Source organism: Elephas maximus, chromosome 19, assembly GCF_024166365.1.
Source record: "Elephas maximus indicus isolate mEleMax1 chromosome 19, mEleMax1 primary haplotype, whole genome shotgun sequence".
In the NCBI taxonomy this organism is placed as follows: Eukaryota; Metazoa; Chordata; class Mammalia; order Proboscidea; family Elephantidae; genus Elephas; species Elephas maximus.
The window spans coordinates 79,349,390-79,493,568 of NC_064837.1; the positions used below are offsets into that span (position 1 = coordinate 79,349,390).

The window sequence follows — 144,179 nt, forward strand, 5'->3', positions numbered from 1 at the left end:
TCCTGGTGCCACATTCCTCTTCATATAGTGCAGCTTCTCGTATTATTTACTCAGCATACAGATTGAATAAATATGGTGAAAGAATACAGCCTGATACACACCTTTCCTGACTTTAAACTACACAGTATCCCCTTGTTCTGTTTGAACAACTGCCTCTTGGTCTATGTACAGATTCCTCATGAGCGCAATTAAGTGTTCTGAAATTCCCTTTCTTTGCAACGTTATCCATAATTTGTAATGAACCACACAGTTGAATGCCTCTGCATAGTCAATAAAACACAGGTAAATATTTGCTGGTATCCTCTGTTTTCAGCCAAGACCCATCTGACATCAGCAATGATATCCCTCGTTCCACATTCTCTTCTGAATCCAGCTTGAACTTCTGGCAGTTCCCCATCGATGTACTGCTGCAACTGCTTTTGAATGATCTTTAGCATAATTTTACTTGTGTGTGATATTAATGATATTATTCAATAATTTCCACGTTCTGTTGGATCGCCTTTCTTTGGAATGGGCACATATATGGGTCTTTTCTGGTACTGGCCATTTTGAATTGGACAGTCTATGCTGGGAATGACAAATTGAAGAGGAACAGTGTCTCACGTACTTGGGACATGTACGTGAGACACTGTTCCTCTTCAATTTGTCATTCCTGAAGAAGGACATCATGCTTGACAAAGTAGAGGGTCAACAAAAAAGAGAAAGACCCTCACTGAGATGGATTAACACAGTGGCTTCAACAGTGGGCTCAAACATTGCAACAACTGTGAAGATGGCACAGGACTAGGCCATGTTTTGTTCCATTGTACATGGGTAGCTATAAGTTGGAACTGACTTGATGGCAGCCAACGACATAAAGCTATACTAATCAAGATAGTATAATATTTGCAAATGGATAGACACATAGACCAATGGACAGAAGTGACCAAAAATAGACTCATGTACATATAATCATGATTTTTGCAAAAGGTGCAAAGGGGTTGTCTTTTCAACAAATGATGCGGGAAAATTTGGACATTCACATGCAAAAAAAATTTTTTTTTTAATGAACTTTGATTGATACCTCATACCATAAACCAAAATGAATTTGAAAAGTATCGTGTACCTAAATTTAAAACCTAAAATTAAGGACACTTCTGGAAGAAAGGTAGGAGAAAATATCTGTGGCTTCGTGTTAGGCAAGAAAAAGAAAAAAATTGATAAATGAGGCTATATCAAAATTAAAAACTCTTCAAAACTGTTTTTTAAAAAATGAAAAGACAAGCTCTAGACATGGAGAAAATATTTTCAAAATATATACCTGTTAAATGACTAGTTTCTATACATACAAAAAACACACAACTCAATAATAAGAAAACAATCCAACTTAAAAAAGGCAAAAATAGGAAAAAGATACTTCACCCAAGAAGATATATGAAAGGTAGACAAACAGATGAAAAGATGTTAGGCATTTGAAAAATGCAAATTAAAACTACAAATTAGATAACACTGCTTACTAATCACAATAGCTAAAATTGAAAAGCATGGCCCGCTAAGTGTTGGCAAGAATGTGAAGGAAGAGGATCTCTCATACATTTTTGGTGGGAATGTAAAATGATACAATCACTTTGGAAAACAGTTTAGCATATGGTCCAGCCATTTCACTCCAAGGAATTTATCCAAGGGAAATGAAAGCACATACCCTTACAAAGACTTATATACAAATGTTAATAGCCATTTTTCTCGTGACAGACAAAAACAATAAACAACACAAATATCTATCAACAGGTGAATGAATAAACCAATTGTTTAATGGAAATATATACTCAGCAATAAGAATATTCCACAGGCAAAAAATTGAATGACACAGAAAGCATTAAAAGAAGATGGAAAGACAGCTTGAAAGATTAGATATGAGCCATGGGGGTAGTGGGTTTATGATGATGAGGGAGAACAACTAAGAAAAGGAGGGTGAGAATGGTTGCACCATTCAAAGAATGTAGTCAATATCACTAAATTGTATATGTAGAAACTGTTGAATTGGTGTGTGTTTTGCTGTATATATTCTCAACAATATCAACAAAATAAAAAAAGATGAAGAAGGTGGAAAGAATACACAGAATCACTGTGCCAAAAAGAATTGGTTGACACTGAACCATTTCAGGAGGTAACATATAATCAAGAGTCACCGGTTCTGAAGGAAGAAGTACAACATGCGCTGAATGCACTGGCAAAAAACAAGGCTCCAGGAATGGATGGAATACCAGTTGATATGCTTCAGCAAACAGATGCAACGCTGTAAGTGCTTATTCTTCTATGTCAAGAAATTTGGAAGACAGCCACCTGGCCAACCGACTGGAAGAGATCCATATTTATGCCTATTCCAAAGAAAGGTGATCTAACTGAATGCGAAAATTTTCGAACAATATCATTAACAATACTTGCTAGAAAAGTGTTGTTGAAGATAGTTCAAAAATAGCTGCAGCTGTACATCAACAGGGATCTTCCAGAAGTTCAAGTCAGATTCAGAAGGGAACGTGGAGGAAGGAATATCATTGCTGATGTCAGATGGATGTTGGCCAAAAGCAGGGAATACCAGAAAGATGTTTACCTGTGTTTTATCAACTACACAAAGGCATTTGACTATGTGGATCGTAACAAATTATGGGTAACATTACAAAGGATGTTCCAGAACACTTAAACGTGCTCACGTGGAATCTGCAGACGAATCAAGAAGCAGTCGTTCAACAGAATTCAACAACACATTAAGCAAATCATACATCATGATCAGATGGGATTCGAACCAGGAATGCAAGGGTAGTTCAACACTTAAAAATCAATCCAGGTAATGCACCAAACAAACAAAATAAAGGAAAAGCATCACATGATATTCTCAACTGATAAAGAAAAAGCATTTGATAGACTCTAACACTTTTTCCTGATTTAAAAAAAAACTTTCACAAAATAGGAATAGAAGGGAAATTCCTCAACATAATTAAGGGCATATATGCAAAACCAAGAGCCAAAATTATTCTCAGTGGAGAAAGACTGAAAGCCTTTCCCTTAAAAACAGAAATGAGACAAGGATGCCTATTATCAATGCTCTTATTCAATATTGTACTGGAATACTAGCCAGGGCAATAAGGCAAGAAAGGTAAATAAAGGGTATCCAAACTGGAAAGGAAGAAGTAAAACTATATCTGCAGATGATATGAACGTATACATAGAAAATCCCAGAGATTCCACAAGAAAACTAGTGAATCTAATAAAAAGGATTCCACAAAGTGGCAGGGTACAAGATCAACACACAAAAATCAGTTAGGATTCTTTACACTAGCGAGAAGAAATCCAAAAAGAAAATCAAGGAAACAATACCATTTACAATAGCTCCCAAAAGGATAAAATAGCTAGGGATTAACCTAACCAGGGATGTGAAAGACCTATACAATGAAAACTACAAAACACTACTGCAAGAAACTAAAAGAGGCCTACATAAATGGAAGAACATCACATGCCCATGAATTGAAAGACATAACATTGTGAAAATATCAATACTACCCAAAGCAATATATAGATAAAATGCAATCCCAATATAAATTCCAACAACATTCTTTACTGAAATGGAAAAACAAATCACCAATTTTATATGGGAAGGAAAGAGGCCCTGAATACCCAAAGAAATATTGAACAAAGTAGGAGGCCTCACACTTCCTAATCTCAAAACATACTATACAGCCACAGTAGTCAAATTAGCGTGGTACTGGTTCAAGGACAGACACACAGACCAATGGGATAGAATCGAGAACCCAAAAGTAAATCCATCCATTTGGGCAGCTCTTTTCAACAAGGGGTCAAAGTCCATTCAATGGGGAAGAAACAGTCTCTAACAAATGGTGTTGGCAAAACTGGATATCCATTTGTAAAAAAAAAGAAACAGGATCCATACCTCACACTATACACAAAAATTAACTCAAAATGGATCAAAGACGTAAATGTTAAAGCCAAAACTATAAAGTTCCTGGAAGATAACGTAGGGACAAAACTATGGGACCAAATTTTTTCAGAAATGTATTATCAAACACAACTACAAATGCATGAACAACAGAAGACAACTTTGATAACTAGGGCCTCCTAAAATTTAAAAACTTATGCTCATCATCAACATGATGAGCCCTAGACAGAAGCACCACACCGTCCCTCCACAGCAAAGACCCAAAAAACTAAATAAAACAGAGAGAAGCATCATTCCTGGAACCCGAAGTATCAAAGAGATAAAGAACACAGCCAAATACTGAATGGAGTAAGAAACTGACAGAGGACAGACAGTGTAGAGAGGTTAAGTACTGAGGTTTCTTATCAGCTAATGCAGCACGGATTCACCATCTTGGACTTCTGTCAGAGATCAGATGACAGGGAGCATGGGAAAGCAGCTTCACGGAGCTCCCAGCAGGAGACAGAGCACTCAGTAACCAGCATTACATGCTTTCCCACCCCCCATCCTCTCCCCGCTGCTCTACCTCCATGCTCCCTGGCTAGCTGTGGTGACTCAGCAGGCTGGGAAGTACAGCATCCATGCTGCTTGGATTCGCTCCACCCACATCAGAGATCAGTGGACAGGGAGTATGGAAAAGCAACTTCAAGAAGTTCTCAGCAGGAAACAGGGCACCCGGTAATGAGGGATATAACTATCCTAACACCCACACTTCTTTCTCTCCCCCTTCGGCCTCCACTGCTTCCATCAGCCACGGTCTCTTGGCCAGGAGGAAATTGCTTCTGCCCTGGGCCACTTGGATTCGCCCCACTAGCCAGGTCCCTGAGCTGGTGTTTCTTCTTTCCATCTCTTTTGGTTTCTTCCATACCTCCCACTAGGCCCCCACTCCTTTCTCTTGAACATCTGGCTCCATGTGCCATCTTTGCTTCTTCTTGAAAGGCTATGAAGCCCCACTCGACTGGGGAACCACTACCCTGGCCTGCGAAGCCATGCTGGTGGGATCCCTGCAGCAATTTTTGTTGTTGTTTGTTTTGTTTTGTTCCGTTTTTCTTAGTTCGTTTGTTTTCTTTTTTTTTTTTTTCCATGGTTTGGGTGCCCTTGCTAGCTGGGGTGCACTGCGTGGCTTAGAAGCCACTCTCCTACTCTGCACAACCACATAGGTGGTATCCCTGGAGGCATTTCTTTTTATTTTTCATTCTTTATTTTTTCCTCTCTCTTTTCCCCTTTCTGTCTTCATTTCTCAATTCTTATCTGTTTATACTTACCTTCTTTTCCTGTCTTCTGAATACCTGGTGCTATGTGACATCTATACCCCCTCTAGCCAGGCTATACTGCACAGCCTGGGAGAGTCCCCCAGTCTTCGCAGTCACAACAGTGGGAGCCCTAGGGGCTTTTGTTTCCTTCTTTTTTTTTTTTCCAAATTTTTATCTAGTTGTTTTTTTCTTTTCTTGCTTTTCTCCATTTCTCAGTTTCTCATCTCTCCACTCCAAAGGCAAGCCCCCTTTTCACTCTTTTTTTCCTTTTGTTCATTTGTTTGTTTTTGACTCCTGTTTCTCTCTCCTCTTTCCCATACCCATATTAGCTCCATACATCACAACCTCCCCCCTCTTTCCTGCCTACCTGCACAGTGCACAGAACCTCACATCTCCAAGTAGCACAGGCACATCCTGTCAGAATCTGCCTGGCACAGATTTCTGGCCAGCCCTGTCGGCCCAAGTAGGTGCCACAAACAACCCATCCGAGCACCTCCCCTTCAGCTGGACCTGCCCTGCAGCTGAGTGACTGGCCCCACCCATTGTACGAGGTGGTGAAAAGTATCATCACTACAGATGAGCAAACAACAAAGAACACAATGGGTGTTCTACTCAGACAGAATGGATTAAAAAAGCCAAGATCCATCAATATTCTGTCTACAAGAGACACACCTTAGGAAAAAAAAAAAGTAAATTTATTAAAAATCAAAGGATGGAAAAAATATATATCAAGCAATAACTACCAAAAAACAGCAGGAGGGGCAATACTAATCTCAGATAAAATATAATTTTTTTAAAAATCCACCATAAAAGACAAAGAAGGGTACTATATAATGATCCATCACAAAGGCTTAACCATAATAAACTCCGAAATACATAAAACAAACTAACAGAATTGAAAAGAGAAATTGACAGTTCCACAAGAACAGTAGGAGACTTCAACACACCACTCTCAGTAAAGGACAGAACATCTAGAAAGAAACTCATCAAAGATACAGAGGAGTTAAAGAGCACAATCAACCAACCTGACCTCATAGACATATATAGAACACTCCACCTATCAGCTGCAAAGTACACATTCTTTTCCAATGCACATGGAACATTCTCCACAACAGACCACATCTTAGGCCACAGAGCAACCCTCAACAAAATCCAAAACATCGAGATAATACAAAGTATCTTCTCTGATCACAATGCCATCAAAGTAAAAATTAACAACAAGAAGAATAAGGAAAAAAAATCACCTACATGGAAACTGAATAACACCCTGCTTAAAAACCACTGGGTAACAGAAGAATTCAGAGACGGAATCAAAAAATTCCTAGGATCAAACAAGAATGAAAACACATCATACCAAAACCTTTGGGTCACAGCAAAGGCAGTCTTCAGAGGTCAATTTATAGCAATAAAAGCACACATCAAAAAAGAAGAAAGAGACAAAATAAAAACATTAGCTACACAACTTGAACAACTAGAAAGAGAACAGCAAAAGAAGCCCACGGCCACTAAAAGAAAGGAAATAATAAAGATCAGAGCAGAAATAAATGTAATATAGAATAGAAAAACAATAGAATCAACAAAACCAAAAGTTGCTTCTTTGAAAAAAATTAAGCAAATCAACAAACCATTGGCCAAACTGACAAAAGAAAAACAGGAGAGGATGCAAATAACTCAAATAAGAAATGAAATGGGGGACATTAAAACAGACCAAACTGAAATAAAAAGGATCATAACAGAGTATTATGAAAAACTATACTCCAACAAATTTGGAAACCTAGAGGAAATGGACAAATTTCTAGAAACACACTGCCTACCCAAACTAACACAAAATGATGTTAAAAATCTGAACAGACCCATAACAAGAGAAGATATTGAAAAGGTAATTTAAAAAACCTCACGACAACAACAAAAAGTCCCTGGCCCAGATGGCTTCACTGGAGAATTCTACCAAACATTCAAAGAATGTACTACTCAAACTATTTCAGAACACAGAAAATGATGCAATACTTTCGAATTGGTTCTATGAAGCCAGCATAACCCTGATACCAAAACCAGGCAAAAAAAAAAAAAAAAAGTTTTTTAAGGCAAAGACACTGCAAAAAAAAGAAAATAACAGACTAATGCCTCTCATGAATAGATACAAAAATTCTCAACAAAATTCTAGCCAATAGAAGTCAGCATCATATCTAAAAAATAACACACCACGACCAAGTACGATTCATACCAGGTATGCAAAGATGGTTCAATATTAGAAAAATCAATCAATGTAATCCACCACATAAGTAAAAAGAAAGAAAAGAATTACATGATCATTTCAATCCACGCAAAGGCATTCAACAAAGTCCAACACCAATTCCTGATAAAAATTCTCAATAAAATAGGTATAGAAGGAAAATTTCTCAACATAATTAAGGGCATATATGCAAAACCAATGGCCAACATTGTTCTCAATGGAGAGGGGCTGAAAACATTCCTCTTGAGAACAGGAACAAGACAAGGATGCCCTTTATCACCACTCCTATTTAACATTGTGTTGGAAGTCCTAGCTAGAGCAATAAGGCAAGAAACAGAAATGAAGGGGATCCAAATTGGTGATGAAGATGTTAAATTGTCCCTATTTGCAGATGATATGATACTATATATATAAAATTCAAAAGACTCCACGAGAAAACTACTGGAACTAATAGAAAATTTAGCAGAATAGCAGGAAACAAGATAAGCATACAAAAATCAGTTGGATTCCTATACACCAATAGAGAGGACAATGAAAAGGAAATCAGCAAAAAAATACCATTTATAATAGCAGCCCCAAAAATAAAATACTTGGGAATAAATCTAACTAGGAATGTAAAAGACTTATACAAGGAAAACTACAAAACACTTCTGCAAGAAACCAAAAGAGATCTATATAAATGGAAAAACATACCATGCTCATGAATAGGTAGACTCAACATTGTGAAAATGACAATTCTACCAAAAGTGGTTTACGAATACAATGCAATACCGATCCAAATACCAACAACATTTTTAAAAGAGATGGAAAAACTTATCATTAACTTTATATGGAAAGGGAAGAAACCCCAGATAAGCAAAGTAATATTGAGGAAGACTAAGGTAGGGGGACTCGCACTACTTGACCTTGGAACCTACTATATAGCTATGGTAGTCACAACAGCCTGGTACCGGTATGCTAACAGATACTTTGACCAATAGAACAGAATTGAGAACCCAGGTGTAAATACATCCACCTATGGTCACCTGATCTTCGACAAGGGCCCGAAGTCCAACACATGGGGAAAAGACAGTCTTTTTAACAAATGGTGCTGGCAAAACTGGATGCTTATCTGCAAAAAAAAAATGCAACAGGGCCCATACCTCACACCATATGCAAAAACTAACTCAAAATGGATCAATGGCCTAAATATAAAGCCAAAAACCATGAAGTTCGTAGAAGAAAAAAATAGGGTCAATACTAGAGGCCCTAATACATGAACAGGACACAAATCACAACCAACAACATGGGAGCTCCAGAGGATAAGCTAGATAACTGGCATCTTCTAAAAATTAAGCACTTATGCTAATCAAAAGGCTTCACCAAAAGAATAAAAAGAGGACCTACAGACTGAGAAAAAAAAAATTGGCAATTACAAATCAGACAAGGGTCTAATCTCTAAATCTATAAGAAAATCCAACACCTCTACAACAAAAAACCAAATAATCCAATTAAAAAAATGGGCAAAGGACTGCCCTGACAGGGAGCACAACAGAGAACCTCTGAGGGAGCAGGAGAACAGTGGGATGCAGATCCCAAATTCTCATAAAAAGACCAGACTTAATGGTCTGACTGAGACTAGAAGAATCCCAGTGGTCATGGTCCCCAAATCTTCTGTTGGCCCAAGATAGGAACCATTCCTGAAGACAACTCATCAGACATAGAATGGACTGGACAATGGGTTGGAGAGAGATGCTGATGAGGAGTGAGCTACTTGTATCAGGTGGACACTTGAGACTGTGTTGGCATCTCCTGTCTGGAGGGGAGATGGGAGGCTAGAGAGGGTTAGAAACTGGCAAAACGGTCACGAAAGGAGAGACTGGAAGGAGGGAGCGGGCTGACTCATTAGGGGGAGAGTAAATGGGAGTATGTAGTAAGGTGTATATAAGTTTATATGTGAGAGACTGACTTGATTTGTAAACTTTCACTTAAAGCACAATAAAAATTATTTTTAAAAAAACGGGCAAAGGAAGTAAACAGACACTTCACCAAAGACATTCAAGTGGCCAACAGACACATGAGGAAATGCTCACTACGTCTAGCCATTAGAGAAATGCAAATCAAACCGCAACGAGATACCATCTCACCCCAGCATTACGGACATGAATCAATAAAACAGGAAATAACAAATGTTGGAGAGGCCTCGGGGAGATCGGAACTCTGATGCACTGCTAGTGGGAATGCAAAATGATACAACCTTTTTGGAAAACAACGTGGCACTTCCTTAGAAAGCTAGAAATAGAAATATCATATGATCCTAGTCCTAGGAATATATCCTACTCCTAGGAACATATCCTACTCCTAGGAACATATCCTAAAGAAATAAGAGTCATCATACGAATAGAAATATGCACACCCATATTCATTGCAGCATTATTCACAATAGCAAAAAGATGGAAACCACCTAAATGCCCATCAACAGAAGAATGGATAAACAAACTGTGGTACGTACACACAATGGAGTATTATGCAATGATAAAGAACAGCAGTGAATCTGTGAAGCATCTTATACTGTGGATGAACCTGGAGGACATTATGCTGAGTGAAATAAGTCAATCACAAAAGGACAAATATTGTATGATCACATTTTTATAAGAAGGCAAGAATAGGTATACGTATAGAAAACAATGTTCATTGGTGGTAACCAGGGATGGGAGGAGGAGGGAGAGGGGTCACTCTGTAGATAGTAAACCAAAACCCTTGCCATCAAGTCAATTCCAACTCATAGCAACCCTACAGGAAAGAGTAGAACTGCCCCATAGGGTTTCCACGGAGTGGCTGGTGGATTTGAACTGCCGGCCTTATGGTTAGCAGCCAAACTCTTAACCATTGTGCCACCAGGGCTCCCTCTAGATAGCAAACACTTGTTATTTTTGGTGATGGGGAAGGCAATACTGAATATGGGTGAAGTGTGCAAAACTTGACCGAGGTAAATGCTGACACCAAGAAGTACACAAGAATAAGGGATGTTTTTGGTAAACGCTGTAACATGCACAATTTTGCAACAGCAGTAACAACCAAAAAATATGAGTGAGGTTACATAGGTAGATACATATGCATGTAAGTGTATAGGAAGTTATATGTGTGTGTATATGGGTGCACGTATAGGTTTATCTACAGGCATATGTCTACACATGTATTGTGTGCTGAATATATATTCATATATATAATAAAGCACATAGGGGCATAGTTTCAGATACTTCCCGGACATAATCAAACACCCAGTGGGATTGGTTTACTGGATTTGAAGGCTTAGAACCGTAGTCTCATGGGACAACTTGTCAATTGGCATAACATAGTTCATAAACTTTATGTTCTTTGTCCTGGTTTGGTGAGTAGTGTCTGGGTCTTAAAAGCTTGCTAGTGGACATAGACGATATAACTATTGGTCTCTACTCATCTGGAGCAAAAGAGAAAGAAGGAAACCAAAGACTCAAAGGAGAAACTAGCCTATAGGACTAATAGCCCATATGAACCACAGCCTCATCTATCCTGAGATCAGAACTAGATGGTGCCCAGCTACCATTGCTGACCATTCTGACCAGGGACAGAATAGACGGTCCCCGATAAAATGGAAGAAAAATGTAGAACAAAACTCAAAGTTTTTTAAAAGGCCAGATTTACTGGACTGGTTGAGATTAGAGGAACCCCTGAGACTATCACCCTGAGATACGCTTTACACTTTGTACTGAAACTACACCCAGAACTCACCTTTCAGCTAAATAACAGGTTGGCTCATAAACAATATCACCCATGAGTACTGTGCTTCCTTAAAATATCATCTATGTAAGACCAAATGGTCAACATTTACCCTATAGCGAAGATGAGAAGATAAGGGGGGTGGGGGGCAGAGAAGTTGGATTAATGGAAACAGAACAACTAGAACAGAAATAATGACAATGTTAACACATTGTGAAAAATGTAACCAATGTCACTGAACAATACATATAAGAAACTGTTAAATGGGAACCTAGTTTGCTGTGTAAACTTTCATCAAAAACACAATAAAATATTATTTAAAAAAAGAAGAAGAGGCAGTTGTTCAAGCAGAACAAGGGAATACCACCTGGTTTAAAACTGGAAAAAGTGTGTAGCAACATTTTTCTTTCACCTTGCTTATTCAAACTACATGCTGAACAAATAATCCGAGAAGCTGGGCTATATGAAAAAGAACACAGCATTAGGATTGGAAAAAAACTCATTAACAACCTGAGATATGCAGATGATACAACTTTGCTTGCCAAAAGTGAAGACGTCTTGAAGCACTTAATTGATGAAGGTAAAAGACTACAGCCTTAAGTATGGATTACATCTGAAAATAAAGAAAACAAAAATTCTTACACCTGGGCAAATAAACATAATGGTAAATAGTAAGGAGACTGAAGTTGCAAAAGGTTTCATTCTTTTTGGATCAACAATCAATGCTCAAGGGAAGCAGCAGTCAAGAAATCAAATGACTTGTTGCATTGGGAAAATCTGCTGCAAAAGACCCGTGTAAGGTGTTAAAAAGCAAAGAAATCGCTTTGAAGACTAAGGTGTGCCTGACCCAAGCCATGGTATTTTCAATCACCTCATATGCATGCAAAACGTGGACAAAAAAAAAGAAAGGCCAGGGTGGAGCTGACACGGCACTATAGACAGAAGCACCTTGCCATCCCTCTACAGCAAAGACCTGAAAAACTAAGTAAAACAGATATAAACATCAATCCTGGAACCCTAAGTATCAAATGAAGGGATAAAGAACTCGATCAAGCACCAAATGGAATAAGAAACTGACAAAGAACAGAGAATGAGGAGAGCTATGGAGTGGAGGTCCCCTACTAGCTCACACGGCATGGATTCGCCATCTTGGACCTCAGTGGCCAAGAATGGTTGACAGGAAGTTTCCAACACCTGATAACCAGGGATACACGCTTCTTTCCCCCACCTTTCTTCCCTCTACGTGGCCTCCACTGCTTTCCAACTGGTCACAGTCGCTCATCCGGAGAGACACCAGCTCACTGATGTCCAGATCAGCCCTACCGCCACAGGCTAGCTCCTTCAGTGCCATTTAATTTTTTTGTTTTGGCTTTTTTTGTTTCTTCTCTCTCTTCCTTTTTTCCTTTCCTTTCTCCCACCCACCTAGCCCTGTGTGCCACCCCCATCCCTTCTTGATGGGCTGTGCCACACAGCTAGGCTAGAGAGCTACCAGCACATGACCTCCCTGGGTCTGTGCTGCCCCTACCCCACCAAGCAGGATCTTTCAATACCATCTTTTTTTCTCAGTTTCTTCTCTCTCACCTTTCCTGTCTTTCCTCTCTCGCACGTGCCGTCCTCACACCTTCTTGACGGCTGTGCTACATAGTTTGGCTAGAGAGCCACCAGCACATGTCCTCAATGAGTCCATGCCACCCCACTGACAGAGTCCATCAGTGCCATTTTTTTCTCAGTTTCTTCTCTCTCTCTCTTCCTTCCTTTCCTTTCTCCTGCCCAGCAAGCCCCATGTACTGTCTCCACCCCTTCTTGATAAGCTGTGCAACACCACTCAGCTAGACAGCCACAAGCACATGGCCTTCCTAAGGCCATGCCATCCCACTGGCAGGCTCCTTCAATGCCACTTTTTCTTCTTTTTTTATCAGTGTCTTCTCTCTTTCTCCCTCCCTTCATTTCATTTCTCCGCCCAGCTCTCCCCATGTGCGGTCCCTGACCCTTCTTGATGGGCTGTTCCATACCACTTACTGGAGAGCAACTGACACATGGCCTCCCTGGGTCTGTGCCAAACCCACACGCAGACTCCCTCAGTGTCATTTTTTTTTTGTTTTTTCTGCTTTTGTTGTTGCTGTTTCTTCTCTCTCCCTTCTTTCCTTTCCTTTCTTCCACCCACCTAGCCCCATGCACTGCCCTCCTTCACAACAGGCTGTGCTGGGCTGCTTGGTTAGCCCCCACAAGCTGGCTCCCTCAGTGCCACATTTTTTATTTTTCTTTCTCTGTCCCCTTCTCCCTTTTCCTTCTCCCTCTCATCTAGGCCCTGCACTAACTCCACCCCTTCCTGATAGACCATGCTGTGCTGCCTGGGAAGACATCAATTCACTGCTACCCCAGTTCTGCCCCACCCCCAATAGCCGGCTCCCCCAGAAACATATTTTTGTTGTTGTTGCTACTTTTTTTGTTTTTTCTTCTCTCTCTTTCCCTTCTTTCCTTTCCTTTCTCCTGCCCACCTAACCCCAGGTGCCACCCATGCCCCTTCCTGACAGGCTAACATGCACCATTGAGCTAAAGAGCCAAAGGTACATGGTTTCACCAGGTGTGCCCCACTCCACCCACTGAACTTACCACACTGTTTTATTTACTTTTTTTAACTTCATATTTTTTCTTCTGTTTCTCTCTCTTCTTTTTCTCACCCAGTTAGCTGAACACATCACATCCTCTCCCTTCCCTCCTGCCTATCTGCACCACACACCAAGCACTGCACCCTTGAGTGGAACCAGTGCAGACCACTGGACCCTGCCCTGCATTGTACCCTGGCACCGCCACGCTGGCCCCAGTATGTGCCACAAATGACACATCCCCATCTTCCCCCCCAACACTGAACATGCCCTGCTGCACCATAGCTAAGCGACTGGCCCTGCCCACCTGGACAAGGTGGAGAGAAGCATTGTACCCATGGACAAGCAAGCAAAGAGCACACTCAGACCGCCTGCCCAGACATGATCAAATGAAACAAAAAAGAAGGAATGCAGGAAGAAACAAATCTACAATCAATAAGTGAAGAAAATACTTCCTGAATGTCCCAAAGACAGCAAACAATTACCAAAAAACAGTTCAGAATGGCTCCAGAAAGGGAGCAAAATAAAACACCAGAGGACCTTCAGGTAGAAGAAATGGCACTAGAGATACCTGATAGGGAATTCAATACTCTAATATTCAGGGCTCTTCAAGAGTTGAAGGAAAAGGCAGACAAAAATAAGGAAAAAAATAGACAAGATCATGGAAAATACAGGGAAAACACAGAAAAAAGTAATGGAAGATTCAGGAAAATAATACAGTAACAAAATGTAAAAAATAAACAAACAACTAGAAATCATACAAAAACAGCCATTAGAAATCCAAAAGATAAACAACAAGAATTCAGAAATGGGCAATGTGGAGAGACGGGGCCAAGATGGCTGACTAGGTAGAAGCTACCTTGGATCCCTCTTGCAACAAAGACTCGGAAAAACAAGTGAATCGATCACATACATGACAATCTACGAACCCTGACAATCAAACACAGATCTAAAGAGTTGACCTGAGTGACAGGGGAGCGAAAAGCTGCGCCCTGAAGCAGCGACAGCCTCTGGAGCTGGCATCCCACGCCACAGCCTTGAGCCCTCGCGGTTCCCTGGTGCTGAGTGGCGGGGTTGACTGCAACTTGCTGAGGCGGGGCAGGCACTGGACACAGCCCTAACCCCCAGCCCCCTGGGGTAACCTCGGTAGAGACTTGGCCAGCACAAGCAGCCTGCACACTGACGTGGCTAACGAGAGAATGAGCAACCACGGGAAAGGAGCGACTGTTTTTGGAGCCTGGAGCCAGCATCCCAGTCAGAAAACCTCGGTGCCAGGCTTTGGACTGGGCACAGGGGAGCTGAGGACGGCTTCCTGAGACAGCGCAAACATGGGATGCAGCCCTAGCCCCCTGAAGTGACCTCGGGGGAAGCCCAGCCAGCGCATGCAAGCAGTGCAACGACACAGCTGACAGGAGGAGAAGTCACCAGGAGGCAGCGACTGGTTTTGGAGCCTGGAGAGCGGCGTCCCAGCTGGGGAACCTTGGCGCTGGGCTTTGGACTGGGAGCGGAGGAGCTGACCACGGCTTCTGAGACAGCACAAGCACAGGACATGGGCCTGATCCTCGGGGGCAATCTCGACCCAGCCAGCCCACACAGGCTACACACCCTTCCCTCGCCCCTCAGGAATCTCAGATAAAACATTTATCACCAAGCAAGATAAGTAACTTTGTCTATATTGCTGGGTGCTACTCTCTCCTATCTGTCTGATCCCTCCCCTCCCTGCCCCAGGTGACTTCATTAACATTGGAATTTCCTGGGCCAGGGAGTGAAGCACTCTGAGGTTGTTTTTTTTTTTTTTTTTTTTCTTTTCCTAACCCATTCTCCTGGCCTGAAAGAAGCAGCTCCTAAAAACCCAGGGACAAAAAATCCTTCCCTGACTTCCCTAAACTGGAATAAAAATACAGAACCAGCTCCAGCCAAGCATATGAGAGCCACAGTCTTTGGCTTTCATCCCTACAGGGGACAAGGTGGCTATTATAATGCAAAGGCATTCTGTTAGAGATCTGACTGAAATTGTTCACTGGAAAGACAAGTTTTCCAGGTCTGATATCTCTACCTATTAAACAGAGTCCTCACTGATCCACAATGGGGAACTGAGGGCTGAAGCCCCACCCAAACCACCTAGCCACCTGCCAAAGGGGTCTGAGGATACTGACACCTACCAATCTTTAGAGGTACATGCATTGGGTGCCAAAGGTACAGCTGCAGAGCCCACCCACCAAAGTGCTTTAGGAATAGAGACACACCTACCTCACTGGCATGTGGGGGAAGACTGTCAGCATCTTGCCCCCTCTGGAGTGTGACCCCCTGCTGCTACTAGAATCTGGTGCACACAACTATCACCACTACTCCTCTAAGTGAATAGGAGACAGTCTACACCACACACTTGGTGACCCAAAATCAGAACACCTAAGCTGATTCTATCCAAGAATAGTGAATGGACCCTTAGGCTTATATATCTGGTAACAGCCCAAACCAGCTGGTAATAGGACATAAGTGATTCAAAGGCTACAACAATCAAGACAGCGCAATCTAGTAGCCCATATGCGTATATTGAAAGAAAACAAAACGAAAAAAGACTCAGTGAGCAAATATAAAATAAATCATTACAATATCTTATACATGTCTCGGAGACAGCAGTCGATATCAAACCACTTAAAGAAGCAGATCATGATTGCTTCTATAACCCCCCAAATTAAAGAATCAAAATCTTTCCCAAATGAAGATACGATCCTGGAATTGCCAGGTGCAGAATATAAAAAACTAATATACAGAATGCTTCAAGATATCAGGGATGACCTCAGAAATGAAATAAGGCAATCTACAGAAAAAGCCAAGGAACACACTGATAAAGCAGTTCAAGAACTCAAAAAGATTATTCAAGAACATAGTGGAAAAATTAATAAGCTGCAAGAATCCATAGAGAGACAGCATTCAGAAATCCAAAAGATTAACAGTAAAATTACAGAATTAGACAACTCAATAGGAAGTCAGAGGAGCAGAATCGAGCAATTGGAATGCAGAGTGGGGGAGTTGGAGGATAAGGCAATTGACACCAATAGTTGAAGGAAAATCAGATAAAAGAATTAAAAAAAAAAATGAAGAAACCCTAAGAATCATGTAGGACCGTATCAAGAAGAATAACTTGCATGTGATCGGGGTTCCAGAACAGGGAGGGATATCAGAAAATACAGAGAGAATAGCTGAAGATCTGTTGGCAGAAAACCTCCCTGGCATCGTGAAAGACAAAAGGATATCTATTCAAGATGCTCATTGAACCCCATATAAGATTGATCCAAAAAGAAAATCACCAAGGCATATTATCATCACACTTGCCAAAACCGAAGATAAAGAGAAAATTTTAAAAGCAGCCAGGGATAAAAGAAAAGTCTCCTACAAAGGAGAATCAATAAGAATAAGTTCAGACTACTCAGCAGAAACCATGCATTCAAGAAGGCAATGGGATGACATATATAGGGCACTGAAGGAGAAAAACTGCCAGCCAGGATCATATATCCAGCAAAACTCTGTCTCAAATATGAAGGTGAAATTAAAACATTTACAGATAAACACAAGCTTAGAAAATTTGCAAAAACCAAACCAAACCTACGAGAATTACTAAAGGAAATTGTTTGGTCAGAAAATCAATATCAGATACCAACACAACGCAAGGTCACAGAACAGAACATCCTGATATCAACTCAAATAGAGAAATCACCAAAACAAATTAAGAATAATTTTAAAAAGGAAAAAATGCTCAGAAAAGGGAATCATTGAAGTTATTATGTAAAAGATCACAATAATCAAAAAGAGGGATGAAATACAGGAGGCATAGAACTGCCATATGGAGAGGAAAACAAGGCAATATAGAATGATACAAGTTAGGTTTTTACTTATAAAAATAGGGGTAAATATTAAGGTAACCACAAAGAGGTCTAACAATTCCATAATTCAAAGTAAAAACCAAGAAAAACATAACGACTTGGCAAACATAAATTCAAGTACTATGAAAATGAGGAACACACAATTTACAAAGAAAAACGTCTCAGCACAAAAAAGTAAGTGGAAAAATGAAATTGTCAACAACACACACAAAAAGGCATCAAAATGACAGCACTAAATTCATACTTATCTATAATTACACTGAACGTAAATGGACTAAATGCAACAATAAAGAGACAGAGAGTCTCATACTGGATAAAGAAACACGATCCATCTATATGCTGCCTACAAGAGACACACCTTAGACTTAGAGACACAAACAAACTAAAACTCAAAAAAAAAAAAAACTCAAAGGACAGAAAAAAATATATGAAGCAAACAACAACCAAAAAAAGAGCAGGAGTAGCAATATTAATTTCTGACAAAATAGACTTTAAAGTTAAATCCACCACAAAGGATAAAGAAGGACACTACATAATGATTAAAGGTACAATTTACCAGGAAGATACAACCATATTAAATATTTATGCACCCAATGACAGGGCTGCAAGATACATAAAACAAACTTTAACAGAACTGAAAAGCGAGATAGACACCTCCACAATTATGGTAGGAGACTTCAACATACCACTTTCGGAGAAGGATAGGACTTCCAGTAAGAACCTCAATAGAGACACGGAAGACCTAATTGCTACAATCAATAAACGTGACCTCATAGACTTACACAGAACACTCCACCCAACAGCTGCAAAGTATGCTTTTTTTTCTAGTGCATGTGGAACATTCTCTAGATCACAAATTAGGTCATAAAACAAACCTTTGCAGAATCCAAAACATCAAAATATTACAAAGCATCTTCTCAGACCACAAGGCCGTAAAAGTAGAAATCAATAAGAGAAAAATCAGGGAAAAGAAATCAAATACTTGGAAAATGTACAATACCCTGCTGAAAAAAGACTGGGTTATAGAAGACATTAAGGAGGGAATAAAGAAATTCATAGAATGTAATGAGAATGAAAACTCTTCCTATCAAAACCTCTGGGACACAGCAAAAGCAGTGCTCAGAGGTCAATTTATATTGATAAATGCACATATACATAAAGAAGAAAGAGGTAAAATCAGAGAACTGTCCCCGCAACTTGAACAAATAGAAAGCGAGCAACAAAAGAATCCATCAGGCACCAGAAGAAAACAAATAATAAAAATTAGAGCTGAACTAGAGATCAGAAAAACAATTGAAAGAATTAACAAAGCAAAAAGCTGGTTCTTTGAAAAAAATTAACAAAATTGGCAGACTAACTAAAGAAATACAGGAAAGGAAACAAATAACCTGAATAAGAAATGAGATGGGCCATATCACAACAGACCCAACTGAAATTAAAAGAATAATATCAGATTATTACAAAAAGTTGTACTCTAACAAATTTGAAAACCTAGAAGAAATGGATGAATTCCTAGAAAAACACTACCTACCTAAACTAACACAATCAGAAGTAGAACAACTAAATAAACGCATAACAAAAAAACAGATTGAAAAGGTAATCAAAAAACTCCCAACAAAAAAAAAAAAATGGTCTGGCCCAGACGGCTTCACTACAGAGTTCTACCAAACTTTCAGAGAAGAGTTAACACCGCTACTACTAAAGGTATTTCAAAGCATAGAAAATGATGGAATACTACCTAACTCATTCTATGAAGCCACCATATCCCTGATACTGAAACCAAGTAAAGACACCACAAAAAAAGAAAATTACAGACCTGTATCCCTCATGAACATAGATGCAAAAATCCTCAACAAAATTCTAGCCAATAGAATTCAACAACATATTAAAAAAATAATACACCATGACCAAGTGGGATTTATACCAGGTATGCAAGGTTGGTTCAATATTAGCAAAACAATTAATGTAATCCACCATATAAATGAAACAAAAGACAAAAACCACATGATCTTATCAATTGATCCAGAAAAGGCATTTGACAAAGTCCAAAACCCATTCATGATAAAAACTCTCAGCAAAATAGGAATTGAAGGAAAATTCCTCAAATAATAAAAGGCATCTATACAAAGCCAACAGCCAACATCATTCTAAATGGAGAGAGTCTGAAAGCATTTCCCTTGAGAACGAGAGCCAGACAAGGATGCCCTTTATCACCACTCTTATTCAACATTGTGCTAGAGGTCCTAGCCAGAGCAATCAGGCTAGACAAAGAAATAAAGGGCATCCGGAGTGGCAAGGAAGAAGTCAAATTATCTCTATTTGCAGATGACATGATCTTATACACAGAAAACACTAAGGAATCCTCCAGAAAACTACTGAAACTAGTAGAAGAGTTCAGCAGAGCCTTAGGATACAAGATAAACATATAAAAATCAGTTGGATACCTCTACATCAACAAAAAGAACATCAAAGAGGAAATCACCAAATCAATACCATTCACAGTAGCCCCCAAGAAGATAAAATACTTAGGAATAAATCTTACCAAAGATGTAAAAGACTTATACAAAGAAAACTGCCAAGTACTAGTGCAAGAAACTAAAAGGGACCTACATAAGTGGGAAAACATACCTTGCTCATGGATAGGAAGACTTAACACAGTAAAAATGTCTATTCTACCAAAAGCCATCTATATATACAATGCACTTATGATCCAAATTCCAACGACATGTCTTAATGAGTTGAGGAAACAAATCACCAACTTCATATGGAAGGGAAAGAAGCTCCGGATAAGTAAAGCATTACTGAAAAAGAAGAAGAAAGTGGGAGGCCTCACTCTACCTGATTTTAGAACCTATTATATAGCCACAGTAGTCAAAACAGCCTGGTACTGGTACAACAACAGGCACGCAGACCAATGGAACAGAATTGAGAACCCAGATATAAATCCATCCACATATGAGCAGCTGATATTTGACAAAGGCCCAGTGTCAGTTAATTGGGGAAAAGACAGTCTTTTTAACAAATGGTGCTGGCATAACTGGATCTCCATTTGCAAAAAAATGAAACAGGACCCATATCTCACACCATGCACAAAAACTAACTCCAAGTGGATCAAGGACCTAAACAAAGAAAAAATAGGGACAAAGTTAGGAGCCCTAATACAAGGCATAAACAGAATACAAAACATTACCAAAAATGATGAAGAGAAACCAGATAACTGGGAGCTCCTAAAAATCAAACACCTATGCTCATCTAAAGACTTCACCAAAAGAGTCAAAAGACCACCTACAGATTGAGAAAAAATTTTCAGCTATGACATCTCCGACCAGCACCTGATCTCTAAAATCTATATGATTGTGTTAAAACTCAACCACAAAAAGACAAACAACCCAATTAAAAACTGGGCAAAGGATATGAACACACACTTCACTAAAGAAGACATTCAGGCGGCTAACAGATACATGAGGAAATGCTCTCGATCATTAGCCTTTAGAGATGTGCAAATTAAAACTATGATGAGATTCCATCTCACTCCAACAAGGCTGTCATTAATCCAAAAAACACAAAATAATAAATGTTGGAGAGGGTGGGGAGAGATTGGAACTCTTATACACTGCTGGTGGGGATGTAAAATGGTACAACCACTTTGGAAATCTATCTGGCGTTTCCTTAAAAAGTTAGAAATAGAACTACCATACAACCCAGAAATCCCACTCCTCGGAATATATCCTAGAGAAATAAGAGCCTTTACACGAACAGATATATGCACACCCATGTTTATTGCAGCACTGTTTACAATAGCAAAAAGCTGGAAGCAACCGAGGTGTCCATCAATGGATGAATGGATAAATAAATTATGGTATAGTCACACAATGGAATACTACGCATCGATAAAGAACAGTGAGGAATCTGTGAAACATTTCATAACATGGAGGAACCTGGAAGGCATTATGCTGAGTGAAATTAGTCAGATGCAAAAGGACAAATATTGTGTAAGACCACTATTATAAGATCTTGAGAAATAGTTTAAACTGAGAAGAACACATTCTTTTGTGGTTACAAGAGGGGGGAGGGAGTGAGGGTGGGAGAGAGTTATTTACTGATTAGATAGTAGATAAGAACTACTTTAGGTGAAGGGAAGGACAATACTCAATACAGAGAAGGTCAGCTCAACTGGACTGGACCAAAAGGAAAGAAGTTTCCCGGATAAACTGAATGCTTTGAAGGTCAGTGGAGCAAGGGCAGGGGTTTGGGGACTATGGCTACATGGGACATCTAAGTCAATTGGCAAAATAAATTCTATTAAGAAAACATTCTGCATCCCACTTTGAAGTGTGGTGTCTGGGGTCTTAAATGCTAACAAGCGGCCATCTAAGATGCATCAATTGGACTCAACCCACCTGGATCAAAGGAGAATGAAGAACACCAAGGTCACAAGAAAATTATGAGCCCAAGAGACAGAAAGGGCCACATGAACTAGAGACTTACATCATCCTGAGACCAGAAGAACTAGATGGTGCCCGCCCACAACTGATGACTGCCCTGACAGGGAGCACAACAGAGAACCTCTGAGGGAGCAGGAGAACAGTGGGATGCAGATCCCAAATTCTCATAAAAAGACCAGACTTAATGGTCTGACTGAGACTAAAGGAATCCCGGCGGTCATGGTCCCCAAACCTTCTGTTGGCCCAGGATAGGAACCATCCCCGAAGACAACTCATCAGACATGGAAGGGACTGGACAATGGGTTGGGGAGAGATGCTGATGAGGAGCGAGCTACTTGTATCAGGTGGACACTTGAGACTGTGTTGGCATCCCCTGTCTGGAGGGGAGATAGGAGGCTAGAGAGGGTAAGAAACTGGCAAAACAGTCACAAAAGGAGAGACTGGAAGGAGGGAGTGGGCTGACTCATTAGGGGGAGAGTAAGTGGGAGTAAGGAGTAAGATGTATATAAGCTTATATGTGACAGACTGACTTGATTTGTAAACATTCACTTAAAGCTCAATAAAAATTATTATAAAAAAAAAGAGAAATGGGCAATGTAATAAAAAGTTTTAGGAGCAAATTTGAAAAAATGGAAGATGGGATAACCATAATTGAAGAGAAATCCTTGGATATCACTTTGAGAAAAGAATGAAGAAAAATGAAGAAACCCTGAGAACAATGTGGGATACAATCAAAAGCAAAAATCTGCATGTGACCAGAGTTCCAGAAAGGAGGAGAAAATGGAAAACAGAGAGAGGATCATTGAAGATTTGCTGACAGGAAGCTTCCCTAATATCATGAAAGTTGAAAAACTGACCATTCAAGAAGCTCAACAAACCCCATATAGGATAGACTGCAAAAGAAAATCAGGAAGACATATCGTAATCACACTTGCCAAAGATAAAGAATCCTGATAGTGGCTTAGGAAAAACAAAAAGTCACATACAAAGGGGAAACAATAATACTATGCTCTGATTACTTGGCAGAAACCATGCAGGCAAGAAGACAATAGATGACATGTATAAAACCTTGAAAAAAAACAATTGCCAAGCAAGAAAGACATATCCCGCAAAACACTTGCTCAGGTATTATGGCCACATTAGGACATTTCCAGATAAACAGAAATTAATGGAATATGTAAAAACCAAGTGAAACTTACAATAACTATTAAAAGGAGTCCTTTGGTTAGAGAACCAACAACATCAGACAACAACCTGAATCTAGGACACAGAACAGCATCAGCCAGATACCAACCTAGGTAATGAACTCTCAAGGAATAAAACAAAACTAAAAGATTTACAACAGGGAACCAGAGATGTCAATCCGTAAATGACAACAATATCAGAACAATAAAAGAGGGAATAAATGGTATAGGTATAAAACTTTAAAATGGAGAGGAATTCGAGGTGTTATCAAGTAATAAAAGATCGGTTTAAACTCAGGAAGATGGGGTAAATTTCAAGGTAACCACAAGGAAGTTAACTAATCTACTCATCGAAATAAAGAAAAACATAGTTTCAGTAAACACAAAATCTACAAAAATGAAAGAAAGGAAAAAAAAAAAAATCCGCAGGCTAAAGGAATTCAGCACAGGAGAAAAAGGAACAAAGAAAATGTCAGCACAACAAAAAAAAAGGACTACAAAATGACAGCAATAAACTCAGATCTAGCAATAATCACACTAAACATAAATGGCTTAATGCGCGCATATGAGAATGGATTAAAAAAAACAGGGCCCATCAATATGCTGTCTGCAAGAGACACACCTTAGAAACAAAGACATAAATATATTTTTAAAAATCTACAGTTGGGAAAAAAAAAGCAAACAGCAACCCAAAAAGGAGCAGGAATGGCAATACTAATCTCAGATAAAATAGACTTTAAAACAAAATCCACCATAAAAGATAAGGATGTTATATAATGACGAAAGGGACAATCAACTATGAGGATATAATTATAATAAATATCTACACACCCAATGACAAGGCTCTAAAATACACAAACTCTAAGAGCACTGGAAAAAGAAGTTGACAGTTCCACAATAATAGTAGGAGACTTCAACACACCTTTCTCAGTAAAGGATAGAACTTCTAGAAAGAAACTCAGCAAAAATACAGAAGATCTAAAGACCACAATCAACCACCTCAACCTCCTGGATATGCATGGAACACGCCACTCAACAGCAGCAAAGTACACATTCTTTTCCAATGCACATGGAACATTCTCCAGAATAGACCACATCTTAGGCCGAAAAGCAACACTCAACAAAATCCAAAACATTGAGATAGTACGAAGCATCTTCTCTGATCACGCTATAAAAATAGAAATTAATAATGGGAAGACCAAGGAAAAAAATCTAATACATGGAAACTGAATAACACCTTGCTTAAAAAACCACTGGGTAATAGAAGAAATCAAAGATGGAATAAAAAAATTTCCAGACTCAAACAAGAATAAAAACACATCATACCAAAACCTTTGGGACACAGCAAAGGCAGTGCTCAGAGCTCAATTTATAGCGATAGATACACACACCAAAAAAGAAGAAAGGTACAAAATCAAAACATTAGCTATACAATTCAAACAAATAGAAAGAGAACAGCAAAAGAAGCCCACAGCCACCAGAAGAAAGGAAATAATAAAGATCAGAGCAGATACAAGGGAAACAGACGATAGAAAAACAATAGTAAAGAATCAACAAAACCAAAAATGGATTCTTTAAAAAGATCAACAAAATCAACGATCCACTGGCCAAATCGACAAAAGAAAAACAGGAGAGGACGCAAATTACCCAAATAAGAAATGAAATGGGGGGGGGGTGCATTACAACAGCCCCAAGTGATATAAAAAGAATCAAAACAGAGTACTATGAAAAAGTATACTCCAGGAATTTGAAAACCTAGAAGAAATGGACAAATTTCTAGAAACACATTATCAACCCAAACTAACACAAACTGAAGTTGAAAATCTGAAAAGACCCATAACAATAGAAGAGATTGAAAAACTAATTAAAAAAAAAAAATTCACAACCAAAAGAAAGCCCTGGCCTAGGTGTCTTCACTGGAGAATTCTACCAAACATTCAGAGAAGAGTTTGCACCAGTACCACTTAAAGTATTTCAGAACATAGAAAAGGAAGTGATACTTCCAAATTCATTCTAGGAAGCCAGCATAACTCCGATACAAAACCCAGGCAAAGACACCACAGAAAAAAGAAAATTACGGACCGATATCTCTCATGAATATAGATGCAAAAATACTCAACAAAATTCTAGCTAATAGAATTCAGCATCATTAAAAAAAAAAAAAAATACACCCCCACCAAGTGGGATTCATACCAGGTATGCAAGAATGGTTCAACTTTAGAAAATCAATCAAGGTAATCCACCACATAAATGAAAGAAAAGAACTACAAGATCATCTCAATCAACAAAGAAAAAGCATTCAATAAAATCCATCACCCTTTCCTGATAAAAAGTCTCCATAATACAAGTATAGTAGGGAAAGTTCTCAACATAATAAAGGCTATCTGTACAAAACCAGGAGCCAACATCATTCTTAACAGGGAGAGGCTGAAAACATTTCCCCTGAGAACAGGAACAAGACAAGGATGCCCTTTATCATCACTTCTATTAAACATTGTGCTGGAAGTCCTAGCTAGAGCAATAAGGCAAGAAAAGGAAATAAGGGCATCCAAATTGGTAAGGAGGAAGTAAAACTGCCCCTATTTGTGGAAGATATACTATATATACAGAACCCAAAAGACTCCACAAGAAAACTACTGAAACTAATAGAAAGATTCAGCAGAGTAGCAACATACAAGATCAACATACAATAATCAGTTGGATTCCTATACACCAATAAAGAGAACTATGAAAAGGAAATCAGGAAAGCAATACCATTTACAATATCCCCTAAAAAAATAAAATACTTAGGAATAAATCTAACCAAGAACTACAAAACACTACTGCACGAAACCAAAAGAGACCTACATAAATGGAAAAACATACATGCTCATGGATAGGTAAACTTTGTGAAAATGTCAATTCTTCCCAAAGCAATCTACAAATAAAATGCAATCCCAGTCCAAATACCAACAGCATTCTTTAATGAGATGGAAAAATTAATCATTATGACTGCCCTGACAGGGAGCACAACAGAGAACCTCTGAGGGAGCAGGAGATCAGTGGGATGCAGACCCCAAATTCTCATAAAAAGACCAGACTTAATGGTCTGACTGAGACTAGAGGAATCCCGGCGGTCATGGTCCCCAAACCTTCTGTTGGCCCAGGACAGGAACCAACTCCTCAGACATGGATTGGACTGGACAATGGGTAGGAGAGAGATGCTGATGAAGAGTGAGCTACCTGTATCAGGTGGACACTTGAGACTGTGTTGGCATCTCCTGTCTGGAGGGGAGATAGGAGGGTAGAGAAGGTTAGAAACTGGCAAAATTGTCACGAAAGGAGAGACTGGAAGGGTTGACTCATTAGGGCGAGAGCAAGTGGGAGTATGGAGTAAAGTGTATATAAGCTTATATGTGACAGACTGACTTGATTTGTAAACGTTCACTTAAAGCTCAATAAAAATTATTAAAAAAAAATTAATCATTAACTTTATATGGAAAGAAAAGAAGCCCTGGATTAGTAAAGCACTGTGGAAGAAGAAGAAGAAAGTAGAAGGACTTGCACTACCTGACCTCAGAACCTACTATACAGCTACGGTAGTCAAAATAACCCGGTACTGGTACGACGACAGGCACATTGACCAATGGAACAGAACTGAGAACCCAGATGTAAATCCATCTACCTACAGTCACCTGATCTTGGACAAAGGCCCAGAGTCCGTTAAATGGGGAAAAGGCAGTCTTTTAAACAAACTGTGCTGGCAAAACTGAATGTCCATCTGTAAAAAAATAAAACAGGGACCCATATCTCACACCACACACAAAAACTAATTCAAAATGGATGAAAGTATATAAAACCAAAAACTATAAAGATCATAGAAGGAAAAATAGGGTCAACGCTCAAGGCCCTAATATATGGCTTAAATAGGATACAAACCATAACTAACAATACTCAAACACCAGAAGATAAGCTAGATGTCTGGAATCTTCTACAAATTAAACACTTTTGCTCATCAAAAGACTTCACCCACAGAGTAGAAAAAAATTGTTGGCTACGACAAATCTGACAAAGGTCTAATCTCTAAAACCTACAGGATAATCCAACACCTGTACAATAAAAAGACAAATAATTGAATTAAAAAATGGACGAAGGATATGAACAGACACTTCACCAAAGAAGACATTCAAGGGGCTAACAGATACATGAGGAAATGCTCATGATCACTAGTCATTAGAGAAATGCAAATCAAAACTACAAAGAGATATCAAATCACCCTGACATTACTGACATGAATTAAAAGAAAAAACAGAAAATAACAAACATCGGAGAGGCTGCAGGGAGACTGGAACTCTTATGCACTGCTGGTGAGAACGCAAAATGTTACAACCATTTTGGAAAATGGTATATACAACCCAGCAATCCCACTCCTAGGAATAAAGCCTAGAGAAATAAGACCTGTCACACAAGTAAACATGTGCACATCCATGTTCATTGCAGCATTATTCACAATAGCAAAAACGTGGAAACAACCTAAGTGCCCATCAACAGATGAAAGGATTAACAAACTGTGATACCCACAATGTAATACTACGCAACAGTAAAGAACAACGATGAATCTATGAAACATCTCACAACATGGATGAATCCGGAGGGCATTATGCTGAGTGAAATAAGTCAATCACAAAAGGACAAATGCTGTATGAGACCACTATTATAAAAACTTGTGACAAGGTTTACACACAGAAAAAAAACAACAATCTTTGATAGTTATGAGGGAGGGGAAGGGTAGGGAGGGGAAAACAATAGATAAATGGTAACTCTGGTGAAGGGTAAGACAGAACAAAATACTGGGGAAGTCAGCACAACTTGACCGAGGCAAAGTCATGGAAGCTTCACAGACACATCCAAACTCCCTGAGGGACTGAATTGCTGGGCTGTGGGGACCACGGTCTCGGGGGACGCCTAGCTGAATTGGCATAACATAGTTTATAAAGAAAATGTTCTGCATCCTACTGTGGTGAGTCAGTGGTCTTAAAAGCTTGTGAGCATCCATTTAAGATACTCCACCGGCCGCACCCTGTCTGGAGCAAGGGAGAATGAAGAACACAAAAGACACAAGGGGAAGATTAGTCCAAAGGACTAATGGACCACCACTACCACAGCCGCCACCAGACTGAGTCCAGCAAAACTAGATAGCACCCAGCTACCACCACTGACTACTCTGACAAAGATCACAATAGAGGGTCCCGAACAGAGCTGGAAAAAATGTAGACAATTCTAACTCTCAAAAAAAAGACCAGACTTACTGGTCTGACAGAGGCTGGGAGAAACCCTGAGAGTATGGCATTTGGACACACTTTTAACTCAGTACTGAAGTCATTCCTGAGGTTCACCCTTCAGCCAAAGATTAGACAGGCCCATAAAACAAAGCAAGACAGTGGGCACACCAGCCCAGGGGCCAGGATGAGAAAGCAGGACGACACAGCAAAGCTGGTAATGGGGAACCCAAGGTCGAGAAGGGGAGAACGTTGACACGGCTGGGGTTGGCAAACAATGTCACAAAACAATATGTGTATTAATTGGTCAGTGAGAAACTAATTTGCCCTGTAAACCTTCATCTAAACCAAAATTAAAAAAAAAAAAAAGATTTACTGATCTGACAGAGACTGGAGGAATGCCCAAGACTATGGCCCCTGGTCACCTTGCTAACTCAAAACTGAAGCCATTCCTGAAGTCCACCTTTCAGTCAGATCAGACAGGCCTATAAAACAAACAAACAATAATACACGTAAGGAATGTGCTTCTCAGTTCAATCAAGTATATGAGACCAAATGGGCAACACCTGCACAAAAACAAAGACTAGAAGGCAGGAAGGGGCTGGAAAGCTGGATGAATGAACACAGGGATACTGGGGTGGAAAGGGAAACAGAGAGAGTGCTCACACAATGTGGGGATTGCAAGCAATGTCACAAAACAATTTGTGTATGAATTTTTAAGTGAGAAACTAATTTGCACTGTTAACTTTCACCTAAGCACAATAAAATTTTTAAAAATTGAAAAAAAAAAAAAAAAGATTCGAAAGGGGGGGTTGGCAGCATATCGAATACACCATGGACTGCCAGAAGAATGAACAAATCTTAGAGGAGGAACAGCCAGAATGCTCCTTAGAAGAGAGGATGGTGAGACTTCATCTAGCTTACTTTGGACCCATAATCAGGAAAAACCAATTGCTGAAAAAGAACGTCACGCTTGGTAAAGCAAAGGGTCAGAGGAAAAGAGCGAGACCGCAAATGAGATGTGCTGACACAATGGGTGCAACAATGGGCTCACACGTAGCAACTAGTGTGGGAACGGCACAGGACCAGGTAACGTTTTGTTCTGTTAGACATAAGGTAACTATGAGTCAGGGGGCCAACTGGACAGCACCTAACAACAAGAAGAAGGAACATATTATTTATACACACAACATGGATAAATCTGAAATTGTTTATAATTGTAGTGGCTTTGGGGCAGTGGTGATTCAACGGTAGAATTCTCACCTTCCATATAGGATTCCGGTTCAATTTCTGGCCAATGCACCTCATACACAACTACCACCAGTCTGTCGGTGGAGGCTTGCGTGTTCCTTACGGTGCTGAACAGGTTTCAGTGGGGCTTCCGGACTAAGGTGCACTAGGAAGAAAGGTCTGGTGACCTACTTCCGAAAATCAGCCAAGGAAAACGCTATGGATCACAATGGTCCAATCGTAACAGACCATGGGGATGGCACAGACTAGGCAGCATTTCATTCTGTTGTGCACGAGTTGTCACAAGTCGGAGGCCGACTCAATAGCAGCTAACAACAAATAACAACAGTAGCTTTATTACTGTTGCTGTTAGGTGCCATCAAGTCCATTTCAACTCAAAGGCGGAAACAACCCGTATGTAAATAGATGAACATTGAACAACGGAGTATTGCTGTTGTTGTTGTTGTTAGGTGTCATGGAGTAGGTTCTGACTCATAGTGACCCTATATACAACAGAACAAAACACTACCCAGTCCTGTGCCGTCCTCGCAATCATTCTTATGCTTGGTCCCGCTGTTGCAGGTACTGTGTCAATCCATCTTGTTGAGGGGCTTCCTTTTTTTCACTGACCCTCTACTTTACCAAGCATGATGAGCTTCTCCAGGGACTGGTCCCTCCTGATAACATGTCCAAAGTATGTGAGACAAAGTCTCGCCATCCTCTCTTCCAAGGAGCACTATGGCTGTATTTCTTCCAAGACAGACTTGTTCCTGCTTTTGGCAGTCCATGGTATATTCAATATTCTTCACAACATCATAATTCAAAGGCATCAATTCTTCTTCAGTCTTCCCTATTCATTGTTCAGCTTTCACAAGCATATGAGGCAACTGAAAATATAATGGCTTGGGTCAGGAGCTCCTTAGTTCTCAGAGTGACATCTTTGTTTTTAACACTTGAAAGAGGTCTTTTGCAGCAGATTTGCCCAATGCAATACATCATTTGATTTCCTGACTGCTGCTTCCATGGGCGTTGATTGAGAAGCCAAGTAAAATGAAATCCTTGACAACTTCGATCTTTTCTCCACTTATCATGTTGCTGATTGGTCCAGTGGTGAGGATTTTGTTTTCTTTATGTTGAGGTGTAATCCATACTGAAGGCTGAAGTCTTTGAGCTTCATCAGCAAGTGCTTCAAGTCTTCTTCACTTTGAGCAAGCAAGGTTATGTCATTTGCATATCACAGGTTGTTAACAAGACTTCCTCCGATCCTGATGCCACATTCTTCTTCACATAGTCCAGCTTCTTGGATTATTTGCTTAGCATAAAGATTGAATGTTGTTGTTAGGTGCCGTCGAGTCAGTTCCAACTCATAGTGACCCTATGTACAACAGAATGAAACACTGGCTGGTCCCGTGCCACTCTCAAAATCGTTGTTATGCTTGAGCTCATACAGGCTGAATAAGTGTGGTGAAAGGATACAACCCTGATGCACACCTTTCCTGACTTCAAACCACACATTGTCCTCTTGTTCTGTTCAAATGACTCCCTCTTGGTCTAAGTACAGGTTCCTCATGAGCACAATTAAGTGTTGTGGAATTCCCAGTCTTCACAATGTTAACCATAGTTTGTTCTGATCCACACAGTCTAATGCCTTTGCATAGTCAATAAAACACAGGTAAACATCTTTCTGGTATTCTCTGCTTTCAACCAGGATCCATTTGACAACAGCAATGATATCCCTTGTTCCATGCCCTCTTCTGAATCCAGCTTGAATTTCTGGCAGTTTCCTGTCGATGTACTGCCACAGCTGCTTTTGAATGATCTTTGGCAAAATTTTACTTGTGTGTGATACTGTTTGATTTATTTCTGCATTCAGTTGGATCTCCTTTCTTTGGGTTGGGTACAAATATAGATCTCTTCCAGTCAGTTGGCCAGGTAGCTGTCTTCCAAATTTCTTGGTATAGACAAGTAACCACTTCCAGCACTGCAACCGTTTGTTGAAACACCTGAACTGGTCTTCTGCCGTTGCTGGAGCTTTGTTTTTCACCAATGCTCTCAGTATCAGTACCATCAGTTCTTCATTGTCGGTTAGGAAGTAAGAATGTCTTTCTTTCAAAGGGATTATACTTTGAATCTGGACTTACAAGAACTACCAAGATCATAGCTACTTTTACAATTGAGTTAGAGCACTACAGGCTGATAGCTTCTTCCATGGAAGCCAAACTGAAATCCTGACCTTAGGTAAATGACATCTCACACTTATTTTCATTGCCTGGCCGATGGGCATAAATTAGACTGTTTTTTAACATTCCATACACATTCTACTCCACACCAATCAATTATGACCAGAAAACATACTTCAGTTTCCTCAGACGTAAAATGAAAAACGTGCTCATGTCACAGAGCAGTTGGAAATTTTTCTGGGTCTGGATCTAAGTTCAAGGTGACTTCTTTATCAGAATAATCTTTGCACAAGGTCACAAGAAATTTAGGAATACTAGCTTCTATGTTTTGGTTTCTTATATCATAAATATGTGTAAATGCTACTAGTCTAAGTTTTATGATATTGCTTTTTTAAAAAATAATTACTTCTGTTATTGAAAAGTAAAAATTAATTTTTTTAAAAAAGAGGAAAATAAAGTTTTTCTATTCACGCTAGTGAGTTCTAGACCTGATGTTTCCATTCAAGTATCTTTTAAACAATGAATTTTCCAATGGTATGTATCTATATATAAGAAATTTAAATTACTACAGTGTTTATAAACCTATGTCTAAAAGATGAACGCAATATCCGCCAATTTGTGAACGTTAAAATAATAGGCATATCTACATATAGAAAAACAGAAAAGGCCACAGAGTGACATATCCAAAATTTGAAAGGCTTACCAGTTTTCTTCTTCCCTTTTTATAGTTTCCATATTTTTGTGCAAGGCTTCCAAAACTGAGGTGACTGGCATGTCGAGGGTGGCTAGTTCAGGTGTAGGTCCAACTCCATTTTTGTGATTTTTGCTTCTGCATTCCTGAAAGCATAACCTTGACTTCTACCTGTTCATATGCGTATGGCCTCAGGCTGCTGGCTGGCCTGTTGGAACCAGCAGAATGACTTCTTCTAATTCATATGTATATGGCCTTGGGCCTCTGGTTGGGCGGAACCATCAGACCCTGGGCCCCTATTAATCATCTGGTGATCCCCTTGCAAGCAGGCACCTCTGCAGTTACGGGTGCGTAGTTTTTACCCAATCCCCTTAACCCACAAATACTCTGTTAGCCAATCCCAACCAAAGCCTCACTTCTAGATATTCTGCTTCCCACTTTACTGGTTGCTCACCTACCAATTAGAATATTATAAGCTAAGTTCCTAATTCAACCCTATAACTATGCCTGAGTGACTGCGGCTTTTGGAGTGCGCGTTTTCACTTTGTGAGATCCAACGTATCCCCGGCTCAAGCTGCCTTTGCTCTCGATAAATCTTTTTGCTTTCATTTTAAACAGGGTACATATTGTCACTTGACAACATTTTCTTTGATATATAGAACTTTTAGAATCAGGTAACATTTGTCATTTTAATTTTTTTACTCTCAATTTCAATATATTTTCCAGGTAAGTGGGCTGTCTAGTCAAAATGTTACCCCAATTTGCAAATCGTATATTCAATAAACTTCAATGAATTTCTATTATTAGCTTAATATGATTTTTGTTCTCACATCAGGAAAGACTAAGCGATAGAAAAGGACATCAAGTCCGGTAAAGAAGAGGGTCAGTGAAAATGAGAGAACCCCTCAATAGGACAGATTATCAAAATAGCTGCAACAATGGACTGAAACCTACCAATAATCAAGAAGATGGTAGAGGACCAGGCAATGTTTTGTTCCATTACACATGAGGTCGCCGTGAGTCAGAGCTGATTCAACAGCAACTAACAACAGCATAATCTTAAAGTCTGACTACAGACTATATGAAAATCTTAAAGAGAAAAGAAAATAATATTTATAGAACTGCTACCACATAAAAGGGACTATGAAGGACGCTTAATTCACCAGCACTTGGAGAGGCACTTGTTATAGTGCCAAGTGCTGTCATAAGTGCTTTACAAATACAGACTTCTTCCAATTCTTATAATAACCAAATATGTTAGCATCTATCATTATCCCATTTTCTAGATGAGGAAACTGAGGCACAGAGAGGTTAAATAACTCACCCAGGGCCACAAAGTCAATACCGGGGTTTAAGCCCAAGCAAAATGCTCTCAAGTGGTTCTCTAGGCTTCATGTCCCTGCACAGATTACCTCACTGAGTCCTCCCAAACATAACGTGAGGTTGCTGGTGTTGCTACATCCTGTTGGGTAGATTTTCAACTCCTGCAACCTCATGTAACAAAGTAGAACTGCCCCACAGCATTACCTAGGCTGTAACCTTCATGGGACCAGATCGCCAGGTCTTTCTCCCTGGGTAGGTTCAAACCGCCAACCTTTCAGTTAGCAGCCGAGTGCTTAACCATTATGCTACCAGGGCTCTTTATAGAGCAAGGTAGCCACTATTACCCCCATTTGACACATGGAGACAGCTGAGCACACAGAGGGTAAACGATTTATCCAAGGTCATAAAGCTACTCTTGGAGCCTAGATGCAAAGCCAGGTCTGGAGACTAGAAGACTGTGCTGTTTCCATTATGCCGTGGCTCTCCAGCAAACACCTAGAAAGACAGTTTTTCCAGGATCTTTAAAAACTAACATTAGAGACCACACTTTATTCTAATGCAAACTAAGTTGGGTTATACTGCTGCTATTTGACATTTTTTCTCATATTGAAGACACTCTATTTTCCAAAGAATACAAAGTAACATTTTTTTAAAAAGAAAAAACCCAGAAATTCAATAAACGGGAAGTCTATAGTAATTATTTATCTGAGGAGCTAAAAAAAAAAAAAAAAAATTTTTTTTTTTTTTAAGGCATACTAATTCCAATTTTTCTGGTCATGGACACAAACAGGCCACTTATCTTGACAACAGGCTGAAGCTGCATGCCAGGAAAGGGCTCAGATCTGGAATTCAGCCTTCTTGCTTTTATACTTAAATTTCCAAGCGATGTGAATTCTTAAGAGCAAGCTGCTATCTGACAATTCAGTCTTTCCCATTAGCTTTGTAAATGGCAGGAGACCAACAACAGTACACCAGCGCCAAGTCCAGGGTTGCCCCCTGCTATACAGGGATTTAAGAACTACTTTTGTAAAACAGAACGGCTGTATTGTGGAACGTGCCTGTTTTGGCTAAGAATTATCTGCAAGATTATAATATTTAGACCAGGATACAGCTGTTTGTGACTAAGCCCAGGCCCGGGGAGTTCAGTACTGTCCGAGCATTACACGTCACCAGACATCTGTTTCCTGTTTTCATTCTTCCCTTTATCATTCCATCCCCATTTCCTGTCACCTGTAGGCCACCTAAGACAACCACGACTGAGCAAGTCCATATATCAGCCTGTGTGTGCCTGTCTGTTGTTTTCAACTAAAATGGCTGCTCGGGGTAACTTAGTCATTGTGCATAGAGGGGGAGAGGAAGTCTAATCCCTCAAGAGTATGTCCTGAGGCTCCAAGACACACAGTTGCCTGAGTTGACTACCTTCAGGTGACTCACTTCCTCCCTCATTTCAGATTAAGAACTTTTCCTGTTGAAGCAGTACCAGTCCCTCCAAAAGTACAATTGTGAACAAAATAACAAAAGAAAAACGAGCAGCATAAATAAGGCAAGGAATAACATACCTAGAGCAAGGCCAGCATATTCTGATACTCAAAAAATGGTACCTCTTGGGTTCTGTTTAAATTTAAGGAAGTTCATTTCTATGCAAATAGGCTGATAACAAAGTTTTCCTCAGCCTAAGCAATGTCTTTGTCATCATGGTATTAGAGCTGAAAGAGACTTTATTGGTCATTTTACACAAACGTTCTAGAAGAATGTCACTGTATTCTTTCATAGTTGAAGGAAGGTGAAGTGACTTCTCTAATGGATTCCATTTCAAATGGTTTAAGAATAATGGACCACCGTTTAAATGCTTATTATGGTTTGAATTGTGTCCCCCTAAAATGTGGGTCAACTTGGCTAGGCCATGATTCCCAGCATTGTGTGGTTGTCCACCATTTTGTCATCTGATGTGATCATCCTATGTGTTGTAAATCCTGACCTCTTTGATGTTAATGAGGCGGGACACAATCTACAATGTTAGGGTGCATCTTGAGTCAGTCTCTTTTGAGATATAAAAGAGAGAAGCCAGCGGAGAGGAGGGGGATCTCATTACCATCAGGCAAGAAGAGCCAGGAGTAGAGTGCATCCTTTGGACCTAGGGTCCCTGCACTGAGAAGCTCCTAGACCAGGGGATGATTGATAACAAGGACCTTCCCCACAGGTGACACAGAAAGTCTTCCCCTGGAGTTGGCACCATAAATTCTGATGTCTAGCCTCCCAGACTACGAGAGAATAAATTTCTTTGTTAAAGCCATCCTCTTGTGGGATTTCTGATATAGCAGCACTAGATAACTAAGACAATGCCCTAATAGAAAGTAGTCAGAAAAAGTGTCTCCAAAGTATATTAGATTTAAAAAGCAAGTTCAGAACAGTGTCCAAAGTATATTCTGTTTTGATTTAAAAAGAAAAAAGACCCCAAACAGTGGTTTGATTACCTCTGGGAAGTAGTTCAGGGACACGCAACAGTGACAGAATATGCACTTTTCCTTCTTACTTTTTACACTTCAGTATTATACACTTGTCAAAACAAGAATAAACTTTTTTTTTTTTTTTTAACATTTTATTGTGGTTTGGATGAAAGTTTACAAAGCAAATTAGTTTCCCATTCAACAATTTAAACACATTTTGTTTCATGACATTAGTTGCAACGTGACAGCACTCTACCCATTTCCTCCTTGGGTTCCCCATTTCTACTCACCCATTTTTAGTGCTCCTTCCTACCTTCTGAACTTTGTTTTTGGGCAAATGCTGCCCTTTTGGCCTCGTATGGTTGATTATTGAGGAACATGTTCCTCACTGATGTTACTGTTCACTTTATAGGCCTGTCTATTGTATAGGCTGAAAGGTGATCTCTGGGAATGAGTTAGTTCCAGGTTTGAAGGGTGTCTAAGGGTCATAGTCTCAGGGGTTCCACCAGTCTCTATCAGACCAGTAAGTTTGGTCTTTTTATGAATTTGAATTTTGTTCTACATTTTTCTCCCACTGTGTCCAGGACCTTCTCTTGTGATCCTGATCAGAGCAACCAGTAGTGGTAACTAGGCACCATCTAGTTCTTCTGGTCTCAGGCTAGTGGAGGCTGTGGTTCGTGTGCTCCATTAGTCCTTTGGACTAATTGGTTCCTTGAGTCTTTGATTTTCTCCATTCTCATTTGCTCCAGAAGGGAAGAGACCAGTAGTTGTATCTTAGATGGCCACTCACAAGTTTTTAAGACCCTAGTTGCTACTCACCAAAGTAGGATGTAGAACATTGTCTTTATGGACTATGTTACTATGATTGATCTAGGTGTCACCAAGACTATGGTCCTTAGCCCTCAAGCCCAGTGACTCAGTCCTTCAAAGTGTCTGGTTATGGCTCCTTTTCAAAACTGTACCCCTTGAGTGCTCTACTGCATACATGGATGTCTTCCAGCACATACAAACATGTATGTAGAAATATCCTCTGTCAAAACCTATATAATGCTCATGGGAGTACTCCCATACACCACCCCACATCTGTTTAGCCTGCATATCTACCTATGTACCCACTTGTACATTATTATTACAATTATTAGAGGATTGTGTATATAATAGTATTTACCATTGTTGCCTTTTACTCTTGCATACCTCCCAGTATCTTCCTTTGCCTTGGTCATGTTGTGCTGACACCCTCCTTATTGTGTATTGCCTTTCCCTTCACCCAAGTTAATATGGGCCTACATCTAGTTAGTATGAGTCGGAATCGATTCGACAGCACTGGGTTCGGTTTTTGGTTTATCTACTTAGTGATTTTCCCTCCCCTACTTTTTTTCACCCTCCCTGGCAACCATCAAAGAATGTTTCTGTGTGTAAACCTTTTCTTGCCTTTTTGTAATAGTGGTCTCATGCAATATTTGCCCTTATGTGATTGCCTTATTTCACCCAGCATAATGTCCTCAAGGTTCATCCATGTTGCAAAATGTTTTGCAGGTTGTTATTCTTTAACATTGCGTAGTATTCCATTGTTTGTACATACCAGTTTGTTTATGCATTCATCCACTGGTGGACATTCAGGTTGTTTCCATCTTTTTGCTATTGTGAATAATGCTGTGACAAACACAGTTGTGCATGGATCTATCCATGCCACATCTCTTATTTCTCTAGAATATATAGCTAGTAGTGGGATTGTGGATCATATGGTATCTTTTTTTTTTTTTTAATATAATTGCACTTTAGATGGAGGTTTACAGAGCAAACTAAACCAAAAAGAAAAAAAAACCAAACTCATTGTTGAATTGATTTTGATTTTAGCAACCTAGCTTCTCATTAAATAATATATGTATTGTTTTATGACATTGGTTGCCAATCCCACATGTCAGCACTCCCCTTCTCAATCTTAGGTTCCTGATTACCAGCTTTCCTGAACCCTCCTGCCTTCTCATCCTTGCCCCTGGGCTGCTGTACCCATTTAGTCTCATTTCATTTTATGGGCCTAATTTTTGGCTGAAGGGTGAACCTCAGGAGTGACTTCATTACTGAGGTAAAGGGGTGTCCAGGAGCCATTCTCTCAGGGTTTCTCTAGTCTTTGTCAGACAAGTCTGGTCTTTTTCTAGCTTTTTGAGAAAGCACCATACCATTTTCACAGTGGTTGTACCATTTCACAATCCCACCAGTAGTATATGAGAGTTCCAAACTCCCCATGCCCTCATCAGTTTTGTTTTTTTGATCATTGCATTACTGCTGGGGTGAGGTAATATCTCCTTGTTGTTTTGATTTGCATCTAATGGCTAGTGATCGCGAGCATATCTTCATGTGTTTGTTAGCACCCTGAATGTCTTCTTCAGTGAAGTGTCTGTTCATGTCCTTTGCCTATTTTTTACTTGGACTGTTTTGTTGTTGACATGTTATTTTCTATAAATTTTAGAAATTAGTCCCTTGTCAGATATGTCATTGTCAAAACTTTTTTTCAGGCTGCAGGCTCTTTTTTCACACTTTTGATCCACATAAGTGTTTAATTTTTAGTAGGTAAGAATCAACTATTTTTACAATAATTGAAAGCTCTTTGGTTTTTTTTCCAGCAGTGACTTAAAAAAAATTTTACACTCCTGACAAACTTAGTGACTCATTGTAAGTCAAGAAAAACCCATTTCCTTTATAGCTGGGCACTGTTCTTTGCAATCTATCTGCTTTGCAACCTCTCATTTCTCTTCTATACATTATACTCAAATATTGAGCATTGTGATCTTTTAAGATCTATCTATACGGGATCAAATTGACAACAGCAGCTTGAAAGATTGGATAGGAAACTTAGAGGGCAGTGAATTTATAATGTGGGAGGAAAAACATGGAAAAAGGGTGGGAATGGTTGCACAACTCCAAGAATGTAATCAATGTCACTGAACTGTACGTGCAGCAACTGTTGATTTCGTTATGTTCTGCTGTGTATACTCACAACAAAAAATTATAAAAAAAAATTGTTAATGGCTTAACCATTATCATCCACTCTTATCAGAGTTGGAAAATGAATTCACTTGAAATTTGTCTCTAATTATCTATTTTTCTGGCTAATATCATACTTAGAAGCTATCCACCTGACTTAAAAAGTCTTAAACTTTACTCTTACTCTCCCTGAGTTGGAGCTTACCATCTTGGCAATGGGTGGCAGCATTTCCCTTGGGTTGCTGATTAGAAGGGGCCACCAGTGCATTAGTAACTGCTCAAGCCCTGGCCTACCAGCCCTTACAACCAGTCCCATTTTACTCACATGTCCATAACAATTTGCAACAGTAATAAGACAAGGCACAGATGACAAGATCTGACTAGAAATACTCCAATTATAATCTTCTTTCCACAGATGCCCAAGAAAAATTGCACCCAACAATGCTAAAACAGGCAAGGATTTCTGCTCCCCCCCAACCCCCCCCCCCCCCAAAATGTTAATTGCAATAGAGGAGATCAGACTAGAACTAAGTCTGGGCTCAACTCTGCTGAAACAAGACAGCAGAGTTCTTAAGGGCTTGGGTGGGCTAGTGGCAAATACTGAAAAATATTAAGGGGGTTTTATTGATTGGATGGGTATGTTACTAAGTTTGCAATACAGGTCATTCAACTATGAATGTTTTCTTTTTTTCTGTGATCCAGCGCCCTGGATTCCATAAGGGATGAGGTGAAGGAGGGGGAGCTAAGGAATTCTCTGGTTTGGTGTCTGGCTGGGGTAAGCGGATGGTCAGCGGTCTAGGGTCAAAAGGAAGCCTAACTAAAGTTTAGTCAAGCAGAGGAAGACATAAAAGCCATTTTGGTCAAACTACCAGGGTGTTTGTACCGTTAATTAAGATAGAACCCATGCAGATTCAGTTTCTTGCTTATCGCATTTTTATTCTAATTTTAGATAAAAACAAAGGAGACATGATTACACTGAAAACTAACATCAACATCTGCAGAATTAGACATTAGAGACGTCCATGAGAAATACGAACACACCCATCCCTTGCCATCATTCTCTAACAGCACTGTTCCCTTGGAGGGGGTGCTCATGAGCTGTAGTACTTGATGAGATTCTCATCTGTGGGCTTCAGGACTTTCTTGTCAGTCATATTCACCACCCAGCCTGGCGCAAGACCAAAGAAGATCTGCCGTGGATCCTTTCGAGCGCTGAGCATTTTGAAGAGTTCATCTTTTGTGATATCAGGTAAAATATAACCATACTTCTTGGCTAGTTCAAGTCTCGCTTCAGGAAATTTGGCAGGATCCGCCAGGTAACCACGATTCCTTGCATCGGTATAATATGGCACCAGTGCTTCAGGGGGAAGCATTCGCTTTGGAATAGGTTTTCCCCGCAGAAAGAATAAGACAGGTTTGCACAAAATTTCTAAAAATAAGAAGAGATGCAAATATTGGCTATGTACATAAAAACGGTTACAGGTTTTTTTAATTTTTCGTTTTTAAATATTACCAAGATCAGAACTCTACTTCAAGAAGTTTTTTACTAAATAGACTTGTCTTAAGTAAGCAAATAGAAGAAGCTTTGTTTTTAATAGTTTGCATCTTCAAAGTCATAGTTACTCCTGGGTTACCAATGATTAGTGAAATTTCTAAACATAGGTAACACTGTATTTAAGCTCCATGTTTAAAAACAAAACATTTTCATGACGTACAGGCTGAGGTACGTTTAGAACAAGACGGGCCCCCATGGAGACTGTAGGCCACACCACTGATAGAAAACCTTAAAATTGAACCCTGAAGTCTCCACAATGCAAGTCAAACAGCCAGGAAGACTTAGAACCCTAGCATGGGTCTGACCTGTTTAGATAATTACGCACAAGCACTGAGGTCCCCAGAATACCACAGTTACTACACTCAATCCTCTTAATAGCAGGCAAAGAATCAGTAAATGAAACCAAGCAACAACTACACACACAGTGTCTTTAAAGAACACTGGAGAATCCCAGTTCAGATTTATTTTTTGAAACTTAAAAAAAAAAAAAAAATCTGAAACATGTGCTTTGAAGTGCAGATATGAGAAAGGTGAGGCAGGGAGAAAACGCCTATGCATAAATATCACAGATGCCACAGGGCCTTTAGATATTTTAGAAAACAGTGACAAACACAATTGCATGAATACAGTGACACCCTACTTACCAAGGGTTAGCAATGCAACCATAACCATAGCTGTACTGAAGTATTAAAGACTTACTGAGAGCCTGAAAATAATCATACATACCTGGTAGGGCAGTTATGAAGTTGATCTGATTTAATCCACGCAATACATCACACATTTACACAATCAGGTCAATACATGTTTACTATCATCCACCAAAATACAAGCTTTGCGAAGGAAAGGACTGCTGACTCTTTTGCACGCACCACTGTCTCTCTATCTCCTACAACTGGGTCTGGCAAACACCAGCCAATGAATAAATATTTGCTGAACAGTAGAATCTGGCAGTTGTTTTATACAACTCTAATACATTTGGCTTTCCAGTAGTAACCCAACACAGAGCAAATGAGTAATGACAATAGAAAGGGGAGGGTGCTCCAGGCAGGCCACAAACAGAAATGAGAACTAGACACTGCACATTTAGTAAGAGTCAGGACCAAGGATTACAAAAGCAGAGCCACCTAAACCAGTGAACACCATGGATGAATGATCCTCCATACCTCACCTACTACAGGGAGTAACTACGTATTCGATGTCTGATTTGATGGTCTTAACTCATCAAGAAATTATCTTTTCAATCAGTTTAAGAAAAAAGTTTATAAAACATTTAAGATACCCTATCCCTTCCCCTAAAAAAACTTCTAAGAAATTATGCAGTGTACGAAGTCCTAGGGTGGTGCAAACGGTTAACACACTCAGTTGCTAACTGAAAAGTTAGAGGTTCAAGTCTACCCACAAATACCTCACAAGAAAAGCCTCGCAATCTACCTCCCCAAAAAATCAGCCATTGAAAACCCTATGGAGCACAGTTCTACTCTGACACACACAGGGCTGCCATGAGCCAGAAGTGATTTGACAGCAACTGGCAGGGTACAGTAAGCAAAGCATAAAGGAATAACCTCATAGGAAGACAATCCCGGTTCCACATGACATTGTAAGCATCAGCCCACAGCCACCAAGTGAACCAGATGCCCCTACCCACCCCCAAATTCTTTTAAGTCTAAAGCACACTGGCTATAGCCATTCAAAGTTCTAATAAACCTGGAGCATGTACTTACAGCTGCCTGTCATACAAGAATACAGGATAAGTAAGGCATTATGAGCCATGATGAAGGCCTTCTCATCAAAAGGATATGTAGCAACCCTTCCTCAAAAGAAAATACGGCTCATTTTAAACCTTAAAAATCTAACTCAATAAACTTTTCCAGAGGGTTCGCGAAAAAAAAAAAGAGGATTCTTTCTTTCTACTCTTAACAAAAATGTGCGTTAGAAATTTTTTAAAACACATCCAAACACCCTGAGGGACCGAACTGCTGGGCTGAAGGCTTTGAGGATCATGGTCTCAGGGAATATCTAGCTCAACTGGCATAACAGTTTCTAAAGAAAATGTTCTACGTTCTACTTTGGTGAGTAGCGTCTGGGGTCTTAAAAGCCTGTGAACAGCCATCTAAGATACTCCACTGGTCTCACCCCTTCTAGAACAAGGAAGACTGAAGAAAAGTAAAGATACAAGGGAAAGATTAGTCCAAAGGACTAATGGACCGTATCTACCACGGCCTCCACCAGACTGAGTCTAGTGCAACTAGAGGGTGCCCGGCTATCACCGCTGACTGCTCTGACAGGGATCACAATAGAGGGTCCTAAACAGAGCTGGAGAAAAATGTACAACAAAATTCTAACCCCAAAAAGAAAGACCAGACTTGCTAGCCTGACAGAGACTGGGGAAACCCTGAGAGTATGGCCCCCGGACACCCTTTCAGCTCAGTAATGAGGTCACTCCTGAGGTTCACCCTTCAGCCAAAGGCTGAACAGGCCCATGGAACAAGACTAAAGGGGCACACCAGCCCTGAGGCAGGGACTGGAAGGCAGGAGGGAACAGGGAAGATGGTAATAGGTAACGCAATTTTGAGAAGGGAGAGTGCTGACATGTAGTGGGGTTGTTAACCAATGTCATAGAATAATATGTGTACTAACCGTCTGATGAGAAACTAGTTTGTTCTGTAAAACTTCATCGAAAGTACAATAAAAAAAAAGAAAAAAAATCTTTATAACTTGGGAAGCCAAATTATAACCAAATAAATTATTTGGAGAAAAAATTATTACTGAACGCTGAGACCAGGAGTAAACCAAAGCAGACCAAACCCATTGCCCTCCAGTTTATTCTGACTCACAGCCGCCAGGAGTAGGCTTGTTTTATTGCTTTTTAATGAGAAGACTTCAGGGAAGACACAGAGGTATCGGGGAGTGCCACCAGCATACGAACCACAGGCTGACGAGGCCACCTGGGATGCCTGCTTACGGCTGCCGATGGCCCTGTCTGTGAGGAAAACACCTATGTCACATTTTGTGCTAACACTGACTGAAAACATTCTACTGATGCCAAAAAGTCTTTCAAATGTCTCTAATTGTTTTAAAGGAAAATACTCATTTTCATATTTGAGGCAGATCATTCTAAAAAATACGAGTGATGGACCAAAATAAGAAAAGCTCATATATAATGACAAGAGGGAGATGAGAATTATCTTGTTGAGTATTTTTACAAAGCTTTCAATTTTGAGGAAAATGAAATGGTAGTTATTTGTTTCAAGCTCTTCACATACATACGCTACAAAAGTTTTCCAAATTCCCTCTTATGTACTTATTTTACAGGAATGGTCTAATTGAGCCATTAGTCAGGAAATTGTTAACTTCTACTTGAATGTAAAAGCATCAAAGAACTCTCTGTGAAAGCATTTAATCAACAAGTTCCCTTTGATTTGAGTCTCTGTACCTTCAAATATCCAGTTCATTCAACAACTTTTAAGTGAGCCTCTAAGAAACCTCGAGCACTGTTCTACGTGCTAGAAACACAACAGTGAACAAAAAGATCCTACCATCATGAGGTATGGGAGATAAAGAGCATGAAAGAGAAACGAAATTATACTTTGTCAGCTGTGACAACTGTCAAAGGCAAACCCCGCCCAGGGCACGGCGTCAGGAAGTGACTGCATGTGTGGTGTCTGTGGATGTTTGTGTGTATGTGTGTGTGGTGTTCATGTGCACTATTTGTGTGTGTGCTGCCCATGCCTGTGTTTTTTGTATGTGTGCGTGACACTTGTGTATGTGCTATTCGTGTCTATGGTATTCCCACATATGGTGTTCGTGTGTGGTGTTTGTGTATGTGGTGCTAGGGTGTGTGCGCTATTTGTGTGTGTATGTTCTCTTACTTAAGACAGGCAGGAAACAGCTCATTAACAAGGGCTGGTTTAAGCAGAGGCCTGGAAGAGCAGGGCCAAGGGCCATGGGGATTCTGGGTGGAGGGGTCCTCCAGGCAGAGAAGAGTGCAGGTAAAGGTCTGAGGGGAGGGCATCAAGTGTGGAGGGAGGTGGGGCAGGTGACCAAAAATGGGTCTGCATGAGCAGAGGGAGGAGGAGTCGGAGAGGTAAGAGGCAGCACAGAGCACACATGACTTTGTAGGCGACGACGGACACGTTGGAGATTTCGTGCAGAGAAGTGACAGTGTAAGCTTTAAAGGGACGCTCTGCTATGTCATTACACTGTAGGCAAGAGCAGATGCAGAGGGGCAGGTGACAGAGGCTGGCGGTTGGGCTGGGCTAGCAACAGTTGGAGATAATCAAAAGCTGCTGGAGCCTGGACATATTTTGAAGACAAAGCTCATAGGATTTATTAGGGTGTCAAGGAAAAAGTCAAGATGACTCCAAATTTTTGACCAAAAAACCCAGGAAATGGAGCTACAATACACTTAGATGGGGAAGATTTCAAAAAGAGCTGAGTGAGATAAAAAGAACAACACAGAATTTCAGCCATTCTAAGTGTGAGACACCACCAGACAGGCCAGTGGAGACACCAAGCTGGCAGGCAGCTGAGGGTCTGAAGCTCAGGGGAGGGGCTGCGAGTCTTTATTGCCCGGTCACATCTGTCAGCTACATGACCCATGTGACAGATGGGATCAAAAGTAACTACAACATCTGCTATTCACTCAATAATTAGAAAGCAGCAGCCAGGATGAGACAAAGAGGGAGAGAAGAAAATGGCTGCATCACAAGCTTACCCAGACTTCTGGGATCGTAGAAGGCGGTAGTAACAACACCGCCATTTTTTTCAATTGCAGCGATGGCCAGTTCTGAAGCCAACTGCACCTCAATATTAACTTTAGCTGTGAAGGCATCAGCACCCTGTAAAAGGTCAACACAAAGTCTGTTAGTACGCAGCTAGGCTAAAAGTTAAATGAACTCCATAAGCATCTTTTTTGGAACAGTGCTTTCTCTTCTAAAGTGCCTACCATGTAACAGTAATTCCTACTTTAAATCCCCCTGCTTTGAGGTTCTATCAAATGTTTTACATCTTATTTAGGCCACCTTGTTCAACCAATTTTCATTCCCAGTAGGAATGACTGCATTTTCATCTTATTTCGTGGACATGTATGTCAGCGCCCAATCCAAGCGCTTCATAAACAGTAAACTGTCTAGTCCTCGTAAGAAGCCTATGATAGGTATTACTGCTATCCCAACTTTGTACAAGAGGACACTGGAGCACGGAAAGGCTAAGTAGCATGCCTGAGGTCACAAAGCAAGGATTCGAGCCCAGGGAGTTGAGTCACAGTCTGTGAGTTCTTAACCACAACACTATGCTGTGTGACACAGATAAAAACTAATCTTACTCATCCCTAAACGAGAGGCCATCAGGGAGCTAAAAAGGTGGAGGAGGAGGCTAGAGCTGGCAAAAACACAGAATATCTGACAATCGTATCTGAGCCCTGGAGGCGTCAGCCCTCTCAGGGAAAAAGGCAGAAGAGGACATCAGAAGTTCACTTTTCAGTAACTACTGACTTTATTACAGCCTCTACATTGACAAAAAATTAACCTATCTTTCCCCAGAAGAGTCAATGCTAGAAAATGTAGTACTGAACTTTTTAAAGTTCTGATTTGGTCACATTAGTCAGGATGTGTTACATTTTTCTGTACTTCAAAATAGATTTTGATAAAAATAAAAAGGCAGGGGGATCACCATTCTTTTTGTAGCAATAGAAATTTTTCACTATTTTGCTACGGCTGAAAAAAATTGGCTCCAAACCAAGAGGACCTCCGATTCAAGAAAATAGAGTGTTGCCATATTCTTAATCACTATTCCATAGGTTGCCTCACCATCTTCCCATTCTGAGCATTAATTCCAGTGTTTTCAGTACTATAAGTAGCATTTCAAAAATGACTTCGTATCAGTTAAGTTGCTTTTGTTTTGTTCTTCCTTTACAACATATATTCCCAAATTGGTAATTCTGTGCCAAAGAACTGAAAGTCTTATTAACCACTTTTTACTGCAAATCTGAAATCCAGAAAAAGTAAACCAATTTACAGGGCTATAAAGGATGTATAATTATATTTATTCAACCACTGCCTTGGTTTAGAGTTTTAAGGATTATTTTTGTTAGTTTAATAGTTAGACGCTTACAGAGGCTGTTTGGATGTACAATTTAACTGCTGATGAATTCATATATTTTTCCAGGTGTTAATGTACATGTGTATTTCCTGCCTGTGACCACTGCAGTAGAATACTGGCGTTATTCCTATAATTGTTATTCTCTTTCCAAATTCTTTTATTTAGACAGCTTTTTATCCATAGGCTGATTTGTTCCAAGGAATCTAAAAGGCTTTCCTATAAACAAGTTTCCCTCTAGTGGACAGTAAGTCACCTACACAGTTCTATTATTTACACATAAAAAACAGGAGTAATTGTATAAAGGTTTATTTGCTTATGAAACTCTTGGTCAACTCCTATCAGTAGCAAACTTTTTACCTGCAATTAAAATTTGATTCGTTCCTTTTGTCCATAAATATTTACTGAGTGGCTACCATGTGCCAATATTTCCAATATTGAGAAAATACAGCAATAAACCAAAGTACTTGCCCTCAAGGAGCTTATATTCTAGTGAGGGAAACAATGAGAAATAAATGAATAACTTGCTAATAAACATCAGGTGTTGAAATACAGCCAAAAAAAAAAAATGCCTTGGATAGATAAGACAGAATGTGCCTGGGGTGGGGTAGGGTGGGGATAGTGATGCTCTTTTATGAAAGGATATCAAAAGAAAAATGACCCTCCTGATATGATAATATTTAAGCAGAGAACCAAATAAAGTGAAGGAACCAGCCACATGGACATACAGGAGTAGAGCATGCCAGGCAGAGGGATGGGCTACTACAGATGAGAGTGAGCCTGGCTTTCCAAAACCACACCTGGGAGTAATGCATGCTACCACTATGTAATGGTGATGACAACTCAAAGGGATAAAAATAAAGGGTGTACAGAAAGTGCTGATTATACTGAACCTACAAATATCCTTCTATGTTATCCCAAAAGATCCATTTCACACTTACCTCCTCTACTAGCTGGACACCATAATCCCTTTTAAGTGGCTGGATGGTCACACCTCTCCCACTGACAAGCTGGGTTAAGTCAATAGGTTGAGTGGGATCAACTCGACCCAAGTCAATAAGATACTGCAGTCTATTGAGACTCAAGGGCTGATACTGGTGTCTGAAGCTACCAAACAAGAAAAAAGTCAGAAAACTCAGTCAAATCAATCTTCCTGTCACTGCTCCAAATCAACTCAAAGTTTTGTCCCGTGTTTTCCCTCAGTACTTCAACAGAATAAAGCCCTCTGAGTACAACCTCTAAACCACACCCACTGCCATGGAGTCGATACCAACTCATAGCAACCCTACAGGACAGAGGAGAACTGCCTCATAGGGTTTCCAAGGCTGTAATCTTTACAGAAGCAGACTGCCACATCTTTTTCCTGAAAATGGCTGGGGGGCTTGAACTGCTGACCCTTCAGTTAGCAGCCAAGCGTTTAACCACGGCACCATCAGGGCTCCACCAAACCCAGTGCCGTCGAGTCGGTTCTGACTCATAGCGACCCTATAGCACAGAGTAGAACTGCCCCATAGAGTTTCCAAGGAGCACCTGGCGGATTTGAACTGCCGACCCTTTGGTTAGCAGCCGTAGCACTTAACCACTACGTCACCAGGGTTTCCATCAGGGCTCCTGAGTACGACAAAACATGTAACACTGCTTAATAACATTAGTAATGAAACACAGCCAGTACTTCCTTTGTTTTACAAAAAACAATTCCCTCTCTAAGCATTTACTTCACTCACTTACTGAGTTATATGTTAACGGAGCTCAACGTAACAATGGTAGTTATGAGTTATTGGCTGAGTACAATAAACAATATATTTTATATGTATATTATTGCTAATTCTCCAATCACAAGAATAGGTATTATTCTCTTCATTTTGCAGATCCGAGTGCAAAGTTGAAGCTTTCTCTTCCACTACTCTAGCCTAAGAAGTCCCTGGGTGGCATGAACAATTAAGTGCTTGATGACCAGCCAAAAGGTTGGTGGTTCAAACCTACCCAGAGGCACCTCAGAAGACAGGCCTGGAAATCTGCTTCCAAATGTCACAGCTTTGAAAACCCCATGGAGCAGTCTACTCTGCACACGTGGGGTTGCCGTAAGGTGGAACTGACTTAACATCAACTAACCAACCACCATAACCCAAGCTAATTTTCATTACCAAGTATGTTAGAGAATATTTTGTTAGCCCACGTTTGGCCTTGAATATTTTGTCTTAGAGACAGCAGTCCATGTCAGGCCATGTCTTCTCTGAGCTCAATGGGGAGTCCAGAATAAAATAATGTGAACAGTTAAGTTATGAACATTTGAACTTGGCTGCTGATACACCATGAGGTAAGAAAATAATACTATCCAGAAAAACATTAGCAAATGTTTGCTTCAAAGTCAACTTAAATTTCTACCAAGTTATTTTTTAGGTGATTCTCAGTGAAAATTAGGAGTTTCTATCTTACAAAGTAAAGAAACCTTACCTATGTCCTTCATTAAACCCGTATTTTGGGATTCGGATATAAAATGGAGTCTGGCCTCCCTCAAAGCCCAGCCGAGGACGGGTTCCTCTCTGCCTTTCTCCTTTATGGCCTCTGCCACACTTTCTACCTCTTCTCTGACCTCTTGGTCTTCTCTCCTACAAGGAAAGAAGGGAATTTTAAGATCTACAGACACATTTTTTAAAACTGCATTTCGCCTCTTTACTGTACTTTGTTGCTGTTGTTATGTCATTCATTCATCCAAACGACCAGTGCTGACTAGGCATGTACTACTGTGCAGGGCACTTTTCTACGTCTTCACATATCAGCACATTCTACATTAGGATCTTTCCCTCTGCACTGTAGCTAATTCTCATTACCAATGCCACGCTGTGTTTCAAAGGCAAAGTTGAATGGATGGGATTGGGAAATAGACTTTACAGACTGGCTGAAGTTGAAAAAAAAAAAAACTCTAGAATTAAACATCCACACGAAAGTTTACGTAACATCCAAAAAAGAAAAAAAATTGGAATCAACTGTAAAAACTTGCCATCCACATATTTTATTCGAAGAGTGACTTATAAAGAAAGTAATTTTAATTTACTTCCAGTCACTTCACAAAAGCATTGAACTGAATCTGTGAAGATGAAAATACATCAACTATCAACTTTTTTAGCTGTACTCGGTGAGCCGCAGAAGATAAATCTAACGTATTATATCATTTCAGGTCTTTCCAATGAACATAAAGATACACAGCGAAAGCATTTCATTTTAAACCCGATTTTGAAGAAGGCAGTCATTTCGTACTTTCTGCCAGTTTGCTCATCCGCCCTAACATATTGGTGCTTTTAAGTCTTTTTCAAAAGCTGGGACCACATGGATTTTCCTCTGCGCAGTGGAGAAGAACACGGGTTCCCCGACCCAGGTTCATCCCCAACGCTCCTCCAGGACGGGAATTCTCGGCAACGAGGAGGGAAGGGCGAAGAGCCGCTTCGACAGCACAGATCCCCCGAGCTCCCGCACCGCCACCAGACATTTACCGGTTTCCTGGAGCCGGGATTCGGCTGCAAGTTGGCCAGGCTAACTCGCGGCAGGGCTCGCAGCAGGTCCAGGGCCCTCGCCCCGCCGCCCTGCACCGGGCCCGCCATGATCCCGGGCCGAGAACCCCCAAGGGCAGCGGAGCGGAAGCCGAGCCCACGTGGCCTCCGGGCCGCGCTTTACGGCCGCTGCACCCCCCCTGCCGCACAGCAGCCCGCCACGCGCTTTGCCGCAGAGGTGCGCTGGGAACGTTGAAACGCGGCGGTGACGTCTCAAAGTCTGCGAGTTTTGGTGCTGCACTGCCCTTTGGGATAAAAATTTGGAAAAATCATGCTCTGACTTTTGGCTGCCGTTCAATATCCTGAACGGAACACGTTCTCTCATGCCACAGCAAAAGCACGCGTTGAAAATGCTGTGTGTTAGAGAGTATTTGGTCTGTGTTTAGCCTTGAATATTTTGTCTTACATTTGGGCCGTGTGAAGCAGTGACTTCTCCGAGCTCAGTGGTGAGCCCCGAGTAAAATACTGTAAGCGGTAAATTACTAGCATTTGAACTTGGCTGTGATACACCGTGAGGAAAGAATACAGTCCTGCTATTAAAATGCCCGCTCATAACCAACATTTGAATAAGATTCAAACCCTGAATTTTATCCGCATTCACCTGTAGTGCTTTGACTGAGGCACTGAGTTATTCACTTGGTAGCAGTAGTGATAGGGACCATTTGAGCACTTTGTATATGCCCCACACTGTTCAGTTTGCCTTATTTGGCTTATCCAAACTAAACCGCTTGGAGAGGTAGGTTTTGTTACCACCTTTTTAATGGATTCAGACATTAAGCAGCTTGCCCATACGCTCACTGAGGCAGGCAGTCATGAAAAGTTATTAACCATCCCATAATGTTTGTTTTTCAGAAAAGTCTACTCTTGCTACATTTTTGTAACAACTTTTACTGCACTTCACCATGATTGGTTGAATCGCCAAGTTTCTTTTTTCTCCAGGCAGGAGGCCGAGAAGCAGATGCACTGACTTTGAATTTACTGGCTATTTTTTTTTTTTATGACCTTCCTGGGGTGGCAGTAGCGAGCCATCACCATTTTTTTAGGGCTGTGGGCAATAGTTTTTGGGCAATAGTTTGAGCCTTGCTCAAAAACTCATTAACTAAAATTATGCGGACCGCACACGCATTGCAGGTCTGAAGATCCTCCCCTCACTGTTCATGAATATGTATGTTACTCCCTATAAAAGGAATAAATCTGCCCTGGTTCACGGAGCTGGCAGCCTTAGGTCGTGAGACCCTACCTGCTTCCCAGTTTGCAAACTGTGAATAAACCTCTCTGTTCTTTCAGTGCTGCACCTGGCTGACTTCAGTTTGCTAGTCTGCTTGACAGGAACTTATTAGTTGACGGCGTCATCACAACCAGCAAGTGGCAGAGCCAGGTTTCAAATTTACAGTCTCCTGGTGGTGCAGTGGTTAAGAGTTGAGGCTGCTAACCAAAAGGTCAGCAGTTCAAATCCATCTGCTGCTCCTTGGAAGCCCTACGGAGCAGTTCTACTCTGTCCTAGAGGGTCGCTAGGAGTCAAAATCAACTGAACGCAATGAGTTGGGTTTGGTCTATTATAAAAGTAATATTTTTTATCTGCATCCAAAAATACATAATAGTTTTTACTCCAAAAATACCAGCTTCTTTCTCTTTTTTTTTTTTAATTGGTCTCAAGTGATTTAAATATTAAAAAAAGACTGTTCCTTTCTTTTTCTTCTTTGTTTTAGTGTTCTATTGCTATTTCACTGTCTTGCTGGAGAGCTGTTCCTGGTGATTACTAGTGATCACAAATAATGAAGGGAAAAATTAAATTTTTGGAGCGCAGATGTTTCTATGTTTATTTGAACCTTTTGAAGTTATTTTAAGTGAAGTGTAAAATTACAGGAAGAAAAAGTTGTGTTCCTCTACTAAATTGATATTTATGAGCAAGACACTGAACTAGTTACTGAGAAATGTACTTGGATGAATCAAACAATCTTGCCCTCTAGTTGTTTGAAATCTAGGAGGGGAGGGTCTCCAAAGTTGAATATTTTTAAAAACTTAAAAAAAGGTATGCCTCTTGTAGACTTAATAGCACAAATACAAGAAAAATACATGAATTCTATAGGATGATATAAAGGCAATTTCCAGATTCTACTTAGAAGTACAAAAGATATTTAGAAGGGAGAAATATAAGTGAGTTCTTGCCTAGAAAAGTTTTCCATTCAATAGATTTCATCATCTTTGTTGGATATTTCATACCCCTGGATGGAAAATTGCGAGAAATAATTGGAAAATATGCACTAATCTACAGAGAGATGCACAATTTTTTTTTTCTGTACTTAGAAAATTATTGTTTACATTAAGTAATGGACTTCTGGGTGTGTTAGTACCAATATATATTTTTCCCATGGGAAAGGTTTAATAAATGAGATACAGGGAATATAACACACTGCACTTCTTGGAAGTAAACACTTTGTTATATAAGTTGTATTACTGGTGGATATTAAAAAATAATAATAATGGAGATAATTATTTGCTGTTAATTATAGGCTGTGGATTTGTTTATCCCGTATCCAGCAGTCGATCAAGCATGTAAAATTGTCACAATAATGAGTTTCATCTGTGTCATAAGAATGTAAATTAAGCGGGTCTGTGAATAAGTCAGCAATCCTCTCCTTAAGTCTGTAGAAGTTTTACATCATCATCACACAATAATATTTATCAAGCACCCACATGCTTGAGGTGTTGTGCTAAAGCCTGCTTAACTCAAGAAAACCTACCTGTAATAAAATATTTACCTCAACAACAACTCCTTAAGGGCCATCCTGATCCCAGCCCCAGTTAGTAGTCACTCCTGAATTGTTACATGAAAAGAATTAAATGAACTTGATACAGGTGCTACAATATGAGGTGCCTTGGGAAGGCCTCTCTCACATACTCCCAAATGTTCGTGCCCCACCTCTCCCTACCAGTTGCCCTGCAGTTGATGCCAACTCCTGACAACGCCATGTGTGTTAGCGCAGAACTGTGCTCCGGAGTGTTTTCAATGGCTGCTTTTTGGGAAGTAGATCACCAGGTCTTTCTTCTGAGGCACCTGAGTGGACTCAAACTTCCAATCTTTCGTTTAACAGCCAAGGGTCCCTGAGTGGTACAAATGGTTAAGTGCTCGGCTGTTAACTCACAGGCTGGAGGTTCAGGCCCGCCCGGAGGTACCTCAGAAGAAAGGCCTAGCAATTTATTTCTGAAAAAAATCACAGCCATTGAAAACCCTTTGGAGTACAGTTCTACTCTGACACACATGGGATCACCATGAGGCAGAACTGACTGGATGGAAACTGGCTGGTTTACTTATCCCTTCAGAGACAGGGCTGTGAGGAGAGCATGGAAAGGTGCCGGATATGTCACCTTGATAAAACTACGTGCATTTTATCTTTACCAGGTTCATTTAATTCTTTTCATGTAATGATTCATTAGTGACTATTAGCTGGGACTAGAATAAGGATGGGCCTTAAATAGTTGTTGAGGTAAATACTACACAAGTAGGTCTTCTTGATTTAAGCAGGGTTTAATACACCAAGCATGTGGGTGCTTAATAAATATTGTGTAATGATGATGGTGATATAAAACGTTTATAAACTTCAGGTAAGTAGAAAACAATGAATAAGGAAGATCAAAGAAGAATTGATGCATTTGAATTATGGCGTTGGCAAAGAATATTGAATATACCGTGAAGAATGAACAAATCTGTCTTAGAAGAAATACAGCCAGGATATTCCTTAGAAGCAAGGATGGCAAGACATGTTATCAGGAGGGTGTAGTCCCTGGAGAAGAACATCATGCTTGGTAAAGTAGAGGGTCAGCGAAAAAGAGGAAGCCCCTCAGTGGGATGGATTGACACAGTGGCTGCAACAACGGGCTGAAACATAGCAACTGCTGTGAGGACGGCGCAGGACCGGGCAGGGTTTCAGTTGTTGTGCGCAGGGTTGCTGTGAGTTGGAACTGACCCAATGGCACAAAACAACAACAGTTTTACCAAGAGCTGGACCTGGCTTAAAGGTCCAGCCCAAAGAGCTGTTATTTTTTAGATTTTATTAAAGTGTAGAAATGCACATGTTACACGTTATTAAAAAAAAATCAAATAGTACAGAAGAGCCTATAATAAGAAACAGTTTTCTCCTATCCCGTTTTCCAGTTCCAATCCTCATATGCAATCACTTTTAACTTTCTTTTTATTGCTTCTGATGATTGCCTGTATATCAATGAATAAGACATTTCTGGTCACTAATTGTTTTACCTACTTTGATATTATATATTCTCTTTTATTATAATAAAGACTTGGATCATTTAAACTATTTCCTAGCATTTTAGTTATCTTCTGGTAAACTTTGTAATATAGATAGCATAACTTAAAGTACTTTAAACATTTATATCTTGGGTTTTCAATTTTTGAAACATACACTGACTCCCCTGTGTAAGATGAAGATACTGGCACGCCTACCCTCTCATACTTTTGTGCCACTTCTACTTTTCAATTTCTGTTAGCTGTATCTTGTCTTTAACATTGTCATGGATTATAATATATATATACACTTTAGATGACCATTTAGTGTGAATAAGAAGCTAAAATAATTGCTGTATTTACTCTCTAGCATTTTCAGTGTTTCCCTTTTTACTGGCTACAAATAACTGGCCTGACCAGCTTTCTTTAAATTCATGATCACAAAACTCAAGTTGGTCATCCAATTCTAGCTTTCTGGAAAATTTACTTTTTCACCCCCCAGGATGACTTTTGTACCTTCTGTCTCCCTCAACTAAAGATTTTCTCTTATACTGTAGAAAATAAAAGCCATGAGATAAGGAACTCCCTTGACATCCCACACTAAATCTACAATCCTTCCTATAACTGCATTCCTCCTCTACTATTAAAGTGAAGAATGTGTCTCTGTCAAAGATCAGTCTTTCCACCTGTGATCTGGACTCCCAACCTTCTTACCTGTGTAAAGATTTTGTTGCTTTGATTATTCCTTCCATTCTGCATTATCAGTGTCTCCTCTGCTGGATGTTGCCATCAGCATATAAACATACTCTAATATCACTCATCTTAAAAACCAAGACCAAAAACAAATTAAAAAAACCCCTCTACCCACTGTCCCTCCATATCAACAGTCCACTGATTGATGTGTCTGCTTTCAGCCCCATGACTGTTCCCTTCCAGTCCATTCTCCTAAATTAGTCAGAGCCTAACTGCCCTTCAGGAACTTCAAGTTGTACTTTCAAACTTCCTACTATGACCTATAAGGGTCTGTCTGTTCTGATTCCTGCCTGTGTCTCCATCTTCAAAGTGCTGGGGGAGACTAGTGAATGAAGTAGGTTAAGTTTTCTGTTCTCATGAATCTTTCTGTTTTAGAAGGGGGAGACAGACAATAAACAATAAATGTCATGAGTAAGCAGTACCAAGAAGACAATTAAGCAGAGGGATGTGTTAGAAAGTGACTGATGCTTGTGGGGGTCTTTTATAGACTGAGTGCCTCTCTGAAGGGACTATTGAGCTGAATGATACAAAGGGACTTTTAGTGCTTTCTAAGAAAAGGTTTATTCCTCACTTACACTATGTGCCCATCATGGATCAGCTGGGAGCTCTGCTCCATATCTGTCTAAATCTAGGACCCAGGCTGAGGGCAGCCACCATCAGAAAACTTGCTGGTTGCTATGACAAATGGAAAGAGGATTCTGGAGGGTACAATGAATGAAAGGCTCTAGCCTGGAAGTGACACTTGTCTCTTCTGCTCACAACCCATTGACCAGAACTAACCACATGACCTCACCAAAAAGGGGCTGGGAAGTGTAATCCTACCATGTCCTGAAACACAGAAAATAACTGGAAAACATTGTTAATGACTACCACAATCCTTCACACCCACAAGTTTTGCTGCTATCCCATTCCTCTAAAACTGAGGAAATTATTTCCTACTATTTTACAGAGCTGGAAGAATGAGTCCTTAGAATGTTACTTCATTTTTCCTAGTCAGGTTTCCAATTTCCAATTTTTCTAGCCTCAGTTAAGCTGCCTGAACTTTTCTAAAGGTAAAAAAGTCTGGCGGTATGAATATTCTCCATATCAACTTCTCAGAGCAAAAATCAAAGAAATGGGCCTAGGACTGTCTCACTGATTTTATGGGTGATGGTTTTAATTTCAAGATTATTATGTATTGCACACATATTTGAAAGAGGAAGTAAAATGTTCAACCAATATACTACTACAACATGCATGTTTTTTTATTCTAGTGTTTTAAAAATATTTCATCTTTTGTTCTATTTGGAATCAGGCCTGATATTAAATATATCATATAACTAAATATAAACTGAATACCTATATGCCCACCACCCAGTTTATAAAGTAAAATATTACATATATACTATTGTTTTGTGCCTTCAAGTCGATTCCGACTCACCGCGACCCTATAGGACACGGTAGAACTGCCCCATAGGAATGGCTGGTAGATTTAAACTGCTGACCTTTTGGTTAGAAGCCTGAGCTCTTAACCACTTCACCACCAAAAAAAAAAAAAAAAAAAAAAACCTGTTGCCTTCAAGTCAATTCCAACTCATAGTGACCCTATAGGACAGAGTAGAACTGCCCCATAGGGTTTCCAAGAAGTGCCTGGTGGATTTGAACTACTGACCTTTTGGTTATCAGCTGTAGCACTTAACCACTACACCACCAGGTTTCCACTTCACCACTCCAGTGGACTCCATATATACATATATACAAGTAGGCCCCTTTTCACACTTAATCACATTTCTCTTTCTCCAAGCTTCCCCAGAAATAACCAATATTCTGGATTTGAAATTTTTGCTGCCCATGCATTTCTTTAAACTTTTGCTACATATGTGTATATTAGTTGCATTAGTTTCCTAGGGTTGCCGTACCTAACACAAATTGGGTGGCTTAAAACAACAGCAATTTCTTTTGTCACATTTTTTTCAGGCTAGAAGGCTGAAATCAAGGTGTCTGCAGGATTGGTTTCTTCTGAAGGCTCTAGAGAGAATCTGTTCCATGCCTCTCTCTCCTAGCTTCTGGTGGTTGCCAGCAATTCTTGATGTTCCATGGCTTGTAAAAACATTGCTCTGATCTCTGCCTCCATTTTCACCTGGCTTTCTCCCTGTGTGTTCCTGTGTCGAAATTTCCCTCTTTTTATAAGGACATCAGTTATTGGATTAGGGCCCACCCTAATCAAGTATAATCTCAACTTGATTACATCTGTACAGACCCTACTTCCAATCCATTTAAAATATATAGTATTTCTGAGATTTTTTGCTTCCAACCATGATGGAGTAAAAAAACGGATTTATCCTTTTGCCATGAAAAACTAAGTAGGCAAAATAAATGACACAATGGTTTTCAGATTTTAGACAACAGGCAGTGAAAGTGATCTCTGAGAGAAGGAAAATAATGAGGTGAACCATATTAATGCCCCAGCTTACTGCTTGGTGGGAATTTCAGGCTACATGCAAAGAGAGGGTACCCAAGCAGAGCCCAGTCTCCCTCAGTTGAGGAGACAGAATTCAGAGTTCATACAAAAAAAAACTCACTATAATTTATGGAGCCGAGTATGAGAGAAGAGAGAGCTGCATGGGGAAAGCTCCAGAGGAGTACTGATCAGTGCATGTGTGTGAGGAAAATGCTAAGGCAGTAAAAGACCAACAGAAAGATTCATGCAGGACCATCTCCAGAGCTCACACATCATATGTCCCCATCAGCCAGAATAAAAAGGTCTCCCAACACAAGGGGCATTCTCACAAAAATATTGAGTCAGTAGTGGGACCAAATCAGTCCAGATTAGAGGCTATAGTTGACCCACCTAACACAATATAAAGCAACCTTCAAAAACATCCAATCGATTACAAGTAACTGCACCCAAAAACAAAGCCACAAAATATTCTTTAAAACAAAAACTCCAACATTCAACAGGGTAAAATTCACAATATATAGTATTAAATAAAAAATTACCAAGCATGCAAAAATCAGGCAGAAAATAAGACATATAATGAAAAGACACATCAATCAGTATAGACAGACTCAGAAATGACAGAGGTGATAGAATTAGTTGGCCAGAATGTTAAAACAGCTAATATATAGTCCATATGTAAAACCACACAGAAGGATAAGCATGTTAAGGACAGTCACGAAAGATTTTTTTTTTAATGATTTTTATTGCACTTTAAGTGAAAGTTTACAAATCCAGTAAAAATATGCAACGTTTCACAAATTTGCATGTCATCCTTGTGCAGGGGCCATGCTAATCTTCTCTGTATCGTTCCAATTTTAGTATATGCACTGCTGAAGCGAGCACATGAAAGATATTTTTTTAAAAGGCAAATAGAGCTAGAGAAGGAAAAAGTTCTGAGAAGAAAAACAATCTGGATGAGATTATCAACAGATTAGACACTGCAGAACAGAAGATTAATAAACTTGACATAATAAATCATCCAAAATGAAACAGAGTAAAGACTTTAAAAAAAGTGAACAGAACAGGAAAAAAAAAAAAGTGAGCTGTGGGACCAGCAGCCTAATATAAGTGTAGTTGGATTCTCAGAAAGAAGAGGGGAAATGAGATTATATATGTACATATATGCTAAAATTTTTTCAAATGTAATGAAAATTATAAGCTTACATTTCCAAGAAGATCAATGAACCCCAAGCAGAAGATGTATAAAGAAAACCATGCCAATGCACGTCATAATCAAATAACTTAAAATCCAGTGATAAAGAAAAACTTTAAAACCAGCCAGAGAAGAAAGACACATGTAGATTGGAACAAAGGTAAGAAAGACAATAGACTTCTTATTGAAAACAATGAAAGCAAAAAGACAATGGAACATCTTTAATGTACAGATAGAAAAAAAATGGTCACCTAGAATTCTATATACCATGAAAATATGTTTTAAAAAAGAAAATGAAATAAATACTAATTTACACTTTAAAAAGTTTGAAGAATTCATCACCAGACGAACATCATCATAGGAAATGTTAAAAAAAAAAAAAAAAAAAACTCCAGGCAGACAAAAATTATGCCAGCTGTAAATCAGGATACATCTGAAGGAATAAAGAACCCTGAAAATGGCAAATATGTGTTTAAATATGGTATACTTTTTTCTAATTTTTAAATGTCTTTAAGAAATAATTGACTGTTTAAAGAAAAAAAATAGGATCAATGTATTATTGTCCTTAGTACACATAGGGAGCCCTGGTTGCACAGTGGATAAGAGCTCAGCTCCTAACCAAGAGGTTGGCAGTTTGAATCTACCAGCCACTCCTTGGAAACCCTATGGGGCAGTTCTACTCTATCCTACATGGTCACTCAAATTGACTCAATGGCAATGCTTTTTAATATACATAGAGGAGCCCTGGTGACACAGTGGTTAAGAACTTGGCTGCTGACCAAAAGGTCAGCAGTTTGAATCCATCAGCTGCTTCTTGGAAACTGTATGGGGCAATTCTCTGTTCTATAGGGTCACTCTGAGCTGGAATTGACTCAACGGCAATGGGTTTGGTTTCGGTTTTAATATACATAGAAAGGTGCCCTCGTGGTGCAGTGGTTAAGCACCTGGCTGCTAACTGAAAGGTCGGCAGTTTGAATTGAGCAGCTTCTCTGTGGGAGAAAGATATGCTAGTCTGCTACAGCCTTGGAAACACTATGGGACAATTTGACTCTGTCCTGTAGGATCTGTATGAGTCAGAATCAACTCAAATGCAACGAGTTTGGTTTCTAATATACCTAGAAATAAAATGTATGACAGTAGCACAAAATTCAGGAAACGGAAAATCATGTAAACTATTGTAATGATCTTCTACTATACGTGAAGAGTAATATCAGAAAGTAAACTCTAATAAGTTAAAGATCTGTACTATAAACCCAAAAGCAGCATCTAAATAAATGATGCAAAGAAGTACAGATAATAAGCAAATAAAGGAGATAAAATGGAGTCATAAAATATACTCAATCCAAAAGATGGTGGGAAAAAAAGGCGGAGCACAAAGAAGAAATGTGATAAATAGCAAATGGTAGATTAAATCTAACCTTAATAATTACATCAAATGTAAATGGTCTAAACACACCAATTAAACGTAGAGATTGTCAGATTGTATAGAAAAGGAGGACAATACTAAATATGTATGCACTTAATAACAGAGCTTCAAAATATATTTTTAAATGATAGAACTAAAAGAATAAATAGGCAAATCCACTATTACAGTTCTCACAATAATTGATAGAAAAAAATCAGTAAGGCCAGAAGACCTGAAGAACTCTATCAAACTACTCTAGCAGATAATGCGTACTTTTCAAGTACAACTGAAACATTTACAAAAATAGACCATACGATGGGCCACAAACCAAGTCTCATTAAATGTAAAAGGATTCAAATCATACAAAATATGGTTTCTAACCACAAAACAATGAAATTAGAATGAAATAACAGACCTCTACCAACCTGAGCCCAGAAGAACTAGATGGTGCCTGGCTATCACCACCAACTGCTATGACAAGGATCACAATAGAGAATCTTAGACAGAGTGGGAGAAAAATGTAGAACAAAATTCAAATTTACAAAAAAACAAAAAAAACCAGACTTACTGTTCTGATAGAAACTGGAGAAACCCCCAAGATTATGGCCCTTGGACACTTCTAACTCAGAACTGAAGCCACTCCTGAAGTTCCACTTTCAGCCAAAGACTACACAGGCCTATAAAACAAACAATAACACATGTGAGGAACATGCTTCTTAGATCAATCAAGTATACCAGACTAAATGCACAACACCCACCTAAAAGCAAAGGCAATAAGGCAGGAAGGAACAAGAAAACCAGATGAATGGAAACAGGAAACCCAGGCTGGAAAGGCAGAGAGTGCTGACATATTGTAGGGGTTACAATGAATGTCACAAAATAATTTGTGTATACACTTTTGAATGAGAAATTAATTTTCTCTGTAAACTTTCACTTAAAGCACAATTATTTTTTATAAAAGAAAGCAATAACAGAAAGACACCTGATAAATACCCATGTATTTGGAAACTAAACAACATCCATTTTTAAATAGTCCATGAGTCAAAAAAGAAATCACAGGTGAAATTAAAAGTATTTTGAACTTAATGAAAATAAGTCTAACAAATTTGTGGGATGTAGCAAAGCTGTGCTTAAAGGAAATTTTATAGCACTAAATAGTAAAGTCTCAAATGAAAAACCTAAGTTTTTAAAATCTAGAAAGTATGCTAGAAAAGAGGAACAAAATAAACCCAAAGTAAGAACAAGAAAGGAATAATAAAAGGAAGAAATCAATGAACTAGAAAAAGAGAAAATAAATGAAATCAAAAGCAGGTGATTTGAGAAGATCCATAAGATTGATAAACCTCTAGCTAGATAAACTAGGGTAAAAGGAGAAAAGACTCAAACTACTACCAGGAATGAGAGACGTGACATCACTATAGAACTTTTAGACACTGAGAAAATGATATGGGACTATTGTGAAAGAGTTTAATAGCAACAACCTAAACAAATTATATGAAATAGACAAATTCTTTGAAGGCATGAACTATCCAAGCTGACAAGAAGAAACAGAGAAACGAATTCTCAGTGATGGTGTAAGAAGCTCAGCAGAACCTCTCCCCAATGAAACAACCACTTCAGTCATGAAAATTATTTTAAAAACAAACATTTAAAGACTTTGGAAATTGTCCTAAGGGCATAGTGCAAAGGGAGAGATATTTATTCAAGAAAACCTTCCAAATCTTGATGAGAACAACAGGAGTATGTTGCATTTGAGTCACAACTCATTACCACCACCATCCAGCTTATTGTGACAAAAACTTTACTCCAGGTGGCTACGGCCAAGAGAGGGGCTCCGTCTCTTCCCAGCTCCCAGTCTAAGGCTACAGAGTCTCCCAAGGTGGGGCAGGCTTCCAGCAACTCTAATTCCCCCCCCTACAAGTTTGTATGGCAGAAGCTGTATTCCAGGCAGGCGCAGCCAATAGAATCGGGGATTCTTACCATATCTACCCACACTTGAAGAGTAGAAGCTCTACTCCAAATGGAGCAGGCCAGGAATAAAGAGCCCTGATTGCCCTTGCCATATCTTGCTTATAGAACGCAGGATAAATGCCAGGAAGGGAAAGCCAAGAAGACCGGGATCTACCATCTCCATCCAACACCCACTCATAAAACAGGGATTTAACTCCAGGAGAAGCAGGATGCTGTACCCACTCCAACCTCTGATGCACTGGCATAGAGGTTCTGTCCAGGAGTAGAGACAGGCTTTAAGGACAGAGAGCTCTGTAACTCTCCCTGAAAAAGATGATTTTATTTTTAACAGAATGGGGGGAACTTCATACCTAAAGGTCCTGTTGAAAACAAGGGAGAATTTGTTAATGATGAAATAAGAGGAAGAGCTTACTTATACAATACTACCAGCAACAAGCAAAGTGGTAGATCAGTTAGAAATTTTACAGAGAGAACCAGGGAAAAAGAAAATAAGAGCCTTTCTGGGGTCTGAGCAAGCCTCAAAGACTGGCCCTATAAAGTGGCCTAACTTAACTAGATCACTCCATGGGGTAATTTATGCCCCAGGATGTTGTTTAAAGCAATAATTAGTTATTAAGTAGTAAAAGTTAACAGTCATATGCGATGCCAATATAGGCAGAACAGCCAGAAACTTAATTGGACTAAAAGGGAAAGATGTAGTCAAAGAGCGCCTCACTAAAACCAAAATCATCCCAGGCACTCAGGAAGATGATGCACATGTTCTAGGCTATGATTATTGAGAAGGAGCAGCAGAGACTGCACACTGCAAGGGAAATTGACTTCATTGAATGAGTCCACCCAAGACACTAAACAAATAAACAAGGAAAAAACAACAATAAGTCAGTTTCCAGGTTCACCATGATATATTTTCTAAAATATTCAGTTTTCAACAACAACAACAAAAAATTAAGAGACATGCAAAGAAACAGGAAGGAGTGACACATACACGGGAAATAAAGCAGGCAGTAGAAACTTCCTTTCAGAGACCCAGAAGTTGGTTTTAGCAGACAAAAATTTCAAAGCTTCTATTGTAAAAACATTCAAACAACAAAAGCAAGCCATGATTAAGTAGGTAAAGGAGGTAGGATGGCAACATCTCATCAAACAGAGAATGTAAATAAAAAGATAGGTACTATAACAATGAACCAAATGCATATTGTGGAGTTGAAAAGTACCATAATGGAAACGAAAAATTTACTAGAGACTCAACAGTAGGTTTCAACTAACAAATGGAAAAACCAGAGAATTTGGATATAGAGCCACGGAAAAAAGAATAATGAAAAACTAACAGAGCCTTGGATAATTGTGGGACACCATTAAGCAAACCAACATACATGTAATGAGAGTACCAAATGAGAGGAGAGAGAAAGGAGCAGAACAATATTGAAGACATAATGCCAGTTTTGCTGGAAAAACATTAATCTACACATCCAAGAATCTAAACAAACTCCAAGTAGAATAAATGCAAGGAGGTAGATCCACACCCAGACATTTCAGAGTAAAAATGATGAATGCAAATGGCAAAGAGAAATTTTTGAAATCAGCAAGAGAAAAATGACTCATTGCATATATGAGAACCCAACTAAAATTAGCACCTGACTTCTCATTACAAACACTGGAGAACAGAACGCAATGGGATGACATATTCAAAATACTGAAAGAAAAATAACGTCGACCAAGAATTTTATACCCAGCAAAATTAATTTAAAAAATAAAGACAAAATAAAAATATTCCTGGATACAAAAACTGAGAGAATTTATTGCTAGTTGTATTAGGCTGGGCTTTCTAGAGAAACAAATTCAATGAAGTGTGCGTGTGTGTGTGTATATATATATATATACACACATGTATATGTACACACATGCATATCTATGGGGAAAGAGAAAGAGAAATTTATCTCAAAGAAATGGCTGATGTGGTTGTTGAGGCTGGCAAGTCCCAAGTCAGTTGGTCAGGTGTTACACTGGAGACTTCTCCTTACTCACGTAGCTGCAGGGCTGGTGAACCCAAGAAAGGCAGGTCAAATGGCAGGCTGCTGGCTCACAGCCTGCAAAGGCTGATGAATCCCAAGATCAGCAGGTAAGCTGCTAGCTCAAGTTCCAAAAACCAGAGGTCAAATGATGATGAGCTGGATGTAGGATCCAGAGAGAGTGTCTTGCTGGAACATCCATTTATATACTGGAGGCAGGCCACACCCACAAGGAAACTCCCTTTCATCCTGATTGGCTGCTCATAGCAGATCTCATCATGGAGTTGATTACATAATTACGTAACTGCAAAACCACATCATGCCTTTGGCATGACTGATAAGAATCATGGCCCAGCCAAGGTGACATACAACTTTAACCATCACAGGCCACCTCTTGTCAACTTGACACCCATACACATCTCCTTAAAATCTATGTAATCCCTAAATAAAGACAATTATAAATCATACTTGCACATAACATGATATAACTAATAAGTGTGCAGTCGAAAAACCACAAGCCCTGTTTACATCTTATATAAGTGAAGAAAACAAAAATATTTGATGCACACATACAAGGAAGAAATACTCAAAGCAATTAAACAGTCCTTGTTTCTGCAAGCTGTTTCTCAAAAGGAGAGTAGTTCTCTGCAGAGAATGGCAGGGCTGTGCTCCAAAATCATTAAGGGTCTGCGCTGTGATTCACCAAAAGGGGCCTGCCAAAATCTCTACACAGCGTTTCTATCTGACACTGACACTTCACCTAAACCTAACCCTAAATTTAAACTTAACTTTAACCATAACCATAAGTATAAATCTAAACTCAAACCTAATCCTAACCATAAACCTAACCCTACAAAAACCCTAACCCTAAATCTCACACTAATGCTAAACCTAATCCTCTCTCTAAACATAACTCTAACCCAAAACTTCACCGTAAAACTAATGCTAAGCCTAACCCTAAAATAACCAGAAACTAACTGTAACTCTAACCTAACACTAAACCTAAAAGTAACCCTTGCCCTAATTCTAAAACTAAACTTAGGCCCAACCCTAACACAAAACTTAACCTGAAACATATGCTTAAACTTAACCATAAATCTAAATATGATCCTAAAAATAACACCTAAAGTAAACCTAAACTGAAACCTAACCTTAAACTAACTCTAACACTAAACATAACCCTAAACCTAAAACAACCCAAACTCTGAAACCAACCCTAACCGTAAATCCTAACTATAAACCTAACTTTAACCCTAACACTGAGCCTAAGCATAATCCGAATACGAAATCTAAACCTATTACTACTTTTATTACTAAACCTACACCTAAACCTAAATTTAAACATAACCCTAAAACTAACCCTAACTTTAACCCTAAACCTAATTATCATCCCAATCATAAACTTAACCCTAAAACTAGCCCCAACACAACTGTAACCTTAAACCTCACTATGATGGTTAAGGCTGTGTGTGAACTTGGCTGGGCATGATTCCCAGGGGTTTGACATTATAATAGAGTTTGGAGGATATGTAATGATGTAATCACTTCCACAATGAGATCTGATATAATGTAATCACCTCCATGATGAGATCTGTTCTGAGCAGCCAATCAGTTGAAAAGGAATTTCCTTGGAGGTATGGCCTGCATCCAAAATAGGTGGACTTTCTGGCAAAGCTTGCTAACTCTTGCTCACTCTGAATCCTGCAGCTGGCTCCTATTCATCTGTCCTCTGGTTCTTGGGACTTGAGCTACCAGTTTACCTGCTGTCTTGCTGATAAAGTACTTAGGAATAAACCTAACCAGAGAAGTAAAAGACCTACAAGACACTACTGCAAAAAATCAAAAGAGACCACATAAGTGGAAAAACATACCATGCTCACGGATAGGAAGACTTTCATTGTGAAAATGTCAATTCTATCCAAGGTAGTCTACAGATACAATGCAATTCCAATGGCATTTTTTTTAACTAGATGGAGAAACAAATCACTAACTTTATATGGAAAGGGAAGAGACCTCAGATAAGTAAAGCATTACTGAAGAAGAAGAAAAAAGTGGGAGGCCTCATACTACCTGATTTTAGAACCTAGTATACCACCATGGTAATCAAAACAGCCAGTACTGGTACAACAACACATACATAGACCAATGGAATGGAATTGAGAACCCAGATGTAAATTCATCCACCTATGATCAGCTCATACTTGACAAAGGCCCAAAGTCAATAAATGGGGAAAATATAGTCTCTATAACAAATGGTCCTGGCATAACTGGATATCCATCTGCAAAAATGAAACAAGACCTATACCTCACACTATGTACAAAAACTAACTCAAAATGGATCAAAGATCTAAATATAAAATCTAAAATGATAAAGATCATGGGAGAAAAAATAGGGACAATGCTAGGAGCCCTAATACATGGCATAAATAATATACGAACCATAACTAACAACGCACAAACACCAGAAGAGAAACTAGATAAATGGGAGCTCTTAACAATGAAATGCCTATGCTCATCAAGGAAACCCTGGTGGTGTAGTGGTTAAGCGCTATGGCTGCTAACCAAAAGGTCAGCAGTTCGAATCCGCCAGGGACTCCTTGGAAACTCTATGGGGCAGTTCTACTGTGTCCTATAGGGTCGCTATGAGTCGGAATCGACTCAATGGCACTGGGTTTGGTTTGGTTTTTTATGCTCATCAAAAGACTTCACCAAAAGAGTAAAGAGACAGCTTACAGATTGGGACAAAATTTTTGCCTACAGCATATCTGACAAGTGTCTAATTTCTAAAATCTACAAGATATTGCAACATCTCAACAACAAAAAGACAAATAACTCCATTAAAAATGGACAAAGGATATGAACAGACACTTCACCAAAGAAGACATTTCAGGCAGCTAACAGATATATGTGGAAATGCTCATGATCATTAGAGAAATGCAAATCAAAACTACAATAAGATACCATTTCACCCCAACAAGACTGCCACTAATCTAAAATGCACAAAATAATAAATGTTGGAGAGGTTGTGGAGAAACTGGAACACTTATGCACTGATGTTGGGAATGTAAAATGGTACAACCACTTTGGAAATCAATTTGGCTCTTCCTTAAAAAGCTAGAAATATAAGTAACACACGATCCAGCATCCCACTCCTTGGAATATATCCTAGAGAAATAAGAGCTGTCAAACAAATAGATATATGCATACCCATGTTCACTGCAGCATTATTCACAATAGCAAAAAGATGGAAACAATCTAGGTGCCCATCAACAGATTAATGAACAAACAAATTATGGTACATACACACAATGGAAGACTACGCAACAATAAGGAACAATGATGAATCCATGAAACATCTCACAACATGGATGAATCTGGAGGACATTATGCTGAGTGAAACTAGTCAGTTGCAAAGGGACAAATATTGTAGGGGTCCACTATTATAAGAACTTAAGAAAAGGTTTAAACACAGAAGAAAGCATTCTTTGATGGTTACGAGGGTGGGGAAGAGGGAAAGGGGAGTTCACTAATTCGATAATAGACAAAAATCATCTTAGGTGAAGGGAAGGACAACACACAATACAGGTGAAGTCAGCACAAATGGACCAAAGCAAAGCAGTTTCCTGAACACACCCAAACACTTTGAGGGACAGCTGGGTCCAGGACCATAATTTCAGGGGACATCTAGATCAATCGACATAACAAAGTTTATCAAGAAAACGTTCTGCATCCCACTTTGGTGAGTGGTGCCTGGGGTCTTAAAAGCTTGCAAGCGGCCATCTAAGATGCGTCAGTTGGTCCCAACCCACTTGGAGCAAATGAGAATGAAGCACACCAAAAACACAAAGAAAATATTTGTTCAAGAGACAAAAACGTCCACATAAACCAGAGACTCCGTCAACCTGAGAGCAGAAGAACTACATGGTGGCTGCCTACCACCAATGACCACACTGACAGGGAACACAACAGAGACTCAAGGACAGAGAGGGAGAAAACTGTGGAGCAGAACTCAAATTCAGGTAAAAAGACCAGACTTAATGGTCTGACAGAGACTGGAAAAACCCCCAAAACTATGGCCCCCAGATGCTCTGTTAACCCAGAACTAAAACCGTTCCCAAAGCCCACTCTTCAGACAAAGATTAGACCGGACTATACAATATAAAATAAAGCTCAGATATATGAGACCAAATGTTCTGTGCAGAGGCAGGCTGAGAAGGCAGGAAGGGACAGAACCTGGTTGAATGGATACAAGAAACCCAGAGTGGAAAAAGGGAGCGTGCTGTCACATTGTAGGGATTGCAACTAATGTTATGTAACAACATGGTATAAATTTTTGTATGAGAAATTAACTTGAGCTGTAAACTTTCATCTAAAGCACAATAAATATATAAAATTAAAAAGAATTCTGTTTTTGGTTTTCAACAGTTTGATTATGTCTCAGCATGGATCTCCTTGGGTTTACACTATCTGGAGTTTGTCAAGCTTCTTATATGTCCAGATTCATGTTTTTCATCAAATTAGGAAAGTTTTCAGCCATTATTTTTTCAAATATTCTTTCTGCTCTTTCTCTTTCTCCTCTCCTTCTGGGACTCCCATAATGCATGTATTAGTCCCCTGAGTGATGTTCTACAGTTTTCTTATACTGTGTTCATTTTCCTTTATTCTTTTTTCTTTCCGTTTCTCTGAGTGGATCATTTCATTTGACTGATATTCAAATTCACGAATTCGTTGTTTTCCCAGTTCAAGTCTGCTGTTGAGCCCCTCTAGTGAATTCTTAATTTCAGTTATGGTACTTTCCAGCTCCAGAATTTCTGTTTTTTAATAATTTGCCTCTCCTAGTTAATCTCATTTTTTGATGCTGGGAGTACTGGATCTCCACGTGCAAAACAATGAAGCTGGACTCACACTTCTCACCGTATATGAAAATTAACCCAAAATGAGTCAAACTTATTGCCAGAGCCAAACTCATTACCACTGAATCAATGCCAACTCACAGAGACCCTACAGGACAGAGGAGAACTGCCTCACAGGGTTTTCAATGCTGTAAACTTTACAGAAGCAGACTGCCACATCTTTCTCCTGAGGAGCAGCCTTTTAGTTAGCAGCTGAGTGCTTAACCACTTCCTCACCAGGGCTCCTAAAATGAGTCCATGGCCTAAATTTGAGAACTAAAACAATAGAACTCTTAGATCAACACATAGTGGTAATGCTTTGGGATCTAGTTTTCAATAATGGATTCTTAGATATGACACCAAAAGCATGACCAAGAAAAAACTTCATCAGAATGAAAAGACACTTAAGAAAATGAAAAGGCTAGTAACAGACTGGTAGAAAATATTTTCAAAACATGTATCTGACAAAAGCCTCTTATATAGAATATACAGCAGAAGCCTTACAACTCAATAAGAAAAACAACCCAATTAAAACATGGAAAAGATTTGATATTTCATCAAAGATGATGTATAGGTCATAAATAAAACCAAAAAAACCAAATCCGATGCTGTTGAGTCGATTCCGACTCATAGTGACCCTATAGGACAGAGTAGAGCTGCCCCACACAGTTTCCAAGGAGCACCTGGTGGATTCAAACTGCCGACCTTTTGGTTAGCAGCCGTAGCTCTTAACCACTGTGCTACCAGGGTTTCCAGGTCATAAATAAGTACATCAAAAAATGCTTGACATCATTAGCCACTGGGGAAATTCAAGTTAAAACCATTATTAAATACCTCTACACATCCAATATAAAGGCTAAAATTTCAAAGCCTGAGAGTTCCTAGTGTTGACAAAGATATGCAACAATTGGAATTATCATATCATAGTAGAAATAGTAGAAATGTAAAATGGAACAACCATTTTGGAAAACATTTTGACTGAGATGAGTCAAAAGCTGTTCTACTTCTCATTGATATAAGTGATAAACACATTGGCGGCCCCTGGAACTCTATACACATGACATCATAGGAAAATTTACATAATAGAGTGTTGGAACAAGTTACCTTCATAACAGTTCTCTTTTCTCTATCAACACTGCAACCAAAACGATGTAAAATCGTATACTAAAACATGAAATGTGAGTTGTTATTGTCATTTTCTATAAAACAGTACCAAATTAATATCTCTTGAAAGTCCACAAAATTCTCACCACACAAACCTAGGATCCAAAAAAAACCCCACTGCCCTCAAGTCAATACAGGACAAAGTAGAACTGCCTCATGGGGTTTCCAAGACGCCCCTAGGCACATTTGAGCTGCCAACCTTTTGGTTAGCAGCCACGGCTCTCAACCCACTAGCTTCCAGGGTTTCCAAACCTAGGATAGCAGTGATTAAAACAGTACGAATGAGGCCCCAAATTCCTCAGCATTCTGGTTATCAAGTAAATCAAAGTGGAGTTCCTGCGTAGTTTTTTTTTTTTTTTTTTTTTAACCCTTTTGGTCACCAGCTTCTTCCTTTTCCTTCCCAATCTCACATAGTATTTCCGTAACGATTGACTAGATCCTTTTAAGTTTCTCCACAGAATGGTAAATTTCTAAAAGTCAGGGAACTTTGGCTTTAAGTGTTTATATGTCTTCTCCCGTCTCAGATCTTACCATGGGAGCAGATGTACGACAAATTTGTTGATCAAACTAAATTTTGAACTGCTGAGCGACACGTCCAAAAGAAGGGCTATCTAGACCCGTGCTAAAACCGAAACTATAATAAGTCAATGTACGCCACCCATTGAGTAATGCCGGTCAGTTTCGGGAAGCTGTGGATTCTTGGTGACAACTGAATATTCTCCGTCCCAACTTTCGTTTAAAGGAGGGGATTGGACCCGAATGTACACACTACCACCAATTACCCTCGAGTTGACTCTAACTAGCCCAGGAGCCCTGGTGACAGTGGTTAAGAGCTTGGCTGCTAACCAAAAGGTTGGCAGTTCGAATCCAACAGCAGCTAGCTTCTTGGAAACCCACTGGGGCAGTTCTACTCTGTCCTACAGGGTCGCTATGAGTCGGAACCGACTGGACAGCAACAGGTTGCGTTTTTTTTTTGTTTGTTTTGTTTTTGGTTTAGTATAACTGAAATGAAAATACAGCAAGTGCTCCACTGGTCTCTCCCAGTCCTTCCTAACGTTTAGAAACCAGCAGACCCCGGTTGCAGGAAATGGAATATCAGGGGTTGGATGTGATACCGTCCGGAGATAGCTCTTTTCACTGCACCACCAGAAGAGCGACACAAAGACACGTTCGCAGCAAGGCCGCGCGCAAGCTGGGAGCGCCTCTCCCGGCCTCCCGACCGAGCATGCGCGGGGTCGGAGTTACGCCGGGCGAAGGGAAGGTCGGCTGCCGCCACGCGCCCGCCGCAGCCAGTCCGGGCCGAGGGCTGAGCTGGAACGTTGTGACCGCACAGGGAGAGCACGGCGGGGAGGGGAGGGGCCCCGCGGACCGGCAGCGGGCTGCGCGGCGGCGGGCTGGCGCGCACGCGCCTGAGCGCGCGCCCGGTGGGGCGGGCCGGGATTCGGCGCTCTCACGCCCTTGGCCGCGGCCGGGCGCCGCTTTCCCTTCCGCTTCCGACGCGCGGTCGCCAAGCCGGTGTATGTGCGGGAATAACATGTCCGCCCCGCTACCCGCCATCGTGCCAGCCGCCCGGAAGGCCACCGCTGCGGTGAGTGGCGGCGGAGGCTCGGGCCCACTCGGCCTCTAGGGACTGCCCATTGCGCAGGGTCGCCTGCAGGCCGGTGGCGGTCCGCGGGTGGAGCGCCCCTCTTGCCCGGTGGACGGCCCCGGCCTGTGCTGAGTGGAGGAGCGCACTGGTCACCTCCGGGGTCGCCGCCGGGCTGGGGGATCAGGCCCCGCCCGGGTCTGGGGCCCCCTGCACTGCGGAGCGAGTGCGCCCTCGGAACCCCGGCCCCAACGCGGAGGGACAGGCGGCAGTTTGGGGGGGTGTCTGCATTCGGGGTGCTCCGGAGCGTGTTTCTGCCTCCTTTGTGGTTGAGGCACGTGTAAGTGCATAGGAAGAGCCCGTTTTCTTTTCTTACCCTCTTGGTCTAAATTAAAGAAGTTGGAAGATTTAGTGTGTTGTGAAATCTGAGCTACTCTTTTCGGGAGGAACTTTTTGTGAGAATCTCAAACCTAATTTATCCTCAGAGGTTCCTTTTTGTGATGGAAAAATTCTGCCTTGTATATGAGACTTAATACTTGATTTAATTTGGGGGAGAGAATTTTTTTCCCTTAGACTTTATTACTTTGCACTTCTCAATGGAACTTAATATTGCCAAAGCCCCAAATTAATTAAACTTAGGCATCACGGGGAGAAAAGTAAGTCATCACGGGGAGAGAAGTAAGTCATAGGGAGTATTTTTGCCATTTGAAGAGGTCTCTGGAAACCAGAATGGCGAGACTGTGTCTCATATGCTTTGGACATGTTATCAGGAGGGATCAGTCCCTGGAGAAGGTCATCATGCTTGGTAAAATAGAAGGTCAGCGAAAAAGAGGAAAACCCTCAACTAGATGGTTTGACACAGTGGCTGCAACAGTGGGCTCAAGCATAACAATTGTGAGGATGGCCCAGGACCTAGCAGCGTTTTTTGTTGTTGTGCATGGGGTCGTTATGAGTCCCAACCGACTGGGGGGCACCTCAGGACAACAGCACCATGGAAACCCTGATGGAAAGTGGTTAAGAGTTAAGGCTGCTAACGTAAAGGTCAGCAGTTGAATACCCGGGCATTCCTTGGAAGTGCTATGAGGCAGTTCTACCCTGTCCTATAGGGTCGCTATGAGTTCGAATCCACTTGATGGCAGTGAGTTTTTTTTTTTTTTCAAAGAGGTCTACAGAGGTTAGTTGGAGCCCTGGTGGCACGGTAGTTAAGAGCTCAACTGCTAACCAAAAAGTCAGCAGTTCAAATCCACCAGCCGCTCCTTGGAAGTCCTATGGGGCAGCTCTACTCTGTCCTGCAGGGTCGCTATGAATCAGAATCGACCTGACAGCATTGGGTTTGGGTTTGGGTTTGGGTTTGTTATAGAGGTTAATTGACTTGCTGAGTAGTCTGTAATTCTGGAGTGGATTATAAAAGCCTTTATTATTTGTGTTACTCAAAGCTGCAGTGCAGAATATGGGTTTATGTAGGCATTGCTTATTCTTAATATTTTTCTCTTCTGTTCTAGGTCATTTTCCTTCATGGATTGGGAGATACAGGGTAGGTTCCATTATTAATAACAATAATTAAATGGTGGCTTGCAACATTACTTAGGTGGTCATTTGTTAAATATCTAAGAACTCTAGGATTGTATTTTTCAGAGAAAGTGTGGTAATAGTGTTTCTTACAGTCCAATAATAAGGCACAATCTTTTCTTTTTTGAAAACTCTCAGCATTTTTCTTTCATCATCTTAAGTATGTCAATTTTCAACATCTTTTTTTGTAACATTAAGATTGCACACTTCTTGTTGCATTTCTTTTGGGTATGGGACACCAGAGAAGGATGGAATGTTTGTAGAGGTGGTGTGCAATTGAGAGTTTACCAAAAGGAGTTAAAATTTTAGGGCAGGCTGAGGAGGAGGACTAATTCATTAGAGAAATAGTAGCAACATAAGGTGTATGGTATTGTGAATGAGAGCTTTAATGTGTGCTTAAAATGAAATTGAAGGGCAGGAGAAGCAAATCAGGATTTATTTACAGTCTTTTCAATTTATGTTGTACTAATTTTACATATGGGTCCTCGGGTCGTGCAGATGCATCATGCAGTTGGCTGTTAACTCAAAGGCTGGAGGTTCAAGTCCACCAGAGGTGCCTTGGAAGAAAGGCCTGGCAGTCTCTTCTGAAAAATGAGCCTTTTAGAACTCTTATGGAGCACAGCTCACTTCTGACACACATAGGGTCACCATGAGTCAATCTGGCAGTTTTAGATTGATGGGTCTTTTCTGTATCAAAATTTTTTTTTTAATTTAAATCAGTGGTCATTTGAAGCAGATAAAATATGAGTGTTATTACAAAATAGCAGAAGGGGAAGAAAACTGAAAAATTTGGTTGCTACTAAATAATCTTTCAAATGAGGGGTTGAGCTAGATTAATTTTTACAAGTGATTCTCAGTATTCTGTAATGCCTACTTAGCAGAGATACATGACACACGCCATATCGTCTTGTATGGAGTTATCAGAATGGTTGCAGGGCTCTTTGGCGATCAGGTAGTCTTGTGAAAATGATAGACGTAATTTGCTGAATGGAACTTAAATAGCAGAACCTCTGTTTTATCACCAAACTCTCTTGATGTTGAGAGCCAGGGAGGATCTTGTTACCCTGTCACTTTCCAAATCAGGAGAGCTTCCAGGCCTGAAGAATCAGTCCAAGTGGAAGGAAGGTTCTCTGTGGACTTCCATTTTAGCCAAGTTCCATGGACTGAAGTTAAGAGTTCAGGCCAAAGTGAAAATGATGGAGAGAATGAATTAAGATCAGATTAAAAATACCAAGAATGTCAATGACGTCTTCACTAAGAATTAAGTTTATATCAAAAATTAAAGGCCTTCAGTTCTGCAAATACTTTGTGAGATGCCAATAAAGAAAAGCTAGCTCTAGATTTGTCCCACTAATGCATGATAAAATTCAGAACTAACAAATTTTTTAAATACTTGTGGAAAAGTCGTTAAAGTATACTTACCAGGTTAACTTGGAGGATGATAGGAGTTAAGCATTAAGTTTGTTGGTAATAAAAATTGGCAGCTTCTGCTTTTTTCGTTCAGATTCTTAACATACAGAGCCAGCCAAGGAATGCTGTCAGGTAACGCAGGTTGTGCAGTCTGTGTGAGAAAAACCCGTCGCCATCGAGTCGATTCCAACTCATAGCGACCCTATAGGACAGAGTAGAACTGGCCCATGGGGTTTCCAAGGAGTGGCTGGTGGATTTGAACTGCCAACCTTTTGGGTTGCAGCCATACTCAACCACTTTGCCACCAGGGCATGAGAAAAGTGGTAGCCAAATAAGATTGCAAGACCCTGCATGATTCCACATTTTCTCAATTCTAATACGTCCGTGTCCTCTACATTTTTAGGTAATAAAATTGGTACTCATGTTACTTTGGGTTTACTGTGAAGATTTTTTTTCCCCCCTTATAAAAAGCTGGTATTTTAATCAGTGATGTCTCTAAGATTATATATTAGGGTATAGGAAGCATGTCGCACATCCCCCCTTGAAGATTCACAGGATATACGTTAGCATTTTGCAAGCTCTGAAAAGTTCTGCAAAAAACAAACATCTGACCACCAATGTATTCTTATTTATAATATGTATTAATAAACTGTGAAACTGATATTTAAAGAAGTGTGTTTTAGACCATACTGTATTGCTTGAGGCCACAGTTTTCTTTCTAAAACAAAAATAGCTTTTGTTATAATTATGATAATGTTAGTTTTTTTATGGTAAAAAAAATCAAAACGGAGATATATTTGAAAGTGAAAATCAGTTGAAATTCCACAAACCAGAGATAAGCATTATTTACCCTTCATAGCATTTTTTAAACTTTTTATTTTGAAATAATGTCAAATTTACAGAAGAGTTACAAAAATAATACAAATACCTCGATATACTTTACTTAGACTCAGTAACATAGAATATATGATACTGTTTTTTGCTGAACCCTTAAAGAGTAAAGGAGCCATGGTGGACAGTGGTTAAGAGCTTGGCTGCCAACCAAAAGGTCAGCAGCTAGAATCCACCCCCCGCTCCATGGAAACTGTATGGGGCAGTTGTACTCTGCCCTGTAGGGTTGCTTTGAATTGGAATCAATTCAACGGCAACAGATGGTGTTTTTGTTTTTTGACAGCAAAAGTTTTAGGTATCATGATTCTATACTTCCAAAATACTTCAGCATGTATCTTCTAAGAACAAAGAGAATATCTTAGATAACCACAGAACAATGATCAGATTCAAGAAACTTAACACTGATGTGTGTTGTCCCAATAGTGCCTTTTATCGTAGTCCTCTGCCTCTAATCCAGTTCCCAATCTGACACACTGCGTTTAGTTGTCATGTCTCTCTAGTCTCTTTTAATCTGGAATAACTTCTCAGCCTTTATTTGTCTTTCGTGACATTGATGTTTTTTGCAGAGGACAAGGGAGTCCCTTAATTTAGGTTTGTTTGATATTTCCTGATGATTAGATTCAGTTTATGCATTTCTGGTTACAAATATAAATGACATGTCCCACTTATTACATCACATCAAACCTTTTGGCCCGTTATTGTTGGTGACTTGATTAAGGTGGTGGTCTTCCAAGTTTCTCTCCTCCAATTACTTTCCCTTTGTAATTAAAAAAGTATTTTGTGAGTCTGTAAAAAACAGGTAGATAGTTCCTCAAAAAGTTAAACAGACAGCTCAACAAGCACAACGATAAATAGGCAATCCTGTAAAAAAACTGCAGAGGACTTCAATAAACGTTTCTCTAAAGAAGATATACAAATAGTAAGCCATAAAAAGATGCTCAACATCATTAGGCATTAGGTAAATGCAGATCAAAACCACAATGAAATATCTCTTCACACCCACTATTATAAAAAAAATATGGAAAGTAACAAGTGTTGGCAAGGATGTGGAGAAATGAGATTCCTCATCCATTGCTGGTGGGAATGAAAAATGATGCAGCCACTGGGGAAAACAATTTGACAGTTCTAAAAAGTTAAACATAGACGGACCATATGACCCAACTTCTGGGTTTATACCCCAGGGAATTGAAAGCAGGAACTCAGTTGTACACCAGTGTTTGTTGCAGCATTATGAGTGAATAAACAAAATGTGAGATATACATACATTATAATATTAGCCATAAAGACAAGTTAAGTTCTGATACATGCTACAACATGGATGAACCTTGCAAATTGGTTAACTGAGATAAACCAGACACAAAAGGCCAAATACATGATCTCACTTTTATGAAATGTCTAGAATAGGTTAATGTATAGAAACAAAGTAGATTAGTGGTTACCATGGGTTAGGGTAGGAGAGGAAATAGGAGAGTCATTGCTTAATGGGCTCTGAGTTTCTGTTCGGGGTGATGAGAATGTTTTAGAAATAGGAAGTGCTGATGGCTGCACAACATTGTGAATGTAACTAATGTCATCGAATTGTACACTTACAGTATAATTAAAATGACAACTTTATGTTATATGTATTTTACCACAATGGGGGAAAAAAAAAAAGCAAATACCACCCATCAATTCCACTTCTAAGTATGTACCCAAAAGAATTGAAAGCAGGGACTCAAACAGATACCTGTACACCAGTGTTCATTGCAACCTTATTCATAAGATGAAGCCAGTCAACAGATGAATGGATAAAATATGGTATATACACAAGACTATATTTTTCAGCCATAAAAATAAATGAGGTTATGATATGTGCTATGGTATGGATGGACCTTGAAAACATGCTGAGTGAAATAAGTTAGAGGCAAAAGGACAAGTATTGTCTGATTCTACTTACATGAAATAAGTAGAACAGGTAAATGCATAGAGACAAAAGTTTACCAGGAACTGGAGGTGGGGGGGAAATGGGAACTTATTACTTAAGGCGTACAGAGTTTCTGTTTGGGGGTGGTAAAAGATTTTAGAAATAGTGGTGATGGTTGACAACATTGTGAATGTAATTAATGTCTTTGAATTGTACATTTAAAACTGGTTTAAATGGCCAGTTTTGTGTTATATATGTTTTACTACAATAAAATGAAAAACAAAAATAATTTGTGGTGAGGAACTTGGGAGACTGTATATACCTGTTGCTCATTTCACTCAGGCATCTCTTGATCCCTGCTTAAATCCGTTATTACTGTGACGTGCTTTTTTTTTTAATTGAACTTCAGATGAAGGTTTACAGAACAAACTAGTTTCTCATCGAACAGTACACACATTGTTGTGTGACACTGGTAACAACCCCATGATGTCAACACTCTCCCTTCTCAACCCTGGGTTCCCTATTACCAGCTGTCCTGTTCCCTCCTACCTTCCAGTCCCTGCCCCAGGGCTGGTGCGCCCCTTTAGTCTTGTTTTGTTCCATGGGACTGTACAGTCTTTGACTGAAAGGTGAACCTCAGAAATGGCCTCATTACTGAGCTGAAAGGATGTCCGGGGGCCCTACCTTCAGCGTTTCTCCAGTGTCTGTCAGGCCAGCAAGTCTGTTCGTTCTTTTGGAGTTAGAATTTTGTTCTTCATTTTTCTCCAGCTCTTCTGGGACCATCTGTTGTGATTTCTGTCAGAGCAGTCAGTGGTGGTAGCCGGGCACCGTCTAGTTGTACTGGACTCAATTTGGTGGAGGCCATGGTAGATGTGGTCCATTAGTCCTTTGGACTAATCTTTCCCTTATGTCTTTAGTTTTCTTCATTCTTCCTTGCTCCGTAAGGGTTGAGACCAGTGGAGTATCTTAAATGGCTGTTCACAGGCTTTTAAGGCCCCAGACACTACCCACCAAAGTAGAATGTAGAACATTTTCTTTATAAACTGTGTTATGTCAGTTGAGCTAGATGATCCCTGAGACCATGGTCCCCACAACCCTCAGCCCAGCCATTCGGTCCCTCAAGGAGCTTGGATGTGTCTGTGGAGCTACCATGGCCTTGCCTTTTACAGGTTGTTCTGGCTTCCCCAGTATGGTGTAGTCTTACCCTTCACCAAAGTTACCACTTACCTTTTGTCTTTTAAGTGTTTTTCCATCCCCTCCCCTCCCTCGTAACTATCAAATATTGTTTCTTTTTGTATGTAAACCTTTTCATGAGTTTTTACAGTAGTGGTCTTGTATAATATTTGTCCTTTTGTGACTGACTTATTTCACTCAGCATAATTTCCCCAGATGCATCCATGTTATGAGATGCTTCACAGATTCATCGTTGTTCTTTAGCATTGCGTAATACTCCATTGTGTGTATGTACCACAGTTTGTTTATCCATTCATCCGTTGATGGGCATCTAGGTTGTTTCTGTCTTTTTTGCTATTATGAACAATGCTGCAGTGAACATGGGTGTACCTATATCTATTCGTGTGACAACTCTTACTTCTCTAGGATATATTTCTGGGAGTGGGATTCCTGGATCAAATGGTATTTCTATTTCTAGCTTTCTAAGGAAGCGCCATACCGTTTTCCAAAAAGGTTGTATCATTTTGCATTCCCACCAGCAGTGTGTAAGAGCTCTGATCTCCCCACATCCTCTCCAACATTTGTTATTTTCTGTTTTATTGATTCGTGCCAGTAATGCTGGGGCGAGAATGGTATCTCATTGTGGTTTTGATTTGCATTCCTCTGATGGCTAGAGATCTTGCACATTTTCTCATGTGTCTGTTGGCTGCTTGAATGTCTTCTTTGGTGAAGTGTCTGTTCATTTTCTTTGGCTATTTTTTAAATTTGATTATTTGTCTTTTTGTTGTAGAGGTGTTGGATTTTCTTGTAGATTTTAGAGATTAGACCCTTGTCTGATTTGTAATAGCCAAAATTTTTTTTCCAGTCTGTAGTCTCTCTCCTGACGAGAATAAGTGTTTAATTTTTAGAAGATCCCATTTATCTACCTTATCTTCTTTATCTTCTGGAGCTTGTGTGTTGTTGGATGTGATTTGTATCCTCTTAATGCCATGTATTAGGGCCACTACTGTTGATCCTGTTTTCTCTTCTATGAACTTCATGGTTTTGGGCTTTATATTTAAGTCTTTGATCCACTTTGAGTTAGTTTTTGTATATGGTGTGAGATATGGGTCCTGTTTCATTTTTTTGAAGATGGACATCCAATTTTGCCAGTACCATTTGTTAAAAAAAAAAACTGTCTTTTCCCAGTTGGGTGGACTTTGGGCCCTTGTTGATGATCAGGTGACCATAGGTGGATGGATTTACGTCTGGATATCAATTCTATTCCATTGGTCAATGTATCTGTCACTATAATTATACCAGTGCCAGGCTATTTTGACTACTGTAGCTATATAGTAGGTTCTGAGGTCAGGTAACGCGAGTCCTTCTACTTTATTCTTCTTCTTCAGTAGTGCTTTACTTATCCAGGGCTTCTTCCCTTTCCATATAAAGTTAATAATAAGTTTTTCCATCTCTTTAAAGAACGTTGTTGGTATTTGGATCGGTATTGCATTGCATTTGTAAATTGCTTTGGGTAGAATTGTCATTTTCACAATGTTGAGTCTACCTATCCATGAGCATGGTATGTTTTTCCATTTATGTAGATCTCCTTTGGTTTCTTGCAGTAGTGTTTTGTAGTTTTCTTTGTGTAGGTCTTTTACATCCCGGGTTAGATTTATTCCCAAGTATTTATATTTTTATTTATATTTTTAGGGGCTCTTATAAATGGTATTGTTTTCTTGATTTCCTTTTCATCGTTATCTTTACTGGTGTGTAGGAATCCAACTGATTTTTTTATGTTTATCTTGTATCCTGCAACTCTGCTGAATCTTTCTGTTACTTCCAGTAGTTTTCTCATGGAGTCTTTTGGGTTTTCTAAGAAAAGTGTCATATCATCTGCCAATAGGGACAGTTTAACTTTTTCATTACCGATTTGAATGCCATTTGTTTCTTGCCTTATTGCTCTACCTAAGACCTCCAACACAGTCTTAAATAACAGTGGTAATAATGGGCATCCTTGTCTCGTTCCTGTTCTCAAGGGGCATGTTTTCAGCCTCTCTCCATTAAGAATGATGTTGGCAGTTGGTTTTGCATGTATGCCCTTTATTATGTTGAGGAATTTCCCTTCTATACCTGTTTTATTGAGAGTTTTTATCAGGAATGGGTGTTAGACTTTGTCGAATGCCTTTTCTGCATCGATCGAGATGATCATATGATTCTTTACTTTTATTTATGTGGTGGATTACGTTGATTGATTTTCTAATGTCGAACTGTCCTTGCACACCTGGTATGAATCCTACTTGGTCATGATGTATCATTTTTTTGATATGATGCTGAATTCTATTGGCTAGCATTTTGTTGAGAATTCTGCATGCGATGTGATTTTCTAACTCTGACATACCTTTTGTGTTTATTAGTTTGTTCCTCCCCATTTATTTATGTATTTAGTATGGACTAATAAGAGTCTCACAACTGAACCAATAAGCAATATCATGGTAAATGGAGAAAATATTGAAGTTGTCTAGGATTTCACTTTACTTGGATCCACAGTCAATGCCCATGGAAGCAGCAGTCAGGAAATCAAACGACGTATTGGACTGGGCAGATCTGCAAAAGATCTCTTTAAAGTGTTAAAAAGCAAAGATGTAACTTTGAGGACTAAGGTGTGTCTGACCCAAGCCATGGTGTTTTCAGTCGCCTTATATGCATGTGAAAGCTGGACAATGAATAAGGAAAACTGAAGAATTACTGCCTTTGAATTACGGTGTCGGTGAAGAATATTGAATATACCATGAACTGCCAGAAGAATGAATAAGTCTGTCTTGGAAGAATTATAGCCAGAATGCTCCTTAGAAGCAAGGGTGGCGAGACTTCATCTCATGTACTTTGGACATGTTATCAGGAGAGACCAGCCCTGGAGAAGTACATCATGCTTGGTAAAGTAGAGGGTCAGCAAAAAAGAGGAAGACCCTCAGTGAGATGGATTGACACAGTGGCTGCAACAATGGGCTCAAACATAACGGTGGTGAGAATGGCACAGGGCCAGGCAGTGTTTTGTTTTGTGTTTCATAGGATCGCTATGAGTTTTTGGTAATACATTTGAACTTTAAGGAATCTACTTAAAGCTCTTGTACTTTACCTACAATGGGCTGCAGCTTTTTTATTTTAACCCCCCTCCCCCCCCAAAATTTGTATATGTGTATGTATGTATATGGGTTACCAAAGGCCATAAAAAAAAAGAAAAAACAAACCCATTGCCATTGAGTTGATTCCTACTCTTAGCAACCCTATGAGAATACAAAAATCCAGCAGTATAGAGCCTTTTGATATGGAGAAAATAATAACTATATTAAGAACAATTCTCAGATTAACATACAGAACATTCTATTTTATTTCTCTAAATCACCGTTGCCTTAAGTCTTTACTGCTCAGTGAACTTTATCAAGTGGCTTTACTTTATGAAAATATAAGGGAGTACGGCTGCATCTACATTAGCCTCCCATAGTAAGTGAGGCTTGTAGTATACATAGTAATGTTTTGAGGAACCAAGTTGGACCTACTCTGTTTTGGACTCTAATAAAGAAGTGGCAGATTGTTTTATGTGTGATTTTTTTCATGGCTGTGCATTCCCAAAGCTGTAATTAGCCGAAATAATACCGTGATGGTAAGGCCTTGTTTAGTTATCCCTGAGGTCATTAGCCCAAATCCTGAAATAGAAAATACAGTAATGATATTATTGTGAAATTGAAAAAGGTAGAAACTGAAATGGCATACATAAAATGAGCATTGGCCATGACCAGGGAGAGAACATTTTATCACAGGACTCTACTGTTATTTTTCCGGGAATAGCAAATAGGTTTTATATTTAAAAGCCGCTTGGAGTACTGTATTGAAAAGGCCTCTAAGTGTGGCTCTGGCAGAGTGCTGTGGTTGCTTAGTAATGTTTGGTGTGGGCCCAGGATCTGGAGTGGCAGCCCAGATGGCAAGTATCTCTCATTCCTGGAGAGTGTTGATTATTATACACAATCAAATGCAAGTGTACTAGCTGCAAAACTAACTATACCTGTATTGTTTGTAGAATATTATTCCAGATTCTGTGGAGAATCTTGCACAGAAAGCTTAAGGGGTGTTAACACCAAAAAATAAATATGTTGAATAGCTGATAATATTTTGAAGTGTTAAAAAAAAAAAGAAAGAAAAATCCATTAAAGTGGCTGTTTGACGTAGGTCTATGTCTTAGTTATTTAGTGCTGCTATAAAAGAAATATCACAAGTGGATGGCTTTAACAAAGAGAAGTTTATTTTCTCACAGTAAAGTAGGCTAAAAGTCCAAATTCAGGGTCTCAGCCTCAGGGGAAGGCTTTCCTTCTCTGTCAGCTCTGGAGGAAGGTCCTTGTCCTCAGCCTTTCCCTGGTCAAGGAGCTTCTTGGTGATATGAGGTCTCCAACTCTTTGCTTGCTTCCCTTTTATCTCTTGAGAGATAAAAGGTGGTACAGGCCACACCCCAGGGAAGCTCCCTTTACTTTGGATTGGGGAGGTGACCTGAGTTAGGGTGATTGAAACATAAAATTACAATCACAAAATGGAGGACAGCCACAGTACTGGGAATCATTGCCTAACCAAGTTGATGCATATTTTTGGGGGGGACACAGTACGATCCATGACAGCCTGTAATATGCTTTGGAGTCAATTAATACAGTGCATGGCTTTACACTTAACAGATAGCAGAAGGGGATACCACCTGAAGAATCTGTAACCATTAACCTTGTCTTAAAATGATTATCAATCTTCACACTTACTCAGGGCAGCCAACTGATTTCCCTCAGCTTTATCACTCTTGTACTTAGCCCAGAGTCACCAAAGTCTAAATCAGCGGCGAGCAACATGTAACCCAAGGGCCGCGCTCATTGGCCTGCATTTAACCCCAGGAATCCATCTTAAATGAGAAACTGAAGCCCAAGGAAGACCAAACTTGGCCAATTTCAGTGACCTTTAGTTGAATAAGTGAGTTTAGTGGTTGAGTCTGGCGGGGAGAGGAGAAATTTATCAGTTGGTTTGCAACTGTTTTGTAACTCTTAACTCAGATTGTCTCAGCCGGGGAACCTTTTTGAGTTGGGTGTGCCGTTTTTTTAATGTATTTTAAAAATTACACACATATAATAATATATTATATATTTATATATTTCACTGGTTTTGCTTTTCTAGAGAACCCAGCCTAAGACAGATACTCCTATATAACCAGCATATAGTACTCCACATAAGGAAATCAGCATCAGTATAACTCTACCATACAATCTATGGACCCCACAGAAGTTTTCACCAACTGTCCCAATACCATCTACTTCCTTTCTGGTGGAGGGTTTTCCCAGCAATATGTTATTTTTAGTTGTCATTTCTTCCACCTGGAATGGTTCTTCCATCTTTTTGTCTTCTATGTCTTTTATGGTTTTAAAGAGTACAGGCTTACATTCTATATGTTTTGTGGAATGACTTTCAACTTGGATCTGTCTATATAATGTTTCCTCATTACCAGAACTCAGTCATGCATTCTTTTATTTTGGTAGCAGCTTTATTGAGATATAATCTGCATACTGTACAATTCATACATTTAAAGTGTACAGTTCATTGGTATTTAGTGTATTTACTTATTTGTGCAACCATCACCACCATCAATTTTAGAACATTGCCATCACCTCAAAAAGAAACCAGTGCCCTTTAGAAATCACTCCCAAGCCCCAGTCCCTGGCAACCACTAATCTACTTTCTGTCTCTATGAATTTGCCTAGTCTGGACATTTCATGTAAGTGGTAGTCTTTTATGACTGGCTTCTTTCACTTAGTTTTTTTGTTTTCTAGGTTAATGTGTGTTGTAGCATTTATCAGGACCTCATTTCTCTTTATGGCTAAGTAATACTCCGTTGTATGTACCACATTTTGTTTGTGTGTCCGTCTAAGGACATTTGGGTGGTTTTCACCTGTTGGCTGTTACGCGGCCTTGCTAAACCAGGTCATGCCTTCTGTCAGGAATGCCACGGAGACGATACCGTGCCCTTCTCAGTACCTCACTTCAGGAGGAGCATGATGTCGACCCATACCACCACTGGAGATGTTAACCTCGATTATCTGGTTATGTGGCTGTCTGCCAGATTTCTTCATTTTAAATATACCATTTTTCTTTTTGTGACGGACGAATGTTGTGGAGAGGTTTTCTGAGATCATGTCAATATCTTGTTCCTCATTAGATCTTAACCTGTCAGCCTCAAGGATCCATCAACATCTATGGCTTCAATCAGTCACCTGTATGACCGTTGCCAAACAGTGGTTTTGTTTCCGTCATTCCTTCTTACATTAGTTGGTATTGGACTGTAAGGAAGAGATTTTCCTTCTCCCCATTAATTGTTTTATTAATAAATTTATATCTCTATGAACTCAGATTCATATTTTATTCAGTGGGTGGTAATCTATAAATATTTTAATACTCATTTGTTCCTAATTGGACCAGTGGGAACCCCTACAAGCTGGTTCATATGTCTTTCTGACAGGTCCCCATCATACACTGAGCATTTTTTATACTCTAGCACAGCAAAATGTTTTTTGTTTTTTTTAATTGATAGAATAAGTGGATAAACCCCAGTTCAGATACCATCTTTTCTATGAAGCCTTCTTAGCAGCCTTCAGTGTCCCAGTTTGTTAAAATCATTTAGCAGGGATTGTTTTTATTACATATTTGACATTTGCATGTAATTTATTGGGCTTATGAGCATGTGACCATGGGCACATTCCTAAGGTTGTCTATTCCTCAGATTCTCATCTATAAAATGGGGGTAATAGTACCTACTAGGATGGTTAGGAAGATTGAGTTTGTACAGGTAGAGTGTATGTGTGTACATAACATGTACATCCACACATTCACACACGTACATGTTCTCATATATACACACACACAAACACATTTATTCTCTCACACATACATATATACACATCCTTATATTCATAATTCTTAGAATGTCCCTAGGTTATCATGTTATATGAATATTGTTCTATGCACATGTGCTCAGACACACCCATATACTCATACCCACAAACACACCCCTAAACGGATACATGTGAGCGTACATGCACAACTTTAGCAGGCAACTATACTATGTATAGCATAGTATGAGACCACTTTTTTTTTTTAAAATGTGTTTTCAGTGAAGGTTCACACAGCAGTTTAGGTTCCCATTCAAGAGTATCTGCACACGTTGTTCATTGCCATTGGTTTCATTCTTTGCAGTATGTGAACACACTCCTTATTTCTATTCTGTTTGTTCCCTTTCCTTTAATGTAGTTTCCCAGCCCCCTAACATTCTCATCTTTGTTTTAAAGTAATTGTTGACTGTTTGGTCTCATATAGGTGGTTTTTTTAAAGGAACACAGTACTTAGAGGTCATAGTCATTATTTTCCGAGCCAATTTGTTATTTAGCTACAAGGGGACCTCGGGGGTTAGTTTCAGTTCAAGGTTTGAAGAGTATCTCAGGGCAATAATCTTGGGGAGTCTCCTAGTCTCAACCAGTCCAGTAGATTTCATTTATTTTGGTAGTCATTTGTTTTTGATATTCATACTTTTTTTTTTTTTTTTTTAAGGAATTTGAGGTTCTGTTCAATGTTTTATCCCATTCTATCAGGGTCCATCCATTGTGGCCCTGATTAGAATGGTTGGTAGTGGTAGCTGGGTACCATCCAGTTCTTTTAGTCTCGGGGTAAATGAGGCCATGGTTCGTGTAGTATGAGCCCACTTTTATGAAATCTGTATCTACTTATTATGCATGGAAAAATTGGGAGGAGATAAATCAAAAAGATCAACTGCTTATTCTGGCTAGAAGGAGTACGGGTGATTTAAGTTTTTTCAATTTTTCAGGTATTCTGTTTCAAACATGTATATATGTGTATATGTATATCTGTGTATATATACATGAGGAAAATATTAAAAGTTGTTTTTAATATCGTAGTAAGCACGTACGGATATTAGACAACTGAACGCCTTTACACCTCTGAGGTGTTTTTCTCTCTTGAAATGTGAATTATGTTCTCTGTCTTGCCTACTTTGTGGGCACTTTGTTATGAATTTAAAAGAGATAAATATCTCTGTATTTGGCAATTGGGCATCCCTGTGGCTATATGGAGAACACAATGCTTTTCAGAAATGAAAAAAGATCATCTTTATACATATGTAAATTTAAACAGCAACAGTTGAGTCGGTTCTAGGTGGCAGTGTTTTTTTTAATGGTATTGATGGTGCTTGCTTGCTGAAAGCAAAGGGGAGTTGAAGCACTTACTGATAAAGATCAAAGACCACATCCTTCAGTACGGATTACACCTCAACATAAAGAAAACAAAAGTCCTCAGAACTGGACCAGTAAGCAACATCACGATAAACAGAGAAAAGATTGAAGTCGTCAAGAATTTCATTTTACTTCGGTTCATAATCAACGCCCATAGAAGCAGCAGTCAAGAAACCAAATGACATATTTCACTGGACAAATCTGCCAAAGACCTCTTTAAAGTGTTGAAAAGCAAAGACGTCACCTTGAGGACCAAGATGCACCTGACGCAAGCTGTGGTCTTTTCAGTCACCCCATGTGCGTGTGTAAGCTGGGCAATAAAAAAGGAAGACTGAAGAAGAATTGACAAATTTGAATTACTGTGTTGGCGAAAAATATTGAATATACCATGGACTGCCAAAAGAACAAACAAACCTGTCTTGGAAGAAGTATAGCCAGAACGCCCCTTAAAGTGCCGATGTACTTTGGACATGTCATCAGGACGGACCAGTCCCTGGAGAAGGACATCATGCTTGGTGATGTAGAGGGTCAGCAAAAAAGAGGAAGACTCTCGAGGAAATAGTTTGACACGGTGGCCGCGACAGTGGGCTCAGATATAGCAAGTCTCCTGAAATGGTGCAGGTCCAGGCAGTGCTTTGTTCTGTTGTGCGTAGGGTCACTAAGAGTCGGAACCAACTCAGTGGCACCTAACAACAACAACAACAACGGTGAGCAGTGTAAAAATATATTAAGAAGTTTACATTTATCCTCACGATTTTTTACAGTTCTATTACTAATTTATTGGAACTTAAAATCTTATCTAATAACATTATTCAAATAATTTTTCCGTCAGGCATGGATGGGCAGAAGCCTTGGCAGGTATCAGAAGTTCACACATCAAATACATCTGCCCACATGCGTAAGTATTTTTGACCTTTAGGCTTTTCACTCAGAATCTGAAGAGGAATAAATAGTTTTGATGGCTTTGAAACTTTTGATAGCTTTACTTTTCAGGAAAAACATTTGAACCTAATTTTTTATCTTTTAATTATTCAGTGTAAGAATAAAAATTAGTAGAATTTTTTAAAGCTAAGATTTAAAACTAAATGGTCTCAGTTAAATTGTTTTTGGTTTTTTTGTTGTTGAGAATTTTAAAATGTTAGTCTCGGTCAGTTTCACTTATAGCCAGAAGGTTTTTTTCAGATATACAAATATCTGTAAAGTTCTAACAATATCCATGATGTATCTCTGAAGGGAATTTACTTTCAGATTTTACTAGAAGTCTTTATACGTTGAAAACACTCCTAAATTTTACCAATAAGAGGCAGTATGATGTATTGTGGGGAAAACGTAGGCTGGGAGTTAGACTCCCATGCAAATCTTGTATTTCCTTATTTACTTAAAGGTTCCTTCATAAAGCCGTACGTAGCTAAGACCTAGAAAGTGAGCAAAAGTGTAGTCTGTGCATTCTGGAATTGATGCCCCAGTGTCTGTGCAATAAACAGCTCCTGTCCTTAGCCCAAGTCTCATATTGTACATCGCCAACAGCCTTAACTGCTGGTTTCCCTCCTCATGTCTAGTTTGCAGTCTTGAATAAGAGTGTTGAGAAGGGACAGTGGTCTTCACTGGCCAGGCGTAGTGTTTCCCACAGCTGCTCTGGCTCAGTGCACATCGGAAGGCCAGGAGAGCAGAACTGGACAGGTGTGGATGCGGTGAAACAGCTCAGGAGACTCACGTATTAGGATCGTAGCATACCATATCGTGTGAACCTCTGTAACCACCTGTTTTTAATTGATAGAATTTATTAGATTTTATGCTTTGTTATACTGTTCTTATCTTGCTGGGTTTTTCTTTCCCATGTAGGCCGGTTATGCCTGTTACGTTAAATATGAACATGGCTATGCCTTCTTGGTAAGTAAGAATTTCTTTATTCAGTAAGAACCTCTTATTTATATTAGTTAATCTTTTATCAGAAGTGCTTATGTGTGCAGCAATTTTGAATTAGCTATTTTTAAATTGCGTAGTTAAATAGTTAACCTTATATTTGTCCTTTTATCTAACCAAGTTTTTGTACTTTACATTCAGGGTTAAACTTTTAAGGGGCTGCACCATCTGGTAGGAAAACGATAGAATGGGTGAATAGAAATATTTTGGGAAAATATCTCCTCTTGCTTGATAACCATTTGTTGATTTCGGTAAGCAGACGTTGGCAGGCACTCCGATTAAGCCACAGCCTCATCAGCCTTCCAACCTTTGACCTTCCTGGAGAGCTGCCCATGTTAAAGGAAGCCACTTCCCCTTTCGCCCTTTCCAGATAGTTTCTTCTTCCCTGTGGACCGTATGTAAGGAAGTGGGGTCTATTCTTCGTCCTCTGATCTACTTCCAGACTATGCTTCTTGGATACTCCTGCCATCAGCTCTTGTCATAGAATGATGATTCCGAGGCCTGATATGTATCTTTCTTTCCATCTACCTCCTGCCATCCTTTTCTCTTTTGGGGGCTACAGGATCCAGTATAATTGACCCTTTCAAACCTTAACTGGCTTTTCACTTCCTTGACCGCTTCTATTACCCAGTGACTTTCCTCAGTCAGCTTACATCATCCACAGTCATTCCCTGGGCCTTGTCACCTGAGACTCTCTCATCTGGAAAGCCATCAGTTATCTGTCCTTTGATCTGGCTTTCCTGTTTCCATGCTGTTTGTCTTGGACCTCATTCGGGCCTCCAGTCTGTTGTGCTTTCTGCTTTCTCATCCATCTCTGTACTTACTTTCTTACCTAAATTAGAGTCCTTAGCAACTTTTTCATGTTCTGACCCACCTTGGCTTTGGTTCCGTCATCTTTCTGTCTGGTGCAATCGTAATGCCAGAACAAAATTTTCTACCTGATGTTGCTGGGGACCATAATGAGACAATGGACAAGTGTATAACCTGGTAGAGAGCTAGAAAAGGCCAGCAGAATGTGGCTGGGGAGATCGTTATAAATGCATATGCTAGGTAGGTGTGAAGTGACGTGTGCAGTCACAGGTTAAGGGAAAGTAGCCAGTCCATTGTATTGACTTAAGATTTAATAGAAGAGGGAAGTGAGTAGCTGGATTTGAATGCAGACTTCCAGGATTGTGGGTTAAGATCCCTGCTTGGGTGTAAGGTTGGAGTAGATAATTTCTGAGGCTGTTCTCACCCTTAAATTATATGGCACTGTGGCTTTTTGACGTTAGGACCTTATTGGAGTTAAAGGAACATACAGAATCTCAGATTCATGCGTTTGAACTTTTTCGCCTCTGTAAACATCTGAGTTGCATGTTCTAGATAATATCTCTGTTTAGCCCTTTTATCCAAACTACTCTGAGTTTAGAATCCCTTGGTGGCGTAAACAGTTATATACCCAGCTGCTAACCGAAAGGTTAGAAGTTCAAATCCACCCAGAGGCACCTTGGAAGAAAGGCTTGGTGATAAAATCAGCCACTGAAAACCCTAAGCAGCACAATTCTGCTCTGACATACGTGGGATCGCCAGGAGACAGAGCGGACCCGACCTGATGGCCATCCCCACCTGTCATTCTGGGCTCTTCTGCTCTGACGTACGTGGGATCGCCAGGAGACAGAGCGGACCAGACCTGACGGCCATCCCCACCTGTCATTCTGGGCTCTTCTGCTCTGACGTACGTGGGATCGCCAGGAGACACAGCGGACCCGACCTGACGGCCATCCCCACCTGTCTCATTCTGGGCTCTTCTGCTCTGACGTACGTGGGATCGCCAGGAGACAGAGAGGACTCGACCTGACGGCCATCCCCACCTGTCTCACTCTGGGCTCTTCTGCTCTGACGTACGTGGGATCGCCAGGAGACACAGCGGACCCGACCTGACGGCCATCCCCACCTGTCTCATTCTGGGCTCTTCTGCTCTGACGTACGTGGGATCGCCAGGAGACAGAGCGGACTCGACCTGACGGCCATCCCCACCTGTCATTCTGGGCTCTTCTGCTCTGACGTACGTGGGATCGCCAGGAGACACAGCGGACTCAACCTGACGGCCATCCCCACCTGTCTCATTCTGGGCTCTTCTGCTCTGACGTACGTGGGATCGCCAGGAGACACAGCGGACCCGACCTGACGGCCATCCCCACCTGTCTCATTCTGGGCTCTTCTGCTCTGACGTACGTGGGATCGCCAGGAGACAGAGAGGACTCGACCTGACGGCCATCCCCACCTGTCTCATTCTGGGCTCTCCTGCTCTGACGTACGTGGGATCGCCAGGAGACAGAGCGGACTCGACCTGACGGCCGTCCCCACCTGTCTCATTCTGGGCTCTTCTGCTCTGACATACGTGGGATCGCCAGGAGACAGAGCGGACTCGACGTGACGGCCATCCCCACCTGTCATTCTGGGCTCTTCTGCTCTGACGTACGTAGGATCGCCAGGAGACAGAGTGGACTCGACGTGACGGCCATCACCACCTGTCTCATTCTGGGCTCTTCTGCTCTGACGTACGTGGGATTGCCGTGAGACAGAGCTGACTCGACCTGACGGCCATCCCCACCTGTCATTCTGGGCTCTTCTGCTCTGACGTACGTAGGATCGCCAGGAGACAGAGTGGACTCGACCTGACTGCCATCAGCACCTGTCATTCTGGGCTCTCTGTTGTTGCTGGTAGGGGCCATTGAGTCGGTTCCAACTCGTAGCGACCCTGTGCACAACAGAACGACATACTGCCCGGTCCTGCGTAATCACAATTGTTATGCTTGAGCCCATTGTTGCAGCCACTGTGTCAATCCACCTCGTTGAGGGTCTTCCTCTTTTCCGCTGACCCTGTACTCTGCCAAGCATGATGTGCTTCTCCGGGGACTGATCCCTCCTGACAACATGTCCAAAGTATGTAAGATGCAGTCTCGCCATCCTTGCCTCTAAGGAGCGTTCTGGTTGCACTTCTTCCAAGACAGATTTGTTCATTCTTTTGGCAGTCCCTGGTATATTCAATATTCTTCACCAACACCACAACTCAAAGGCGTCAACTCTTCTTCGGTCTTCCTTATTCGTTGCCCAGCTTTCACATGCATATGATATGATTGAAAATACCATGGCTTGGGTCAGGTGCACCTTAGTCTTCAAGGTGACATCTTTGCTCTTCAACACTTTGAAGAGGTCCAGAAAATTTGCCCAATGCAATGCGTCTTTTGATTTCTTGACTGCTGCTTCCATGGCAGTTGATTGTATGAAATCTTTGACAACTTCAGTCTTTTCTCCGTTTATCATGATGTTGCTCATTGGTCCAGTTACGAGGATTTTTGTTTTCTTTATGTTGAGGTGTAATCCATACTGAAGGGTGTGGTCTTTGCTCTTTATTAGTAAGTGCTTCAAGTCCTTTTCACTTTCAGCAAGCAAGGTTGTGCCATCTGCATAACACAGGTTGTTAATGAGTCTTCCTCCAACCCTGATGCCCGTTCTTCTTCATATAGTCCAACCAAAAAAAACCAAACCCAGTGCTGTCGAGTCAATTCCAACTCAGATAGTCTGGCTTCTTGTATTATTTATTCAGCATACAGATTAAATGGGTATGATGCACACCTCTCCTGACTTTAAACCAATCAGTATGCCCTTGTTCTGTCCGAACAACTGCCCTTTGATCTATGTAAAGGTTCCTCATGAGCACAATTAAGTGTTCTGGAATTCCCATTCTTCGCAGTGTTATCCATAGTTTGTTAATATCCACACAGTCGAATGCCTTTGCATAGTCAATAAAACACAGGTAAACATCCTTCTGGTATTCACTGCTTTCACCCAGGATCCATCTGACATTAGCAATGATATCCCTGCTTCCACGTCCTCTTCTGAAACCAGACTGAATTTCTGGCAGTTCCTTGTCAATATACTGCTGCAGCCATTTTTGAATGATCTTCAGCAAAATTTTGCTTGCGTGTGATATTAATGATATTCTATAATTTCCACATTTGGTTGGCTCACCTTTCTTGGGAATAGGCATAAATATGGATCTCTTCCAGTCAGTAGGCCAGGATGCTGTCTTCCATATTTCTTGGCATAGACCTCCAGCGCTGCATCTGTTTGTTGAAACATCTCAATTGATACGTCATCAATTCCTGGAGCCTTGTTTTTTGCCAGTGCCTTCAGAGCAGCTTGGACTTCTTCCCTCAGCACCATCGGTTCCTGATCATATTCCACCTCTTGAAATGGTTGCATATTGACTAATTCTTTTTGGTATAATGACTCTGTGTATTCCTTCCATCTTCTTTTGATGCTTCCTGCGTCGTTTAATATTTTTCCCATGGAATCCTTCACTATTGCAACTCGAGACTTGAATTTTTTCTTCAGTTCTTTCAGCTTGAGAATCGCCAAACGTGTTCTTCCCTTTTGGTTTTCCATCTCCAGCCCTTTGCACATGTCATTATAATACTTCATTTTCTCGAGAGGTCCTTTGGAATCTTCTGTTCAGTTCTTTTCAGTGACCTCTTGCTTTCTTCATGGATGATGTCCTTGATGTCATTCCACAACTTGTCTGGTCTTCGGTCACTAGTGTTCAGTGCATCAAATCTATTCTTGAGATGGTATCTAAATTCAAGTGGGATATACTCAAGGTCGTATTTTGGCTCTCGTGGACTTGCTCTGATTTTCTTCAGTTTCAGCTTGAACTTGCCTATGAGCAATTGATGGTCTATTCCACAGTCGGCCCCTGGCCTTGTTCTGACTGGTGATATTGAGCTTTTCCATCGTCTCTTTCCACAGATGTAGTCAATTTGAATTCTCTGTGTTCCATCTGGCGAGGTCCATGTGTATAGTCGCCATTTATGTTGGTGAAAGAAGGTATTTGCAATGAAGAAGTCGTTGGTCTTGCAAAATTCTATCATTCGATCCCTGGCATTGTTTCTATCACCAAGGCCATATTTTCCAACTACTGATCCTTCTTCTTTGTTTCCAACTTTCGCATTCCATTCACCAGTAATTATCAATGCATCTTGATTGCATGTTCGATCAATTTCAGACTGCAACAGCTGATAAAAGTCTTCTCTTTCTTCATCTTTGGCCCTAGTGGTTGGTGCATAAATTTGAATAATATTTGTGTTAACTGGTCTTCCTTGTAGGCGTGTGGATATTATCCTATCACTGACAGCGTTGTACTTCAGGATAGATCTTGAACGCTCTTTGACGATGAATGCAACACCATTCCTCTTCAATTTGTCATTACGAGCATAGTAGACTATATGATTGTCCGATTCAAATGCCCAATACCAGTCCATTTCAGCTCACTAATGCCTAGGATATCGATGTTTAGGTATTCCATTTCATTTTTGACGATTTCCAATTTTCCTAGATTCATACTTTCGTACATTCCAGGTTCCCATTATTAGTGGATGTTTGCAGCTGTTTCTTCTCATTTTGAGTCGTGCCACATCAGCAAATGAAGGTCCCGAAAGCTTTACTCCATCCATGTCATTAACGTCGACTCTACTTTGAGGAGGCAGCTCTTCCCCAGTCATCTTTTGAGCGCCTTCCAACCTGGGGGGCTCATCTTCCAGCACTATATCAAACAATGTTCCGCTGCTATTCAAAAGGTTTTCACTGGCTAATGCTTTTCAGAAGTAGGCCACTGGGTCCTTCTTCCTAGTCTGTCTTAGTCTGGAAGCTCAGCTGAAACCTGTCCTCCATGGGTGACCCTGCTGGTATCTGAATACTGGTGGCATAGCTTCCAGCATCACAGCAACATGCAAGCCCCCACAGTACGACAAACTGACAGACACATGGGGGTCTGGGCTCTCTAGAGGAGCTAAACCAGGGAAGTGTGTATAGTTACATACAGAGAGAAATTTACTTCAAGGAAATGGCTCATGCAGTTGTGGGAAAATGAGTCGTGCAATTGTGGGCTGGGAAACCCCAAATCCGTGGGTCAGGCAACAGGCCGAAGGCCTCTGCTGTTTAAGATGGTTGCTGGAGCTGATGAACCCAAAATTAGCAGGTCAGGTCGCAGGCTGGAGGCTTCTGCAGGCTTATGTCCCAATAACCGGAGGTTGGGGGACAAAAAAAGGGCATGGACAAGAAAGCGAGCTTTGTCAGAACATCCATGTATATACTGTATCTATGTATTCCCCTTTCAGTCAATTGCTCACGTCAGATCACAAAATGGAAGGTGATTACATAGTATCTACCAAACCACTGAGAATCATAGCCTAGCCAAGTTGACACATAACATTAACCATCACACATCTGTATATTAGTTTGTTTATTGTGATGGCTTGCATCTTGCTACGATACTGGAAGCTATGTCACCAGTATTTCAAATACCAGAAGGGATACCCGTAGTGGATGAGTTTCAGCAGAACTTCCAAGCTAAGACAGACTTTAAAGAAAGGCCTGGCAGTCTACTTCTGAAAACTAGCCAGCGAAAAGCTGTGGAACGCAACAGAATATTGTCCGATATGGGGAACATCTAGCTCAATTGGCATCAGATAGTTTATAAAGAAAATGTTCTACATCCTACTTTGGTGAGTAGTGTCTGGGGTCTTAAAAGCTTGTGAGCGGCCATCTAAGATACTTTACTGGTCCCACCCCATGTGGAGCAAGGGAGAATGAAGAAAACCAAAGGTACAAGGAAGGATTAGTCCAAGGGACTAATGGACCACAAGTACCACAGCCTCCACCAGACTGAGTCCAGCACAACTAGATAGTGCCTGGCTACCACCGACTGCTCTGACAGACATTATAATAGAAGGTCCCAAACAGAGCTGAAGAAAAATGTGGAACAAAATTCTAGCTCTCAAAAAAAGACCAGACTAACTGGTCTTACAAAGACTGGAGAAACCCCAAGACACCCTTTAAGCCAGGACTGAAGTCACTCTTGAGGTTCATCCTTCATCCAATGATTAGACAGGCCTATAAACAATAATACACGTAGCTGAACCATGTATATGAGACTGCGTGGGCACACCAGCCCAGGATCAAGGACGAGAAGGCAAGAGGGGACAGGATAGCTGGAGGAATAGAAATGGGGAACCCACGGTCAAGCAGGGGAAAGTGTTGACACATTGTGGGGTTGGCAACCAATGTCACAAAACAATATGTGTATTAACTGTTTAATGAGAAACTAACTTGCTCTGTAAACCTTCACATAAAGCACAATAAAAAGTTAAAAAAGAATACTGTCTGATATACTGCTGGAACATGAGCACCCTAGGTTGGAAGGCACTCAGAGTACACAGTGGCCACAGCAGTGGACTTGAGCATACCAGGCAACGTTTTATTCTGTTGAATGTGGGGTTGTCGTGAATCGGAACCTACTTCATGGGAACTAACAAAAATATCAACAATGAGACTGAGCTTAGTAAAACATTTCAAAAGTAGATTTTCTAGAATCCCATGATTCTTTTAAGATTTTGCCTTATTTTGCAGGTTTGATATTATTGGGCTTTCACCAGATGCACAGGAAGATGAACATGGAATCAAACAAGCAGCAGAAAATGGTAAGTTCAGAAACATTTGATGACCAACGAAGCACTCGTAAATGCTTAGTAGATTGACAGGTTATGCACACCCGTGTATGTGTGTGTATATACGTATACATACATCTTTACCATTTCTTTTCTTGTGTGCTTTAAGTGAAAGTTTACAGTTCAAGTCAGTTTCTCATACAAAACTTTATACACACGTTGTTGTATGACCCTAGTTGCTCTCCCTGTAATGTGACAGCACACTCCTCCTTTCCACCCTCTAGTTCCCATGTCTATTCGGCAGCTCCCGTCCCCCTCTGCCTTCTCATCTTACCTCCAGACAGGAGCTGCCATTTAGTCTCATGTATCTACTTGAGCTAAGAAGCACACTCTTCACAAGTATCATTTTCTGTCTTACAGTCCAGCCTAATTTTTGTCTGAAGAGTTGGCTTTGGGAATGGTTTTAGTTTTGGGCTAACAGAGAGTCCAGAGGCCGTGTCCTCTGGGGTCCCTCCAGTCTTAGTCAGACCATTAAGTCTGGTCTTTTTACTAGAATTTGGGTTCTGCACCCCACTTTTCTCCTGCTCCGTCAGGGACTCTCTGTTTTGTTCCCTGTCAGGGTGGTCATTGGTGGTAGCCGGGCACCATCTAGTTCTTCTGGTCTCAGGTCGATGGAGTTTCTGGTTTATGTGGCCCTTTCTGTATCTTGGGCTCATAGTTTCCTTGCGTCTTTGGTGTTCTTCATTCTCCTTTGTTCCAGATGGGTTGGGACCAATTGATGCATCTTAGATGGCCACTTGCTAGCTTTTAAGACCCCAGACACCACTTGCCAAAGTGGGATGCAGAACATTTTCTTAATAACCTTTGTTATCCCAGTTGATCTAGATGTCCCCTGAAACCATGGTCCCCAGACCCTCATCCCTGCTGCTCTGTCCCTAGAAGTGTTTGGTTGTATTCAGGAAACCTCTTAGCTTTTGGCTTAGTTCAGTTGTGCGACTTCCCCTGTATTGTACCTAAGATAATTTTTGTCTACTTTATCTAGTTAGTGAATACTCCTCTCCCTCCCTCCCCACCCTCGTAACCATCAAAGGATGTTTTCTTCTGTGTTTAAACTTTTTCTTCGTTCTTTTTTTTTTGTCTTCAACAAAGAGATTTATTCTTTCACAGTCTAGTAGTCTGCAAGTCCAAATTCAGAGCATAGGCTCCAGGGGAAGGCATTCTCTTTTTGGCTCTGGAGGAAGGCCATTGTCATCAATCTTCCCCTGGTCAAGGAGCTTCTCAGTGCAGGGACCCCGGGTCCAAAGGACGCACACTCCTGCTCTTCATTCTTGGTGGTATGAGGTCCCCCAGCTCTCTGCTTGCTTCCCTTTCCTTTTATCTCTTGTAAGATAAAAGGTGGTGCAGGCCACACCTCAGGGAAATTCCCTTTACATTGGATCAGGATGTGACCTTAGTTAGGGTGTTACAATCCCACTCTAATCCTCTTTAACATAAAATTATTATCACAAAGTGGACAACCACACAATACTGGGAATCATGGCCCAGCCAAATTGATACACACATTTTTTGGAGGACATAATTGAATCCATGACATTCCACCCTTTGGCCCCCAAAAATCACATCGTTGCAACATGCAAAACATAGTCATCCCGTTATATCATAGCAAAAGTCTCAACTCCAAGTCCAAAATCCAAAAATTCTTCGGGTGTTAAATCTAGAATATAGGTTACCTGCTTCCAAAGGTACAATGGCAGAATTGGCACAAGCTAGATATTTCCATTACAAGTGGGAGAAACAGGAGGAAAAGAAGGGATAACAGGCATCAAGAAACTCAGCAGAACACGTTCATATTAGCCCTCAAGGCTTTGAAAATAATCCTCTGTTCTCTGAGACAATTTATGCAGTGATCCTGCCCTCCAGACCCTAGGTATTGGCCACACTGTCCAGATTCTGAGTGGAGGCCCCTCGACCCTGGGCTTCAGCTCTGCCTTCCAGGCCCACTGGGACAGCAAGTCTGCTCCCTTGGCTTTAGGTGCACAATTCTCCTAGTCCATCTGAGTGATGACTCCACCCTTGGAAACGCCAGAGGCCATGGCTCTACCCTTTGAAACCCCAGAGGTCATGGCCATACCTTTTGAGACTGAGGCAGCTCAGCTTCTTATGTTGTCTCTTCAGCTTCAGCTCCCTAGTTTCTTGGCCTCTTGGCTCTTTGGGCCTCATGCCTGCATCTGCTCTCCTGGGGCAAGTGTTCCAAAGCTCTGTAGCTCCACCGATAGTGCATGGAGGTACCCCACTCCAGGAAGCCTCCTGCGCACAGGCACTCAGCTCTCTTGCTCCATAGGTCAGCTCCAGCACTGTGTGGTGCTGGTCTCTTGGTTCTGCTGCTGCAGATTCGCTGCTGCTGCCGATCCTCTGCTGCTGTTTCTCACCATCTGTACTTTCTCTGATATAAACAGTTCTCCTCATTTCCGCCTGAGTCTGCTATCCATTCACAGTTTCAAAACTGCTTCTACGTTTTAGGTATCCTACTCTCTTGGTACCAAGTTAGTCATCTAGTGCTGCTGTAACAGAAATACCACACATGAATGTCTTCAACAAGGACAAGTTTGTTCTGTCATCACAGTCTGGTAGGCTACAAGTCCAAATTAAGGGTATAGTCTCCAGGGGAAGGCTTTCTCGGCTCTGGAGGAAGGTCCTTGTCATCAATCTTCCCCTGGTTGAGGAACTTTTCAGTGCAGGGACCCTAGGTCCAAAGGACGTGCTGCTGCACTTCATTCTTGGTGATACGAGGTCTCCTCTTCTTGACTTCTTATAATAGTGATCTCGTACAGCATTTGTCCTTTTGCGATTGACTAATTTCACTCAGCATAATGCCTTCCAGATTCATCCATGTTATGAGATGTTTTGCAAGTTCATCGTTGTTCTTTATTGTTGGGTAGTATTCCACTGTGTGAATATATCATAATTTGTTTATCCATTCATCTGCTGATGGGCACCTGTGTTGTTTCCATCTCTTTGCTGTTGTGAATAGTGCTGCGTTGAGCATGGGTTTGCATATATCTCTTCGTGTGAAGGCTCTTACCTCTCTAAGATATATTCCAAGGAGTGGGATTGCTGGATCGTATGATAGTTTTATTTCTAGCTTTTTAAGGATGCCCCAATCAATTTCCAAAGTTATCGTACCATTTTACATTCCCACCAGCAGTGTATAAGTGTTCCAATCTCCCCACAACCTAACACTTATTTTACTATTTTGTGTTTTTTGGATTAATATTAGCCTTGTTGGGGTAAGACGGTATCTCATTGTAGTTTCAATTTGCATTTCTGTAATGGCTAATGATTGTGAGCATTTCCTCATGTATCTGTTAGCCGCTTCAGTGTCTTCTTTGGTGAGGTGCGTGTCCATATCCTTTGCCCCTTTTTTTATTGAGTTGTCTTTTTGTTGTTGAAGTTTTGCAGTATCTCGTAGATTTTAGAATTAGATGCTGATTGCATTTGTTGTAGCCAGAAACTTTTTCCCAGTCTGTAGGTTGTCTTTTCACTCTTTTGCTGAAGTCTTTGGATGAGCATAAGTGTTTGATTTTTAGGAGCTCCCAGTTATCTAGTTTCTCTTCTGGTGTTTGTGCATTGTTAGTAATGTTTTGTATTCTGTTTATGCCATGTATTAGGCTCCTAGTGTTGTCCCTATTTTTTCTTCCATGATCTTTATCATTTTAGATTTTATATTTAGGTCTTTGATCCATTTTGAGGTAGTTTTTGTGCATGGTGTGAGGTATGGGTCTTGTTTCATTTTTTTTCAGATGGATATCCAGTTGTGCCAGCACCATTTGTTAAAGAGACTGTCTTTTTGCCAATTAACAGACTTTGGGCCTTTGTCAAATATCAGCTGCTCATAAAATCAGCTGCTCATAGGTGGGTGAATTTACATCTGGATTTTCAGTTCTGTTTCTGTTTTTCTGAGTTTAAACCAATGTTTTATTTTTCTATATTGCCTTGGCTTCCTCTCCATATGAAAGATCTATGCCTATATTTTTTAGTTCCCCTTTTTTGTTTTAATGTTGTCATCTTTTACATATTGACGTCTCCGTTTCTCTGTTTTTGGTGCTTTAGCTTTGGTTTAATTTTTTGGCCTCCCTGTCTGGGTTGATATCTGGTTGCTCTGCCCTGTGTTCTAGTCTTGGGTTTTTATCTGGTGTTAGTGATTTTCTAACCAGAGGACTCCCTTTAGTATTTCTTGTAATTTTGGTTTGTTTTTTGCACGTTCCTTAACTTCTGTTTATCTGGAAATGCCCTAATTTCACCATCATATTTGAGAGACAGTTTTGCTATATATGTAATTCTTGGCTGGCAATTGTTTTCCTTCAAAGCTTTATATATGTCATCCCATTGCCTTCTTGCCTGCATGGTTTCTGCTGAGTAGTCCAAGCTTTGTCTTATTGACTCTCCTTTGTAGATGACTTTTCGTTTATCCCTCGCTGCTCTTAAAATTCTCTGTTTATTTTGGTTTTGGCAAGTTTGACTATAATATGTCTTGGTGACTTTCTTTTGGGATCTGCATTGGGTGGGGTTCGAGGAGCATCTTGGATAGGTATCTTCTCATCTTTCATGGTATCAGGGAAGTTTTCTACCAACAAATCTTCAACAGTTCTCTCTGTATTTTCTGTTATCCCTCCCTGTTCTGGTATTGCAATTAGTTGTAGATTATTCCTATTGATAGAGTCCCACATAATTCTTTTTTTTTTTTTTTTTCACTTTTTTAAAATTATTTTATCTGATTTTTCTTCAAATAAGCTTGTGTAAAGTGCTTTATCTTCGGTCTCACTAATTCTGACTTCTGTTGCCTCCATTCTGCCCTTATGACTTTGTATTGAGATGTCTCATTCTGAAATTTTATTGTTCATGTTCTGGATTTCTGTTTGCTGTCTCTCTATGGATTCTTGCAGCCTGTTAAATTTGTCACTATTCTATAATCTTCTTAAGTTCCTCTACTGCTTTGTCTGTGTGTTCCTTGGCTTGTTCTGTGTTTTGCCTGACCTCCTTCCTGATCCCTTGAAGAGTTCTGTATATTAATCTTTTGTATTCTACCTCTGGTAATTCCAGGAAATTCTCTTCCTCTGAAAGATTTCTTGATTCTTTGTTTTGGGAGCTTGCTGAAGCCATCATGGTCTGCTTCTTCAGGCGATTTAATATTGATTGTTGTCTCCACGTCATCAATAAGTTATTGTACTTATTTATGTTATGTTTGCTTACTGTGTCCTAGCTTCTTGCTTTGTTTTGATATGCCTAAATAGGCTGCTCATGTGAGCTAGTTTGATTATTGGCGCCTTTGAAGCTCTAACATCCTGTCACTGGGTGGTTAGATCTGTTACTAGGTATGTGAGCCCCGGAGTCCATTTTCTTTTCTTGTATGGATTCAGTTCAGGTGTCCAATTCAACTGTGGCTCTCACCTACAGTCCTGGACGGTCAGGAGTGATTGGTGTACGCACAGGTATCTGGCTGCAGCAGGGGCTCGCTCACTGAGCAAGGCAAGGGCCTGACAGCTGCCCCTGAGTGTCTGGGAGGAAAGCGTGTCCCTGTTCCCTAGAGCACATAGGCGGGTGGGTTTTGCAGCTGAACTGTGGGCACCCAATGCTGTTGGCTGTAAGGGCTGGGAGGCACCACTTATTTTTGGACCCCTGTCTCGGGTGGCTGGGTGGTGTGGGTGGAGTCAGCAGTCCTCAGGCCCCTGATTTGGGTAGGTGAGGACCCTGCTTAATAGGCAGAGTGGTATCAGACGTCACAAACCTGCCACTCCACCATACAGCTGAAACAGTTGAAGTTCGGCTTCAGCTATATACCCTGTTACACTGTGCTAATGAGGACCTACACTGTTGAAATGGGCCCACACAGGTCTATGCAGGGGTAAAGGCATTCGGAGTCCATGGACCCCTTATGTCTGTGCCTAGGCAAAGGAGCTATGCCCTCCCTGAGTTCCCATCTTAGGGGAGCTGGCAGATTGTTTTTTCCTGTTTTTTAATTTGTTCTGTCTCCAAGGCCAGGAGAATGGCTTAGGGAGTGTGATGAGTCCTACTTCCAGTGCAGGGGATGTGGCAATCTTTGAAGCTGGCTAGGGACCCGGTGCAGAGCAGGGAGGGGACAGGTAAATGGGAGAGAGGTTTTTCCCAAAGGGAATGTTTTTTGATCAACGCCATAGGTTAGACACATATACTTATCTTTTGCTGATTGATCGCTGCTTTTCACTAGTTCTGGAGGCTTCAGTAGACTGCTTGCCACTCAGTCTCTCCCGACATGGAAATCACATCCCAAGTGCCGCTTCTTGCCTCACCACTCACGCCAGCCGGTCTTGGCGCAGGGTGCCGATTACCACTGGGTCAGGTCCTGCAAGTCCTCGCTGCTTTTGACCCCTCTCTCCCTACCTGTGCCTCTCAGTCCAATTCCTCAACTTTGCCTTTGATGTTAAGGGCTCTTAGATTGTCACACACAATTGATTCACTTGTTTTTTGGGTCTTCATTGTAAGAGGGACCAGGGGAAGCGTCTGACCACTCCACCATGTCGGCCCCGCCTCATCAGGAGTTATAGCGATACTGATTAAAAATGAGAATGTATTTTTATTCTTTCATTTTTACCCTCAATATACTTTGTGTTTTTTTATTTTTTATTTTTACTGTTGATTTTAGATTGTATTAATAGGTTTACCTTTCAAGGAATTGGTAATTAATTTTTATGTTATTTTTAGTTAAAGCATTGATAGATGAAGAGGTGAAGAACGGAATTCCTTCTGCCAGAATTATTTTGGGAGGATTTTCTCAGGTAAGATGAAGTTTTGGTGGTGTGTCAGCACCCTTAACATACTGTCTAGAAGTCTGTGGGTTCAATCCTTTGCTGTGGTGGAGTCCTTTTTATGGAGATGTTATAGACTCTAGACTGATAGACTTACCTTTAATGCTGGTGGTGCAATGGTAAACCACTCGGCTGCTAACTGAAAAGTTGGCAGTTTGAACCCATAGCTGCTCCTTGGGAGAAAAGACCTGGTGACCTGCTCCCATAAAGATTACAGCCTAGGAAATGCTATGGGGCAGTTGTACCCTGTTCTTTAGGGTCACTAGGAGTCAGAATTGACTCAGTGACACATAACAACAATGCTGGATTAAGTTTGAATGGACAAAATTTTTACTTCATACCCTCTAATTTTTCTAGTTTTTTTTTTTAATCTGTTCATCAGTAGCCTTCACCTTATGGGTTGTGCCTTCAAATATTTTTATTAAGTAAATTGATTTAAAAAAAAAAAATTTTTTTTTTTTTTAAATTGATTGGAACCTGGGATACTTTTTCTCAAAATAAACAGCGTATACATATTGTTAGGATTCTAATTTGCTACTCTCTGCCTCTAGTGAAACAGAAGCCTAATGATGCCAGCTTAAGTACGGGAAGAGAATACTGAGAGGAACAGTGAGGTGTAAGACAAAAGAGAATGTCTTCCTTTTCTTAGTGGTGAAAAATAGGTTATAAATATAAACATGGGGTGTTTATTTTGGTATCTCCCCTCCTCCCTTCCTGTACTTTTTCTCTCACCCTCTACACTTTCCGTAGACAGAGTGATCTCATACTGACCTTGTGTCTTCTCTTTAGCATATCACCTGTTAGCCACCCCCCCCATCCACAAATTGCTCTAGCTTCTAATCTGCAAATCTTCTAAATCAACAATTTAGTATTCAGACTCCCTGAATTAGGGAAATGTCAGAATTTGGGGGTATTTTAGAAGATAGTATTCAGTAGAAAGATTGATTTGGTTTGTTGAAATTCACAGATGATGTACATTGTAATACACATTGTGATATAGACAGGCATAGAATTTAATGCTTGATTCAAAAGAGAGTGTGTATTTCTGATTCATTGGTTACAGTTAACAGAAATGAACTCGTAATAGCTTAAGCAAGAAAGGGGGAAGATAACCGAACCAGGGCCTCATCTACCCTGAGCCCAGAAGAACTAGATGGTGCCAGGCTACCACTACTAATTCAATTCTACTTCTAATCAGGGACACAATAGATGGACCCTGATAGAATGGGGAAAAATGTGGAACCAGAGCCTCAGATTCCTAAAAAAAAAAAAAAAAAATCAGACCTACTGGGTTGAGGCTGGAAGACTCCCAAAGACTATTGCCTGTGACTCTTCAAGCCTTAAACCAAAACTAACCCCTGAGGTCACCTTATAGCTAATAACAAATTGGCTCAAAAAACAATATCATCTGTGTTCCTTTAAAAAAAAACCACCTATATGAGACCAGTCAACAGTTACTTTAAAACAAAGATGAGAGTGTAAGGGGAAAAGGAAACTAATGGAAATGAAACAACTGAAATAGAAATAATGAGTGTTCACGCATGGTAAAGAATGTAACCAATGCCACTGAACAACTTGTGTACAAATTGTTGGATGGGAACCTAAGCTGCTGTGTGAAACCTCACCAGAATCACAGTAAATATTAAAAAAAATTTTTTTGCAATAAAGTAACAGATGAACTTGTTCGAAGAAGTAGGGGAAAAAAGGTGGTGGGGGGGTATGTCATGAGTCTGTGGACCGTGTCAGGGAAACCAAGGAAGGCAGTGAAGCAAGGCCTGAGGAAGGAGCTGGAACTAGGCTTTGAAAGCTGTTGGGATTTTCTCTCTGTCACTCATCTCTGTGTTTCTCTGCCCGTCTGCTTCATTTTTCTATGTTGGCTGTCGGATTCTGCTTCCTGTAGCTCCTCTAGCTTCTGAATTTATATTATACAGTTCCAGCCACACAGAGAAGCTGACTGCAGTCACTGAATCCCAATTTCAAGATCCTGGGATTAAAAATATGGCAGTCTTGGATGGGAAAGAATCTAATCTGCGCATATGATCCAGGGACCCACAGCCTGGTCGGGGTGACCTGGCATCTCGATGACCAGTAGGAATGCGGTCCCCAGAACACAGGGTGTTGGGAGCTGGGCAGGCAGATCCTCTAAGTTGTCTACCACATGTTCCTTAGCTTGAATTTAGGAAATAATACCTATTTAAGACTAGATTGGATTTTACAGCTGAGATTTCTCAGGGGGGAAAATGGTTACCATAAATTGGGAATATCCCTAAGGTGTTTTTTTTTTCTTATACTGTAAGTGCAGCGATTTACTGCCAGCGCTGTCTCCACGGATTGGGAGCCTGCGTTCTCAGTGCGGTCTTTAGTGTAGACAATCAGTGTAATCAGTGTCTTTTGTGTACTTCTACTGGCTTAACTGATTTAACATCATCCGCCCAATCTGATTTTTATGGACAGTATGGATAATAAAAAGCTCTTGAGTTGCTGTGACAGCTTATGTGTTCCACTGATGTTACCTGTTGCTTTTCCAGGGAGGAGCTTTATCTTTATATACTGCTCTTACCACACAACAGAAACTGGCGGGTGTCGTGGGGCTCAGTTGCTGGCTTCCACTTCGGACCTCATTTCCACAGGTAGCCTGACTGATGCATACCGTGTCAGAGTCCTGAGATAAGAGACAAGTACTTAGTGTTGGTGCAGTGGCGTCACCTTTGCAAAAGAGTTTTCGTAGAGTTTTGTGATTGACTCTGAGGCTTTATTTATACACTGCAAGGCCTTACACGAAATGGGTTACACAGAAACACCTGTTCTCATGAGTTTTGTATTTCAAGAGTATCGATAAATTGCAGGATGTATATAAAAATCAGGGCTTTTTTTTTTTTTTTGGTGAAGGGGCCTAAACACACCAGTCTTCTGTAAAACTAACAATAGCGTTCTCTAATGTGCTACCCCACACAAAATTGGTAACAAAATATCTCACTATGAAGTCTGATTAATTCTTAGGGACGTAAACTAGGAAAGCTTCTTTTTTTTGACAGGCTTTCTCATTAAACAGACCATTATAATGTGAGTTAACACAATTAATAATTAAAAAAAAAGAAAAGGCCTAGCTGTTTGGCACCACAGCCTAATATCTCTAGAACGAATGATTTCTGACTTCATTGGGCAACTCTTTCATAATTAGATTTTTAAGACATTTCCAATTCCCTCTGAAATTTATGAGCCATGAAAAATTAAGGTGATTTCAACTTAACTTTCCTTTGGAACTTTTTAGATTTTTATAAGGTGCTTTGAAAAAAAACTTAGTGTATGCACTGACATAAAAATCATGGCTGAGAAACCGCTAAAAAAGCCAGTCAAGTGAAATGATTCCTTGCCAACAAAAACTGTAGCAACACAACTGTCCCCAAAGACTACTCACAGAGCTCTACGCCGGTGTTTTGTCCCTTCGTATGGCAAGGCAAGAAACATATAAAAGCCCTTGTGTTTTTTGACAAAGCATATCTCAATTTAATGTAAGCTAAATTCCCATGAGTGGTACTAGAAAATAACTGTCCGATGAGGTCATACTAATATATTAACTAAAAGATCTGGTTTCTTTTTTTTTTTAATTAATTTGTTTATTGTGCTTTAAGTGAAAGTTCACAAATCAAGTCAGTTTCTCATACAAAAAGTTATACACACCTTGCTATGTACTCCTGGCTGCTCTCCTTCTAATGAGACAGCACACTCCTCCTCTTCTCCCTGTATTCGCAGGGCTATTTTTAACACATAAAAATAACATTTCTGTAATGTTCAATATACTTACGTTTGATAACAGAATGTTTGTCATAGAATATGATTTCTGTATGTTTAACAGTGTGAAACAGTATATCGTGCTTAGATACACATGGGAGATGTGGACTTTTTTAAAATCCATTTTAAAATCTGGGATTCTTTCTTTCTTGTCACTATATATTAGCTCTTTGATGTCATACACATAATAAGTACTGCTTAGTAACTCTTATTTAAATCAAATAAAAGCTCATGTTTGAATTTGTTAAATAAGAGCTGAGAAGAACGTGATCCAGCTAATATATACTGGCAGTTATTGATTACCACACGTGCAGAGATGCTGAAAATATAAAAATAAACTAAGCTACAATGCGCTTCAAGAAGCTATTTCATTGGGAAACATAAGGCAGAGTAATCATATACCCTGTAAAAGTTTAAATAAAGAGATACAGGGAACAGAGGGATGGAAAAAATCTTACTTCTTTGGCCAAATACAGCCTATAATTACTTAATGTATGTTGTGTGTGTATATTCGTCTACAATTTTTTGTGCCTGCCGTAATGTTCTATACAGTTGAATAAATACACTCCTTGATGATTTTTCTTTTTTTGCAGGGTCCCATCAGTGGTGCTAATAAAGATATTTCCATTCTCCAGTGCCATGGAGATTTCGACCCTTTAGTTCCCGTAATGTTTGGTTCTCTTACTGTGGAAAAGCTAAAAACATTGGTAAACCCAGCCAATGTGACCTTTAAAACCTACGAGGGCATGATGCACAGTTCCTGTCCGCAGGTAAGTATTTGAAGCCTTGATTACAGGGCCGTATTTGCAACTTCCATGTGGGTTTTTTTTGTTGTTGTTGGTAAATTTATAGGTAACAAAACATTCGCTATTTTAATATCCTTTACATGTGCAGTTCAGTGACATTGCATATGTTCCTCATAATCCATGTAGTATTTAAAAAATAAATAACATTTGACTGTGGTTTAACAGCTGATTAATGCATTCACATTGAATCGTAGGTTAGCAGTCATGAGATCAGAGTTTATTCACTTTAACTCAACAGATATTTACTGATTGATTGCTTATTACATTCAAGCATTGTACATAATTCAGAGATGAATAATCAACATTCCCTTTTTAAAATAATTGAAATGAGAAGTTTAATAAAGGGTGAAGGATATATTCAACTACTGTGTGAAAGGCAGAATGTGATATGTATTATGTTAGAGGTTTATAAAAGTGCTGTGGACCACTGAGAAGAGTGGCTGATTCATCTTAGGAGGCACTGAGAAGGTGATGGAAGAGCTAACCTGGAGCATGGGAAGGATGTTCTTAGCAACTGTACAGAGACCGGACTGTAGGAGAGGCAAGACGAGCTAGCCATTGTAGCTGGAGTCTTTCATGAAAACCTGGTGCTGTAGAACAGAGGATGTAGGGAGTGGAGACTTGGCCATTGAGAGCAATGATGTTGTGCCGAGGGTAGACTTGTTCTCTAGGCAGCAGGAAGCTATCGGCATTCCCGATTGAAGGCAGGTGTGATCTCATCTGTAGTCTGAAAACAGGTGACACAGAATCAGCAGGTTTTAGTGACTAATTATCTGGGGTAAGAAAGGGAGATGTCAGTCAGAGAGGACTTAGATTTCTAGCTCAAGTGATACGAGGCTGTCATTCAGAAGCGTGATAATAAGAAATGGTTTTAGAATGATAGGAAGGAAATAATATTAAGTTTAATGAACATTCTGAGGTTAATGTACCCCCTCAATAACGAAATAAGATGTTGGAAATACTCGCCTGAAGCGCAAGCCTAGAAATAGACTTGGAATCATCGTCAGTATTGTTGAGCAGTGAAGAATTTTCATGGGAGAGCATCATGAGAAAGCAAGCTGAGGAATAGACTTTGGGGGGATGCCTGTACTTAGATTCAGGCTAAGGAGAAGAGAAGTGAGGTGTTGAAGGAAGCTATGGGTGGGAAGAATGTCAGAAGGAGAGGGAGCAGTGACAGACAATTCAGAGAATGAGCAAGGAGAAGGCGGCCTCCATAACTTGAATGTTTGAGGGGAGGTTACAAGAGGTTTTGCTGAAAGGGTGAAGGAGCAAAAACGCTCCTTTAAAATAGGAGACTGTTAAAAAAAGAAACCCTTACGTTTGCAAGGCAATGCAGGGACACAGAATTAATAAGTCTTTTGTATTAAGGAGGAAAGTCAAGAAAAGAAAACAACCTTTCAGATTACAAGACAGAGTTGATTGAGTGGTGTAAGATACAGACCAATTTCTCTGGATGCTCAGAAAATGGACATATGATGTAGAGAAGAGGGCATCAGAAGAGATTTAATTTGGAAGAGGCTATCTGAGAGAGCCGGGGTTAAGAGCAGGAATTCTGCCTGTGGAAGTGGAGCTAGAGGAAACTAACAGAGGCAGGCAGAAGGGCAGTATAGGGGATGCTCAAGTGAGAGTGAATACAAGCCTGGACAGTGTAGAGGGATGTATTTAAAAGGGCTTTGAATTCCAACAACCAGAACAGAAACAATGAGAATGCTGACGCAGTGTGGAAAACGTAACCAACGTCACTGAACAATATGTACAGAAATTATGAAATGGAAACCTAATTTGCTGTGTACACTTCCACCAAAAATGCAATAAAATATACTTTTTTAAGGAATAAAAATTAAAGAAAAATAGAATGGGAGAAAGAAATCTGTGGGTGGGGAACGGGTGGGAGAAGATGCAGTGAAGAGAAGATAAATTGAGAAGGGAAACCTTAGGGGCTGATGTAAAGAATGAAGCCCCAGAATGGGAAGTCCTTGCCTTGAAGGACAAAAAAACTTCCACATCAAGACAGAAGAGGATGGATGAATAGAAGCGGGGTGTTGAGGTAGAGAAGAGAGTAGTCGAAAGCTCACATTAGATGCTCTTTATCTTTTTAGTAAAGTAGGAAATGCGGTCACTTGATAAGACAGAAGACCTGGATAGGTGTGGAGGCTTCAAAAGGCCTAGAATGAAAAATTGATTCCTAAGCATTAAGGGGAGCCCTGGTGGTGTAGTGGTTAAGAGCTCGGCTGCTGACTAAAAGGTCAGCAGTTCAAACGCACCAGCCGCTCCTCAGAAACCCTTCAGGGCAGTTCTGCTCTGTCCTGTAGGGTCGCTATGAGTCAGAACGGACTCGATGGCACCTAACAACAACAACAAGCATTATGGTGGTTCAGGCCAAGAGTGCTTTGAACTTACTTTGAACTTAAATCATTTGCTTTAGGGGCAGAAAAAGCAGTAGTGTATGATTCAGCCAGAAAGAGAAGGTGGCTGGTATGATACGGTGCTACTGAGAACATAGTTGGAACCATAATGAAGTCTTGAATTCAGAAGGTGAGGGCTGGGCGCTCTGAGTATCCAGGAGGGACTGAGGGCTTGGGCAGTGGTTTTCAGCAGTTCCCGTGGAGCTTTCAAAAATATAGGTGCCCAAGCTCCAAACTCTGAAGCCTGGTGTTGGGTGAACTCGAGTATCTGGGTTTGTGTGATGTGTCTTTAGAATGAAAGCTCCATAGAAGATTTTCTGTTCTGTTGCATTTGAGGATACTGGACTGAGTGACTAGGAGCAGAAAGTAGATGGGCATTAAGTGAGAAGGCGTGGTAGAGTGGTAAGAGGTCTGTCACGGGAAGATGTCAGAACGTGAGGGTGTTAGAAAGTAGAACACTTCCTATGTGGCTCTGTTTTTTGGGTGACTGAATTGCTATAAGGCTGAAGCTTCTCTGCATTGCTAGTTTGTGGAACTGTGAGGATAAGGTCTTGAAATACTAGAGATGATAGCAGTAAATAGGTTTGCGGGAGGTAAGAAAACTGAGCCAGATGCAGAAGTCTTCTGCAAAGAAATGTCTTCTGTAATGTTTGATACATTCATTTTCATGTCTTTCCAGTCCTTTCTGAGTTACCTGCTCGTTTTCAGAGGATTAGTTATATGTAACTCCTTATGAAAGACACAGTATATTTTGTGATGATGGATATAGCGTTTAGCATTTCATTCAAATGAGGGAATTGTGAAAAGCTAGGCTTACTCACTGATTTTAGTTGCCAGTAATTGTATACTTCCTGAGACTTCTCAGTGTAGGTACTGAGAGTGCTTTCACTTTTAAAGCCATCCCTCTGGTGTTTTATATTATTCAAATATAGGAAAATACAAATGGTTGTCCTGGGACTAGATAATTGATGGGGGCTATAATTTGAATGTACATTAGTAATAATCGTAAGAAATATTCTGAAATTTCTGTTGGCGCCTCATTTCTCTGTTGTGATTTTTTTTATTAACTGTAGTAGTGAGAATGTGGAGCCCTGGTGGCACAGTGGTTAAGCACTTGGCTGCTAAAAAGGTTAGCAGTTCGAGTCCACCAGCTGCTCCTTGGAAACCCTGTGGTGCAGTTCTACTGTGCCCTATAGGGTGGATATGAGTGGGAATTGATTCGATGGCAGCAGGTTTGGTTTTTGGTTTTAGTAAGAATGTGCTTTAGCCTTACCTAAGTACACTGCGGATCTACGTAGTTACACTGTGGATAGACATGGTTACACTGCAGATAGACGTGGTTACACTGCGGATAGACAGTTACACTGCAGATAGACATGGTTACACTGCGGATAGACGTGGTTACACTGCAGATAGACAGTTACACTGCGGATAGACGTGGTTACACTGCAGATGTACGAGGTTACACTGCGGATAGACAGTTACACTGCGGATGGACGTGGTTACACTGCGGATAGACAGTTACACTGCGGATGGACGTGGTTACACTGCGGATGGACGTGGTTACACTGCGGATAGACAGTTACACTGCGGATGGACGTGGTTACACTGCGGATGGACGTGGTTACACTGCGGATAGACAGTTACACTGCGGATGGACGTGGTTACACTGCGGATAGACAGTTACACTGCGGATGGACGTGGTTACACTGCGGATGGACGTGGTTACACTGCGGATAGACGTGGTTACACTGGATGGACGTGGTTACACTGCGGATGGACATGGTTACACTGCGGATGGACGTGGTTACACTGCGGATAGACAGTTACACTGCGGATGGACGTGGTTACACTGCGGATAGACAGTTACACTGCGGATGGACGTGGTTACACTGCGGATGGACGTGGTTACACTGCGGATAGACAGTTACACTGCGGATGGACGTGGTTACACTGGATGGACGTGGTTACACTGCGGATGGACGTGGTTACACTGCGGATAGACAGTTATACTGCGGATGGACGTGGTTACACTGCGGATGGACGTGGTTACACTGCGGATAGACGTGGTTACACTGGATGGACGTGGTTACACTGCGGATGGACGTCGTTACACTGCGGATAGACGTGGTTACACTGGATGGACGTGGTTACACTGCGGATGGACGTGGTTACACTGCGGATAGACAGTTACACTGCGGATGGACGTGGTTACACTGCGGATGGACGTGGTTACACTGCGGATAGACGTGGTTACACTGGATGGACGTGGTTACACTGCGGATGGACGTGGTTACACTGCGGATAGACAGTTACACTGCGGATGGACGTGGTTACACTGCGGATGGACGTGGTTACACTGCGGATAGACGTGGTTACACTGGATGGACGTGGTTACACTGCGGATGGACGTGGTTACACTGGATGGACGTGGTTACACTGCGGATGGACGTGGTTACACTGCGGATAGACGTGGTTACACTGCGGATAGCCGTGGTTACACTGTGGATAGCCATGGTTAGTGGTAGTTTAGTTGAAACACTTTAGTGGGGATTTAATTTCTGATTTATATAACTGCTTATTAAATCACTTTATCCTAAACAGGAAATGATGGACGTCAAGCAATTCATTGATAAACTCCTACCTCCAGTGGATTGACGCCACCGAGAGGCCTTGTGTGGAAGTGCACCAGCGTCATTGCCATAGAGTAGAAGTCTGTACATGTGCCCAAACCTGAAACTTCTCATGTTTGCAGTGTTAAAATGTTTTGCAGATAAATACCAACAATAGACTAAATATTTCCTCCTGGGAAACTTCCGGTCTTTTAAGTTTCTAGACATGTATAATATGATCCAGAACATATTAGTATTAAAGTAAGTGAAGCAGCTAGCTTCTTTTTCCCACATGTAATTCAACAAAATAATAAAATACTGTAACTAGATTCTTTATTACATTATTTGAAATTTATTAGTATGCTTAATGAAAATTTGTTCATGTATAAATGAGCACTGAAGATATAAACGGTTTATATATGCTGTGACTTAGACTGTGGGTTTATTCAAAAATTGCTTAGTCATCATGCAGTGTCTGTATTTTTATATATGTGATGATTGTAATACAGAAGAGCAATGAGATGGTATTACGTTATTTCTAATCATAGGGATAATGCTTTTATGTGTCCATGAAAGAGTAATATTACTGCTCTTCTCAATTAATGGCCCTTCTATTCTGGGGACCAGGATTTTTTCATTTTCTTTTTTTTCTGATATCATTTAATGTTCTTTTCTCCTTTCTAGAAATGTGTTCTTTATCTGTCACAGCAGACCAAATGTTGGCCCTCTGCCACAGACACCTGCTGCCGGTGAATACTGTAATTCAACGTTCTAAATCACAGACATGTGGGGTATTAAATACATTTATACTTACGTAGAGAAACCAGATATCACTCAAGACCTCTGCAGTACTTATTTTAGAAACTGTACTTTAGTCCAAATTTAGCCCTATTTAGTTATTAGAATCTTCAGTCCCAGAAACAGGAATAATTCTGTGGTTTTATTTATTTTTTGTAATCAGCTGGAAGAAAAATCAGGTCATATTCTATTATGTTCTGAAATACTTCAGACTTCAGTCTTAAAAATTGTGTCTTCTAAGATGATTTGGCCTAAGATGAGTCTCCTTGTAGAATTGGGTTTACTTGTTTTTGTGCATATGTTTGAAACCAATTACTGTGGGAAATTAGCAATCCATCAGAAAAATTTGCTTTATTTCTATCTGCCAATGAATGTGTTTGAGATTTTGACTTAAGTCAAACAATTTTTGTGCAGACATAAAAATAGCAATGATTTATTCAGTCAGAATTTTCAGATTACTGATAGAAATGATTTTAAAACGTATTTATGGACAATAAAGGTTAGTTAAAACGCTACACGTAGAGTGTAGTTACTAGGCAGTTTACTATGTAGCAGAAATGTATGCTTGATACTTTTTAACTTAATTTTTCTGCTGTATTTCAGCTGATCAGAACAATGTTAGGAATGCATCTTTATAAATGGGTGCTAATTGATAATGGAAATGATTTAGTAATGTACTATATAGAATGTTAATAATGAAGCCATATGTTTATGTCTGGATTTTAAAATTTTGAACAATCATTTACTAAGTCACTTTCCTTTGTTCTAAAGAATATAAACTCTTGTTTCAGTTATACAAATCAGCAAAATCTTATTTATGGGAAATCTCTTATTCTGTTGAAATGTTTGCTGTAACGTGGGAAAATGTAAATCTTTTTTCACGATTTCTATTAATGTGAAATAAAATTTAATTCTGTCTCTTCTGTGACTGTTTTTCAGGTATTTTCTTATTTTAATGTTTGGGTTTCCTTTGCCATGAATGTCTCTGATGCAAAGGAGGAAAATAACGTAATCAGAAGAATATATACATTATGAGAGAAATTTTGGTGGTGGCATCATGGGTACGAAATGGAACCAGGCATAAGAAAAGCATCACTCATTACTCAATTTTAGTGGCAAATAATTTTTAAAAAAATATCAGAGAGACCCAAGTCCAAACCTCCAAAATCGTTTTTTTTGTGTGTGTGTGTCCCTAACCTATTTAAGGAAACCCTGGTGGCGTAGTGGTTAAGAGCTGTGGCTGCTAACCAAAAGGTCGGCAATTTGAATCCACCAGGCACCCCTTGGGAACCCCATGGAGCAGTTCTGCTCTGCCCAATAGGGTCGCTGTGAGTTGGAATCGACTCGATGGCAATGGGTTTTTTGTTTTTTTAACCTATTTAAGAAGTTTTGTTTCCTGTTTGTCTTTTCCTCTTACATGGTGTTCACTGGGATTTTAAAATTTGTGGCATAAATCAGTTATCCAAATAGCATTTTCTTCCTTTATATCAACACTGATATCTGACTTTCATTCTGTTTCATGTTACTAAATGAAAGTGATCATAGTAATCGCATTACCCAAGATAGGAATCCTTTCTCTTCTGTCTCTTAATCAGTCCTTCAACTACTGCTTTTGAACTGGGGATGACAGGCTCGCCTCGGTGAGGCTGCTTGTTCTGTGTTTTGGGTAGCGCTAATGGTAGGGAGAGGCTGTGCCACAAATACTGTCTCCAACTTTGACGTTATCTGCCACAGCAGCACCTTATTTCATGTGATAATCTTTAACTCATCATCCTTTTTAAAATACTGTGGTCACAGCACAGTGCTAGTAGAGTGAAACCCGTGAAAGTTGGAAGCTGTCAGAGATGGAAAATTAAAATATTTTCCACTAAAACAAGTGATAGAAAAGTGGTAAGACTGCACACTGTCAAAAGTGGAAAACCTGCGAGACCTGGAAAACAAGGCAGTCCCCTCAAATTCTGGCTTTCCCAGATTTCACTGCAATACTTTATCAGTAGGTAAACCGAAAGATAACAGTAATTTGCTTAATTATTGCAGGTACTCTGATGGCTACTGTAAAAAGTAGATACATGATAGATTTACCACCCTCCTAACCACTATTTTTATTTTTATTTTTTTATTACATATTAAAAAAGGAAAAATTCAGTTTGATAAGCAACATATTCCAGGCAGTGTGCTAACAATTTTATATCCATAATTCGTATAATCTTCACATCAATTTTTATTTTACAGGTAAGGAAACTGAAGTCTTGAGAGACAAAGTGGTCACAGAGCTATTACGTGGAAGACCGAGGATTCAAATTGATGTGCCCAGCCTCAAATGGTAGAGGGTCAGTGAAAAAGAGGAAGACTCTCAATGACGTGGTTTGACACAGTGGCTGTAACAATGGGTCCAAACAGCAATGATTGTGAGGGTGGCGCAGGCCTGGGAGTGCTTCATTTTTTTATACGTAGGACGGGCTGTTGCACCTGACAGCATCCACTCAACATACCACTTACATAAGAATCCCAGCTCAGACCCTGCTTTCAAGAAGCCGGACCCAAGACATTTCTGTCTTAGAGAACTTAGAGTACTTGCCACTCTTTAACTTGTGAAGTTCTGTAAATACCTGCTTGAATGATGATATTTCAGTATATTGCCCCACCTGTTAAGGCATTTTAAACTCTACTGGTGATTACATCCAAGAAAACCCTATGTCGCAAGCCTACTCTGTAGCGCACGGGGATATCATGGCTCAGAATCTACTCAACGTCTAGCAACCACAGCAACAACAGCACCTTAAGATAAAGATAGGAAACTATGAAGAGTAACGTTTTTGTCATTGCAGGTGATTCTTTTGCTCTCAGAGGACTTTCTGAAGTCACAGCCATGGCTAGGGATACTGCCTTAGTCCATCCCAAGTACCCTAAGTATTATTACTTTTTAAAAATTCTTATTGTGCTTTAAGTGAAACTTTACAAATCAAGCGAGACTCTCATATGAAAATTTATAAATGCCTTGCTATATACTCCTGATTGCTCTCCCCCTAATGAGGCAGCACACTCCTTGCCTCGCTCTCTCTTTTCGTGTCCATTCGGCCAGCTTCTGACCCCCTGTACCCTCTCATCTGCCCTTCAGACAGGAGATGCCAACATAGTCTCATGTGTCTACTTGATCCAAGAAGCTCATCCTTCACCAGTATCATTGTCTATCCCATAGTCCACTCCAATCCCTGTCTGAAGAGTTGGCTTTGGGGATGGTTCCTGTCTTGGGCTAACAGGAGGCCTGGGGACCATGACCTCCGGGGTCTTTCTATTCTCAGTTAGACCACTGAGTCTGGTCTTTTTATGAGAATTTGAGGTCTGCATCCCACTGCTCTCCTGCTCCATCAGGGGTTCTCTGCTGTGTTCCCTGTCAGGACAGTCATCAGTTGTAGCTGGGCATAATCTAGTTCTTCTGGTCTCAGGCTAATGTAGCCTCTGCTTTATGTGGCCCTTTCTGCCTCTTGGGCTCATAATTACCTTGTGCCTTTGGTGTTCTTCCTTCTCCTTTGCTCCAGGTGGGTTGAGACCAATTGATGTATCCGAGTAACCTAAGTATTATTTACCTTCCCTCATAGTTTTGCTAAGTAAATAAGTGAACCAGGAAATTAAAAACGCTAAGTTCATATAGGTCCATAATTATCAACCAATCAAATAAGATCATGTCACCTAACCCCTTGTTTCTCTATCCATATACTTCTGTTTAGTGTCCCTCAAAGGTGAGGGCATTTAGCAGAATGGTTGAGAGATTCAGTTCTGAAATGTAAATATATGAGATTAGTACTTGTAATTTTTATATATGAAATATTTTTACATTTTGTTGTTGTTAGGTGCCGTCGAGTCGTTTCCAACTCATAGCGACCCTATGCACAACAGAACGAAACACTGCCCGGTCCTGCGCCATCCTTACGGTCACTGTTAGGCTTGAGCCCATAGTTGCAGGCACTGTGTCAGTCCGTCCCATTGAGGGTCTTCCTCTTTCCCACTGACCCTGTACTTTACCAAGCATGATGTCCTTCTCCAGGGACTGGTCCCTGGAGATCTGATAACATGTCCAAAGTATGTGAGATGTAGTGTCACCATCTTTGCTTCCAAGAAGCATTCTGGTTGTACTTCTTCTGAGGCTGTTTTGATCATTCTTTTGGCAGTCCATGGTATACTCAATATTCTTCACCGACACCACAACTCAAAGGCATTGATTCTTCGGCCTTCCTTATTCATTGTCCAGCTTTTGCATGCATATGAGGCAGTTGAAAACACTGTGGCTTGGGTCAGGCACACCTTAGTCCTCAAGGTGACGTCTTTGCTTTTTAACACTTCAAAGAGATCTCTTGCAGCCGATTTGCCCGATGCAATGTGTCTTTTTGATTTTTTTAATATTTACATGGGAAGCAGTTATTTATGAAATATATATGAAATACTTTTCTATTTTAAATATTTTTACATGTGACATATTTATGTATGAAATATTTTATGTAAGAAATAATTTTATAGATGAAATGATTTTATGAAATAGTTTTATATATGAAATATTTTATAATATATTTATACATGAACTATTTAACTTATGAAATATTTTACATGTGGAATATTTTTACATATGAAATATTTTCACACAGCAATATATTTATAGATGAAATATTTTATATAAATGATTTTATATAAGAAATATTTTCAAACAAGAAATAATTTCTTATATGAAATGTTTTTATATGTAACTTTTTATATGTGAAATGTTTTCATATATGAAGTAGTTTTTTTTTTAATTTTTGAGTGAAACTTTACAAATCAAGTCAGTCTCATACAAAAATTTATATGCACCTTGCTCTGTACTCCTAGTTGCCCTCCCAGTAATGAGACAGCACACTCCTCTCAGCGCTCTATTTTCATGTCCATTTAGTCAGCTCCTGACCCCCTCTGCCTTTTCATCTCCCCTCCTGCCCACATAGTCTCATGTCTCTACTTGATTCCAAGAAGTTCACTCCTCACCAGTATCATTTTCTATCTTATAGTCCAGTCCAATCCCTGTCTGAAGAGTAGGCTTTGGGAATGGTTCCTGTCTCGGGCTAACAGAAGGTCTGGGGACCATGACCTCCGGGGTCCCTGTAGTCTCAATGAGATATGAAGTAGTTTTATATATGAAATGATTTTTATATATAACATGTTTTTATATAAGACATGTTTTTCTATAAGTACATTTTTAATCATGAAATTTTTATGCAAGCAATATTTTAATAAAATATATGAAATATATACATATATGAAAAATATGACATCTTTATAAATGATATTTTAACAAAAGAAATATATATTAGATTAAAATTAAGTATATTAACGTGAAATAATCTTACATATCAAATATTTTTATGTATGAAATATTTTGTGTGGAAAACATCTTTATATGTGACACATGTCTTTATGTGTGAAACATCTCTATGGCGAACACGTCTTTATATATAAAACTCCATTACGTGTGAAACACGGCCTTTTGCGTGTAACATGTCTTTAAGTCAATCATGTCTTTATGTGTGAAACACGTTTTTTTGCGTGAAACATGTCTCTACGCGTGAAACACGTCTTTATGTTGGGACACATCTTTATTTTGAAACATCTTTATGATGAAACAGGTCATTATGTTAAAACGTGTTTATATTGAAACATCTATTTGTGAAACTCATCTTTATGTGCGAAACACGTCTTTATGTCGAAACAAGTCTTTATGTTGAAACGAGTCTTTATGTTGAAACAAGTCTTTTATGGGAAGCACTTTATATTGAAATGTCTATTTGTGAAACTTGTCTTTTTTATTAAACACAACTTTATGTGTGAAAAATGTTTTTATATGTGAAACAAGATTTTATGTCTGAAACATCTTTTTGTGTGAAACATGGAAGTATAAAACACATATGAAATATATAAGAAATATAGTTTAATTGAAATATATTTATATATGAAACATAGTTATATATAAAATATTTTTATATATGAAAAATTTGATATAAGATATACTGCTTGGCTAGCAGCCGGGAAGGGGGAACCTGGGAGGCCTGGCGAAGGAAAGATGGCTCCTAAGTCACACACTTGGCACCCTGCCATTTATTCACTCAGTCACACCTGATTCCCTTCCCGAGCTCCCTGAACGTCTTCTGGAATCCACGGGCCAGGAGCACAAAGAGAGGAAGATACATCCCCACCAAGGGCACCCCTCTTTCTCCTAGAGGAGACAGACAAGTATGGCGTGTGCCAGCAAAGAGGGAGCCGTGACAGCAGATGGGGTGCACAGAGGGCGCGGGCTTCACCCAGCAGCCTCAGCTCATGATGACTGTGCAGGACTCAGGGGGCAGTCGCCCCCATCTCCTTGTTCTCTGCTGCCTCTGGGTAATGGTTTCCCTGGGGTCAGGGGTGAGGAGCTCTGCTTCCTCCCAACACCACCCACTCTCCTGCCCTACACCTCCCCAGGAACAGAGCAGGAGGACAGGAGGGTGCCTGTGAGGCTGCAGGGCAGCCCCAGAAACACCCTCGCCTTCCGGCAGCCGTGGTCCTCTGTGGCAGTGCCCTGGCTCAGCTGATCTGCCTTCTTGCAGATGGACGGCAAGGACTGGTTACAGGGGCTGTCATTCCAGCGACCCTCCTAGGGACACAGGGTTGGGAGAGTCTCAGGACCCGCACTCCCAAATCTCCCAACCCCTCAGCGAACCTGATCTCTAGGCCTGGCCCTGCCTCTGCCTTGCTGTGTGTGATTCTGAGTCTGTGTCCCAGACGGGAAAATGCAGACAGCCGGATTATCCTAGTCTGTAGGCCCCACAGGGCTGATGAGAGCACAAATGAAGGAATGGATGTGCAAGCGCCCTGAAACTGACACACACTCTCTAAAAGGGGAGGGGGAGGTTCTTTCAAATTACTTGTAGCCCATTTTATAAAGGTCAAGGACAAACCCATTGCAGGACAGACAGATGGGATGCCCAGTTTGGAAGGTGTCCAGTTAGTACCTGTACACCCAGGGTGGGCAGAACCCTGCGAAACCAGAGTCGAATCTCAGCTAACGAAGCTGAAGAGGAGTTTAGTCCTCAGCCCCTAATCCACTAGCCTTCCTCAGCGCCCACAGCCTCCCTGCTAGCAGTTTCCCTGCCTTAAACCCCCGCCCTAGGGCAGAGGTGTTTGTACTCCTGGCACCAAAGAGAATGCCTGGCATGTAGTAGCCACTCAATAAATGTTTTTAGTTTTTTAATAGCATCCCTGTTATGGACTGAATTGTGTTGCCCAAAATTATGTGTTGTAAATCCTAAACCCTATACTTGTGGATATGATCCCATCTGGGAATAGGTTTCTCTTTGTTACGTGAATGTGGCTGTATCAGTGTACGGTGTGTTAAGCCAAGCACTTTGGAAATATAAAAGGAGCCACTTAGGTGCAGAAGCCAGCAGGAATGGGGGAAAGACAGATGCCATGTGGATATCTCCAAGAAACACTGAGAAGAAAGGGCTTTCCTCCAGACTGGACAGAGAGCCTTCCCCTAGACCTGGCACCCTGAATTTAGACTTCTAACCTCCTAAACTTTGAGAAAAAATTTTTTTGTTAATTAAAGCTACTGATTTATGGTGTTTCTGTATTAGTGGCATTAAGAAACTAAGATAATCCCCTAAGCCAGATGACAGAGCCATCTGTCACTACAGGCCCTGGCATTGTTTGCAGTATCTGACGCTGAATGTCTTATCTGTCCCTGGGACAGGACCTGTCCCTAGGTCTTTGTCCCCCTTTTTGAATAGTCTCTTGTCTCTGCTGGATGCCCTGCATCAGTTCCTTCATCTCCCACACTGCATTCCAGCCAGAATTGTGGCAAATAGTCATGACCCCATGATGTCTTAAGAAGATAGGACTCTGAGCAGGGTAGGGGTCTGGAAGCAGGGGTTGGCAGAGCAGCCCTGCTTTAGGGGCATATCCACTAATAATGTGTGTTCTGATGCCACCTGCTGGCAGGGAGGTGCAGCTGGCAGGAGACCAAGAATGTGCCAGACTTCAGGAGAATTAACTCCTTTGATCCTCCCAACAGGAGCCCTGGTGCTGCAGTGGTTATGCACTTGGCTGCTCACCAAAAGGCTGGTGGTCCGAACCCGCCAGCTGCTCCTCGGGAGAAAGATGTGGTAGTCTTCGTCCATAAAAATTACAGCCTTGGAAACTGTGGGGCAGTTCTGCTCTGTCCTATAGGGTTCTTATGAGTTGGACAGGTTAAGTAACTTGCCTAAGTGACTCAGCTAGTTGGGGGTGAAGGTGGGACTCAATCCCAGGCAGTCTCTCTCTGTGGAGGAAAAGGAAATGGTGGAGAGGGGGATGCTGAGAGAATAATGGGCTGAAGAGGGGAGGCTGTTACAGAGGGACGCTAATCTGGAATATTCAGAGGCTGGAGGAGGAGGAGGGGGTGATGGGCTGCCCACACTAAGACATGTTCTTCAGAGCCAGGGGCCCACCAGGAGGGTGGGGGTGTCCTTTGGGGCCCTGTACGAGAGAGAGGGGAGTATCACTGGCCCCCAGATGGTGACACAGTCCTCCAGTCTGTTGGGCTCAAAGGAGTGTCAGTGGGTGAAGTTCACCAGGCTTCTGAAGGACCACTCACGATTCAGCTGCAGTTTCAAATCTTTAACGCCGATCCATAATTCCTCCACCTCTGAGGGTGCATCAGGAGAGAGGGACAGCAGGGGTCAGCTTCCCCCAATAGCAGGGGAGAAAGGGACAGCCCCTGGCCACCTGCCCTCCCCTAGGCATGTGCAAGGGCAGCCCCTCACCATGCTTGATCTGCTTGGTAATGAACTCCAGCTCCACCACGCTGTGAATGCTGAGCAGGTCACCGCTGCTGCCATGCAGACACCCCTTCTTGGACTCCTGCCAGCTGCACTTCTGTCTGGAGGCAGTAGCAGTGGCTCTGGAAGGGCTGCCAGCTCTGCTGTCACTTCACCTTCATGTTGACCCACTCATCTGCAGAGACCAGTAAGGCTGCTGCTCAGGGACCCAGCTGCCCAGCTGGGCACCCACCCACTGGTGTCAACACAGAGCAGGGCCCCCGAGTCACCTCCTTCCGAACCTATCTCAGATCAGGCCTCCCCACCAGGTTAGGCCATGGAGATGCTGAAAAAATAAACCCCTCCAGGGCTGCTGGAAGGAGCCCTGGTGCTGCAATGGTTGAGTGCTGGGCTGCTCATTGACAGGTTGGAGGGTCCGTGGGAGAAAGGCCTGGTGATGTGCTTCCCTGCAGATTACAGCCAAGAAAACCCTATGGGGCATTTCTACTCCATCACACGGTGTTGCTTGAGTCAGAATCAACTCGACGACACCCAACAACAACAGGGCTGCTGGAGCCCAGGAGGTGGTGGGACATTCCACCTGACTCCGACTTTCAGAATGAGATGGGTCAGGCAGGAGTCAGGGAGGGCCACCCCCCTGAGCCTGACATCGTGGGTGGCTTTTGGTGAAGGCGTGTTTTCTTTTTTCAAGGCCCAAGTTAGGGTTTGTCAGCCTCAGCTGCCCTCGGACCCCTTTCCCTAGAGCCCGGTGAGCCTCAGTTTCCTCTCTATCAACAGGTTTCCCACTGCAAGATTCAAACTAGCTCAGTAAATGGAACCACCGTTATCTCAAAAAACTTTAATTGTGGGTTCTGTGAGGCCCAGACAATCCTGGATGAAGGGAATGGGGAACTGGGTCCTTGAGCTACTAACGTGGTGCAGTTAGGCCCATCTGGAGCCAGAGGGAAGCGCAGGGGTGGGAATGGGGGAGGCACTGCTGACTGCCTGGGAGTGATGTCATCCCTCTGTCCATCTAGGATTCCTCCCCTTGTTCCCTCCCTGACAGCCAATTCCTCTTCTTGCACCCCACGGCTAATAAACTACCCGACCTGGCCCTTCCTCTCCCCGTTTCCATGCATTCTTGTTTACCCCATAGCCAGAGCTCTAGGAAAAGGGGTCTGAGGGCAAAGGCCTCACTCGGGCCTTGGCAAGGGAAAACAGGCTTCACCAAACCACCCAGAGCGCGAGGCTCCGGCAGGACTCTGCTGGCCGGGCGAGAGAGCGTGTACCCTCTCGAAGCAGCGCTCCAGACTGGGATTCTGGGATCCACTCCATTCTGGGACAGCTACAGGAATCACCCAGACCGTTTCCCGGAGACCCGGCAAAGTGGGTGGGGCTGACAGCCTGAGTGTGCTCGCTCCTAGGCTCAGGAGCTGTCAATCGTCCCTAGTCAGCCAATGAGCTAAGACCCGAGGCTGTCCGCAGACACAACCGCGAGGTGCGCGGGTGTTCAGGCCCCGGGGGCAGCTTTGGGCGCTCGGAGGACCCGAGAGCAGGCAATGCGGACCCTTTCGGGGCACGAAGGCACTTGCCTTCTGAATGACAGGACTTGAGTGGTAAGGTCTAGAAGGGAGAAGCCGCCCAAACAACCGCCTGGAGACTGTCTCATGCAGAAAGATGTGCTGGGGTGAGAGAGGAAATCCCGGGCCACAGCCGTACAGACGTATCTCCAGGGCTAGGGGCACCCGGAGGAAGGCTCCTCACAGGGGCTGCACTGGGCAGATCCTGGGGACAGGCGACTTGGCGAGGGGTCAGTCCCTCTGGGGGCCACAGGGCCGGCTAGGCAGGATCCTCCCTGGGGCCCTCCTTCCTTCAGAAAGCAGCTTCTGGAAAGATATGGGATTGGTGCCAGTCCCAGCCCTCTTCCCGCCCAACGTGGGGTACTCCAGTCGTGGGGTGCCTGTATTTTAACCTTTTCTCCTAACCCCCTAGGGGATTGGGGAAGTGGCCGGCAGCCCTGAATCAACCTTTGCCAAGACTTTAATGGTCAGTAGCGTGAGTTTTGCACTGTATGTTCTTTACTTTCTGTGGGTTTGCGGATTTTTTTCTGGCTTTACTCTATTTCTCATGTAAAACTCCCCTCTTCACCATCCCCGTAGCCACCCAGACTGCTGCAGTAGACTCTAATCTATGCTGATTAACACCCACCACCACCCACTCAGAGGCCCCTTTGGGCTAGGCCAGGTCTCCAGCCTTGCTTACAGCCCTGCAGGGGGCTGAGTTTATTCTCCTTTTGCAGGTGAGGCCTCTGCACCTCAGAGACTGAGCTGCTTCCTCAAAGAAGGAAACCCCTGTGAAATTGTGCCCTACAGATTAGTAAGTAAACAATTAAGCCCTTTTTTTTTTAAACTGCATTTACTGGTTAGTCTGCCCCTGCCCCAGAATGACCTCTATGAATCACGAATGTGAGCAAGACACTCCCTGGCTTAAAAGCCTGCAGAGACTCCCCACAGCCTACCTGGCAGCACCCAAACTTTGCCGAGCAGCCAAAACCCACCATGGACTGGCCACAACCTGCCTTTCTAAACGCAGGTCTTCACCCTGCTTTCTAACCTGCGCTTCTCAGACTGTAGGTGTACGTGAATCATCTGAGAATCTTGTTTAATGCAGGTTCTGATTCAGTAAGTCTGGGGTGGGCCTGAGATTCTGCATTTTGAACAAGCTCCCAGGGGGTGCTGTGCTGCTGGTCGGGGTGGCCAGGGCGGGAGGGGGGGCACGCTGTAAGTAGTAAGAGGCTATAATCCAGCCAAACAACTGTTCTCCATCCCCTAAAGCCGCTGTGTGTTTCCATGCCCCTACACCTTCGGGCACCCAGTTCCTTCTACATAGAATGCCCTCTCCCCACTTTTTTTTTATGCCCTTTGAACTTACTCAACTTGAGAAGCCCAAATTTCCATAAAATTCTCCTGAAAACTCTCAGAAGGTTAATCAGTTTCTTCTCTAGGCCCCTCTACCAGTTAGGATACACGTTTCTAGAATAGCACAAAACTCAGGATATTCTCGTTGTGCTTGAGGCGTCTGTTACCTCCAGCAGACACACCTCCACAAGGGCATGGTGGGTATTGCCAACATTTAACACTCGTAACCCATTGCCGTTGAGGCGATTCCAACTCATAGTGACCCTATAGGACAGAGTAGAACTGCCCCATAGAGTTTCCAAGGAGCACCTGGTGGATTTGAACGCAGAACCTTTGGTTAGCAGCCGTAGCTACAACATTTAACACAGCTCTCAGCAAGTGTTCTCAGAATGAATGAATGACACTTTCTAGCTTGTTCAGACTAGCTGAACAGTTAAATAACAGAGACAATCAGAGTCATCCTGTGATGTGGAGGTAGCAAAAGAAGAAGCAGGGCCAGCAGTGGCTGTGGCCCTGGTGAGCCCCACTCCCATCTGGCCGCCCAGAGCCCCACTCTCCTGGAGGGGTGGGCTCACCTGGGGGGTGGGCTTACCTGGAGGGGAGGAGTCACCTGGGGGATGGGTTTACATGGGGGTGTGGGCTTGCCGGGAGGGGCAGGCTCACCTGGAGGGGCAGGCTCAGCAGTGGTGTTAGGCTTCTTCTTACACACATAGGGCAGCACAATGCTGCAGTCATGGTTTTGCCAGCCACCCAAAGATTCAATGCAGATCACCCCATAGTTCTCATCACTCGGGTTGTCAGGCTGATCTGTGGGGAAGGCAGGGCACCAGCACCCTAGGAGAGAGAAGCTTACTCCTTGACCCTCTAGCCTTTCCTAAAACCCCCTGCCTGCCTCCCTTCCTCAGTGGCCTGAGCTACCCAGAGACCCCCAACCCTCTGCTCTGGCCCTCCCTTGCTGGGCAGCACAGGGCCCTCCACCACTGTCTAACCTGGGCCTACATCATCCTGAACCCTCCACCCAGCAGCCGGGCCAGTACCAGCCCTACCCCTGCCTCCCTGGTCAGGCTGCTGTGTACACTGGTGCTCACTGCACAAAGGTGTCTGCTGCAGGGCTGTGAGGGCTGAAATCCAGTCCACCCACCACCAAGCCATGGGGCAGAGCCATGTCTGCCTGGAAGACAGGATTCAGTTCTTGATTCACACAAAGGCACTGTTCAGGCTAGTCAGGTCCAGGCCAAGAGGAGTCAGAAGCTGGAGTCCCCCAACACACACACACTACTGCTCCCCGTGGAGGAGGTGTTTTCCGAGTCCCCAGGTGTGTGTGCCCTAACCCCCGTGCCTCACCACTCTCTTAGTCGAGGTACTTGAGGGGTGAGTTGTCCGACCACTGCCAACTGCCACTGGTGTCATGGAGGCCAGGCCAGAGTGTGGAGCTATAGCCAGTGAAGAGCCCTGACAACACGGGGGCAGTGAAAAGGGGCAGCCCCTCCCTCAGTCCTCCCACCCACTCCAACCTGCCCTGCCCCCACCATTGGCATCCTTACTCCCCACAAGCAGAAGGGGCTCAGGGCCCTCAAAGGTGGGGTCAGAGATCTCAGGGTCCTGCTGCCCCAACCTGGCCCCAAGGTGGGTCAGATCCCAGCCAACCTGCCTGGGGGCTCAGGGGGACTGCCTGCCCCCTCACTGTTGATGTAGTTCTGCTTGTGGATCTCTTGTGATGCTGAGCAGGTCTGGTCCCTACTGCTCACAACTGGCCCAGGCTTCCATCCACAACAATGTGGACTGGAAGTTAAACTGCCACCAAGATAGCTGGACAGGGGTTCCTCCCCAGCCCTTCCCTTCAGGGCCTACTCAGGGGTCCCTCAGGGAATGCAGAGACCCCACACTGGCTGCTCCACAGTTAGAGGAGGGGCCAGTTGACACCCTAGTCTCGAGAGTTCTGCCACCCACACTGACCCCCTCCCTAGTTCCTGGCCCCAGAGTCCCCTCAGCACAAGCCTCCCTCAACGAGCCTCCCTGACCGTCTCACTCTTGATGGGGCAGAAGCCCCAGTGCTCCTCCTTGCTGTACTCCGAGGGGGTAGCGTACCACAGGTGGCCATCCTCATGGCCTGTGCTGGTACAGCTGTGGAACCACTGGTTGCTGTACTTGAAGGGCATGGTACATGGCTTCGCATGGGAGATTCCCTGGATGATGTAGACCTGTGCAGGAGAGGGGAGCCAGGCCCTTGGTATCTGGACCCCAGAGGCTGCCCAACCCCTCACCCCTCAGGAAAAAGCCCCTATAACCAAGGGTGCAGGCGACCGGCAGTGGTCAGGAGAGAATAGGAGGGGGCAACGGCAGACAGAGGCTTTAAGTCTTCCTCAGCCCTCAGGTCAGCCCAGGAGCTCAGGAGAGGGCTTGTCCCATAGGCTGGGAAGGGGCTTCTCCAATGCCTGGTGGCATCTTATGTCTGAAGTCCAGCTGGGCAAGAGGGTCTCCAAGTCACCACAAAAGGACTGAGCCTGATGGAATCCTTGCTCAGTGCCTCCTGGCCCAGGGACTCCTCTCCTCCATGCCTGTGTACACCTCCCCCCAAAGTTCCATCTTGGAACTCAGGGTGACTTCTTGGGAAAGAACCCCCAGGATGAAGGCTGTCTACAAGAGACCTCTCAATAGGTGACTCTGGCCCCTGTTCATCACCTGCAAAGCGGGGATAAGGACACCTAGAGGGTTACCCTGGGGCCTCCCCTGGGGAGTAGTCCTGGGGAAAGGGAATCTTCATTGAATTTTGCTTTATACACTTTTGTACTGTTTGAAGGCTTTACAAATGTGTATTAATTTTGCAATTTTGAAAAATAATTTAAATACCTTGAAGTTAATTTTCTTAATTATTCAAGAATGTTTCCTATTATAATCAAAGATGTGACTTTCAAGGGTCCATGGGAGTGGAGGGGGGGGTCAAGACCCCATTATCCCAGAACCTGTCCTTCTGTGGCTCCAGTTCCCCCCACCCCCAGCCCCCTGGGGACACCACCCATCCCCCACAAGCAGCCCCTCACCTTAGTAGAGCTGAGCACACAGATCCTCCCCATCGCTGCCATAGATGTGCCACTGGCCTTTCGGGTCTGGTTGCCACATTCAAGGATGGTAGCCTTGGTGGCATTGCTGGTGTGGCCTCCCAGAGCAGTGACAGCTGGTCACCCAGTGCGCTACAGTGCCAGCGAAAGTTCAGTGCCTCCCGGTTGCACTCGTACATGCCCAGGAAGGCTGTAGTGTTGGTGCCGAGCCAGCCTGTGCCCAGGCACTGCATGGCACCCACGTTGAAGAGCCGATTTCAAGAGACCCACTTCCAGTGCTGGGGAAGGTGACTGGCATTGCAGGCTGGGGTGACTCTGACCTGCCCACCCTGAGCCTCCAGGCAGCCCTGCAGTCCGTGACTGAAGATGAGGAAAACATTAGGTTCTGGAGGGGAAGGCAGGATGAGATGTAAGGCCATCACAGGGGCTCTCCTGGCTGGCCTTTGACAGCTGGCGCTGCCTTCTGTCATGTATCAGATTGCTTAGTTCTCACCGCTGATCTTTGAGGTGGTGTCGGGGGCATTACTATCCCCTTGCACCCAGGTAAGGTGAAACCTGTGTGGCCAGCCTCTGTTCTACCTTGTGCTCACCCAGAGGCAAGACTCAGCCCTGTGTCCCATCCGCGAAAGCAAACCCAACTCCATTTGACAAGAACTGTGTACTTTTCTGAAGATTTTATGAGGAGCAGTGGAGGGGCTTACATCACATACTTCGTGACCTCAATCACAATCTCTGGGTTCTTCCACCAAAGTTCTTCTTGTCCTGAGTCACTGTGTCTCACTCTCCCCTCTTGCCTCTCAGCTTTCCAAGCTCCACCCTTTCTTCCCTCTAGGATCTTCTGAAACCATTCATCTGCCTATACCCAACCATTCATGCCCCCCATAACCATTTTACTCATTTTTTTTGACTGAGCATTTTAGCTCTTTGGCGGGCTGCAGTGGGTGGCAGGAACAGGGTGTGATTGCTAGGCCTGGGGTTACTTTTAGGGGGGATGGAATTAGATTGTCATGATGATTGCACGCTGAATATACTCAAAACTACTCAATCAAATATTTTATATGGGTGAGTTTTATGATATGTGAACTACATCTCAGTCAAGCTGTTAAAAAAAAAAGAAAGAAACTGAGGCTTAAATGTATGGAATGACCTGCTCACGATTACACAGTCAGTAAGCAGACCCAGGTTCTTTAATTCCTTCCAAAGCCTATGCTTTTAACATCCACATTTCACCACCTTCCTTTTGTTCCCCCACTGCCACTTACGTCCACACGCACTTCAGCACATTCCAAAACACTTCTGTATCCGGTAGCCACTGGCACCTCGGAATAATTTTTATGCCTTAAAAGCATGAATGAGACTGCCAGAGTTTAAATCTCAGCTTTGCCACTTAATGTGTGACTTTAAGTTGCTTAATCTCTCTCCGTCTCAGTTTCCCCATCATAAGATTGCTGTAAAGATTAAGTGAGATAATATATGTAAAGTGTTTGGAACAGGGTCTGCACATAGGAAGAGTGCTGTAAATGTTTCTTCTTCTTCTTCCTCCATGTTAAAGGTAAAGAAATTGACTGAGGGCAGTGAAGCAATTTGAGCAAAGTCATAAAGCTCATAAGGGATAGAGCTGAAAGTTGACCCCAGTCTCCTGAGTCCAAAACCCAAGCTCTTGCTGTTCCACCATGCTGGCCTTATCATCTCTGTATAGCCCATTCTCCATGGGCAGCCAGAATAATCTTTTAAAGATATGAATCATTTCTAGAAAAAAATGATTTCTGGCTATAGGGAGCCTGGTTTTATTTAAATATTTTTAAATTGTATGCTGGACATTGTGGATGTTATGTTATAGGAAATCTGGATTTTTTTTTTAATCTTCTGATAAAGAATGTTGGCTTTTGTACTAACAGGCAGTTAAATTACCGGTGGATCATCTTGATCCTGTGGAAGGATTGGTTTTAGGATCTGTTAGGTTGGGGTTGTTTTAGTTTTGCCTTTAGTCCCAGGGTGTGTTCCTCAGCATTGGATTTAGTCATAAGGTGAGGCTCTTCAAGGTTTCAAAGGAGAACCTGAAGCAATTACCAATCCCCTGTAACTTGGTGAGTTCGAATTTCAAGCTGTTTCCTCAACAGCAGGCAGCAACTGGAATCTCTTCTCTCAAATGCTGTTTCTTGCTGGGTTCTTTAGGTTCTTACTCTGCATGCATGGCGTCACCAAAGACTAGAGGAGAATTTGTAACAGGATATCTCTTTGGCTCTTTCCTTTCTGGAATTTTCTCTCTCAATTTCTAACATTTCTGGTAGCCCCAAACTCTGACTTCTCTTTCTTCAGACCAGTAAAACTGCCACTTTCTGTTTGTGCTCCTCAGATTGGGCAGTGCTCTCTGGGGGAAAAGCCAGTTAAATGTGATGCTCGCCTAGTTTCCTTCCCATCTTTCAAGGACTCTTTCTTCCCCAGCATCTGCCTGCTTTTTTTTTTCCCCCCTTTTTGGTGAAAATATACACAACCAAACATACACCCATTGAACAACTTTTACATGTATAGTTCATTGACAATGGTTACATACTTCACATTGTGTCACCATTCTTCCTATCTCTGCCCATATTGTTTCACCATTGTTAACACTCTGTCCCTTAAATTCTCCTTTGTTTTAGGGTTACTGTCTTCCATTTAATCTCGTATAGATAATTCTTTAAGAGTGCAATGCTCATGGCGAACATTCTTTATTAAATGAGCTAGTTGTTTAGTTTAAAGATGACTTCATGGTTCATGGGATAGTTTCAGTTCAAGGCTTAAACGTTTTCAGGCAACAGATTCAGGGGTTCCTCCAGTCTCAGTGTATACAGTAAAAGTGGCTTCCAATAAGAATTTGAAGTTCTGTTCCACATTTTTTCCTCCTTTTGATCAAGATGCAACTGTTGGGTTCTTGATCAAAACATTCAGTAATGGTAGCCAGGCACCCTCCATCTCTTCTGATCTCATCGCAAAGAAGTTAGTAGTCCATGGAGCATCTGCCTGCTTTTGATTGACCGCCAGTGCCATCAAGCCACTGTATTTTATATATTATCCTGAGTCTATAAGCATTCTTAGCCAGAGAGTTAGTTTGATTCAAGGTACTCTGCCATTTCTAGAACTAGAACTCGTTATCAGACATGTTCTTGTTTATTTTCCATGTCTCTTCTCTACTTCACAAGCTCCTTGAGGACTTTCTCTGTCTTGTTCACCACTATATGCCCAGTAGATGTAACTCAGCCTGACACACAGTAGTGCTTAGTCAATACTAAATGAACACATGAATGAATCTCATGAATACATGACAATCACAACCAACCAGCCCATCTTTCTGCTGCTTGTCTCACCTGCCAGCTTAAATTTTTGAAAACACGGTGCCCACAGCTTCTTTCACTAAGTGCTCATAACACCACTGGTATGATAGTGGGTGGGGTAGGAACTCTGGTCCCTCTACCCTCTGGCAGCATCGGGACTGGGCTCCTGTCTGGGCAGGAGACAGGTAAGCTTCCTGAAGGACCACTAGGGCAACTGTCATAGCTAATCCTGCTTCCCCGCCCATCTCTGGGCACCCTCCCCTCAACCTGCTCCTTCTGTTCCAACTGCTGTCCAGGATTTGACTCAGAATTGCCTGAATTTCCCTTAAGGACTGCATGTTTGATTATCAGAAACTCCATTCCTGAAGGACAATCAGTAGTAACAGAAAGTGGCCCTTGTCAGGGGGTAGGGAAAGGCCTGGAACCCAAAAATGGAAAAAAAAAAAAATTGCTTGCTTTTATACATGCTTCTCAGAGATAGGTCTGGACAATGCAGCTCAAGACTTCATAGGAGCCTGCAGCAGCCCAAGGGGAACAAGTCTTCCCTTCCTCCCCAATCAGAAAATCCACACATGGGCTAATCAATTCCAGTTGGTCTGTAACATCTGTAACAAATGGCAAATGAAGAGTCCTAAATAGAATCATGTTAATCAGGAGAGGCCAATCAGGATCAGGCTAAATGCCCCTTACTTGACAGATGAGGACACTGAGGCCCAGAGAGGGGAGGATTTTCTCTGTCACATGAGGCATGGCTGCAAGGCCCCTCCTCCCTCTGATGTCCTAGGTTCTGGGTTCAAATCCACATTTCTTCCTGGCACTCTTGCTGTATGCAAGGCATGTTCCAGAACCTGGGGCCACGAGGAAACACACAGTGCCATCCCTGCTTTCATGGGATTTATAATCTAACTAGAGAAGAACAGGGGGTTTGGACACAGCAGGAGATGAGGGCAAATAAGCCCTTAAAATCCTAGGTGTATGAGGGTGTAGAAGGGTGCCCTGTGCCCTCCAGGGACAGGGAGACTCTGTTTGCACAGAGATCTGAAGACACTTGAGAATCTGAAGGAGGCAGAGTGAAGAATACAGGCTACATAGCTGCCTTGGCAGCAAATGATAAGAGAATAAGTAATTTGGGGGCAGAGAAGGCCTGCAAGAGAGGTACAAAGCAAAGGAGAGGCAGAAGGGAATTCTCCTAAGTGGATCCCAGGGACTCTGCTGAGCTAGGGACAAGGGGACCCTCAGGAGGACAGTTTCCACCCAAAGTTGAGGGCCAGGCCTTGGCCATCATAGAAAGAAGGGCCCAATGGAGGGAGAGAGCAAAGTCAGCCTTGGCTGAGCTGGAAATGCTAAGGAAGGGGAGAGGGAAGGGAATGAGGTGTTTTAAGAACTGATCTGTGTTCTTTGCATATGTGATCTCACTCAGCACATGAGGCAGGCAGAGGGAGCTCAAAGTGCACAGTTCTGATGCCCCCATCCTGAAAATATGTCCCCAAGCTTACCCACCCTTCAAGCTCCTCTCCACATGCCCAGGGGCATCAGGTGTCAGTGCAGAGAATGAAAGTACCCACCTCACAGGGCGCCCACCTCACTAGGATCTTGGTAATGTCCTTTTTTATTGTCCTCACCAAGGACAAAGATGACCTTTTGTATTTTGCTGGCATTCTTATACTATGCCCAACACAATGCTGTGCATCAAGATGTGAGTCAATATGTACTTGCTCAGTGAATGAATGAATGAAGCTGACAGGGAACTGTACATTGAGTACCAACTGGGTATGATTCACTCATTCATTCAACAAATATGTATTGAGTATCTCATAGATATCAGGCATGGTGCTAAGCACTGAGGGCATAGAGGTGAACAGTATAGACACGATCCCTGTCCTTATTACCATATGGTCTGGTGGGGCACTGGGCTCTACACCAAAGACATGAAGAAGAATAACACTATCCTTGTTCTCACTTAGCTGCCCATAGTCTCTGGCCTTTACTTTCCCAGCAAACTAATCATCCTCTTCTTATCATATATGCCCTGCAACTGTGGCTATGTGCGTGGGCATATGGCTCACTCTTGGCCTGGAATACAGACAATTGCTTTTTCTGCTGAGACTGCTAAACTGGGGCTGTCAGTGGCCATGTTCCCTACCATGAAGAAAAGACCTCTTTGCTGTAGGCAAGAATGGGAATATAAGAAGCAGAGATGAACAGAATTGAGAGATGGGAGGAGAGGAAATGAGTCTTGGTGGAATTCAAATCCCAGTCCCTGTCCCTGAGTTCCTAAAGCTTTTCCCTCCATTCTGTGAATCACCCAGGACCCTTGCAGCCTCAAGGGCTCCTACATTCCCTTTCTGCGTTGAATTTCTGTCCCGTGTAACCAAAACAATTCTGATAAACACACAGACCCATATCTTGGCGCCCAAGCATTTTTCATAGTCCTGACCACTGGCCCTTTCTCCTTATTTCCCTGGAGGCTGAAGCTCCAGGAACACCTTTGACCCATCAGACTAGTAGTGAGATTCTTGGGCCTGTTGTAACATCTGGGTGTCCTCAGAGGAAATGGAAGGAGGCCGGATCTCCCGACCACCCTCCTTATTACCATCCTGACTACTCTACCTTGTGCTCTCTTGCCCCATGGAGATGACAAGCATTTATGAAGTGCTATGGACATTAAACAAGCCAGACAATATGGCCTCTATTCTCATGGCATTTACAATGGGCAGAACTCATTAAGCAATTCATGAAAAAATTGCAAGCAATACATCATGTGTGCAAATGAGACTGTCAGATCTATTTAAGACTACATGGTTGGGGTGAGGTTTTGGACAGAAATAGATCTTCCAGGTAACTGAAGTGGAAACCCTGGTGGTGTAGTGGTTAAGTACTATGGCTGCTAACCAAAAAGGTTGGCAATTCGAATCCACCGGCTACTCCTTGGAAACTCAATGGGGCAATTCTACTCTGTCCTATAGGGTCGCTGTGAGTTGGAATCAACTCGACGGCAATGGGTTTTTTTTTCTTTTTCTTTTTGATGGGTTTTTTTTTTTTTTTAATTGTGATAGAAATCTTTTTTTTTTCTGATTTCCTCAAGCTATATTTCTTTATCATTCCCTAGATATAGTTATAACTACACTATTTTCTAATTACTGAATGCAACTTCATAGTGTTCTTTAAAAAAAAATTATTGTATAGGAATGGTGGAATAGTCAGATGCTTCCTGTGGTCCCTCTTACAACAAAGATCTAAAAAAAGAAAAGAAAAGCAAGCAAATCAATTATATATGACAATCTAGGAGCCCTGAACATCAAAGAAAATTTGAGGAGTCAGACAGAGCAGCAGGAGGAGGAGAGACAGTTCAGAAGCAGCAAGGATTTGCAAGACCTGAGCTGGCCAGCACTCTGCAGCCTGGATCGGCTGGCATGCGTGGGCTGAGGCATGCAGTAGCACTTGGTATGAGTTTTCCACATTGGGAGAAACCGAGCAGTGGAGATTCTGCATAAGCTCCCAGAGCTGGGGGAAGTGGCACTGGATCTGTGAAAGTTAACTGCAAGCATCTAACCTACTGCATGGGATCAAAACAACCCTTCCCAATTTGGAAGTGCCTCTCTCCCCTTCACCCACTCCCTCCCCACTCTGCTCTGGTCAGAGTCCAGCTTCAGAGATTGCCCCTGGGCCAGAAGTGGGACCCACTGCATGCCCTGAGCTAGTCTTTCAGCTTTGGAGAGGGAAAAAATAAACAAATAGCAAACAGGAAAAAATCATCTGCCAGCTCCCCTAAGCTGGGACTTCAGGGCAGGCTTAGCCCCTTTGCATAGGCACAGGCATAAGGGGTCCATGGACTTCAAATGCCTCACACCCCTGCCTAGACCCATGTGGGCCCATTTCCACAGTGTAGGCCCTCATTAGTATGGTATGACAGGATATATATCTGAAGTGTATTTTCAACTGCAACAGCTAAGGGGGAGTGGCAGACCCGTGACATTTGACACTGCCCTACCCATTAAGCAGAGTCCTCACCTACCCACATCAGGGGCCTGAGGACTGGTGGCTGTACCCACTCCACCTAGCCACCCATGACAGGGGTCTGAGAATAAGTGGTGCCTCTAAGTCCTTACAGCCAACAGCACTGGGTGCCCAAAGTCTGGCTGCAAAATCCACCCACCTACATGCCTTAGGGTACAGGGACACACCTTCCACCCAAGCACTCAGGGACATCCATCAGCTCCCTACTTTGCTTAGCACGTAAACCCCTCCTGCAGCCAGATACCTGTGTCTGCTCCAAACACCCTTATGTAGCCCTGCCCATTTAGGACTGCAGATGAGAGCCTGCACCACACACTCAGTGACTGATGACCTGGACACCTGAACTGAATCCACACAGAAAAGTAAATGGACTTCTGAGCTCACATACCTAGTAGTAGCTCTAACCACCTGGTGACAGGACATGAGAGCTTGAAAGATGCCAATAATCAAAGTATCTCACATGACCAGCCTTCTTGGGCACACTGAAACAAAACAAAATAAGAAGCAAACATAAATAAAACTAAATAAATAAATAATTATTATAACTTATCGATGACTCAGAGACAACAGTCAGCATCAAATCACATAAAGGGGCAGGTCATGATGGCTTCAGCAAGCAACCAAAACAAAGAACCAGGAAACCTCCTGGTGGAAAAGAAGGTCTTGGAATTACTGGAGGTAGAATTCAAAAGATTAATATACAGAGCTCTTCAAAACCTCAGAAAGGAGATCAGGCAAAATGCACACCAAGCCAAGGAACACACAGAAAAAGCAATACAGGAATTTAAGAAGGTTATACAAGAACAAAATGACAAATTTAACAGGCTGTAAGAATCCATAGACAGCAAATAGAAATCCAAAAGGTTAACAATAAAATTTCAGAATTAGGTAACACAATAGAAAGTCATAGGAGCAGAATTGAGGTGTTGGAAATCAGAATTAGTGAGACTGAAGATAAAGTACTTGACACAAATTTGAGGAAAAATCAGATAAAAATTAAAAAAATGAAGAAACCCTAAGAATTATGTGGGACACTAACAAGAAGAATAACCTGCGAGTGACTGGAGTACCAGAATGGGGGGGGGGTGGTGGAAAGGGGGAAGGAATAACAAAAAATACAGACAGTATTGTTGAAGATTTGTTGGCAGAAAACGTCCCTGATATGGTGAAAGACAAGAAGATATCTATTCAAGAAGCTCATTGAACCCCACACAAAATAGATCCGAAAAGAGAATCACCGAGACGTATTATAATGAAATTTGCCAAAACCAAAGATAAACAGTTTTAAGAGTGACTAGGGATAAATGAAAACTCATCTACAAAGGAGAGTCAAGAAGACTAAACTCTGACTACTTAGCAGAAACCATGCATACAAGAAGGCAGTGGGATGACATATATAATGCACTGAAGGAAAAAAAACTGCCAGCCAAGAATTATATATCCAGCAAAACTGTCTCTCAAATATGATGATGAAATTGGGGCATTTTGAGGTAAACGGAAGTTAAGGGAGTTTGTGAAAACCAAACCAAAATTATAAGAAATACTAAAGGGAGTCTTCTGGTTAGGGAATCAATAATATCAGGTAACAACTCAAGACTAGAACATAGGACAGAACAACCAGATATCAACCAGATAGGGAAGTCACAAAAATAAGTCAAAGATAAAACACAGAAAATAGGGAAACAGAGACGTAGATATGTAAAAGATGACAACATTAAAACAAGAAAGAGGGACTAAACACTGTGGTCATAGAACTTTCTTTTGGAGAGGCAGTTAAGGCGATATCAAAAGATAAAAGATGGGTTTAAACTTAGAAAAATAGAGGTAAATTTTAAGGTTAAAAACAAATGAACCTAACATTCCTACACATCAAAATAAACAAAAGAAAAACATAAAGACTCAGCAAACACAAAATCAACAGCAATGAAAAAGATGAACAGAAAATACATAACGAAAAACAACTGAGCACAGAAAATTAAGTGGAGCAAAGAAACTGTCAATAACACATACAGACACACACGAAACATCAAAATGATAGCACCAAATTATACCTATCAATAATTACACTGAATGTAAATGGACTAAATGCACCAGTAAAGAGACAGAGAGTGGTAGAATGGCTAAAAAAAAAAAAAAAAAATACAGTCTGTCTATATGCTGCCTACAAGAGACCTTAGACTCAAAGACACAAACAAACTAAAACTCAAAAGAATGGAAAAAATATATATCAAGCAAACAGCAATCAAAAAAAGAGCAGGAGTGGAAATATTAATCTCTGACAAAACAGACTTTAAAGCAAAATCCACCACAAAGAATAAGGAAGACACTATATAATAATTAAAGGGTCAATACACCAGGAGGACATAGCCATAATAAATACGCACCCAATGACAGAGCTCCAAAATACATATAACAATCTCTAATGGCACTGAAAAGAGAAATAGCTCCAAATAATAGGAGGAGACTTCAACACACCACTTTTGGTGAAGGACAGAACATCCAGAAAGAAGCTCCATAAAGACATAGAAGATCTAAATGCCACAATCAACCAATTTGATCTTATAGACATATACAGAGCATTCCACCCAACAGCAGCCCAGCATAATTTCTTTTCCAACGCACATGGAACATTCTCCAGAATAGACCACACGTTAGGCCACAAAACAAGCCTTAACATACTCCAAAATGTTGAAATATTACAAAGTATCTTTTCTGACCACAAAGCCATAAAAGTAGAAATCAATAACAGAAAAATCAAGGAAAAAAAATTAAATACATGGAAACTGAACAACACCATTGTCATGGATTGAATTCCCGCCCCCCCCAAATATTTGTCAACTTGGTTAGGCCATGATTCCCAGTATTGTGTGTTTGTCCCCATTTTGTGATTGTAATTTTATGTTAAAGAGGATTATGGTGGGATTGTAACATCCTTACTAAGGTCACATCCCTGATCTAATGTAAAGGGAGTTTCCCTGGGGCATGGCCTGCACCACCTCTTGTCTTACAAGAGATGAAAGAAAAGGGAAGCAAGTAGAAAGTGAGGGACCTCATACCACCAAGAAAGCAGTGCCAGGAGCAGAGTGGGTCCTTTGGACCTGGGGTTCCTGTGCAGAGAAGCTCCTAGCTCTGGGGAAGATTGATGACAAGGACCTTCCTCCAGAGCTGACAGAGAGAGAAAGCCTTCCCCTGGAGCTGATGTCCTGAATTTGGACTTGTAGCCTACTAGACTGTGAGAAAATAAATTTCTCTTTGTTAAAGCCATCCACATGTGGCATTTCTGTTATGGTAGCACTAAATGACTAAGACAAGCTTGCTCAAAAACTACTGCACTATAGAAGAAATCCAGGATGGAATAAAGAAATTCTTAGAATCAAATGAGAATGAAAGCACATCCTTCCAGAGCCTTTGGGACACAGCAAAAGCAGTGCTCAGAGGTCAATTCATACTAATAAATGCACACATTCAAAAACAAGAAAGGGCCAAAATAAAAACATTAACCCTACAACTCGAACAAGAAGAAAGAGAACAGCAAAAGAAGCCCTCAGCAACAGAAGAAACGGAATAATAAAATTAAAGCAGAAATAAATGAAATAGAGAATAGAAGAACAACTGAAAGAGCTAACAAGACCAAAAGTTGGTTCCTTGAAAAGATCAACAAAATCAATAAACTGACAAAAGAAAACCAGGAGAGGAAGCAAATAGCCATTATAAGAAATGAGATGGATGATATCACAAGATATGCACAACAGACTCAACTGAATTTAAAAGAATCACATAGAAGAATACTATGAAAAATTGTACTCCAACAAATTTGAAAACCTAGAGGGGGTGGACAAATTTTTGAAACACACTACCTACTGCAACTAACACAAACCAATGTAGAAAAACTAGATACATTTATAACAAAAGAATAGATTGAAGAGATAATAATAATAAAACCCCCAACAACAACAACAAAAACCCTGACCCTGAGAGCTTCACTGGAGAATTCTACCAAACTTTCAGAGAAGAGTTAACACCACTACTATTAAAGGTATTTATGAGTGCAGAAAAGGACGGAATATTCCTGAACTCATTCTATGAAGCCAGCATAACCCTGATACCAAAACTAGGCAAAAACACCACAAAAAAGAGGATCACAGACCAATATCCCCCATGAACACAGATGCAAAAATCCTCAACAAAATTCTAGCCAATAGAATTCAACATCTCAAAACAATAATTCACCATGACCAAGTGGGATTCATACCAGATATACAGGAATAGTTCAACATTAGAAAAACAATCAACATGATCCATCATATAAATAAAAGATACTAAACACATGCAGAAAAACCTTTAGACAAAGTCCAACACCCATTCATGATAAAAACTCTCAGAAAAATAGGAATGGGGGGAAATTCCTCAACATAATAAAGGGCATTTATACAAAGCCAACGTCATTCCAAATGAAGAGAGTTTGAAAGCATTTCCCTTGAGAACAGGAACCAGACAAGGATGCCCTTTATCACCACTCTTATTCAACATTGTACTGGAGGTCCTTGCCAGAGCAATAAGGCAAGAAAAAGAAATAAAGGGCATCCAGATTGACAAAGAAGAAGTAAAAGTATCCCTGTTTGCAGATGATATGCTCTTATACACAGAAAACTCCAAAGAATTCAAAAGAAAACTACTAGAACAAATAGAACATTTCAGCAAAGTGTTAGGATACAAGATAAGCATACAAAAATCAGTTGGATTCCTCTACACCAACAAAGAGAACATCAAAGAGGAAGCCATTAAATCAATACCATTTACAACAGCCTTCAAGAAGATAAAATACTTAGGAATAAATCTAACCAGAGACATAAAAGCCCTATACAAAGAAAACTACAAGACACTACTGCAATAAACCAAAAGAGACTTACATAAGTGGAAAAACATACCATGCTCATGGATAGGAAGACTCAACATTGTGACAATATCAATTCTACCCAAAGCGATCTACAGATAACAATACAATCCTGATCCAAATTCCAATCACATTTTTTAATAAGATGGAGAAACAAATCACCAATTTCATATGGAAAGGGAAAAGGCCCTGGATAAGGAATGCATTTCTGAAGAAGAAGAACGAAGTGGGAGACCTCACACTATCTGATTTTAGAACCTATTATGCTGCCATGGTAGTCAAAACAGCCTGGTACTGGCACAACAACAGATACATAGACCAACAGAACAGAATTGAGAATCCAGATGTAAATCCATTCACTTATGAGCAGCTAATATTTGACAAAGTCCCGAAGTCTGTTAATGGGGAAAAGACAGTCTCTTTAACAAATGGTGCTGGCATAACTGGATATCCATCTGCAAAAAAATGAAGCAAGACTCATACCTCACACCATGCACAAAAAAAAAAAAACTCAAAATGAATCAAAGACTTAAATATAAAATCTAAAACAATAAAGATCAAGGAAGAAAAAATAGGGACAATGCTAGGAGCCCTAATACAGGGCATAAACAGAATACAGAACATAATTAACAATGCACAAACACCAGAAGAGAAAGTAGATAACTGGGAGCTCCTAAAAATCAAACACTTATGTTCATCCAAAGACTTCACCAGAACAGTAAAAAGACAACCTACAGACTGGAAAAAAATTTTGGCTACGACTTATCTGATAAGGGTCTGATCTCTAAAATCTGCTAGACATTGCAAAACCTCAACAGCAAGAAGACAAATAACTCAACTAAAAAATGGGTGAAGGATATGAACAAGCATTTCACCAAAGAAGACATTCAGGTGGCTAACAGACACATGAGGAAATGCTCACGATCATTAGCCATTAGAGAAATGCAAATGAAAACTACAATGAGATACAATCTCACCCCAACAAGGTTAGCACTAATCCAAAAAACACAAAATAATAAATGTTGGAGAGACTGTGGAGAGACTGGACCACTTATACACTGTTGGTGGGAATGTAAAATGGTACAACCACTTTGGAAATCAAAGTGGTGCTTCCTTAAAAAGCTAGAAATAAAAGTATCATATGATCCAGCAATCCCACTCCTTGGCATATTTCCTAGAGAAATAAGAGCAGTCACATAAATAGATATATGCACACCCATATTCATTGCAGCACTGTTCACAATAGCAAAAAGACTAAAACAACCTAGGTGCCCATCAACAGGCAAATGGATAAACAAATTATGGTACATCCACACAATGGAATACTACACAACGATAAAGAACAATGATGAACCGGGAAAACATCTCACAATATGGATTAATCTGGAAAGCATTATGCTGAGTGAAATTAGTCAGTTGCAAAAGAACAAATATTATATGAGACCACAATTATAAGAACTCAAGAAAAAACTTATACAAAGAAAACTACAATACACTTCTGCAAGAAACCAAAAGAGACCTACGTAAGTGGAAGAACATACCTTGCTCATGGATAGAAGACTTAACATTATAAAAACGTCTATTCTACCAAAAGTCATCTGTACATTTAATGCAATTCTGATCCAAATTCCATTGACATTCTATAATGAGATGGAGAAACAAATCACCAACTTCATATGGAAGGGAAAGAGGCCCCAGATAAGTAAAGCATTACGGAAAAAGAACAACAAGGTGGGAAGTTGGTACAACAACAGATACATAGACCAATGGAAGAGAATTGAGAATCCAGACATAAATCCACCCACATATGAGCAGTTGATATTTGACAAAGGCCCCCAAACAGTTAAACGGGGGAAAAGACAGTCCTTTTAACAAATGGTGCTGGCATAACTGGATATCTATCTGCAAAAAAATGAAACAAGACCCATACCTCACTCCATGCACAAAAACGAGCTCAAAATGAATCAAAGGAGGCGGGGCCAAGATGGCGGACTAGGTAGACGCTACCTCAGATCCCTCTTGCAACAAAGACTCGGAAAAACAAGTGAATCGATCACATACATAACAATCTACGAACCCTGAACAACAAACACAGATTTAGAGATGGAAAACGAACAAATATGGGGAAGCAGCGACTGTTTTCGGAGCCTGGAGCCAGCGTCCCAGTCAGCGGATTTTCTGGAAAAACTAGTTTCCCAGTGATGGCTCGGAGACAACAATCCATATCGAACCACATAAAGGAGCAGATCATGACAGCTTCTCCAACCCCCCAAACAAAAGAATCAAAATCTTTCCCAAATGAAGATACAATCCTGGAATTATCAGATACAGAATATAAAAAACTAATTTACAGAATGCTTCAATACATCACAAACGAAATAAGGCAAACTGCAGAAAAAGCCAAGGAACACACTGATAAAACAGTTGAAGAACTCAAAAAGATTATTCAAGAACATAGTGGAAAAATTAATAAGTTGCAAGAATCCATAGAGAGACAGCATGTAGAAATCCAAAAGATTAACAATAAAATTACAGAATTAGACAACGCAATAGGGAATCAGAGGAGCAGACTCGAGCAATTAGAATGCAGACTGGGAAATCTGGAGGACCAGGGAATTAACACCAACATAGCTGAAAAAAAATCAGATAAAAGAATTAAAAAAAATGAAGAAACCCTAAGAATCATGTGGGACTCTATCAAGAAGGATAACTTACGTGTGATTGGAGTCCCAGAACAGGGAGGGAGGACAGAAAACACAGAGAAAATAGTTGAAGATCTCCTGACAGAAAACTTCCCTGACATCATGAAAGACGAAAGGATATCTATCCAAGATGCTCATCGAACCCCATTTAAGATTGATCCAAAAAGAAAAACACCAAGACATATTATCATCAAACTTGCCAAAACCAAAGATAAAGAGAAAATTTTAAAAGCAGCCAGGGATAAAAGAAAGGTCTCCTTCAAGGGAGAATCAATAAGAATAAGTT

General features: G+C 41.1%; 2 protein-coding genes and 1 non-coding gene across 5 annotated transcripts; 1 reads left to right on the forward strand and 2 right to left on the reverse strand.

Annotated features, from left to right (window-relative positions):
• Positions 1-40,344: 40,344 nt before the first annotated feature.
• Positions 40,345-50,747, reverse strand: MRPL15 (mitochondrial ribosomal protein L15). 2 transcript variants are annotated; one of them, XM_049860450.1, is made up of 6 exons: positions 50,570-50,747; positions 49,533-49,687; positions 48,020-48,185; positions 45,697-45,820; positions 43,817-43,962; positions 40,598-40,856 (listed from the first exon to the last, which is right to left on the reverse strand). In XM_049860450.1, exons 1-6 carry the CDS (start codon positions 50,675-50,677, stop codon positions 40,701-40,703), a joined length of 855 nt encoding a protein of 284 aa, XP_049716407.1. In that variant the 5' UTR covers positions 50,678-50,747; the 3' UTR covers positions 40,598-40,700. The 2 variants fall into 2 exon arrangements, with proteins under 2 accessions (XP_049716406.1, XP_049716407.1); XM_049860449.1 differs by lacking the exon at positions 43,817-43,962 and having other exon boundaries at positions 40,345-40,856.
• Positions 50,748-58,837: 8,090 nt separating this feature from the next.
• LOC126063430 (U6 spliceosomal RNA) lies at positions 58,838-58,944 on the reverse strand. The gene has a single exon (XR_007514370.1). It is a non-coding gene; the product is annotated as a U6 spliceosomal RNA (small nuclear RNA).
• Positions 58,945-72,071: 13,127 nt separating this feature from the next.
• LYPLA1 (lysophospholipase 1) lies at positions 72,072-118,598 on the forward strand. Of its 2 annotated transcripts, none has more exons than XM_049860446.1 (9): positions 72,072-72,283; positions 73,783-73,814; positions 88,362-88,427; positions 89,372-89,419; positions 96,902-96,972; positions 103,678-103,751; positions 106,310-106,411; positions 108,167-108,343; positions 113,389-118,598. In XM_049860446.1, the coding sequence occupies exons 1-9, from the start codon at positions 72,215-72,217 to the stop codon at positions 113,440-113,442; spliced, it is 693 nt and encodes a 230-aa protein (XP_049716403.1). In that variant the 5' UTR covers positions 72,072-72,214; the 3' UTR covers positions 113,443-118,598. The 2 variants fall into 2 exon arrangements, with proteins under 2 accessions (XP_049716403.1, XP_049716404.1); XM_049860447.1 differs by lacking the exon at positions 72,072-72,283 and adding an exon at positions 72,299-72,620.
• The last annotated feature ends 25,581 nt before the right edge of the window (positions 118,599-144,179 follow it).

What these genes read in the sequence shown, in the direction of transcription:
- MRPL15 (XM_049860449.1), bottom strand. Translation starts at nt 50,677, where the DNA reads ATGGCGGGCCCGGTGCAGGGCGGCGGGGCGAGGGCCCTGGACCTGCTG. An exon ending in ATCCCGGCTCCAGGAAACCG is followed by an intron (nt 49,688 to 50,569) that starts GTAAATGTCTGG and finishes CTTTCCTTGTAG; the next exon opens with GAGAGAAGACCAAGAGGTCA. An exon ending in GTGTCCAGCTAGTAGAGGAG is followed by an intron (nt 45,821 to 48,019) that starts GTAAGTGTGAAA and finishes GACCTTTTACAG; the next exon opens with GGTGCTGATGCCTTCACAGC.
- LYPLA1 (XM_049860446.1), top strand. Translation starts at nt 72,215, where the DNA reads ATGTGCGGGAATAACATGTCCGCCCCGCTACCCGCCATCGTGCCAGCC. An exon ending in CAAACAAGCAGCAGAAAATG is followed by an intron (nt 96,973 to 103,677) that starts GTAAGTTCAGAA and finishes TGTTATTTTTAG; the next exon opens with TTAAAGCATTGATAGATGAA. An exon ending in TTTTGGGAGGATTTTCTCAG is followed by an intron (nt 103,752 to 106,309) that starts GTAAGATGAAGT and finishes TTGCTTTTCCAG; the next exon opens with GGAGGAGCTTTATCTTTATA.